Below are 143,453 nucleotides of genomic sequence, written 5' to 3' on the forward strand. Positions count from 1 at the left end.
TTCTTTCATAACAATGCGTGGTCTACAAATAGCAGGAGCTTTCTAGTTTTATGGATTGGCAACAATTTAAAGAATAATTTATTCAGTACTCCGTTATTTTACCACCAGATTTTGATTTACAGTATATGGTAATGCATTTTTAAAAGACTCATGTATAAACCCATCCATGAATAAGCTAATTGTGAAAATTAAAACAAACAAAAATGTCAAAGGATTGGCTTATGTACAGGTGCCGCATTTTTCATAGTATTTTGTTTAAAAATTTGAGGATTGGTTATCCATAAATCGGCTTATATGTGAGTATACTGTATATGGCATCTTTTAATCGGTGACAGTTTTTCTTCCTCAGTCTAATTCCTGATGAAATTATTAATTTTACTTGAGTCATACAAAGGATCATTTTAAGGGGTTCCAGTCTTGAGAATAGCAATCGCACTTAGACTTATATACCGCTTTACAGACCTCTCTAAGCAGCTTACAGAATAAGCATATTGCCCCAATAATTTGGATCCTCATTTTACTGATTTCGGAAGGATGGAAGGCTGAGTCTACCTGGAGCTGGTGAGAATCGAACTGCCAAACTGCAGGCAGCCGGCAGTCAGCAGAAGTAGCCTGCAGTACTGCATTCTAACCACTGTGCCACCATGGCTCAAGAATGCTTGCTCTAGTGCAGGGCTTTTCAACCAGTGGTACGGGTACCACCTGTGGTACATTGGCATCTGGCAGGTGGTACGCAAACATCCTAGAAAAGTGGTAGCAGGGGAGGGGAACAAGCTGAACCGGTGGCAGCACCGCACAAGCCTGAGTGAGAAACAGCTGGAGCTGCAGGGCTGTCAGGGCTCAGCAGAAGCACCAGGATCAGCGCCAGGCTCCAGCTGGAGCTCGGCGCTGATCCTGGTGTTTCTGCTGAGCCCAGAAGAAGCACTGATCATCTGGAATGTTGCAGCATCTCCAGGGTCTTGTGACTTACATTCAGATGCTTGGCAACTGATTCATATTTATGACGGTCACAGTGTCCCAGGGTCATGTGAAGTGACCAAAACCTGCTGCAACCACCCAGAAAATAGGGGGAATAAAAACCAAACACCCACCCCACCCCACCCCCACTGCCAATCCTCAACAGAAATGCTGACAACAATGAAAGCCTCGGCCAGGAGGAAGAGCGCCGCCGGGCGGGCAGGCAGGTGTCTTGCTCGGCTGTGGCTTGGGGGGCACTTTTTTCAGTGCCATTGTAACTTCAAACAGTCAGTAAGCGAACTGTTGTAAGTCGAGGATTACCTGTACTTCACTTTTTTTCTTTTTCTTTTTTTTGGTCATCATTTTTTGACACCTTGCTAGGCAACTGGTGGTACTCGGATGTTGCCATATCCTAAAAGTGGTACAGTGGGTGAAAAGGTTGAAAAGCCCTGCTCTAGTGGTCTTCTTTCTAATTATTCAGCTGATTTGACCCAACTCGCTCCTGAGTCCAGACAAAGTCAAGCAGCTGCTAATTCATTAGAGCTAAATGGACATATAATATAATATAATTTCTCCGTATTTAATCGTTTTTCCCTTCTGTTTTGTTAAAAATTATAACTGAGCAACAATTTTCAGAGGATCGTGGATGCCACCGTAATACATTGCTGCAGTGCAATTTAAAAGCTATAACATCAAAGTTATTGATTGATTGATTTATTCAACTTATATGCTGCCCGTCTAGCATTATCTTGAAGTATTGCTGATTAAGATGACGAAGGTGTATTCTGGTAGACATTTCTTGTCTTTCACTGGCTCAGTTCTGAAATCCGTTTCACGAGGAAGAACTTGTCCTGACCCTCCTGAGAGAAAGGGAACATTGAAAGCAATGAAGTCTCTCTCACAATTCGAGAGTGGATGAAGCAGCTGAGAGTGCATAGACAACCACAGAGATATGGATGAGCCTGAGGTGTGTGGGGGGGAAGGGGCCTTCCCCTTTCTGAGGTATACCCACCTGGGTTTGAGTGGGGCATCAGCCACAGCCTAGGGTAGAGGGGCAAGATGGCAATTGTCATCCATGAAACTCATAACACAGGGGTCTTCAAACTTGGCTCTTTTGTGACTTGTGGACTTCAACTCCCAGAATTCCTCAGCCAGCGTGCCTGGCTGAGGAATTCTGGGAGTTGAAGTCCACAAGTGATAAAAGGGCCAAGTTTGAAGACCCCCCCCCCCCGCTCTAACAGATGCAGATAATTGAATTTCGGAACCTAAGACTGAAGTTGTTCTACCAGCTTCCTGCTATTTGCTGCTCCGCTCCTTGTGGAGCTGGTGTGGTGGGTAAAGCATCAGGCTACAAACTGTTAAGACTGCTAGAAACTAAAGACTATGAGTCCTCATCCCACTTTAGGGACAAAGTCAGCTGCGCAACCCTGACCCGGTCATTCTCTCTCATCCCTAGGAAGGAAACAATGGTAAACCACTTCTGAAATCTTGCCAAGAAAACTGCAGGGACTTATCAAAGGGTCAACACTGACTCGAAGGCAGAAAAAAAAAGCATGAGCAAACCAAAGCTTTGTAGAATAGCATGCTGCACCAACCAGATTATTTTAACCAGGGCTTTTTTCCTCATAGAACACCCAGAACGGAGTTCCGGCACCTTTTTTGGATGGAACCTTGTAGGGTAGGGCAAGGTGGGTTGTATGACATGTGTGAGCTCCGGCACCTTTTTCTTTTACAAAAAAAGCACTGATTTTAACTAATTCAGCAAACAATTTTAAAAAATCCCAGTGTAGTGTCATGTATGAATTTAGCATTCTTTCCTCCATCCCACCATTTCATTGGAAAAAAAAATAGTTTTTAAGTACAGGAAGCTTTGAAGAGAATAGAGCTGGAAGGGAGGTCTTCTAACCCAACCCCCTGTTCATGCAGGAGATCCTATACCATTTCAGACAAGTGGCTGTCTAGTCTCTTCTTAAAAATCTCCACTGACAAAGCACCCACAACCTCTGAAGGCAAGTTGTTGCATTGGTTAATTGTTCTCACTGTTAAGAGGTTTCTCCTTAATTCCAGGTTGCTTCTCTCCTTGATTAGTTTCCATCCATTTATTTCTTGTCCTGCCTTCTGGTGCTTTGGAAAATAAGTTGATCCCCTTCCTCTTTGTGGCAGCCCTTCAAATACTGAAATACTGCTCTCATGTCACCCCTAGTCCTCCTTTACTCTAGACTGGCCATATCCAAATCCTAGAACCGTTCTTCATATGTTTTAGTCTCCAAGCCTTTAATCATCTTAGTTGCTCTTCTCTGCACCTTTTTCAAAGTCCCAACATCTTTTTTGGAATGCGGTGACCAAAACTGTATGCAGTATTCCAGGTGTGGTGTTGCTGAGGTTTTATAAAGTGGTACTAATATTTCGTGTGACTTTGATTCTGGAAGCATGTCTTTAAGAAGGTAGGTAATTTCCCTAGCTTGCTAATATGGTTTCCTCTAATTGGCTTCCGTAGTCTCACAAGATAGGAACTAAGCCTGCACAGAGTTAATATTAGAATTTTTTTAAGGCAAAATGAGGCAAAATGACTACTAATCCCAGAAACTCTAAACACAAATTTCTGCTTGATAATATTTGAAGTCCTTTCCAACAATTATTATAATATAAGAGAATCAACTTTGCATCCGCAGAACCATGATAAATATATCATTTGCCCACTCCCCATCTTTTCTGCCTGCCCGTTGCCCATCTTGAGCTATCCAGTCCTGGAGTCAATTTTTCACCATCTCATACCCACTTTTGGATTGCTTTTAATTCGCTACTCACGAGACGGAGCTGTCCTTTGAGAGCTTTGATCCTGGAACTGTATGAGTTGGCCAGGGCCTTGAGGTAGAACATGAAGACGCTTGAAGAAAGGATGGGGAGAGAGAGAGAGAAAAAATAATTATTATGATATTACTCCAGATGGTACAATCCTTAGGATGTGAAACTCTTTTTCTTCCCATGCCCCGTTCTCCAGACTCCTGTAGAAGCCACAATTACTCACCTCAGAAGCAGAAACAAGGGCGCAGAAAAGGCGAGTGAGCCCACAAATCGTAAGAAGTCTTGGGCACCAGCAGGTAACTCTGACACAGCCTTGCTGACCACATTCCACATGGTGGATTGGTTACGGAACGGGCCACATGCTTTTGAAGGTGGCAGTCTGTAGGGAAAATTGGGAGTGAGATGGTAGCTAGCAGGGAATGGAATTAAAAACATATTTTATTTACTTAAATATAATACTCTTGCTCACTTTGCTCACTCATCAAAGCATAACATAGTTGGCTTGTTTTTGAATCAAAAGTGATCTGTGAATAGCAATACCAATAGCTGTTAGATGTATATACTGCACCACAATGCTTTACAGCCCTCTTTAAGAGGTTTACAAATACTGTATTGCCCCACAACAATCTGGGTCCTCATTTTACTGACCTCGAAAGGATGCAAGGCTGAGTCAACCTTGAACCGGGGAGAATCAAATTGCTGGCAGTCGGCAGAATTAGCCTATAATACTGCATTCTATTCACTGCGCCACCATGGCACATTGGTTATTGGAGTGTAAACCATAGCTTAAGGCTTAAGGTAAAGGTTCCCCCGCACATGTGTGCTAGTCGTTTCCGACTCTAGGGGCCGGTGCTCATCTCCGTTTCAAAGCCAAAGAGCCAGCGCTTGTCCGAGGATGTCTCCGTGGTCATGACTAGACGCCAAAGGTGCACAGAACGCTGTTACCTTCCCACCGTAGTGGTCCCTATTTTTCTACTTGCATTTTTACGTGCTTTCAAACTGCTAGGTTGGCAGAAGCTGGGACGAGTAACAGGCGCTCACTCTGTTACGCGGCACTCGGGATTCGACCCGCCAAACTGCCGACCTTCTGATCGACAAGCTCAGCGTCCTAACCCACTGAGCCACCGTGTCCCTTGCTTAAGGCTTACTCTTGGCCTAAAGGTAGCCAAATCGGGTTTATTGTGTAAACTATAGTTGAGCAGCATTGGCTTAGCAACACTTTTAATATTCTACTTTTACAGATGTTGTCAACGTTGTTACACTGTGGAGTATATAGATTCCCTATGATGTCCCAAGATGAAAATCAACAAAAATATTTATTGGAGTTTGCTCCCTGTTAAGATTATAGGGCACTCTTATACTTACACGAATATGCTATATAGGGCTGGGACACAGGATATCATGAGTCCCAGGAGCAGAATTAAAAGGAAAAAAGAGTTGGAACTTGAAGCACGAAATGTGCGTTCAGCTGGACGGCAGTTGGCATAAAGGGTGAGCTAGAAGAAGGGAGAAAAAAAAACCAATCAAAACTCTAGAGCAGCATTTCTCAAACTCAGCAACTTTACAATGTGTCGACTTCACCTTCCCAATTCTGGGGAATTCTGGGAGATGAAGTCCCTATATCTTAAAAGTTGCTGAGGTTGACAAACACTGCACTGGAGTCTAGAATCATGTCCAATTTTTTTTGTTGAAAATGTTCCCAATTTCTTCGAAACCATCTGCTGTCATTTTATTCACTATTTCCATAAAACGGACTGGATCAAAATTATTTTTTTATTTATATTTTTAGAAATGTATGCTCAAAATGGTTTTTAAAATTGTTCTTGCTGTTTTCCTTAAGCCATTTTTCAAATGCCTGTGAGATTAGATCCTTGCAATGAAGGTGCTCCATTTTGGTATTCTGTTATTTCTGGCTATTTGTGGACAATGGTCTGTGGCAGTGTTTCTCAACCTTGCCAGCTTGAAGATGTGTGGTCCCTCAGCTCCCAGAACTGAGGATGGGAACATAGGATGAAGGCAGGGAAGGGAGAGGTATATTCAAGACTTGCTAAATGGATATCAGCCCTTCATGGTAGACCAGGCAAGAACACCAAAGTTATGAATGCTAATTCCACTTTTATTATAAGGTTACAGTAGAATCTTGCATGTCTGAATGTGCCTCTCCTCTTCCTGCCTTTACCCTAAGAACTAGGGAACGACAAGAGACATTTCAAATTACATTTCTGTCCCACGCTCTTGTTTCTCTTATCTGACTATGGTCTTGGCTGTGGCTCTTCCTCCTGTTATTATAATTTCTTCAAGCTTTCAATCCAGCAATCCCATCAACACTTGCCCCAAGTCCCTGTCAACAAACAAAGGTTTCCTTGAAGAAAGAAAACAATTTGAAAGCCACTATTCTGGATTTTCCCATAGTAATCAACCAAGACCCCATCCATTGCCCCTTCTCTGCTCCACCTTGTAATTACACTTAGGAGTTGTTGTAGAACAGTGGTGGCGAACCTATGGCACGTGTACCAGGGGCAGCACTCAGAGCCCTCTCTGTGAGCACGCGTGCCCTTGCCCCAGCAAAGTTCGCCAGCACAGCGAGCATGTGGCGTTTGGATGCAACAGGGCAGGAACTGAGCGAGCAAGCGGCGTTGGCCCTCCGGGGGATGCCCTAGAGATGGCGAGGGACTGGCCCCGGCCATGGTCACCCAGTCTGCCGTGACCACTGCAGCCATGCCCACCCAGTGGGTCACGGGCCCCCCCCACTCCCCCTGAGGGCACCACAATGCTGATGCAGCCTGGCACTTTGCTATAAATAAGTGGGTTTTGGGTTGCAGTTTGGGCACTTGGTCTCTAAAAGGTTCGCCATCACTGTTGTAGAATCACCTTTTTCATGTAGAAGACAGCAGTATATTTGATGGTGTTGAGCACTGGCAGAAGAGGGCAGAAAAGGGCTCCAGTCCAGCATAAGGTTTGCCCATATACCAAGTCCAAAATGTTGTTAGGCACCATGAACTCCTGTTCTCCCCACCACTTGATTAAGAGGCAGGAGGGCCAATATGTCACCAGCATCCTAGAAAAGGAAAGAAAGGGAGAGAAGGTACGGATTTTGTGGCGACTCCTGACTTTCAGGTGAAGTCCCGACTTAGCCAGATGTTGTTCCAGCCATTCACTTTTTCCTTTATACCAGGTAGTCCCCGACTTACAACCTACCTGGACCAAGGGAGTTGTTCCGATGCTTGCGCCCCATCCAGCAGTCACATGACTACACGGTCAGCAATAGGGGCCCATGAAGAGTCCCACGCTTAAGGAAAGTAACCAAACTATGGGTGGTCCTCTAATTTTTGACCATAATGGAGCCTGACTCTTACGGTCACAAGTTATGAAGGTCGTAAAGCAGTCACTTGAGATTAACCCAATTTTTGTTGTCGTTAGCTGCGAAGTCGTGTCCGACCCATCGCGACCACATGGACAACGTTCCTCCAGGCCCTTCCTGTCCTCTACCATCTTCATCCCAATTTTATTTCTTTTTATTGTAGAGATCATTAAATGAAGGTTGCAGTCACAGGCCGGTCTTGTTGAAAACCGAAAGCAAATGCAGATTTTTGGCAAGAAAATGTAGTCACGGGACGCTGCAAACAGCTGTAAATGCGGGCTGGTTGCCAAGCACCCAAAATGCAGTCATGTGACCGCAGGGTTTCCAGTTGTTGTAATGTCAGAGCCAGGTCATAAATACCCCTGGAGTGGTCTTTGTAACTTCGAACAGCTGCTAAACGACTGGTGACAAGGTGAGGAACACCTGTAGTCATCCCCTCCACCATCAATAGACATGACACAACTTAATGACTTACTTTCTGGGGAACTCCACCAACAGTATCACAAGCAGTGTGATCACCAAGTCAAAGATCATCAGCTTGTACATTTCCTGCCCCACCGAAGTCTCCCAGCACTGGAGGGACAGATAAGTTTTTTTTCAGTTTCTTCCTATACCGAATTGCCCATAAAAAGTTGCATTCCTCATTTGCCCATATTCTAGAGAGCTATAACTCTTTCAAATAGCCCAGGAATTAATTTCAAATTAAATTTTAGTTCTTGTTAGGAGAATGAAGGAATCTGTGTTACATCTGTTCATTCATTTTGGGTTTAGGTGTAGGATTGGGATTAAATTATGGGGCAGGTTTAGACTTAGGGTTAAGATTAGATTTCTTTGGCCTAGATTTTGTATTATTGTAAAGTAACCTTGCTGCAGCTCAGAAGCCACTGAAATCGATGGGACTCAAATTAGTCATACATATTTAAATGTGTAATTTAACTTCCATTAATTACAACAGCTGTATTCCAAATATGCCCAGATCTGGCTTCAAGCAGGCAACTGCTGTGTTTCATTTTCTGAATTTTAGGAAATGAGACTCTAGATGACACCATCCTACTTTTTGTGATCCCTCCACAAAAAGATCTTTCCAATCTTTTTTCCCCACAGGAAATCTTTTGAGAAAAAATATTAAATAACAGCACAGTTTGTTTTGACTGGGAATTCTAAACAGTTCTACCCCCCACATAAAACCACTATTTCCCTTACCGGGTGAAGATGGTTATTATAACCACAGTAGCGGCACTTGGAATTCTGTGGGTCCCCATTACAGGTGATCTGCCCCCACAGTGTAACAAGGACCACAATTAGGCTAGCAAAACGCAGAACGACATTCCTGTCAAAAGAGAAGGGACCTGTCAGGTTGCCTAATAACCAAGACAGAAGGGGGAAGAAAATCACGTGGTCTGTTAAGAGCAGCTGGATCTGTAGAGATCCACAAAGGATGCGGTTGGAAATAGCTATGGAAATAGACATAGTTTAATATTTGCACCTCAGCCTGCATCAAAAGGTACAAATTAGAACAACCAATGGAAGATGTCAACCATATACATCGCATCCTTGGACCCAGTTCTCAGACTCTCCACAATGTGCAAAGTGGAAAATATTGATTAGATATGCTCTCTAACTTCTAAATTTCAGGGTCCTTCAAAACTGCAGGATGCACTGCTCTAAAAAAGCAACTGTTTACTTAACATCACACTTAATCTATAAATAATAAATAGCAAATAATAACACCCACAGCTACTACAATAGACTTCTAGTGCCCACACAGTGCTAAGATTCCATACTTCCAAGCGGACTGCACAGCAACCTCTGTGGCCACCACACAATAGTGTGTCTTCTCTGAAGCCTAAGGACTACCATACATTTAATCTAGTCTAGTCTATTTATAACCTACAACTAGAGAACCACCAGTGCCCCTTAAAATACTGCTTAATCACAAGTCCCAGATGTCCTCAACCCAACAATAGCATTGATCAGGGATGCTTAGATTTGTGCTCACAACTAGAAAACTATTAGTCCTTCACCCTGCTAAAGAAATGAGGGCAGGTTTCCAACTATTTCCAATGGGGAATTGATAATGGCATTATGAAAAATAATTCCATTCTGGAACTTCTTAAAATATGATGGATCTGTCTGGTCCTGCCTATCGCTCAAAACAGAGTGCCACATCTACCTTGATGGGAAAGGAACTTGCTCCTGTGCATACACTGGCTAAACATGAAGTCAGTTTAAGAAATCTCTTTCCAGATTTTAGTGTCTTCCTTCCTTTTAGCCCTTGACTGTTAGATTCCCCTGTTTCTTTATCCTTCTCCTTTGCTATGAAAGCAAGCATCAATAGTTTTTCTTTCTCTAGGCAGGCCCTTGAACTCAAATGGGTTTACCTTGATAGATTTTTTGTATTGGCATTCATCTCCTTGAATCCTTCTTCTACTTGATATCTTCCCATCTGGTATGTCCACAGTGGACCAATTTAAAATGTAAAGAAAGCACCAGTCTTACTCCCCACCCCCTCGTAGCAGGGGTCACCAAACGTGGCAACTTTAAGACTTGTGGACTTCAATTCCCAGAATTCCTCAGCCAATACGGTTCGCTGAGGAATTCTAGGATTTGAAGTCCACAAGTCTTAAAGCCGCCACATTTGGAGACCCCTGCTCTATAGTAAACATACTCAGATCTATTTAATTTTTTGTACCTCAGAAGTGTGATTTTTATTTGAAAGCTGAGTGGGTATTTCTCGAGAGGCACAAGGAACTGAAAGATCGTTGGGACAAGGAGGTTGGCAGCCGTGATGACAGCAGAGGGGAGATAAGCCACCAGCAGTTGCAGGAAGTACTGACTTTTCTCAGGAGAGTCCGTCTGTACCAAAAAAACAGAGGAATTTATTTGGGCCTGAATGTTGTAGAAAAGAAAAATAGTATTGAGTAGGAGCTTTCTTGGCAAATAAGGCCTATGAGATAGAGAACTGGCTTCTTACAGGTAGTCCTTGACTTACAATCATTTTTATGTGACCATTCGAAATTACAACAGCACTGAAAAAGGTGACTTATGACCACTCCCTGCACTTATGCCATCACAGCACCTCCATGGTCACATTACTCAAATTCGGGCACTTTGCAATCAGCCTGTATTTAACAATGATTGCGGCATCTAGGAGTCATGTGGTTGCCATTTGTGACCTTCCCAGAAGGCTTCCAAGAAGCAGTGTCTATGGGGGAAGCCAAATTTGCTTAACGATCCCATGATTCATGGGATATATGATTAAACACTTGTCGGAATATGGTTAAAAGAATAGATAAATCATGGCTATAAAGGGCCCCTACAGTAAGAAGGATAAGATGTATAAATAGTATAGTATTCTTTATAATATATGAAACATAAAAATATTGGGATGGTGTATATGAGTGGAAGGTTTGGATATTTAAAGGTAATTAACATTGAGAAAACTATGAGTGATAAGAATGGTTTGACTATAGAGGGGAACCTAAGCTTAAATAAGAATCTTGAAAACAGGATATATAGTGACTAAATAAGATGACTTTTATGAATATAATTGAAATATAAGCAGATCAGAAAAGATGTTATATGCTGATGTTACTGTTATTTGTACAAACACAAGAAAAATATTTATATTCAACCTTGTATATATTGAAAGCATTAAGAGCAACATTTGCTTAATGTTGATAAAAGGAGAACACTATTGGAAGAAGAGAAGATCAAAGAAATATATCATTAATTAACAGATTGATTCTGGAACTATGGAAATTAATTATTACTGATTGTTTTTTAAACATATGAACCCAAACAACACTCTGTTTACTAAGCACTAGAGATTGTTATTGTTAAAAATCAATAAAATATTTTTAAAAAAGAAAATGACAATAAAGATTATCTTATCTTAACGTAAGTCCTTAGTCCATAAGGACTCTGCTTGGACTTTGAGCACCATAATCGCTGCTCATACCCAGCCGGAAGTGCTTTTGTGATAATCTAAATGCCTCCACCACAGTATGGGGGACTGGTCACAAAGGGGTGGGGCCTTAAGTATTAGGGGAAGCACAACCTCTTAAGGCAGGGGTGTCAAACTCAATTTCATTGAGGGCCACATCAGCATTGCGGTTGCCCTCAGGGGGCCGGGTGGGTATGGCCAGGGTGGGCGTGGCCTACTGGGTGGGCGTGGCTAGAGTGCGTATGGCCTACTGGGTGGGCGTGGCCAGCTCTACATCGTTCGCATCAGGGGTGCCTATGGGGGCCTGGGCAGGAGTGGGACAGATCTGAGGGTCTCTGGCAGAAGGAAGGTCTCTGGGCCAGGGCCAAGGCAGTGGGGGCCGTTCCCTCACTGTTTCCAGGATGGCTTCGCAGGCCACAGGAAACCACTTCGCGGGCCAGATCCGGCCCCCGGGTCTTGTGTTTGACATGTCTGTCTTAAGGGGTAACTGAGGGCCACATACTTACTTTTCCCAGCATCTCCTGGGAATGGCTCACGGACAGGTAGATACAGTAAAAGGAGACTCCCAAAAGCACTAAAACCAAAATGTTGATCAGGCTTCGCAGGACATAGAGCCCAATTCGTTGGGATGTGGTCAACATTGCCTGGTGCTTGCGGAAACTGGCTTCTTCCAGGTCCATCTGGAAGTGGGGAGGAAGAGATAAGAAGCATCTGAAGCAGCTCAGAACAAAACACAATCAAAGCAGCTCTGAAAGACAATCTTGAAAGGTTAAACAGATACAGAACACATCTTATCCAGCAGTGTACACCCAGATAAGCAAGGATTGACTCCAAACAACCACTAAATGGAAAAAAAAAGATAGCAAGGAACTACCAAGGAGGAAAACCAGACCTCTACCAAAACTGGCAGGGCATGCTATTGTATACAAAAAAAGAAGCAAACCCCCACACACATTCACACTGATAATGTTACCTACTGTAGTTGGGTAAGGAAATGTCTCCAAGCAAACAACCAAGCTCAGAGAGCACCAAGGGCGCCACAAAATTAGCTTTGCCCAAACCCGCTTTGGAGAGTTACGTTTGCACATTGCACAGAGCCATTTGTTTGAGCATAGTTTATTGGTTTGTGACCTTGACCGGTTGTTTTTAAAGCCATGTAGGAACCCAGTCAACTGTAGCTTTCCCAGCAAACTAAAAACTGTCATTACTTTTTTTTAAAAAAAATACTATCTTAGTTACATTACCCTGTATTAACATAGCAACCATGTGAGAAATTAAAATCCAGTTAGCAATGCTCCAGCTTATCTCTTTACACCTTCCTGACAAATCAGAAATCCATCCCCTTTGGAAAACAACAAGATGAAAAAGGTTCCCTTTGAGATCCCACATCATGCAAATACGTCTATTTTGGGGTGGGGATGGGGGAAGAACAGTTTCATTGATCGTTGAAAATAATCCGAAAGTTTTGTTTCCCCCTGTATCCAGATGCAGAACTGGGGACAAAACTACATCCCAGTCCTGTAGTTTCTTAGAGCCGTAGAACAGAAGGTGTGTTTGTGCGAGAGAGAGAAATTTGGTTACAGGTAGTCCTCAACTTAAGACCACAATTGAGCCCAAAATTTCTGTTAACAGTTGTTAAGTGTTGTGCCCTGTTTTACAACCTTTTCTGCCACAACTGTTAAGTGAATCACAGCAGTGGTTAAATAAATCTGGCTTCTCCCGTTGTCTTTGCTTGTCATAAGCCAGTTGGGAGGATTCCAAATGGCAATCACATGATCCAAGGAAGTGCAACTGTCATAAGTACACGCCAGTTGCAAGCATCCAAATTTTGATCGGGTGACCAGGGGGATGCTGCGATAGTGTGAAAAACATCAGGAGTCACTTTTTTTTGGGGTGCCGTTGTAACTTTGAACAGTCACTAAACAAATGGTTGTAAGCTGAGGACTACCTGAGTCTTATTACCTTTTTCCTGGCTAGCTTCTAGCAACAGAGAGGGCTGAAAGGTTGCAGAGGTTAAGAAGACAGCCGTTCTTAGGCTATGAATAAATGTTTGGAAAAATAATTCCCATTAGAACTTGGGTCTCAGAAAAAAATAATTCTATCGGACGTCACATTAACTCAGGATAAATGGCAGCACCTCTTTTTTTCCCCTTTCTGGCAGGGAAATGGTTGGCCCAACCCATCTGGAGCAAGGCACATTAAAAAAGCCGCTTCACCTGCCACCAGACATCTGGTCTTAGCATCTGTCCTTACCCGTAGCTCATAGCGGATGCTTTTGTGCTTTAACATAACCATGTTATCTTGCATCAGGCTGAAATCCCAGCCAGCAAAGATTTTGTTGCTGTACAATGCAAGGGATGTGTCTTCACTAACCAGGCTTTGTTTGAGACAGACGACTGACCTGAAGATGAACAGAAGACAAGAAATATTTCAACAGGAGTTTCTTAGCAAGTGGATCCATCTGGACCAGAGGCCCCCAACCTTTTAGGCACCGGGGACCGGTTCTGTGGAGAAAGATTTTTCCGCGCCCAGAAAGGGTGTGGTTTTGTGTGCTGCTTGTATCCAGCGGATGGGGCTTCACTTGTTTGTGCGGCCCAGATGCTGGTATGCCGGTCCACGGACCACGGGTTGGGGACCCCTGATCAAGATGGCTGCTTATTGTGGGGAAAAACAATTCTTAAACGAACAGAATCAACTAAATTGAGATGATATATAGAGATATAAGCCCGCAGGCTGTTAATCTTACTAGAACAATTCCAATAGATTAGGTTCCTTTCGGGTATCTGGCATTCCCAAAACTGCCCTGTTGTGTAGTGCGTTTCTTGGAAGCAGGAGGCGAGACGAGAGGGTTCAAACAGGAACATTGCTTTATTGTAGTAACAGGAACAGAACTTGTAACCGAGGCTTCTATGCAGCTACTTATATGGCTGGCCACTAGGCGGCGGCCAATAGGTTTGAAGGAACCTATTGGCCACCCCAGGAACCCCAGAGCCAACCAATGATCATCCTGGAGACTGCATGTCTGGGCAGCCAGCGACCATTACACAGACCACCTGATTAAGCAATCTCAAGCAGCATTCAAAGACAGTGAAAACAGTTCAAGTAATTAGACCCAATACATTACATGCCCCTTCCTCTTGATTTAAGGAAGATACTTTGCTCCATTTTATTATTTAATTCCTGCCTTTCAGTTTCTGAAGGAAAACAGGCACAGGAAGTTATCTGCAGTCCATCAGCTATATAGGTAGTCCTTGATTTACAATCGTTCATTTAGTGACCGTTCCAAGCACTGAATAAATGACTTATGACCATTTTTCACATGACTGTTGCAGCATCCTCATGGTTACAAGACCAAAATTTGGATGCTTGGCAACTGATTCATGTTTATGACAGTTGCAATGTCCCAGAGTCATGTGATCACTTTTGCAACTTTCTGAAAACCAAAGTCAATGGGGAAGCCAGCCCTGTTACTAACATAACAGCTATAGAGATTCATTTAACAACTGTGGCAATACGCACTTAACAACTGTCTCACTTAGCAGCACAAATTTTGGGCTCAGGTGTGGTAGAGGATGACCTGCAGTAACTTGAAATCCCTTAGCTAAAAGTATGTCTGCTTACATCATCTGTGGCTTATGCATTAGTCTCTCTCACCTTTCTGAGATGTATAAATACGAGTGCATCCTTTTTAATATTTTTAAATTTATTTTTATCCTGCCTTTATTATTTACACAAATAACTGAAGATGGCGAGCATATCCAACATACCTTCCTCCTCCTATTTTCCCCATCACAACAACAACATCCCTGTGAGGTGGGTTGGGCTGAGAGAGCGTGATTGGTGCAAAGTCACCCAGCTGACTTTTATGGCTGAGGTGGGACTTGAACTCATGGTCTCCCATTTTCTAGCCTGGAGCGTTAAACACTAGACCAAACTGGCTCTCATTCTTGAGAGGGAGTCCCTCCAGTGTGTGTTGCTTAATAAATACTGTACTGAACCTTGATTATTTAATTTGGATCCTGCATTTTGATTCCACCTTATAGAGACTGCAACAGTGCTCACCTCTGAACAATCCAGGCCAGGCAGAAGAGCAGGTAGAAAAGTGTCGTGAGGAGATAAGCAAGAGGGATGTCGTAGGCAAAGTTGACAAAGCTGGCAGCCATATTTGGATAATAGCCATAGAACAGGTAGGTTTGTTCTATGAATCCCTGGAGGGAAATAAACATCCACATCATACGTGCTGGTCACTGTAGCTACTTCCCAAGGTACTGGGAATATATCCTTGGGGATATAATTTCTTACCTTGCCTGACAGAAGATCCATAATATAGGAAAAATAGCTGACCAAGCCTTGAGGTACGGGATTGTATTTTTGACATACAGCATTCACTGGAAGGAATTAGAGAGCAAGAATTAGCTTTCCTTCCAACATGCAGGCCTTTGATTTTTGCAAGGGTGGGTCACAGCACATAACCTAGTCCTGCTCAGGAAATAAAAAATAAAATAAAAATATGGGCAAAATACCAGCCGCTCTTAGCACCATTCCTGGAAAAAAATGGGTCCACCTTGCTACTTTCAATCGGAAATGCAGGATCTTGGTTGCTGAAATTGCTTTTTCCAACAACTCATCTAAATTCTCCTTCACAGTACATTGGCAGCCTATTCTTCCAACAAGCCTTTTAGTGATGTCATTTAGGTAATGTTAGTCTTTGACCTTAACTGTTTTAGGGTAATTACTCCTTTAGATGGCAATGCACTTCATTTCCTATCTCAAATTGTCTTATAAACCCATCCGACCTCTTTGAAAAGCAGGGGGTAATTATCTAATTCGCTTCAAAATGTAGTAACTAATGCTTTATTGATTGACTGATCGAAGGAGGGATGTTTTAAACATTTGTGTGCTGTTCCTCAAAATTGAGTTTATTTACTTTCAGATGTGGTAAATGTACATTTCTTATTACTTATACAAGAGCACCCAGTGTAACTGCTCTATAGGTCTTCCCTGGAAGCATCACAAATATATTTTATCGATGAGAGCTCAAATGGCAAGCAGAAATTCAATCAGATTCTCTCTCCTTGAAATGCACTGTGATTAAAGCTATGTCTTATACTGATTAGCCTTTCACAGCCAGTAAATGTTGGGCAGGGTTGGTCTTCAGGGTTTAGTGACCTTGATGTAGACAACAGATTTCTGACATTTTGCCAGCAACTGTGGCTGGCATTTTCAAAAGCAAGGTGGTCTGCTACGCCTGTTGAATTTCTGCCTCCGCCGCAAGGCATAATAGAACCATGGGGTTGGAAAAATACCTTGAAGTCCAGCCCAAAGCAGGAATCCTCAGATCATCCCAGACAAATGGGTGTTTAATCTTTGTTTGAAAACCTCCAGTGATGGACTCCAAGAGGTAGGCTATTACACGGCTTAATAACTCTCACAGTTAGGAAATTCCTGCCTATTTCAAGTTTGCCTTACTCTCTGTAAAGCTTCCACCCATTAGTTCTTGTTCTAGTTTTAGGTATTACATAGAATAAATCTATATCTTTTTCCCTATGATAGCACTTCAAGTACTGGAAGATTTTACGTGTCTTTTCTTAACCTTCTTTCTTTAGAGTTCCAACCTCAATTCTTGTAGACGTTCATCCTAAAATTCAATCTCCAAGACCCTCACTATTTTTGAGAGTGTTCCGTACTTCTTTTTCAGCACTGTGGGCTGCATCAACAAAGGAATAAGGTGGAGATCATAGGAAGTGATTTAAACATTCAATGCTGCGCTGGTTGTACCATATCTGGAATACTGACCAGTGCAGCATAAAGTGGAACCATCACATCCCATAATTTTTGGCAGCTGCAGCCCACTGCTGGCTCATCTTTAATCCGTGGTCTAGGATGCCCAGATCCAAATAACTTATCCCATACCTGTACATCTGATTTTTCCTACCTAAATGCAGGACCTACAATTTTTGCCACCAAACTGAATTTTGTTACAAAAAGGCTGGATTTTCAAGACTACCAAGACCCTTTCGAAACTTGAGTCCATCCTCTTAGGTGTGTCCAATCCTACCTCAGCCTTGTGCTGAACATCTTTCTGCCCTTTGACTCGGTCCGTGGTGGCGAACCTATGTCACGCGTGCCACAGGTGGCACCCAGAGCCCTCTCTATGGGCACACACACCATCACCCCAATCCTATGCCTTTAGCTGGGTTTTATAAAACCTTATTGCTTTAGGCCTCCACTGCCGTGTGCAAAAAAAAGGTTCAATCAATCAATCAATTTCAACTTCTCACGGGAAAAAAAATGTTCTCGCAAAGTTGGAACTGATTGGTTGAACTTTTTAGTCCCACCCAGTCTGCCGTTACCACCGCAGCCACGGCTACCCACTGCAGCCACACCCACCCAATGGGCCACGCCCACCTGGCACCTGACAATACATAAGTGTGTTTTGGGTTGCTGTTTGGGTACTCAGTCACTAAAAGTTTCGCCATCACTGGACTAGGTGATTTTTTTTAAATGTCGAAAAGCAGTGGACCTTGTAGGGGGGCATGTTTGATATTGTATTTTTTCAGGGTGAGCCATTGAAAGGCCATTCTCGATTGCACTGGCATACTAATAAATCAAATACATTCTACATTGAGGGCTCAAAACCCATGATCTGGTGCCGTGGGTCACTCACTCACCCAAACTGCTGTTTGCTTGACTTGTCCAGTTGAGTTGTAGAGCTTCAAAGGCAGCATTTGGAGCAATCACGAATCCCACCACCAGCAAGGAAGCAGCAAAATTCAACAGGACTAAGAAACGCAAGAAGTTGAAATAGGATTGGATCCCTGTTCCAAAATGGCCTTTGGAGACAGAATACAAATAGTCACAAGGCAAGCTCAAACTCCTAAGACATTGTTCTCTCCAAAATAGTCCTTCAGTGCCTTGCCCGTACCTTCGATGTGGTGCAGAGTGCCTCGCCACAACCCAGCAGAGGAGACGGCTATGCTTGCCTGACTCTGGAGACGGCGCAGGGTTTTTGACTTCTCCCTGCGCCAAAGTTGCCAACCACTGAGCTGCTTGACCGCCTCCTTCTGCAGCATCCTTGAAGCAAAGGACGATTAAATGAGAAGCTAAGATAACTGCAATTAGATACATTACTTACAGTGTGTAGCATTGCTTCCCTTTCCTCCCTCCCCCCCCATTGTGTCCAACCCCACAAGTTTTATGAAACCTTCCATCAACATGGAAAAATCTAATCCACGGTTAGGGCTCCTAATTGCTTTGAACAAGATATTATTCAATAGGGCTGCATTTCACTTAGAAACAACTGTCCTTTCCTACATCATCTCCCCCCCCGCCCCAGCTAGGACTACATCCGTGGTGGCGAACCTATGGCACGCGTGCCACAGGTGGCACACGGAGTCCTCTCTGTGGGCACGCACGCCATCGCCCCAGTCCTAGGCCTTCAGCTGTTTTTTATAAAACCTTTTCGCTTTAGGCCTCTGCCGCCATGTGCAAAAAAAGGTTCAATCAATCAATCAATCAATTTCATCTTCTCACAGGGAAAAAAAAAGATCTCGCAAAGTTGGAATTCATTGATTGAACTTTTTAGTCCCACCCAGTTTGCCGTTACCACCGCAGCCACGCCAACCCAATGGGCCACACCCTCCCAGCACCTGACATAAGTTGGTTTTAGGTTGCAGTTTGGGCACTCGGTTTCTAAAAGGCTTGCCATCCCTGGACTACATCATTGGATCTCTTCCCAAATGTTCTGGATTCCCAACTGCCTTTGTTCTATTCCACAAGAGTCTCCAGAAAAGATGGAGCCCAATTAAGGATGCTTCTCTTGAGAGGGTGCCCTTCAGTCGCAAAGCCCATAATTAGCACTCATTGTGCTCTCTGAGGACATGGAGCTGGGAATGTCATTTTAATTGCACACTTTTCAATGTTCTCCTCCTCAAGAGACTCTCGGCAAGAATGAAGAGCTTTGCTACCTGAGCTTGCGTTTCTCCTCCAGGCAGAGAGGCATCTCCTTAAGAAGCCTGCTGTCTTCCCCTTCTTCTTCCAGCAATCCATGGGGGTCCTCTGTGGGCACCGATACCCCTTCCCAAGCTGCTTCCCAAGCTGCTGCCTTTTTGCCACGAAAACGTAGTGTCTGATTGCTTGGTAGCTGGAGAAAGAGAGATGGGGAGACCTGGTGGCCCCCATCAGACCCTGCCAACAGGATCCGGAATAAGACATTAGTCCAGAGCAAGTCATCCTGAGCAGTTCATATGCACTCAGAAAGCTGAATATAAACTACAATTGTTTGTTGAAATTGAGATTGATTAAGTGTGCACCTATAGGCTGTTCTACCAAGTTTACATGGCAAGCAGAATCAACATTTATCCTTATGGTTATTACAGGGCATTCACCGTGCTACGTGAGGCACCTTTTAATTGTTGTATCCTTCTATGCTGGCTGGGGGGGACTGGGAGTTGAAGTTTACACCTCTTAAAGTTGCCAAGGTTGAGAAAACCTGTTTGTGTTTCATATGTTTCAGATAACTAACTGGCATATAACTTTAATGCTGCCATAACAAAGAATCCCACACATTGGATCCAATACCAAAGATACTTGTTCTCATCATAGTCTAGATCAGGGGTAGGCAACCTTGGCTCTTTTATGACTCCTGGACTTCAACTCCCAGAATTTCTGAGCCAGCATGGCTCAGCTTGGAAACCTCTCCCTTTCCCCTCAGCGTTGCTGGCTCAGGAATTCTGGGAGTTGAAGTCCATGAGTCATAAAAGAGCCAAGGTTGCCTACTCCTGGTCTAGATAATAGGAATTCAGGACTTTGAGGCTATTTTCCTGCACAGATGAATATTAAGAACTATGAAGAAGGCCATGAGGTAGATTCACTAATATACACTGAACCTTATATCAGGAAAATACTGCCTATTGATCTCTGCCCTTTGACATTTTTGTCCATGAAAATTTACTGAAAGTTCTATAAAGTCATAGTGAGCTGCATTTGTTGAGTGCTTTGTTTGCAGCCTATCCTACCATGGAGGAAATCTTGAGACTGTGATAAATTTCCTGTCATTCTCAAAAATGTACAAAACAATCTGATCTTTTAAAGTTCCTGGGTTGATTCAACATAGCCAATATCTCAGGGGCTGCCACAAAGAAGAGGGAGTCAAGCTATTCTCCAAAGTGCCTGAAGGCAGGACAAGAAGCAACGGATGGAAACTAATCAAGGAGAGAAGCAACCTAGAACTAAGGAGAAATTTCCTGACTGTTAGAACAATTAATCAGTGGAGCAACCTGCCTTCAGAAGTGGTGAATGCTCCAACACTGCAAGTTTTTAAGAAGAGACTGGTCAGCCATTAGTCTGAAATGTTATACGGTTTCCTGCCTGAGCAGGGGGTTGGACTAGATGACCTCCAAGGTCCCTTCCAACTTTATTATTATTATTATTATTATTATTATTATTATTATTATTATTATTATTATTATTATTATTATTATTATTATTATTATTATTATTATTATTATTATATCATCATCATCATTATCATCATCTACAAATGAGAGCAAATTGAAATATAACTTATTGCTGATTGTCACATTTTCAGAAGTTTAAGGGCTCCAGAACTGTTGGTTAGCTAGATTAATCACTGGTCAATTTTTAAATAAATATGTACAATTACCATAGGAGGCAACATGGTGCCTATGAATAATAAATTGGTATTTCTAAAATGTTATTTTACTTTCAAAAAATTAAGTAGAAAGGTGTCCTAGAGTAAAACAAGTTGCCACTCCCTATTTTTATTCACAAAAACATCCTTGAAGTCTAGGTGGGTATCCCAAACATTCTTAAAAAACCAAATAGTTGCAGGTGACTGGTTTTTGTCTTGTACATACATAATATCCCTTCCCCATGTTCTGAAGATTGGGGTTGCTTTATTTGTAAGAACACCCACAAAATTCTCTGTTAATTTCAAATACATTCATTGATCAAAAGAGTTAGGCAAACCCAATTCACAGAGAAGCACTTCATTTCCATTTTAAAACGCATTTCACTTGGGTCCTGGGAGATCAATTTAAGCAAATCAGATAGAGCCTAAAGCTTATTAAGACTTTCTTCATAATTATATAGTCACAGAATGACCCAACCAAAGGAATTCATCTCAGGGTAGGCTAGATTGAATGGAGGGAAGTAATCCATCTGATTTGAAAGAAAATTAATATGTCATTTAAATTTCAAATAAATAAATAATAAAATATTCTTCTTCTTTCTCTAGGTGCCACTTTGAATCTCCTGAAGAAACTTGTAAGGCCGCCATTTTTTTTCTTCTCTAAATGCTCCCATTGTTGTTGCTTTTTTTCACTGCCATTTGGATTCCTCTAAGCAGGACTGGAAACTTACAGCCTTAATTCAATAATATTATTGAATAATCCGGAATATTTTTTTTCTGTAATTTCCACAGCCTCTTCTAACCGTGGTGTCAAATTATAATACTGTACAGCAAGTGCCAGGCGTAGGCAACCTTGTTTCATTTCTTAATAATGAAATAATGAAAAAACAAACAAACCTGTAACGTACACCCCAAAGAGAGTGCAAAAAAACAAAAAAACAAAATACCAACTCATCAAAAGATTATTCTGAAACCCTGAAAGGTTTTGTGTCTTGACTTTGTCATGGTGCTTTACCATCCTATCCTTGCCCCCTTCTGTTGCAAGTTAAGTGTGGCTGCTGATTACTCAGAGTGTTAAATTTGCCCTTCAGTTATTTTAATGTGCTTGGGTATGCTACACATTCTAGAAAATGTCCAGATAAGAGGGATCAGACATCCGATAGTCAAACTTTCCCAAGCAAGTTTCCCCAGATTAATAAAAAGTCGCTCCAAAACAATATTTGCATCAGAACTCTTCACATTTTTATCAAAATCAGAGAACAATCACTTCTTAGTATTCTGTCTGCAGACAGCGTAATAATTCAAGATCAGAGGAGGTAGCGTTGCAGGTGAAGGAATTTTGCTAAGGAAAAAGAAAATGCTGGAGATTTTTGGTTAACGGCTATCCCCAGATCAAAACAGCAAAAGAACGTGGCCAATTACCTCTTTCGTCTTCTCGGCTCCTTAAACTGCTTTCCATGAAATTTTCTTCCATGTCTGCAAATTATCCAGCCATATCATTCAATGCATTTCTTGTTGTGAACAGACTGAACAAGGAACAAGGAAGTAGAATAGAAGGCTGGGCATGGATTAATGCTTCTTCCAGGCAATATGCCCCAACGTCGTAACCAGGCAACCAATATCTTAAGAGTCCTGCAAACATGCATAGTTATAAAGCTTTCACTTTAATGCATTTCTTTTGAAAAGTATAGCTGCAGCTTCAGAAATGAAAGTATGAACAAGCGTTTGAAGTAGGGATTTTTGGAAATTCAGTTCTCACACGTGGTGTGCCGTTTCAATCTAGCCATCCCTCTTATGAATATATTTTCTTTCTCTTTTTCATGCTGCTCACATTCTTGAGTCCAGAGAGAAACATTGTTGGGCTGTGGGGATTGTGTGTTAAGCAGCTTTGATAAGAAAAACATTAAATATCCTTCAAAATATTGCACATATCCTGATATCACCCTATCACCCTATGACCAGCCAGATGGAGAATCAGATAAATTCAGCTTCCTAAAGAAGTGGTTCTGCCAGCTTTCAGGAGAAGAAAGGTTGACGTGAACACAAAAAAGCCAATGCAGTCCTAGGCTACATGAACAGAGGGTTACTACCACTTTATACTGCCTTGGTAAGACCACACCTGGAATACTGCATCCAGTTTTGGTCACTGTGATGCCAAAAAGATGTTGATACTCCAGAACAGGGGTAGGCAACCTTGGCTCTTTTATGATTTGTGGACTTCAACTCCCAGAATTCCTGAGCCAGCATAGCATAGCATAGCACAGCACAGAACAGCACAGCACAGCATAGCTGGCTCAGAAATTCTGGGAGTTGAAGTCCACGAGTCATAAAAGAGCCAAGGTTGCCTACCCCTGCTCTAGAATAAATGCAGAGAAGAGCAACAAGGATGATTAGGGGAGTGGAGGCTAAAACAAGGTTTTTGAGATCATTACAGCTTTTGAACATATATATCATCATTGATCAAGTGTGAATCGATATCACACAAAACAAGAACATAATGTTCTTTTCTGCTACTGTTTCTCATAATAGGGCATACAGTAGGTGGTTTATTATCATTTCAATCATTAGAATATTTTATAAAATCATACCACAGGAAAAAATCATTTACTGGTTTACTGGTTTCAATATATATGCTAATTTTTGGTTAAGTGACAAGAAGAGTATACTATTGTACCTTTTTTTTTCTTAAGTGCTCCTATTAGACCCATGACTACTTTTTATTACAAATCCAGTAATTATTAATAAAAGACTGGTTTTTTATGTATTTGTATTTGTATCAGAAAATAATGACAAAAATCTCCGATGTTTTCAGTAGTACGAGTAAGTATGAGTATATCCCAATATGGGCATGCCATCTGTGATTGCATATGCTGCATTGGTTACAAATGGCTTCTGGCTACAACTCTGCCATCCTAAAGATCCAGCAAGATTGGCATGCTCTGGGTCCCATAAGTGTCATCTTATGGAAACTAGGAATTGTGCTGTTTCTGCTCTACAAAACACTTTCTCCCCAAGATCTGGCTGGCCCTGACCCTGCTGGCTTTTAAGAACACTCTGAAAACCTGATTCTTCCTTCAGGCAGTGGAATGGAATGGTACACAAACCTTTTATAATTATGTGAGATCTGCAGTCTTCTTTTCAAACTTTTAAATAGCTACCCAAAGTTGCTTGGCAAATGGATAGCCCTAACAAAGTGAGTGAGTGAACACAGAAAATACAGTATTAAGTTAGCCCTCAACTTACAGTCATTCATTTAATGACCATTTGAAGTTATGTCAGTGAACAAGTGAACAAATACTTGTCCGCCCTGCATTTTTTTAATAAATACAAAATGAGACTGTGTTGGCGGGAAAGAAAAAGAACCAGCTGATATAAAAAGTTTTTTTAATGTAATTCTGTTTCGTTTGAATAAAGTTGAAACTGAAGAACAGGAGTAAGAGTTGACTTTCAGTGTTATATTGCGATGATGATAACAGTGGCAAAATGCAGTTGTTAATTCTGTTTTTATTGCATCCATAGATGCAGCCATCCGGTGGCTCTGTGTAAGGTCCTTTTGGATGAACCTATAGATGGAAAGGCTTTATTTAGCTTCTGGTCACCTCCCTGTATGTTGCAACAATCCAAACAAGAGTTATCCAAGGCAGGGGTCCCCAGTGCCTGGTCTGTGGACCAGTATCGGTCTGTGGCATGCCAGCAACTGGGCCACACAAACAAGCAAAGCACCATCTGCTGGATGCAGGCAGCACACAAAACCACATCGCAGAAAAAAAACTTTCTCCACAGAACCGGTCCCTGGTGCCCAAAAGGTTGGGGACCTCTGATCCAAGGTATCAGTAATGATGAGTAGCACCCCGACCCCCTAATCCAGAAACAACTGCAATTGGTACACAGGATGAAGGATCTTCCAAAAAAGAGCCAGCCCATGTTCTTCAAGAAGGAGTCGAAAGTCTTAGTAGGACCCCCAAATGGTGCAAAGAGCCTAGGAGAATATTTGGCCTTCCAAGAACCATATATAATTTTCATGTATTAAAGCTATATTGAATAAATCTATATACAGTATAAACCCTATATAGAAAATCCGTTACCAGTTGGGAGCAACTTTGCTAAAAACACTATTTTACATAAAGGTTTACCACTACAGGCAGTCCTTGACTTACAAATAAGCCAGATGCTCATTAGGTGAGCCTGATTTTATGATCTCTTTTGCTGTGGTCGTTAAGTGAACCATGCAGTCATGAAGCGAATCCCACTTCCCTCAAAATTTGATCACTCGACTGGGGGAATGCTGCGTAAATGCAAGAACAGATTATAAATCCCTTTTTTCAGTGCTGACATAATTTCAAACAGTCATTAAATGAATGGCTATAAGTCAAGGACTACCTACATCTTAATACTGTATTTTTTTTATTGGAGCCACCATCTATTTTGACCTTCTGTTATTAAAGGCACCATGAGTTTAAGCTGAACCGCTTTAAGGTACAATCTGAAATTTGGAACACCCCATCCTCCTTCGTAATGATACATAGCAAACTCCTCTTTGAGGCCATTTTGAACCTATACACAATGACCCCCTTTAGTTATTGCCAATCCAAGCAACAGATTAGCTTTCCCACTGATTATTTAAGACAAAGGAATACAGTCTTCTCATTCCCGCTTCTGGTCATCTTTGCCCTTTGGGGAGTCCCGATTCCTCAGGGCCCCCATTGCTTTCCCAGCCACAAAGAAACTCAAAGCCCCCACATGAACACAATAATACACTGAGTTCCAATAGCGAATGGTACCCTCAAAGCTACGCAAGAGGAAACCCACACACACATAGTCATATGCCCTCATCTTCAGGAACCAGTGTGTACTGTTAACACAAGCACGGCTAGAGGGAGAGAGATGCCTCAATAACCCATCTTCCATGGCCCCCTCAGCTGCTAGGCACAATGGGATGGTATAGAAACTGAGGTGATAGCCGGGGCGGAGTCCATGCCAGTAGGCCGAGATAGCCATAGTCCAGGCAGACCTAGGAAGAAAAAGGTCTTGTCAATCCTACAATCTTTTTCTCATGCCAATTCAAGCATCAATTTATCTCAGAATCCTTCCAATGTCCCACGATCATTTCTAACACTGTCATGGCTGTTGTTAAATCTAGCTCAGCCTTTCCCAACTTACAAAGCTATTGGACTTCATCACCTAGAAGCCTCCAGCCAATGCTCTAAAACTCTTCAGGTTGACTTTAATGATATAGGGATTGAAAATGAACCTAAGGTTATGTTAAAGGGGAGTTAAAGCACATTATGAATTTGGTTAATTGTATATTATGCATAATTTTTATTTAGAATATGATTATTATAACTATACTGTAATCCTGTATTTAGCTCTGGGAAGTGGGGGGGGGAAGTGGGCGGGTTTGGGGTGGGGGGGATTTGGGGATATATTGTAAAATTTTGTTTTTGTAAAACTCTTTAATAAAAAAAAGAAAAGAAAATGAACCTAAGGTAGGAGAAGGAGTGGCAGAGCCTGTGGGAGGAGTCAAAAGAGGAATTAGCCTAAACCAGGGGTAGGCAACCTTGGCTCTTTTATGACTCGTGGACTTCAACTCCCAGAATTCCTGAGCCAGTCATGTTGGCTCAGGAATTCTGGGAGTTGAAGTCTACGAGTCATAAAAGAGCCAAGGTTGCCTACCCCTGGCCTAGACTCTCTACGTTCCCATAAGCGGACTAAGCCCAACCCAGCTTAAATTCTGTTAACCCTTATGCTATGTACTGGGCTCTTGTGATACACCACGTGAGTTGCTGGAGCAGCTAACAGCTCTCCAGCAACCCAGACTAACTGTCTCCTGTCCTGCAATTGGCTAGCCCCAGGCGGCAATGGTTGGTTCAAACCTATTGGCTGCCGCCTAGGGGCTAGACTATATTTATTTATTTATTTATTTATTAAATTTGTATACCGCCCTTCTCCCGAAGGACTCAGGGCGGTGAGTTATATATATTGCGGCTGGTTGCAGCACTTGCTTCAGTACAGTTCCAGCAAGAAATAAAAGTATGAGTTATCCTGTATTCAGCCTCGCGTCGTCATTCCTGCACCAAGAACCCACTATTTAACAGTGGCGACGAAGGTGGGATCCTGCTTCGCTGATTAAGAGCTGAAGTCCACGTTGTCCCAACGTTGTCCCAATCAGGGTTAAACCTTGCAGGGTCCCCTTTGTTTTAAAACATAAAATTGATTCCGAAATTGATAAGCTTGTAGAACAGGGTGTGTTACAGCCTATTGATGGGGGGGGAGTGGGAAACTCCTATTGTCACTCCACATAAAGCCAACGGGGAAATTCACATTTGTGCTGACTATAAATGCACATTAAATAAGGCCCTAAAGGAGGCACTCAAGCGCATTGTCACAGGTGACTGGCATCACAGATTGGCAGATTTCTTACTCTGCCAGCATTCTACGCCCTGCACGGCCACAGGTAAAAGTCCTGCAGAACTACGTTGGGGGAGGCGTTTGATTACTAAACTGGACAGGTTGCATCCAGACAGAGTGGCAGCAGAAGCCTCTCGACCAAAACCCCCGAGGGGGCTGCACATGGGCGACTGGGTTTGGGCCAGGAACTATGGTCAGGGGGAATCTGTGGGTTCCTGGTCAAATCACCAAGGCATCCGGACCCCTATCTTATGAAGTGGGGTTGGAGGGAGGGCAAGTTGTCAGAAGACACATTGATCAGCTCAGGAAAAGGTTTCCAGAATGGCCACTAAGTGAAGACTGTGTCATAAGTCCCTCCCAAGGTCCTCAAACTTGCGGCCAAGCCAGCCCTCACAGGGACTACCAGGATTTTTCCTTCTCAGCGGAGATGGAACCAGAGGGAGAACCGGGGAGCTCTGGAGTGCAACATGGACCCCTTAACGAAGCGAGCCAACTAAACTTAAGCAACCGCTATGCCTACTCTGCCGAACAGACTGACTTTGGGGTGGGCCAACCTGGTGAGGCCAGCCAGAGTGTTTTGAATCCCCTTGACTCACAAAGGGACACAAATCTACCCAGCCCACTGGGTAAGCTGGTAGACCACAAAGTGATGGGAACTCCGAGACATTCCTCTAGGGCACACAAGCCTCCTTTGTACCTTACAGATTACATTGTAAAATAAAGAGATATATATTGTTGTAAAACCTGTTGCCACTAAACTACAGAAACTAGTGCTTTGTGTAACTGCCTATTACTGCAAATGGAAGCCTGATTATTTAGACGTTGTTTAATCTCATTGTATTCCACAGTGATTATTATTTTTATTATTATCACTTTATTGTTTGTGTGTTGATTAATAAGGCTTGACAACTGTCAAGACTAAATGTTGTTGTCATAGTCTGATCTAAGAGGGGAGGGGTGTTATGTACTGGGCTCTTGTGATACACTACGTGGGTTGCTGGAGCAGCTAACGGCTCTCCAGCAACCCAGACTAACTGTCTCCTGTCCTGCAATTGGCTAGCCCCAGGCGGCAATGGTTGGTTCAAACCTATTGGCTGCCACCTAGGGGCTAGACTATATATTGCGGCTGGTTGCAGCCCTTGCATCAGTACAGTTCCAGCAAGAAATAAAAGTATGAGTTATCCTGTACTCAGCCTCGCATCGCCATTCCTGCACCAAGAACCCACTATTTAACACCATATCTAGCATCAAAATAGTGCTAATTGTTAGTGGATTAGATTGCTGTGCAAGCATGAGCACAGCATGAATTAGCTTAATTGAAATTTAACATGTAGCCCTGTCTTTCGTCTCTGACACTTGTCTAGAAAACACAAGGTTGGGAGATGATTATTTATGCAACTTTCATTCAAGCTCAAAGTGCCTTGTGGGTTCTCTTAGGCCCAATTTGGCTTTCTGATTTCCTCTTTTTTCAAGTTACAGGTTGCTACTTATGTCCCATCCCAAATTTATTTAATTACCCACATTTTCCATGCATGTCCATACCGTATTAACCAGTGCCCTCTACTTTATAATCATCTCTGTCAACTACCTCATTTTCCATCCCCTTAATTTATAACTGGTTTCAACTCTGAAACCAATCATGTTTTTGTGCTACATTTTTATTGCTGCTTCCTGCAATTCTCATTTGCATATTAATATCAGACCCAATTAATCCCACAGTCCTGCATCCCTTTTCCCCTTTCAGATCTGCATCATTGAACAGCCTTCCTTGCTTGCCTTCAAAACAACCAATCAATGTCTAGAACATTGTTTCTCAAATTTGGCAACTTTTAAGATACGTGGACTTCAACTCCCACAATGGGAGTTGCTGGCTGGGGAATGCTGGGAGTTGAAGTCCACACGTGTTAAAAAGCGTCAAATCTGAGAAATACTTGTCTAGAGTTATCCTTTCTATCTTCTCCATAAAACAGTCTCATATCAACCCAGTTTAACATCATACCTCCCTTCCAGATATCACTTGGCCTAAGTGTTCCTTTATTTTAATCCAATTTCACAGGACTCACCTTATGGCATAGGGGAGGGAAGGCGTATTTTTGTAGGTGTATTGGTATAACCACCATTGGACAGTCATGTTCCAACAGCGAATGCCATCCTTCACCTTGATACAAAATTCTGTACCGTATGGATCAATGTTTCTGATTGTCTCATAATCATAGGCAACACTGGATGCTTTCCCATCAGCTGATCTGCTTGTAAAAAAGAGAGAAAGAAAATACTTTGCATATGTTTCAGCTCTGGAACTGACTGGAGGTGGCATGCCTTCCACACTGGATTGACCAGAGTTTCTCTGAAATGTTCAGTTAGCAAACAAACAAATAAAAATTGTCACTTGATTTGAATTGCTCACCTTCTGGAGGGGAAAAGGGTGCAGACCTCTATATAAATACCTGCAGGCTTGCAGTCATCTGAACCAAGAAGGGATCAACATTCTTATAACAGGAATGTGTTCATTTGTGACCTGCCTTTATTATTTTTATAAATAACTCAAGGTGGCAAAGATATCTGATATTCCTTCCTCTTCCTATTTTTCCCTGCACAGCAATCCTGTGAGGTGGGTTAGTCTGACAGAGAGTGACTGGCCCAAAGTCACCTAGCTGGCTTTCCTGCCTAAATGGGACTAGAACTCACAGTCTCCTGGTGATTGGCCCAAAGTCCCCCAACCGGCTTTCACGCCTAAGGCGAGACTAGAACTCAACAGTCTCCTGGCTTGTAGCCTGGTACCTTAACCACTAATATAAATAAGGTTTTTCTAAATTTAGGGTTCATTCGCACATTCCCCCTCCCCCAACTGCCCTGTGAAAATGTCTTAGGCATCTAAAGCACAGTGACATGTCCTCATGATTCAGTCTTGGTCATAAAATCCCCTATCCAGAGCTCAGGTTGCATTTATCTGAGCCTCTTATTCAGGCAGCATCTTCTGTCTTCTTTCAACCTTGGCCCCAAGGCAGATGGAGTTCTGACTAGTGATGGAACCCCTGGAATGTAAACCATCTGTCAAAAGTCATATCCAGCCCCAGCCCAAATTAAGAAGAGTGACGGGTGGATCTTTTTCCTGCCTGCACAAAAATCCACCAGGACTGGTTAAGGAAAATACAGCAGGGCCCCACCATTCACTGGTTTTAGTATCAGGCAGAAGAGAAATCAGAGGATGGGAGAGTGCAAATAATGCTCATTCTTTTGTGCCACAGCTGTCAGAATATATCCTTAGTCTACTCTGGGGGGTCCTCAAACCTGGCCACTTTAAGACTTGTGGACTTCAACTCCCAGAATTCCCCAGCCAGCTGGGAGCTGAAGTCCACGTCTTAAAGTGGCCAAGTTTGAGGAACCCTGGTCTACTCAATTCAGGTGGTCCCTCAGCTTACGACTACAATAGGCAGAATTTCTGTGGCTAAGCCAAGCAGTTGTTGTTTCAATGAGTCACACCTGATTTTGCCACAGTCGTTAAGTGAATCACTGCAGATGTTAAGTGAATTACACCTGTTAAGAAATCAACTTTCCCCACTGACTTCGCTTGTCAAAAGAAACCAGCTGAGGTGATCACAAGACCCTGAAACACTGCGATCACCAGCTGGTTGTTAAGCTCCCAAATCTGGATCGCCTGACTGTGGGGCTGCTGCAATGATGGTTAAATGCAAGGGCCATGTGCAAGTCCTCGTTTTTAGTGCTCTTGCAACTTTAAATAGTTGCTAACAAATGATGGCAAGACAAGGAGTGCCTGCACAGTTAGCCCTCAACTTATGACCGCAATTGAGTCCCAAATCTCCATTACTAAACAAGGCACTCGTTAAGTGAGTTTTGCCCCATTTTACCACGTCTCCACAGTTGTTAAGCGAATCACTGCAGTTGTTACATGTGGTTGTTAAGTGAATCTGGCTTCTCCCATTAAGATGGTGGCTGGAAAGGTGGCAAATGGTGATCACAAGACTTTGGGATAGTGTAGTGCAGGGGTAGGCAACCTTGGCTCTTTTATGACTCGTGGACTTCAACTCCCAGAATTCCTCAGCCAGCCATGCTGAGGAGAAATGGAGAGGTTTACATGCTGAGCCATGCTGGCTCAGGAATTCTGGGAGTTGAAGTCCACGAGTCATAAAAGAGCCAAGGTTGCCCACCCCTGCTATAGTAGTATGGTTATAAATATATGCCAATTGCCAAGTGCCCGAATTTTGATCACGTGACCGTGTGTGTGTATGTGTGTGTGTGTGCTCAATGGTCCTATGTGTGAAGGATGATCATGAGTCACTTTGCTGTGGTAACTTCAAATAGTCACTAAATGAATGGTTGAAAGTGGAGGACCACCTGTAGTGGGAAAGATTTTTTTTTTAGCCAAGGAAGAGAGAATGTTTCCTAAACTCACTGGCTCAGAGATTCATATTCCACCGTCGGTCCTTTGCCCGGTCGTGAATTGGCACAAGTTGGATACGCTCCAAGGCCAGCAGTGATGCAGGCACTCTCCGCGCCATACCAGGTCACATAGTTACGCATGCGGAAGACAAAGGATACTGGCACCATGTAGAAAAGGCGGAAACGGAGCCCTTTTTCGTAGAAGGCAGCATTTTCGACATATTCAGGGGGGAAGATGTGGGAGACGGCCAAAAATGAAGTCGCAAAGAGAGGCATCATCATCAATCTGTAAAGCAGTGGCTTCCATGTAGGAATTTCAGAAGGATTGGGCTGATTCAACCAATCATGATATGTACGATAGCGATAAAATAAGCCTGGGTTTTAAAAACACAGAAAGGAAAGCAATGAAACAAACCAAGATCAATGAGAGCTATCTGCCTAAGACAGGGGTGGGCAATAAATAACTAATGATATGGCCAGCTCGGGAATTCTGGGAGTTGAAATCCACAGGTCATCAAATTGTCATAATTGCTCACCCCTGGTCTAGGAGAAGATGCACATTTTAATAATCCAGAATACTGTTGCTCTTTCCACAACATCAATTCCCTTAATTCAGAGCCAGTATCTTGGCTGGATATTATGGGAAACAGCATCCAACATATCTGGAGAGCTTCTATTTTGGAAAGACTCCGCTAAGGTTGTGTGTGACTTGGGAAGAATGCCAGGATTTCCTAACTGCACAACTCTTGTTTTTCTGAAGGATTTGACAACAGAAACATCATATCTGCTAGTTTATCTTTTTTTCTATGCAATTCTCACCAAGCGAAAAAGAAGCTACAAAAGTGGAAAATTGATGAAAGACATACAGACTAGTAGAAAGTATAGTTATTTTTTTTCTTGATAAGCAAGGTAGTGTCAAACACACTTCTGTCAAAATACAGGTAGTCCTTGATTTACGACCAGTTGCTTAACTACCATTTGAAGTTAGAACAGACCTCCCCAAAGCTACCATTTTCAAAGTTATGATGACCACATGTGCACACCCAGTCACGTGACTCTATTTGGGCAATGGGCAACTAGCTGACCTTTTCTGCTGTTTGCAATGTCCAGCTGAACAGGTAAGCTAGTTGCCCAGTGAATCATGTAACTGGGTTTGTGCATCCATTGCTTAATGATGTGGCATTCACATCGCAACTGCCACAAAGAAAATGTCAAAAATTTGGATTTGGTCACGTGATGCTTCAACTTACGACTGCAGTGATGATCATAATGGCTTAAATTATGGTCATAAGTTGAGGAGGATCTGTAAGAGAGCCCACACTTACACAAAACGACTAGGCATCACAGCAAGATCAACAGATGGCCGACATAAAAAAGCAGACCAGAGGGCAAAGCTGGAGTGGGCTTTATTATTCTTTTTTTACCTTGCTCTGATCGCTACCTTTTCCTTTAAAGAGAAAGTCTTGTTACGAAGCATAGCTCTTCAGCCCAGGATCTTCTCTTATTGATTACAGAATAATTGAATAATAGAGTTGGAAGGGACCTTGGAAATCAATCTAGTCCAGGGGTAGGCAACCTCGGCTCTTTGATGACTCATGGACTTCAACTCCCAGAATTCCTGAGTCAGCTATGCTATGCTGACTCAGGAATTCTGGGAGTTGAAGTCCATGAGTCATCAAAGAGCCAAGGTTGCCTACCCCTGATCTAGTCCAATCCTCTGATCAAGCAGGAGACCTTATATCATTCTGGACAAATGCCTGTCCAATCTCTTCCTCATAACCTCCAGTGATGGCACACCCACAACATCTGAAGGCAAGTCGTTCCACTGAATAACTGTTCTGTCAGGAAGGTTCGTCCTAGGTTGAATCTCTCTTTGATAACTTTCCCTCCATTACTTCTTATTTTGCCCTCAGATGCTTTTGAGAATAGGCTCTCTTCTTTTTGATAGCCCCTCATGCTTATATTATGTAGCAAAAAAAGTGCCCACATTTTAAAGTATCCATAAACCCATCACCGGTGGTGGGATTCAGCCGGTTCGCACCACTTCGGCAGAACCGGTAGCTAATTTTTTGTTGCCCAGGCCCAGAATCGACTTCCTGAAGCGGCATCCACACAGAGAACCGGTTGTTCACCTATTTGAATCCCACCTCTGCCCATCACTCATGAGGCTGTCAAAAGGAAAATGCATGACTAGGTTTTGTACTTGTAGATATATTTCACTTTCTATTATATAGTTCACCTACCTGTCATAAGTCCCACATAGCAGTAACTGTAGCACAGTATCTCTGCCAATCCAGGTATTTCAGGAATCACACCAACTGCAGGGGACTTGGTCCCTGATGTCACTTCCTGTTCCTTCAGCTGAATGAATTCTTGCACCTCATTGGCTACGCTCACCATCTGGAGACATCAATTAAAGTATGGGAGGAAGGACTTACTTCCCCTTAACCCAAGAACTCTCCCTACCCTTAACCAGCCACAATTTAGCACTACCTACCTTGAGAGTGAGCAAAAGTTGCACAGACTTGGTCAGATGTGTTGTCTGAGGAAACCTGAAGAAGGTAAATTTGTGGAAATAGAGCAGGTACAAAAAAGTCCATCCTAATGTGAGAGAGTGGGAATGCCTATTTTAAAAAAAGAGAACATGTAATGGTTAAGAAATTATCTACATCATAATATTAAGACCTGAGCGCCAAAGAATTGAGGCCTTTGAACTCTGGTGCTGGAGAAGACTCCTGCAAGTCCCTTGGACTGCAAGGCGATCAAACCGGTCAGTCCTAGAGGAGATCAACCCTGACTGCTCTTTAGAAGGCCAGATCCTGAAGTTGAAACTCAAATACTTTGGCCACCTAATGAGAAGGAAGGACTCACTGGAGAAGAGCTTAATGCTGGGAAAGGTTGAGGGCAAGAGAAGAAAGGGACGACAGAGAATGAGGTGGCTGGATGGAGTCACTGAAGCAGTAGGCGTGAGCCTAAATGGACTCCAGAAGATGGTAGAGGACAGGAAGGCCTGGAGGAACGTTGTCCATGGGGTCGCGATGGGTCAGACATGACTTTGCAACTAAGAACAACAACGTTAAGATGATGATGATGACGATGACGATGACGATAATAATAATAATAATAATAATAATAATAATAATAATAATAATAATAATAATAATAATAATAATAATAATAATAATAATAATGTTGGAAGGGACCTTGGAGGTCATCTAGTCCAACCCCCTGCTCAGGCAGGAAACCCTATACCATTTCGGACAAATGGCTGTCCAGTCTCTTCTTAAAAACTTCCAGTTTATATATATACCTCTGTTCTTATATTCACTTATATTCTAACCAAACATGCATTTTCATATTGTTGAGGTGGGGTTCACACTTGGACTATAATGCCATAATCTGCATTGTTTGTTTTTGACTTAGCATGGTTTGTGAAAACAGCTTGGTGGATTAAGTAAACCCAAGAAACAATGGCTTATTCAATAAGTCTCAAACCATTGATTAGTGTCATGTATGAACCAGGTGGCCAGAGAGAATAAGAAGAGGGGAAAGTAACCCTTTTCTGAGCTTCTGGCAGGCCAGTCTCTTTGTTAAGCTGCCCTTGCTGACATCTGGGTCCCTTCTCCAAAAATTGCAGTTCTTGCCACCAACCCCTTTGGTCAGCAGATCTCTATTTGGGGGTATGCGTGATCCTGCTGGATTTCCAACTTTCCTCCCTCCTTCTTGATATATACAGTACACCAGTCCAACACCATACCAAAACAACTTTAGGAATACCCAACATCACCTCCTCCGCCACTACTTATAGATGTATAGATGTGAGCAAGGTGTTTTTATTAGACACTAAGCTTGTTACTGTCCATATAACACTCAGCCTGATTTTGCCCCTCTCCTCCAGCCAAGACCCTTTAACATTGAGCTCACTGCATCATCCAAATTCATCACAGCAACTGTCAGCCCTCCCAGGTACACCAGACAGGAAACACAACTAGATAAACTAATTCTACTTTATTGCAAGGCTACATTAACAGAATCTTGCAAGTGTGAAAGTATAACTTCTCACCACCACTTTTAACTGCTTGGTCCATTAAGAAGAGATTGTCCTAAGATGTTTGTTTGTTTTTCTCTGACCACTAAGCTACTGGAGCCTCATGCCTCTCTTCTCTGATTGTTTCCTAGGCATCATTTCTTCTCTTCAACCCCCAAGGTCATCCACACATTCCATTACATCCACACATCCTGCCACATAGGCCCACACCTAAAGAGCTAAAGTTTCCTTCTCCAAAATCCCTGCCTATACGTTTCCCAGGCTCCCTAATAATTTAATTTAGGATTTAGAACTAGGAACACTGGGAAGTCAAATCTCATTTTGCTTTCAAGTTTCATTTCATTTTCCTACAGCTGCCCTGCAGACTACTCTTCTCTTCAGACTTCCTAAACCTTCAAAACCTCCCAGCCTTTCAGACACAAACACCAAAAACGTGCGGCTCCCTGTAATATTCTGTTAACCAGATGGGGTTTTTTTGGTCCATTTACTTTGGTGAGATTTTGATGATAATCCATGTCCCCATGATGGTGGCAAAGGAATGAATGGTGTGGATGCCACAAGCAGCCAGTGTAAGCCCAAGACCCACGGCAGCTGCCCCATATTTCTTGAACTTCAATCCTACAGAAAAAGAAAGAGAAAGAAATGTCCATCACCAAATATCCAGACACCAGTCTGAGAATTTAAGACTGTGGGTGTGAAAATTAGAAACTTGGTAACAGCCAGATTTGTGCAACAAGTTTACTTTAATGGCTTTTGATTTCTCTGAAAGGCTTAGTTTGCTGGGAAATTCAGAGAGTTTGATTACTTTATGGTTCAGTAATTTATTTTCAGGGAAAATGTGTTAAATTCATAGCCAAGTACCGATAGAAGAGAAGATTTGTAGCTCAGGATTGAACTGTGGAATCCTTGGCGCTCTCCGAGATTGGTGGTTTTCTTGCAGCTGTTTCATTACCAAATTAGCTAACATCTTCAGCGCTGGTAATGAAATGTCTGCAAGAGAGCCACCAAGCTCAGAGCACCAAGGACTCCACACTAGCCAGGTTGAAGTCATAATCTTTAAAATCTAGAGACAGCAGAAACTCATAGAGATTGTGGCCATCCTCACTCTTCAGAATTTCCTTTTAAAGCAAACCAGTTATCTGGGATGGAAAAAAATATCACTCAGTTCTGACTATCCACCACTAAGCTTAAGATTAAGGCCCAGAGGGTGGTCTCACATGTTATACCAAATGGTATGATTTTGGCTAGACTGTGCTCTGTGTGATATGAAATGCAGACATTATGGCCTGTGAATCACATTTTATGATTTAGCTTTATGTCGCTTATTCAAAAGCTCTGACATCAGAAAGCTTTGCATAATGTGTGAACATCCCCATTGTGGCTTAATTAGCAAGCCATGATTAAAACAAGTCTTTGCTGAGTATGAATAAATCTGGCCACACTACAGTCTTTATCTGGAATTCTTTTTATTTCTCGGACTTATTTCAGTCTTTATCTGGAATTTTTAAGTCAGCAAGCTAGTGGAAAGTACTGCTGGCCTAAACACCCAGGACAGTTTCCAACGAAGAGCACAGCAATCTTAACACTTACCCCTTTTCTTGAAGAAGAAGCCAATGGGAATTGGGACAAACAGGAATGCTGTGTAAGCAATCCCAACAGATGAAATTGTATCTGCCAAAAGATTCAGAGTGAAGCTAGTTACAGTCACAAATGCTGAAAGTGCTGCCATAAACAGAGTACCATAAGCCACAGCGTTGGCCTTAAAGATGATTTTGGTAAAGTGGAAAATAGGAAATGATCCAGCGGTTTTGGACCACAGACAAGCATGATACAGATGGGTGAAGCAGAAAGGTCAGGACTAATCTTCAATGCAACAATTCAGAACCTGATAGCAAGGATAAGGGGCTATTATTTTAATGCAGTTATGCACAATAGAATCAAACAACCATGCTGCGCCCCCTCCCCACCCACCCCCCAAAAATTGAAACCCAGTGTTGCGGCCACAAGATGTAATGATGAGCTACAGGCTTTGATAGTGTTTAAAACAAGTTAACAAGTTGAGGAAAGTTAATTAAATCTCCGTCACCCTGAATTTGGTTCCAGGTGGGTTACACTCTTCCACCCATATGTTTTTCTTGACAATTCTAAGAATGGAGTTCTGAGACGATCTTCCGCTTCCCAATCTAGCAGAGAACCTTACAGAGCAAGCAGTGTGTTCCAGCCTTGGCAACTTTAAGATACGTGGACCTCAACTCCCAGGATTATTCTTTTAAAAATGTTACAAGGTCAGGAAGAGAAGGGAACAGCTAAAATGGAAAGGAAGCAGCTAATTCAAGGCTAACTGCCAGAAAAGCTGAGTTTGTAGACATTACCAGGCTTACAAATTAAACAGATTTCAAGACAGTGGACAAGATTGAGGAGAGCTACAGGCAGCCAAAAATCTCTTTCTGCAGCTTATGGAAATATGCTGTCCCTCTCTGGCTACACTCCCAAGTTTGTCTGTGAAGAAATATTTTCCTCAGGGCCTCTCTGCCTTTTGCAGCTGAAATGATAGAGAGTATTTTGAAGGGGTGGGTGGTGTTGCCAGGAAGGATCACCATTTTTCTTTTGGGAAGTGACTGCAGGGTGTTGCAAATGGCTGTAAACGTGGGCTGGCTGCCAAAATGTGATCATGTGAAACATCAAGGGAAACATCCTGGCCATCTGAACTTCAGAACTGGATCATAAGTACCTTTTTTGCGGGGGGGGGGGGTTGTCCATGGCAACTTGGAATGGTTGCTAAGTGACTGATCATAAGTCGAGGACTCCCTATAATTACTATAATGATTTATTTACTTGTCCAGTGTTTGCAGCTAACGAGTAGGCTGGCTTGGTCGCTCAACAGCGAGACACTGGTGAAGCGGGCATAGCAGCACCTGCATTTTTTGCGTCGCATGAGAAAAAAACATCTTCTTTCCCCTGTCCTGACCACTTTCTACAGAGGGACGATGAAGAGCATCTTGTTATAGTGCATTACTGTCTAGTTTGGAAGCATCACTGCTTCAGACAGGAACACGGTGCAGAGAGTGTTGAGGACAGCAGAAAAGATTATTGGTAGTTCACTCCCTTCTATCCAGAATATAAGCACTGCTTGAGCAAGGTCCACAGGATTGTCCGGGACACTACACATCCTCTTCACAACCTTTTTTCCTTGTTACCTTCTGGGAGGAGACTTGTGGATTCAGTCACAATTTTGTTCCATATAGCTTCAACCTTGTGAACTCTCAACTTTCCTCTTTCCGCTATGTATTCAAAATGGACAGTAATTAATATGTATATGTATATGTATAGGTATAGGTATATGTATATGTATATGTATATATGTATATGTATATATGCTTCTCCCAGAAGAAGGAAGCTGAAGCCACCAGCCTGAGGATGACGGATGGGATTCCGTCGAAACGTTGCTCCTACACCTTCAATTCTACGCGGGGAAAAACCCGAATGACCAAAGATCCACATACAAACACCCGCGAAAACCTCAGAAAACACACACACACACACACACACACACACACACACACACACACACACATATATATATATATATATATATATATATATATATATATATATATATATATATATATATATATATATATATATATATATGTTTTCTGAGGTTTTCGCGGGTGTTTGTATGTATGTATGTATATGTATATGTATATGTATATGTATATGTATATGTATATGTATATGTATATGTATATGTATATGTATATGTATATGTATATGTATATGTATATGTATATGTATGTATGGGGTATGTGTATGTATACGTATGTACAGCATGTGTATAAGTGTGTTGTGTATGGGTAGATATATACTTTCTTTTGAGAGCAGACAACCGAATTTCATTTTTAATGTGGGCCAATGTGCTTATAGTAAAAAAAATGACAATAAACAATCGTCTCCCCCTCAGCAACTTTAAAACGTGTGGATGTGAACTGCTACAATGCTGGCTGGGGAATTCACCTTAAAGTCCATACATTGCTAAGGTTGAGAAACATTGCACTGACCAGACTGTTTGCCTATCCAAAAAGGAGGTAATGCACAGCCAGGGAAAAGGAACCCATTTTAAAATGCCTCCCACTTCACAGACCAATTTATGTAGATTAGAAAGACTCTCAAGTGATACTCAAACTATCCCAAGTGATTTTTTTCATGAACAGCTGGAGAACTACAGGACAACTTGTGACCACAACTGAGCTCAAAACTTCGGTTGCTAAGCAAGACAGTTCTTAAGTGAGCTTTGCTGCATTTAACGACTTTTCTTGCCACTGTTGTTAAGTGAATCACTGCAGTTATTAAGTTAGTAACACAATTGTTAAGTAAATCTGGCTTTCCCACTGACTTTCCTTTTCAGAAGGTTGCAAAAGGAGATTATATGACCCCAGGACACTATAACTGTCATGAACATGAATCAGTTGCCTAGCGTCTGAATTTTGATCACATGACCATGGGGAATGCTGAAATGGCTATGTGAAAAATAGTCATGTCAGTTTTTTCACTGCCGTGGTAGCTTCAAAAAGTCATTAAATGAACTGTTGTAAGTTGAGGACTACCTGTACAGAGTGATCTGACCAAGGGAAATAATCTCAGACTAACCCAGATTGTTCAATATCTGACAATATCTGATCTGGAAGAAAACAAATATTTCACGTACTTTCATAAATGTTTACGTTTACGTTTACGTTTTATTAAATTTTTATACCGCCCTTCTCCCGAAGGACTCAGGGCGGTGAACAGGGCATATAATAAAAATACAAAAATACAAAAGTTAAAATAGAATTAAATTAATGCCCAAAATAAAACAATAAAATATACAAATATTTAAAACCCTAAATTAACTCCCCATCAGGCCAGGCCAGCTTGTTCGAATAAGTGGGTCTTTAACCCGCGCCGGAAGGAGCGGAGATCCGGTGCCATCCGGAGCTCAACCGGCATCTAAATGCTTCTACTGTATCCCCACAGCTATTTTTATTTCCAAATGTTCCTGCGGAGTCACTTTCACTTTCTAATTTCTGTAAGCCAGGCTAAAGAACCCGAAGCCCAAAATCAGCACATAACCCTCATAGATAGACACATTGCGGTATTTTAAGAGGTGATAAGTTGCTAAAATTGTTTACATTTTTTGGAAAGAAGATGAGAAGTCAGTTACATCTTTATTTCTTTCACTTTCTTTACTATAGTCTTCCTTTTCAATTCCTCTGTTTTCTGTACCTTCTACTCTTTTTTTATTCTTCTTTTAGTTTGCATTAGTTTTTACTGTTGCAATTATAATCTTCAGTAAAGTTACTATAAAAACAGTGTAGTTGGGGCTTCTCAAACTTTGTGAGCTCTGATCCCTTAGAACAGGGGTGTCAAACTGCTGGCCCGCGGGTCGGTTTCATCATACCGAAGCTAAGCCCACCCCATTGCCGGCAATGCAAAAAGAGTTGCGATAGTCGCGACACGTCACGTGAGGTGCCGAGTTTGACACCCGTGCCTTAGAATCAGGGCTTTTTTTTCCCCTCATAGAACGCTCAGAACGGAGTTCCGGCACCTTTTTTGGATGGAACCTTGTAGGGTAGGCAAGGCGGGTTGTATGACATGTGTGAGTTCCGGCACCTTTTTCTTTTACAAAAAAAAGCACTGCTTAGAATAATACAGGTAGTTCTCAACTTACAACCACAATTGGGATTGGAATTTCTGCAAGGCAGGTGTTAAGTGAGTCACATCCAAATTTATGACCCTTATGCCACGGTTGTTAAATGAATCACAACAGTAGTAGTGAATCATGCAGTTCTTAAGCGAACCCAGCTTACCCCATAGACTTTGATTGTCGGAAGCCAGCTGGGAAGATCACAGATGGCAATCACATGATGCTGGAATGCTGCAACTTGTCACAAATACATGCCAGTTGCCAAGCACTAGAATTTTGATCACATGACTGTGGGAATGCTACAGATCAAGGATGGTTGTAAGTCGTTCTTTTCAGAGGCATTGTAACTTTGAACAGTCGCTAAATGGTTATAATTTGAGGACTATCTGTAAGTGAATTTGCATGACAAACCTCATTACCTCCATGAATAAAATGAAAGCAATACAGATAGTCCTCAAATAACAATTCATTCAGTGACCGTTCAAAGTTATAACAGCACTGAAAAAGTGACTTATCATTTTTCACACTTATGACCATTGCAGCATCCCCAGGGTCACGTGATCAAAATTCAGACACTTGGCAACTGGTTCACATTTATGACAATTGCAGTGTCCCGAGGTCATGTGATCCCCTTTTGCAAACTTCTGACAAGGAAAGTCAATGGGGAAGCCAGATTCACTTAATAACCATGTTAGTAACTTAACGATTGCAATGATTCATTTAACAATTGGGCAAAACTGGTAAAATGGGGCAAAACTCACTTAACCAATGTCTCATTGTTAAACAACTAGGATTGCCAGCTTCAGCTGAAGCCAGTTCTGGATATTTGCCCCAGCTCTGTCAGGCCTCAAATAACTCAAAACACCAAAATAGAAAGCGGGAATGGATCAGGAAGCATGGGCAAAAGTGAAACTGATAATGCCCAATGGAAAGGCACACAAACAACAAGAATGTAAGTACTAATAAAATAGTATGAGAATGAAAGTAACTAATGTTATTTGGGGGAGATGATGGTGACAAAACAAAGTGCAGATTAATCTACTCATTTTTTCAAGGTTGCCTAAATAGTCTTCAGGCAAACTTCGGCTGGAGACATCTTCCTTCACCCAACACCCCTTTTCAGCCTCAGCCCCCAGCCCCATGCAGAGCCCAGTTAAAGGCAGTAAGGGTGGAAGCCCTAAAATGTTTTTTATTCCAGCTCTTAAGCCGTTGCTGCCTTGTTAGCATTCTGTGAGAGATAGGGAGGGTAACAGAAGGAATGTTAGATATGAACAACCAAAAAACAGAAGGAAAGTGGGTTAGCAGTTTTATCACAGACAGGGGAACTAAGGGGGGCCTTCGCCCAGGTCCGCCTGGTGCGCCAGTTGCGGCCCTATCTAGACCAGGATGCCTTACGTACGGTCACTCACGCGCTCGTGACCTCTTGTCTGGACTACTGCAACGCTCTCTACATGGGGCTACCCTTGAAGACCACTCGGAGGCTCCAGCTGTTACAGAATGCAGCCGCGAGAGTTGTGTTGGGAGTTTCCCGACACTCCCATGTTACACCTCTGCTCCGCGAGCTGCATTGGCTTCCAGTTGTCTTCCGGGTGAGATTCAAGGTGTTAGTAATGACCTACAAAGCCCTACATGGCATGGGTCCGGAATACCTTGGGGAGCACCTGCAGCCGGCGTCAACTTCCCTCCGCCCAGTACGCTCCCACAGAGAGGGCCTCCTCAGGGTACCACCGGTCAAAGAATGCCGACTGGTGGCCCCCAGGGGGAGGGCGTTCTCTGTGGGCGCGCCGGATTTATAGAACCATCTTCCGGCCGAGCTCCAGATGGCGCCTGACCTCCGCTCCTTCCGGCACGATCTCAAAACCTACCTTTTTGAACAAGCTGGCCTGGCCTGATGGGATGGGTTTGGGTTTTATAAATCGGTTTTAACTTTTTAATGTGTACTAATTTATTCATGGGCACTGTTGTTTAATCGCTTTTAATTTTTGTATCTTGTTTTTTAATATGTATTGCCCTGTTCACCGCCCTGAGTCCTTCGGGAGAAGGGTGGTATACAAATTAAATTAATAATAATAATAATAATAAATTCAGGTAGCAAAAAGCTCAAGAAGAAACAATTCAATATACCATATTCCAAAAGATTCCGCCCTAATAAACTCAGTAATAAAGGAGATCGGGAAGCTCCAAGCTCTACTTTCTAAGCTTCTGTATCCAGTCTCAAAGCAGCATTAGACTCAACATTCATAATCCAAATGACTCCAGTTGTTGCTTGCCCCGTTGTGACAGTAACGTTACAGCCGCTACAATTACCGTAGCATCTTCTGCCTGCACGGCAACCGGTTGGAATGAGTAGCAATCAGGGTCACCCCAAAAAGCCAGCTAAGCCCAGCACCTCGGTTTTAACACACAAACCCCTCCCCCAGCTTGCTCACCTTCTGTCAAATGGCGCCACAAGCGTGACCAGGCGATGCCCATTTTTTGCAGTGTGGATTATGAGTGGACGGGCGGCTCGCGAACGTGAACACAGCCACCCCCTGCCAAACTTTGCTCAGAAGGCGACTTTTATTTAGCACCGGCCGTGGGGGAGAGAAGGGAGGGACTGCAGCCACGGGGCGTGTCATCCAACTTCTCCGAACACAGTCCGGAAAAGCAATGAGAGCAGGCTAAATATCATCTCGCAAGCTTAGTGACACGCGTGGGCACGTATAAAAACAGAGATCCGTGTAAGTGTCCTCAGGAAGGCCGTTGAATGTCTTTTTTTAAAAAAAAAAATCTTAAGGGCACAAATTACTTTTGTCATCTTGGGAGGCTGCTGCTGCTGTAATACTAACGTCTGGAACTTTTAGGAATTATCCCGGTGTAACGGCTCTTCCGCACCAGTAAACTCCCAAGCCAAGCCCGACGAAGCGAGACAAGCGCGTACGGAGCTGTCCGTCGAAGGCCACCGTACCGGCGGCTTGTGGTTTGTTTTTTTTTTACGCTGCCAATAGGATTCTGGGCAATGTAGTAATTTGGTGCATAAACCAGATAATCCCGTCAGTAAGAAATAATTAATGACTTGCTACAGTACCAGGCAGAATCTGATACCTGTGCTGTCTGCTTCTTTGGGGGGTGTGGCTTCTACTTTTTAATCTAATCTGACCCCAAAAACATGTTTAGTTTTTAAAATGTATTTGTTAATTTGTGCCAAAGTGCCTGTATGTATCGACTATCTATGTCTGTCTAAATATGGACTTTCTATCTGTGTTAGGAAGTCCACATTTTGGATAGAGAGGACCATAGATTTGAAAGAGGGATAAAAGAATCCATCTTTTGTTAGAATTGAACACCGCTCCCTCAACAGGGCACCGATAAACCCCAAGTGGCCTCAAAGGCTCTCAGAGAGAGTGCTAAGGACGAGATGACTGCAAATCCTTACACGCACGCACTCACTCGCTTTCAAAACCTATCTTTACATTCCCTCACCATCCAGTCTCAACTGTCAGTACCTATCCTTCCATCTCCCCACCATCAGAATTGATAAAAGCTTCTTGGATGAGAAGCGAAATGTTTTCTTCTTCTTCCTCAAGAAAAAAACAGTGCCTTTTTTTTTTTTTAAAAAAAAAGCATCTTTGAGACATACTGACATTGAATACACATGCAGTATTCCAAATAAAACGTTTACACTGATTAAAAACAACAGCGTTATGTTGTGTATCCCTGACTTTCTTGTAAGCACAGTTTTAGTATTCTGTCCTCCCTTCTTCAAATTTGCTGATTTATTCTACAGCATTTTAAAAATATTTTTTTGTATTTAAGCCATTGTGCAAATGCACATTCATATTGAAACAGTATGTCTGTGTAAAGAGGAAACAAATAGATTAAAATCCCTGGGGTGAATTATTCAGGCTTCAACTCACTGTAGTTAAATAATGCCTGTCATGTACAGGTAATCCTTCTTTATTGACCACAGTTGGGACTGGCAACAATCATTAAGCAAAGTGCTCACTAAATTTATTTACTACTGTGCGTAAGATCTTACTTTAGTTTCTTTTCCTTTACAGACCTTTAAAGGCCTTTACAGTCACAAAGTTACTTTGTTATCACTAATGTCATCATTGATGTAACTGTGAATGGTCTTTGAAACAAGAACTTCCTGAATTGCTACGGTGAAAATGAATATATTACCAAAAATATTATTTTTATTTCAAACGATACCTATAAAATTTAAGAAAAAAATTCTTTGAAGATTTAAACTCTCTAATTCAAAAATTTATCTGGCAAGGAGAGAAAGCTGGAATTAAATTGAAAATGTTACAAGAAGCTAAGGGAAATGGAGGCTTTGGTTTGCCAGACTAGGTTTTATATTATCAAGCATCAGTGTTAACATGGATAAAAGAATGGATAATTCTTAAAACAAAAAGATTGCTGTATCTGGAGGGGCATGACCTACAACTTGGTTGGCATGCTTTTCTATGGTACGGAAAAAATAAAATACATAAATACTTCCAAAACAACTACATTAGAAATGCATTATTATTAACTAGGGGGAAAAATAAAATGTAAAATTTATTTGAAAGTTCCAGGATGGCTTTCAACAATGGAAGCATTCGTGCATCCAAATCTAGTCAGTCTCAATAAAATATGGGCATACAAAGATATTCTAAATTCTGAAGGGAACTTAAAATGCAGGCAAGAGATGGAAAGTCAGGCATCGATTTAACATGGTGGTCACATTTACAAATGCAAGTCATATATGATAAAGATATTAAACAGTATGGATTTTACCAAGAACAGACTATGTTTGATCAGACATTATTAACTTCTGATGAAAAGTTAACTTAAAAATGTACAATTTCTTATTAAATTTCAAAGTGGAAGATGAACAAGTAAAAGACGCAATGATAGTATGGGCAAAGAATTTTGGATATAATAGACTTAGAAAAGTGGCAAAGTTTGTGGGAAAGAAACTATAAATTGACAATGTCAGCTTCATGCAAAGAAAACATATAAAATGTTTTATAGATGGCATGTGCCACCAACAAGATTAGCAAAAATGTTTAAAAACATGTCAGAGAAATGTTGGAAATGTAAACACAAACTAGGTACTTATTATCATATGTGGTGGACATGTATTAAAGCAAGGAGATATTGGATAATAATCCACACTTGGTTAGAAAAAATGTTAGAGAAACACGTAAGACTACTAGGTATAATGCCAGAAAAACTTGATAAGCAAAGTACATATTTGATTCTACATGTGATAACAGCGGCAAGAATTATATTTGCACAATATTGGAAGAACGAAGAAATACCACCAGAAGAAGAAATAATCAAAAAAATATTAGAATGTGCGGAAATGGACAGACTTACTTTAAGGTTGAAAGAAAAAGAAGAAACAGAATATTTTCAAACTTGGGACCTATTTTATCAATGGTTAGAGAAAAGATTTAGGGATTAGGAATTTAATTTGTATTAGTGAATAAGATACTCAGGCAACACGTTTTTGTTGAATAATTATTATTGAACTCTGTTAAAAATAATAATAAAACTTAAAAAAAAAGAAACAGAGGTGTCAAACTCATCACGTGACGTGACGTGTCGTGACTTTTTTCCCCTTGCTGGAGCTGGGGTGGGCGCGGCTTCCGCGTGACGCATCTGGCCCATAGGCTGGCAGTTTGACACCCGAGTTAGAATGTGCAGGCTGTAAATCTAGATGGAAATATAAATTATGCCAAAATATAAATAAATCAGTTGCTATATTTAACTTTCAGCAGAACAGCAATGCTTAGATAGCATTTGGAGTTGCCAATAGAGGCATTCCATACTTTCACAGACCCAGCCTGACCAACTAACATCTATACAGTAACTTTTGACAGGAATCAGTTTTAATGCCATTTAGTTTTACTACATGGCACAAAGAGCCATGGAAAGATACATGCTCGGCATTACAAGACAAGATAGAAAGACCTACACATGGGTTAGAGAACAAACAACAGTATACGATATCATCAAGAGAGTAAAAGAATTGAAATGGAAATGGGCCGATCACATAGCAAGAAGAACTGATGGCAGGTGGACCATGAAAGAGACCTAAAACAAGACGGATCAGCAACATCAGCAAGCATGGCGGGCCCAATTGGCAAAAGAAAGCTCAGGACCATATTTGTTGTGATTCATTGTCAGCCTGTGCTCCCATCAGCTGAGTCCGATGAATCTGAGGAGGAGGAGGAGGGGTTTGGAGAGCCTTTGGTGTCAGAGGGAGGCTCTGATGAACTGCAGGACTCTCAGCCTGGCCCCTCCAGTCATGTTCCTCATGAGGCTCAGCTGTGTGAGTACGAGGTGTCGGACTCAGAAGAGTCACAGCTGAATCTGTTCAGAGACGCTGGAAGCAGAAGGCAATCCAGCAGAGCAGAGCAGAGAAAATCAATGAGGCAACTCAGTGAGAGGAGAAGGCAGTGAGAAGCCACACCTTGGGACTGATAATAAAAGGGGAAGGTGTGAGCGAGGCTGGTTGCTGAAGGCAACCGTTTGGAGACATTCTAAGAGAATTCCTGGTCTGTTCTTGCTACTTCTGTTTAACTCTTGTTTGTTGACTCTTGTTTGATATTTTGATTCATTTATTGAAGGAAATATTCTGTTGCTTTTTTGTTTGAACTGTAAATAAATTTGGGTTGGGTTTTTTATTGACTGTAAAAAGGAAAAAGGGGTTGTCCCTGACACACAAACAGGGCCGGTCGTAAGCTGGAACAGAATAGTGTTGGCTGGAAACACGAGGAAGAGGTCTTCATCCTGCAGTGGATAGACAATGGCTAAAATGAAGATGATGAATTTTACTACAGAGATGAGAACTCTTCATGAGCAGAACGCTCTTTTCTCAAAAGCTCAAGGCCACCCAAGTATTTTATAGTCCAGGAAAGGACAAAGCGCTCCCTTGCTCCCAATTCCTTGAATCAAAACAAACAGCAAACAATTAAGCCCTAGAGAAATATGAAGACTAATTCTTTTGACAAGAGGATACCTAGATAGCTCCGAGGGAGGGGCCAATGTGCTGGATGGTGGTGCTCGGCCTGTATTCGTGCTCCAGGCAACACAAATGCTTTGTCTCCTCTATATTTTGTCAGGGAACATGTGGCCATACAAAAGCCAGTGCAGGTGCTCTTGGTGTCATGTGGTTGTGAGCAGTCATGAAGAATTATCATCAGAATCAGTATTATCCAGTGCAGAATAGAAAACACTCTGGCTTGGCCTCATTTCACAAATATGGATGGGGAGGGTAGCAAGAGCTGAAGAAGAAAGCAGCAACTTTGAGGCCCAGTTCAGACACCTTTGATACCCTGCCCCATATGTGTGCATGACATCTGGTCAGACAATCCTGGGAATCGTGTAACCGTCATATAGGCATTTTTTAAGATCCTGAAATATCCTGGTCTCAGCCATGTTTGTGTCTTGACCTCACCCATGGTGCTTCACCATCCAGCCCACCCAGTCCCCATCACCTCCCCATCTGAGCTGTGATCCCTGTCATCTAAAGCCATTCTCAACCTTTTATTCACCATGGACCCCCTTTAAATATCTTTCGTGGCCACAACCATGCCACAGACCAGCAAGATTTAACTCATAACATTTTTTCAAGCTTTGGCGGACCCTCTGTGACAACATTGTGTGATGGAGAACAGGCCAGCTGCCCCTTGGACCCTTTAGTCATATTCTAGGACAGTGGTGGGGAACCTATGGCACGGGTGCCAGAGGCAGCACTCAGAGCTCTCTATGGGCACCCGTGCCATGCCCCGGAGGTGGCAACTGTCCCTCTTCAACCAGCCGCCTGCTTATTCACTGAGGTCCCACGTGGCTGAATGCATCCCGGCATGGCTGGTTTCCCTCCCCCCATCCTGTCCCTCCTGGCCTTGCATGCTCTCCTTTTCCCAGGCATGACCCACTGCATCACCTGTTCAGCTGTTGGCTGACCATCCATCTTGGAGGCGGCTTCTTTGAACTGCTGGCGACAGGCTGCGGAGCCCCAGAGTGCGCCTGTTGAGGGGCCGGCAGGCTGTGGCTACTGATGGACACCGTTGGCCCCTATGCGGTCGCTGGCCTGTGTGCGGGGGCCGATGGTGTCAGGCAGCAGCTGCTCCAGCCCTTGTCTTGCCCCATGGCAATGGCACCCCCACCCTGCCTCGCCTCACCCCACAGGATGAGTCTACCACCCCACCTGCCAGAGACCTCCTGGAGCTCCCCCAACCCTGCCCACCCACCACAGGTGTCCCTCCCCACGAGCAACATTGAGGTGACCACACCCACCCTGGCCACACCCATCCAATCTTCCATGACCACCACACCCACACCCACCCAGTGGGCCACGCCCACCTGGCACCCAGCGATAAGTGGGTTTTGGGTTGCAGTTTGGGCACTTGGTTTCTAAAAAGTTCGCCACCACTGTTCTAGGACATTCAGTAAATGGAATGATTTCCCAAAGATGTTTCCTCAGGGTATTAAAAAGTTGTTCTGCAACCATGCATACAGAAAAGCATTTCACATTTAATCAAAATCATAGAACTATCAGTTCCTAGTATTGTCTGCAGAGAGCATAATAATTAAGATCAGAGAAGGCAGCATTGGCGGTGGAGGAATCTTGCTGAAAAAAAAGAAAATGCTGGAGATTTTGTCATGAGCCACTCCCAAATGAAAGCAGCAAAAAAATGGTGCCCAGGTACCTGCTTCAGCTCCTCAAATCTTCTTCCATGGCTGCAGATTATCCAGCTGTATCATTCCCTTGATTTCATACACTCCAACTGTGAGCAGTAGGAACAAGGAGATAGGTAGGACAATTCTTTTAGGAACAATACATTAGCTATTCTGGATCAAAGCTGTTGTACTGTAATTAATCCCTTGTTAAGACTTCTATGGTCTATATAAGCAGATGCCATTACCATTAACAACTCTCTCCAGATAGCTGAACTTGTGGAAACACCCTTTATCATCTAAAAATACCTTTATTGCAAGTGTGTATAATTGTAAAATTACACAAATATAAAAATTTCACCTTAATACATTTCTTTTGAAAAGTATAAGCAGCTCCAGGAATGAAAGTGTGAACAAGTGTTTGAAGTGGGTCTTTTTGGAAATTGTTATTGTATGTGGTATATAGTATCAATCTAGCCGTTCCCCCTTACAAATATGTGAGGTTTCTTTCTGTTTTCTGTGCCACTCACACCCTTGAGCGCAAATTTATATATTATTGGGGTGCGGGGATTACATGTTAAGCAGCCCAGGAGCTTTAATAAGTAAAGCATTAAACGTCCTTCAAAATATCCTGATGGGGTCACCCTATGACTAACCAGATGGAGATGAATTCAGCTTGGTGAAGAAGTAATTCTGCTGGCTTTCACGAGAAGGAGGGCTGAGCTGAGCAGGATGCAAGATCTGAGTGGGGTGGATTTGGTTTGAGCAAAACAAAAACTGCAATGCATATTTTTGATTTACTGAATGAGGCAGGGAAGTGTGATAGTTGAAAGAAAATAGAACTGCTATAGATGTTTGAGATTGTTTCACATTACAGAGGATGGTTAGCTCTTTGGAAAGAAGAAGACACCTGAAATCCAACTCCTTGTAGTAAGGGACAGGAAACTTCTCAAACTCAATGTGTATCTTCTGCTGCTTTGTTGAGAACTAGTAAGATGTAAATGGTGCAAAAGAATAATGTTTTTGTGTGGGTTTTTTTTTTTAAAAAAAACTTTTATTTTCCAAGTACCTTCCAATAAAATACTTGCTTGGACCAAAAATAATGCAAACACAAATAGGTTCACGTAGAGTTTTCTTAAGACATAAACATATTACCTGAGCAATCATTTTTTCTGGTAGTTAATATATTTGTTTATGTTTTCCAAACTGAAATCCACCCTTTCATACTCAGTGCATACATTTTAGGTCCCATAAGACACAGCCCTATATGCCCTAAAGTTTTTTTTTTTCAGCCCAAACATCATGGCTAAAAAAATCAAACATGCATTTGTTCCTTAAATATGATAGTATTTGTGTGCAACATCTCATTTCTTCATTAGTTCACCAGCCCACCTGTACCTATGCATTAGCAAACTAATCTTCGTGTTTCCGTCACTTTTATGTAACAGGTTCCAGCCCTGTAAAAATCTTGTTACGTTCCAGAATCTCACCTCTTTGAGCAAAAGGGTCACCGATTTAAGATTCTTCCCCCTTTCAAGAAATCTCACTAAATTTCCCCCTTTCAAGAAATCTCACTAAATTTCGACGTAGACCTAACAAGAGGCCCCTGATTATTTTTCTTTCTAAATTTTTTAGGGGGTTAGGGAGGCGGGAGGGTTCTTTTGGTTGTTTGGATAAGGGGGGCGATCCAACAACCTCTGTTCTGGCTAGTGCCGATGCAGATCGCAGGGGGGAGGAGCGGGGGTCGGTTACCTCCGGGGCTCCAGGGCTGGTCGTGGGGCTACCTATTCCCACGACATCAGGGAATGGCAGCAGATGTAGGAGCAGAGGGCCGTATCGATCTCAGGGAAGGCCTCTCCGCTGCTTACAAGCGGTGGGGCACTCCGACCCTCTGGCTCTCCCCCAAGGTCCCGGGAGTGAGGGTGTGCAGCCTCCCGAGCTCCGGCTGGTGTATTTGAATGCCAGGTCTGTCTCTAATAAGGCTCCTCTCGTCCGTGACTTGGTCGAGGGTGAGCAGGCGGACCTGGCTTGCATCACGGAGACTTGGTTGGGCCCAGAGGGCGGGATTCCTCTGGTTGACCTTTGCCCACCAGGTTTCCGGGTGCTGCACCGGCCTCGGGCTCAGGGTAGGGGTGGGGGTGTGGCTGTTATGAGGGAGACCTTATGTCCGCGGGAGGCCACCATTCCCCAGATAGTCGGGTGTGAGTCTCTCTTTCTGAGATGCGGCCCTGGTGCGCAGTTGGGCCTGCTGCTGGTGTACCTTTCGCCTAGTCACGCAGCAGCAGCCCTGCCTGAGCTGCTCGATGTCCTCTCTGGGCTGGTGATTGAGTTCCCGAAACTTATAGTTTTGGGGGACTTCAATCTACCATCGCTAGGAGGATCATCTGAGTTGGCTCGGGAGTTCATGGCTTCCATGACGGCCATGGACCTGACGCAAGTAATTTTGGGACCGACTCATGAGGGAGGCCACACCCTTGACTTAGTTTTCTTATCTGGACGGTGGTTAGATGATCTTGGTGGGGGCTCTCCAATTATTATGCCCCTGTCATGGACCGATCATCATCTCCTGCGCCTGGTCTTCCGTTTTGCCACCCCCCGCCGTGGGTGTATGGAACCAATTAAATGGTACCGCCCCAGACGCTTAATGGATCCCCAGAGGTTCCAGGCGGCGCTGGGGTCCCCACCTGCCTCCCTTGCTCACAGCTCGGCAGATGCCTTAGTGGAAGCCTGGGAAAGGACGGCCACTGAGGCTCTTGACCGAGTTGTACCCCTGCGGCCCTTGACCCGGTGCAGATCCCGTCGAGCTCCATGGTTTTCTGCGGAGCTCCGGGAGATGAAGCGTCGGAGACGGGGCCTAGAGAGCGGTTGGAGATCCAGCCGATCCGAATCCGACCAATTGCGACTAAGAGCCCACATTAGGTCTTATCTCGCTGCGATAAGGGAGGCGAGGTCTAACCACTTCGCCACCCTTATCGCGTCCGCAGATAATCGCCCGGCCGCCCTGTTCAGGGTGACTCGCTCCCTCCTAAATCAGGAGGTGAGGGAGGATCCCTTGCAGGGTCGTGCCGAGGAGTTTAACCAGCATCTGTCGGACAAAATCGCTCGGATTCGGACCGGTCTGGACTCTGACTGGGCAGAGTCTGGCGATCAGGACACGGGCGGTCTTGTCGATACCACCTGGGATGAGTTTGATTCTGTGACTCCGGAGGAAGTGGACAGGATCATGGGGAGGCTGAGCACCACCACATGTTTACTGGACCCGTGCCCTTCCTGGCTGGTCTATGCAGCCCGGGAGAGGACACGCAGCTGGTTCCAGGCAGTTATATCGGCTTCTTTGGGTGAGGGTAGCTTCCCCGCCGTCTTGAAAGAGGCGGTGGTGAGGCCTCTCCTCAAGAAGCCTGCCTTGGACCCAGCTGTATTGAACAACTTTCGTCCTGTCTCCAACCTTCGCTTTCTTGCGAAGGTTGTTGAGAGTGTGGTGGCGCATCAGCTCCCTCTGGTCCTGGATGAAGCGGATTATCTAGACCCGTACCAATCGGGTTTCAGGCCCGGGCACAGCACGGAGACGGCATTGGTCGCGCTGGTGAATGATCTCTGGAGGGCTCGGGACAGGGGATATTCCTCTGTTCTAGTCCTATTAGACCTCTCGGCGGTTTTCGATACCATCGACCATGGTATCTTGCTGCGGCGTCTCAGGGGACTGGGAGTGGGAGGCACAGTCTTACAGTGGTTCTCCTCCTATCTCCAGGGACGTTCGCAGTCGGTGTTGGCAGGAGGGCAGAGGTCGACTGCGAGGTCTCTCGTTTGTGGAGTTCCTCAGGGGTCGGTCCTCTCGCCTCTCCTGTTCAACATCTACATGAAACCGCTGGGTGAGATCATTCGTGGTTTTGGAGTTGGGTATCATCAGTACGCGGATGATACCCAACTTTTCCTTTCGACCCCAAACCACCCCAGTGATGCCCTCAACGTGATGTCCCGTTGCCTGGAGGCGGTTCGGGTCTGGATGGGGAGGAACAGACTTCAACTCAACCCCGACAAGACTGAGTGGCTTTGCATATCTCCATCCCGGGTCTATTCGGACATTCCACCTCTTGCTATGGGGGGTGAACTATTACCCCCCGTAGGTAGGGCTCGCAACTTGGGAGTCCTCCTAGATTCACGTCTCACCCTGGAAGACCATATAGGAGCTGTGACTAGGGGGGCTTTTGCCCAGGTTCGCCTGGTGTGCCAGTTGCGGCCCTATCTTAGCCGGGATGATTTATGCACGGTCACTCATGCGCTCGTGGCCTCTCGTCTGGACTACTGCAACGCTCTCTACATGGGGCTGCCCTTGAGGACCACCCGGAAGCTCCAACTGGTACAGAATGCAGCCGCGAGAGTTGTGTTGGGAGTCTCCCGATACTCCCACGTTACACCTTTGCTCCGTGAGCTGCATTGGTTGCCGGTTGCCTTCCGGGTGAGATTCAAGGTACTGGTAATGGTGTTCAAAGCCCTTCATGGCATGGGGCCGGAGTACCTTAGGGAACATCTGCTGCCGGCATCAAGCTCCCTGCGCCCTGTGCGTTCCCACAGAGAGGGCCTCCTCAGGGTGCCACCAATCAGAGAATGTCGATTGGTGGCGCCCAGGGGGAGATCCTTCTCTGTGGGCGCTCCGGAGCTGTGGAATCAGTTGCCGGTAGAGCTCCGGATGGCGCCCGATCTTCGCTCCTTTCGTCGCGATCTCAAGACGTTTTTGTTTGTACAAGCCGGCCTTGCCTGATGGGGATTGGTGGGGTTTTTTGTTTTTTTTTGTATTCTTAATTTTATTTTTGGGGTTTTATAATTGTATTAATTGTTTTAACTTGGGCAATTATTTAATCTCTTTTTAATGTTTGTACTTTGTATTTGACTTTTGCCCTGTGAACCGCCCTGAGTCCTCAGGGAGAAGGGCAGTATATAAATATTATTAAATTAAATTAAAATTAAATTAAATGTCCAGATATTTATAACATTTAAAGAAAATAAAAATGACAGTGAGAAACAAGGACCACTTAAGCTACAGAATGCGTATTAAAAAATTCTACCAGTTAAAGGACAGAGAATGTGTGATCCACCAGATGTTGTGCGGGTATAAATTCCACTGCCTATATTGTTAAATTTGGCTGGAGTTCTTGGGAGTTATAGTTCCATAATAGCCAGTTGGGTATAATTCCTTTATGCTATAAAATGGCTGAGGTTTGGATTTCAAACGAAACCTACCACCACTACCACCACCACCACCACCACCAAGACTAGAGAGGAGTCAGAAGTAAAATTTTCAAACTTTATGGAAATAGAGTGAAAGCCAGAAAGGAACGTAACAAAAGAGCGGGTCAGAGCAGTATTTCTCAGCCTCCACAACTTTTAAGATGGATGGACTTCAACTCCCAGAATTCCCCAGCCAGCATGTGAGTTAAAGTCCATCCATCTTAAAATTACTGAGGCTGAGAAACACCGGGTTAGAAGTTAAGATTTGGAGAAGTTTTCTCTTCTCAGAATCCCCTGGTGTTAAGTAGAATAGCCTAGGTCAGGGTTAGGCAACCTCGGTTCTTTTATGACTCATGGACTTCAACTCCCAGAATTCCTGAGCCAGCAAAGCTGGCTCAGGAATTCTGGGAGTTGAAGTCCATGAGTCATAAAAGAGCCAAGGTTGCTTACCCCTGGCCTAGGTGGCAATATTTTCAGGATGTCCAAATCGCCTTGTCACAAAGCAGACCAAAAGTAGGGATTTCCCAGTTCAATCTCAGATTACATCCTTCAATCCCCACCTAGTCATGACACACATCAAAATTAAACTTACAGAGTCTTATTTGTTCCCTCAGCCTCCAGGGCCTATGACAGTGTTCCTTGTTGTGGGCATATGGCAATATCACTTTGCCCTCTCATTCCTGCTGCTGGGGGTTCTCTGAAGAAGCACCCTGTTTGCCTTTTGGGGAGCCCCGTTTCCTCTTGGCCCCCAACACTGATCCCAGCACGAAGAAAACCACAGCTCCCACATGGATGCAGTAATAGACCGAGCTCCAATAGCGAATGGTATCCTCAAAGGTAAGCAACACAAAACCCATACACATGTAGTCATAAGCCCTCATCTTCAGGAACCACTGTATCCAGTCACCCCAAAGTCGCCCAGACGGGGAGAGGTGCCTCAAGAATCCACTCTCCATGGCCGCCTCAGCTGCTAAGCAGAGTGGGATGGTAAGGAAGCTGAGGTAGTACCCAGGATGGATCCCATGCCAGTAGGCCGAGATAAGCATTGTCCAGGCACTCCTGGAAAGAAAAAGAGTCTGGTCAGACCTCTATTCATCCCCGCAAAGAAATCCAAGCACCCACCTATCCCCAAATTCTTCACATGCCTGCTGATCATTTGCAACTCTGCTATGGCTCTTGTTAAATTTAGCTCAAGTGTTTCCCAACCTACAGAAGTCTTGGATTTCAAGTTCCCGGTCAATCTATGTTGGCTTGAGAACAACGGGAGCTGAAATCCCTATAGAGTCACCAAAGATGGGAAAGGTGTCAAACGCTGCTAACATCGGATGTTCTTGCTTTGACAAAAGACGAAGAAGCAGCTATTTTGTATTTCTACTTCTGTATCACTTTCAGAGTTAAAGTTAGATGAAGAAGGGAGGGGGAAAGAAAAATATGCATGGGGGATTAGTTAGACATAATAACATAGCAGCAGAGCATTTTCAAGGTTGAATGTAATAAAGAGGCAGGTAAGAAAGAACTGGGGGTTAAGCTAAGGAGGGAGAACTTACCCTTCAAACTAATTGGAGAATGTGATTTACGACAGCAACAAAAGAAGGGAACTATATTTTAATATTATTGTGCTTAGGGGAGGGGAATCCAGAGTCTGGCTTTAACCAAGCATTGCTGATGTTACAAAAGGGTGATGATGCAACTGTTTAATTTATGAAGTATCTATACTGCTCATTTCCCCTAGGTGACTCACTCAGTCCCATAGTCTTGTAGCATTTATCTCAAGCAAGAGTCTCACTTAGATTTTCTGACTTATTCCCTCTCTGATGGCAGGTCGCTACTCTGTCTCGTCCCAGATCTGCCCAGTGTTCACCCTGAGCCTTCAAAACAAGCGGCTCCCGTCCCAGAATCCTTGTTTCCACAAGATGATTTCTACAGCCTACTCTCATGCCGATCCAACTGACCACGCGCCTCCAAGTTCACCTTCAAGCCCAGCCTATTACTTCCCCTTGAAAGATTATTTCTTGCCCTCAACGACACTTTATTTGAATCCGATGTCACTTGACGCACCTCATGACGTAGGAGGGGAAAGGTGCACTTTTGTAGATGTATTGTGCCAACCACCACTGGACAGTCATGTTCCAATAGCGCATGCCATCCTTTACTTTGACACAAAAATCTGTCCCGTGCGGATCAATGTTTTTGATAGTCTCATAATCATAGGCAACACTGGATGCGTCCCCGTCAGCGGATCTGCTTGCAAGAGAAGAGAAAAGCAATTCTTTCATGCATTCTTCATGTCCAGAACTGCTCTAAAAATGTTCTCTGTGTGGGGCTGACCTTAAAAATGTCAATTAGTTTGTTAGCAGAAGGAATCTGCTAGTACCTTTTTAAATGAACCAATTCTGATTGGGATTGTCATAGCAGCTTTCCTCCTCCCGTGTTCATTAATGGGGTAAACCTGCCATCTGTTTTGAACACCTTGTCTTTTGGAAGGCAAAACGGTACTGACACAGACAAAACAAACATCTGCAAATTTATATCCAGCTATTTAGAATCACAGAGTTGAAGGGACGTTGGAGGTCTTCAGGCAGGAGTCTCCATTTTTCATGGGGCGTTTAGCAACCGGTCGTAAGTGCAAACAGGTTGCCATGTGCCTGAAATGTGGTAATGTGACTGTGAGGGGTGGGCGAGTGGGTGCTGTGAAACATTTTACAACAGCCAGAAGTGTTTTACAGCACCATTCTGAGACTGCCATAACTTCAAATGGTTGTTAGACGACTGGTCATAAGTCAAGGACTACCTCTAGTGTCATGGAAAGGTTAGCAATGTTAAACTAAGTTGTACTCTGTATTACTAATGAGTCTTTTGTTTGTGATCTTCAGACTTCTTAAAAATAGTAAATGAAGATAGTTGTCTATACAGGTAGCCCTTGAGTTATGACCACAATTGAGCCCAACATTTCTGTGGTTAAGACATTTGTGAAGTGGGTTTTGCCCCATTTTACGACCTTGCTTGCCACAGTTATTAAGTGAATCACTGCAGCTGATAAGTTAGCAACCCAGTTGTTAAGTGAATCAGGCTTTCCCCCTTGGCTTTGCTGGTCAGAATGTTGCAAAAGGTGATCACGTGACCTTGAGACACAGCAATGCTCATAAGTATGAACCAGTTGCCAAACATCTGAATTTTGATCACATGATCCTGGGGGTGCTACAAAGGTTGTAACTGTGGAAAATGGTGATAAGTCACTTTTTTCAGTGCCGTTGTAACTTTGAACGGTCCCTAAATGAACTGTTGTAAGTCAAGGACTACCTGCACATATTTGGCAGTAGAACTTAGTTTTTACTTTTGGTATGGTCCCAAAGTAAATTTGCTAACCTAAAACAAAAGGTGCTAGTCCTGCGCAACACTGGATATAGCTTCTGTAAATATGTAGCAGTTTTCAGCAGAACTAACATGCAAACAACCAGTGCTATTTCATTTCTTTCTCACAAGGACTTCAGATAGTGGTTGTACAGGTAATCCCCAAGTTGTGAACGTTCGAAGTTACGCAATAAGTGCTCCCGGCCTAGTGCTTACCAGCAAGTCCCAGAATTAGGAATGTTGCCACACCACAGCAGTCGTTCACCCTTATTAACGACAGAAGTGGCACTGCAACATTCACCCTGGTTATTTCCTCCCTTCCCTGGGTCTCCCTAGCCCAGGGGTAGGCAACCTTGGCTCTTTTATGACTCGTGGACTTCAACTCCCAGAATTCCTGAGCCAGCCATGCTGAGGGGAAAGGGAGAGGTTTCCAAGCTGAACCATGCTGGCTCAGGAATTCTGGGAGTTGAAGTCCACCAGTCATAAAAGAGCCAAGGTTGCCTACCCCTGCCCTAGGCACTAGGCCTTCAATACTCACCCTGCGAAGAACGAGATCCTTCGTTTTCTTGGCCGCTCCAGGCCTTCAGTGAGTTCGCAGAGAACTGAGGCCTAAAGTAACGCAAGATCACACAAGATCAGTGGCACCAGATCTCATGCTACTGGTCTTGTGTGATCTCATGGTACTTTAGGCCTCTGCTCTCTGCAACAGAGAACGGAACCGAAGCCAGGGGACACTTTCGTGTGCCTCAGGAGGCCCGATCCGGGCGTCGGAGGCCTTTTCCAGGCTGCTGCCACCCGGATCTGAGGCTGGGGAACACTTCCACAGCCCTCCAGAAGCCAGATTCGGGCATTGGGGGCCTTTTCCAAGTTGGTGCCATCTGGACGTGAGGCTGGGGGATGCTTCCACGTGCCTCCAGAAGTCCGATCCAGGCATTGGAAGCCTTTTTCAAGTTGCCGCTGCTCTGAAATGGGCCTCTGGAGGCACAGGGAAGCATCCCCTGGCCTCAGATCTGGGTGGCAGTGGCCTGGAAAAGGCCTCCAACACCTGGATTGGACCTCCGGAGGCACGCAGAAGCATCCCCCAGCCTCAGATCCGGGTGGCCGCAGGAATCGCAGCAGAGAGGAGACAGATCTTTTCAAGGTGAGTTGGGCGGGGCAGGAAGAGAGTGGGAAACATGAGGTATCTTAGTGGGGCGGGGAGGCCTTGGGGGCCTGTCCATCACTAGGCCCTCCATGGCTTTCCCCAGCCTGAGATACCGCATGCGCAGTTAGCGAGCTGCGCATTCACCCATGCATTCAATTAATGAATGCGTGGGCGAAAGCAGGGAGTAAATTGCATTCAAGGTACGAGAATCCTTATGAATGGAATGAGCAGGCTCCATTACATTCATAACTTGAGGACTACCTGTACCTTAGTTTTGGAAGACACAGTATTTTCAGGCAAGCTAAGGGCCAGGAATCAGTCCAATGTTGTGCTACAGGGACCTCAGGTAAGTTTCATGCAAGAATCAGGCCTGAGTTTTAAGTCAGTTACAATCATACGAACCAGAAAGAGATCAGCATCCTGAGAGAAGAAATATATACTCCATTTCCATGCTATAATTAGTACACTTCTTATTTGAGAAGAAACTTCTCTTGACTCCAGAATTGGACTGTAGAACTCAAAACACACGAAAGCCCAATTTGTACATGTTCAATGAAAAATAAAGAAAAGGTGGACATAAAGCCTCTGCAAAGATCAACGTGTCTGTTTCCTTTAAACTGTCCCTACCCCACAAATAAGGGGGAATATTTAACGCTGCTATATCTAACGAATTGGTGGTGATTCTTTTGGCGAGAAGTGGCCCCAGGAAAAGCACTTCTTTTGAAGCTTGTGGTAACAATTCACTGTTATTAGTGTTGTGTGAAAACCAGAAGTATTTTAGAGAAGGCAGAGCCAAAGGGAAGAGGTTCTTGACTTACCGACTTAAAGGCTCATATTCCACTGTAGGTCCTCCACCTGACCGAGATTTGGCAGTGACTGGATAGGCACCAAAAGCAGCAGCGATGCAGGCGCACTCGGCGCAAAGCCATGCAACATAGAAGCGCATCCGGAAGACGAAGAAGATGGGCACCATGTAGAAGAGGCGAAAAGGGAGTCCTCTCTCGTAGAAGGCGTTGGTTCGGACGTAATCAAGGGGGAAGAAGTGGGAGACAACCAGGAAAAATATTCCAAAGATCGGGATCATTCTGGATCTGGAAAGCATCGGCCGCCAGCTAGGGATAACGGAAGGCTCCATCTGGTTCAACCAGTCATGATATGTACGATAGCGATAAAATGGGCCTGGGTACCAAAACAGAAAACAATGAAATGTTAAGATCAAAGAGCAGAGAGAGAGGTATGCCTGAGGAAAAATAAAACAAGGCCAGAGAGAGCATCACACATACACAGCTGAATTAATTAAGACACTGTTTCCATACCCTGATTTCCTCTAATTGTGTTCACACTGTTTCTCTTAATCCAAAGCCAGTATAGGTAGTCCTCAACTTATGATCATAACTGGGGCCAGGATTTCTGTTGCTAAGCAAGGCAGTTCTTAAGTGAGTTACGTCCAATTTTATGTCCAGTTTTGCTGCGAATCACTGAATGTATTACGTGAAACACAATCTCATTATGTAAATCTAGCATACCCCATTGACTTTGCTTATGGAATTGAAGCCAGCTGAGGCTGGAAATGGCAATCACATGACCCTGGGATGCTGCAACTACTATACACACATAACCCTTTGCCAAGCACCTGAATTTTGATCAAGTGACCATGGGAACACTGCAATGATCATAAGTGCAAAGACCGATCATAACTTTTTTCAGTGCCATTTTGAATCATTGCTGAATGAACAATTGTAACTCGAGAACTACCTGTAATTTAGTGAAAGTTTGTGAGAGATAGCATCCAACATGTTTTGGGGGCTTCTGTTTTGAATAGGCTTGACAGGTTAAGGCTGTGTGTGATTTGGGAAGTACACAGGGATGTGCTAGTTGCACAATTTGATGATTTCCTGCAGATTCTGGCAACAAAAAACATAATGCCTGGTATCTTACTTTTTGCTGTAATTTCCTGCCTTCCTGTTTGCAGCAGCAATATATGATCATTTCCCATGCAATTCTCACAAAACAAAAAAGGAGAAGCTGTAAAAGTGAAGTGTGTAGGCTAGTAGGAAGAATAGCTATTTTTGTCAGATCAGCAAGGTAGTTTCAAACACACTTCTGCAAAAAATACAAGAGGCCACATGTACACACACTGATCAGGCACAATACCAAGAGCAATAGGTGGCTGACGTGAGAAGCAGATGAGAAGGTAAAAGTGGAATGGGCTTTATCGTTTTCAACTTGCTCTGATCTCTTAACTATCTTTTCCTTTAAAAAGAAATTGTAACAATAAAGAGTAGCTTTTTAGCCCAAGATTTTCTCTTACTGATATTTATACATGTGGTGAGAAGATGCCAACATTTTAAAATGTCCATAAACCCACTGCTCATAAGACTGTCAAAGGGAAGATGCATCACAGGTGTTTATACCTGTAGACATATTTCACTTTCTATTAGCCAGCTCACCTTACCTGTCATAAGCCCCACGTAGCAGTAACAGTAGCACAGTATCTCCACCAACCCCGGTTTTTGGAGGACTGTACCAATCATCGGAGTTTTGGTGAAGGTTGTCACTTCCTGTTTCTTTGCCTGAATGAGTTCTTGTACCTCAATGGCTAAGCTCAGCAGCTGGGAGACAAAAATTCCAGAAAAAAAGAACCTTAATTCCCCTTCAAGCTAAACACCCTTCCTTCCCATTATCCCAAGAATAGCCTGATACCTTAAGAGTGAGCAAAAGTTGCACAGCATTGGTGAATGGTGTTGGCTCTGGATAGTTGAAGTAAGTAACTATGCGGAAAAAAAGTAAGTAGGAAAATGTCCATCCCAGTGTCAGGTGGTGACAAATCCTATTTTTTTTAAAAAAGGGGGAAAAAAGCAGAGGTTATAATTATTAATCCTTTTTTCTACACCAGTTTCAAAAGCACACATGGGTATCCTTGCATTGACTGTCCCACATAAACTAACCACTCTTCTAACCCACTGTTTCTCAACCTTAGCAACTTTTAAGGTGCATGGATCGAAATTCTCAGAATTTCCCAGTCAACCTACAGAGATCATGTGGCGAGTGGAAACCACGTGACCTGTTCCAGCCGAGGCTATTTGAACAGGCTGAATACAAGATTCTGCCCACTTGAGGGTATAGAGAACTTTTAGAAACCAGAAATCCTAACATTAAGATCAGTTTCAAACATTAGAGGTGTCATAATGTGCTACGTTCGGTTTGGGTTTAGCATGGTCTGCGAAAATAGGGATCGTGGCTTACAGTTTTATGTAAACCAAAAAAGTACAGCTTGCCACAGTTAAGCAAATCATTGCTTAGCAGAATGTGTGAATTAGTCAAAACCTTAAGGAGCTGCATTTATGCAAGTTAAAAAGATCCAAGCAACATTTATTGCTCATAAAGACATCATTAAAAACAAGGGAGAGAACTGTCGACCAACAAGGCATCAAGAATATACAGAATAGCTGCATGCAGGTAGCAAAGGAGCCCAGTCTCAGGATGACAAGGAGACAGAACCGATCGTCCTTGAGGAAGAGATTATTTGGGCGATGATCCAACTGCCAATGGCTGTGAAAGTTGGACCATAAGAAAGGCTGAGCGCAAAAGAATTGAGGCCTTTGAGCTATGGTGCTGGAGAAGACTCCTGCGAATCCCTTGGACTGCAAGGCAATCAAACCGGTCAGTCCTAGAGGAGATCAACCCTGACTGCTCTTTAGGCCAGATCCTGAAGCTAAAACTCAAATACTTTGGCCACCTAATGAGAAGGAAGGACTCACTGGAGAAGAGCCTAATGCTGGGAAAGGTTGAGGCAGGAGAAGAAGGGGACGAAAGAGAATGAGGTGGCTGGATGGAGTCACTGAAGCAGTAGGCGTGAGCCTAAATGGACTCCAGGAGATGGTAGAGGACAGGAAGGCCATGGAACGTTGTCCATGGGGTTGCGATGGGTCGGACACGACTTTGCAGCTAACAACAACAACCAGCTGCCAAACAATAAGACTCCAGATTTTGACACTATCCCTGTGGAATTACTGAGATCTGCATCACCCACCATCATCAGAGACCTGGGCCAGAAAATTCGGGAAACTGACACGTAGCCACAGGATCGGAAATAGTCACGTGTTCATTCCACTGCCAAAAAGGGTGACTCTGAAGATTGCTCCAATTATGACACAACTGGTGTCATTGCTTGCATCAGCAAAATTTTGCTTACAATTATACAACAATGTCCAGCACCAACCATTAGAAGGTAGTCATCAGATGTCCAAGCCGGCTTTCAAAGTAGTTATGACACCCGTAACCATACTGCAAACCTGCACTGGATCATGGAAAAATCTTGTGAATATCAAAAGACCATTTACATGTGCTTCATCGACCACAAGAAAGCCTTTGATTGTGTTGATCATAAGAAGCTATGGAGAGACCTACAAGATCTGGTCAAGTTGGTGCAATCACTGTAACACAAATCAGGAAGCCACTGTGTGAATACCATATGGAGACACCAATTGGTTTAAGATAGAGAAAGGGGTGCAGCAAGACTGCATTCCCTTCCCTTTCTTATTCAACCTGTTTGCCAAAATTATGAGAAAGGTAGACCTTGAAGAATCAAAAATTGGGGTAAAGATTTGTGGAAGCAAAATCAACAATCTTCAATATGCTGACAATACAACTTTCCTCTCAGAAACCAAAGAAGGCCTGGAACACCTGATCAAGAAAATCAAAGTGAGAATTTTGGTCTCTTTCTGAACATCAAAAAGCCCAAGCTCATGACCACTGCAAGGAAGGGAAACATCCAAATAGAAATTGATGATGAAGGTAGAAACTGTGGGAAAAATTCACTTTCCTTGGACCGCAGATAGCTCAAAGCAATGAATGCAGTGGCTGACTATGGAAAAACAAGGACACCAGCCTGGAAACCAAATGTAGATTAGTTCACTCTATTATGTTCCCCGTAGCTACCTATGGTTGTGAAAGTTGGACTTTAAAATAGCAAGACAGGAAGAAAATTGATTCGTTCGTGCTCTGGCTCGTGTATTCCTTGGAAAGCAAAGGTGACTAACAAGCAAATACTGGAGCGCATAACACCAGACATATCACTAGAAGTCTCACTTACTTTGACCATGTCATGTGGAGGAATTTACTGGAGAAAGTAATTACTGTATTTTTCCATCTACAAGACGCACCCTTGTATAAGATGCTCTCTGCACCGATCAGCTGTTCGGCAAAGTGTCAAACAGCTGAGCCAGTAAATCTGCAAGTTCAGCTGGCAGAAGATCTTGCCCACTCCTCCCTCCCGTTAGTGGCAAGCCCACAGCTGCACCAGGTGGCATGGCAACCCAAACAGGCATGCCCTGGGCTGCAGAGGTTAGCATTATTTTTCAGTGTATAAGACGCACCTGATTTTTGAAGAGGGTGTTTGCAGGAAAAAATAGCATCTTATACACGGAAAAATACGATATGTTTGAAAGAGTTAGTGGTAAAAGAAAACCAGGCCACCAAAGAACATGATGGCTAGACACCATCAAAGCTGACGCCAGCTGGAGCATAGAAAAACTCAAAGTACTGCAAGATCAGAAGATGTGGAGAGAGTTGGACTCAACTGGAGAACATCATCACCAGCTAAGGAGCTGAGGGTCTTTCTCCAAAATCTGGAACCTGCCTATCTACCTACACACACACAGAAAGAGAGAGAGAGGGAGAGTTGGATTTTAGGAAAATTAGGAAAGTTATAATCCCATCTTTGCTTTTTAAATTCAGCGCATATCTCTACATCTGTCAGACCATCTTACAGCCACCATATTTGCTAGGTCTCTTTACCTTGGTGAGATATTGATAATAAGCCACGTCCCCAGGATGGTGATAAGGGAGTGAAGGATGTGGATCTGGCAAGTCACCAGAATAAGGACAAGTCCTACAACAGCTGCCCCATATTTTTTGGTCTTTGAACCTATTAAAAAAAAAGAAAGGAACACATTTTTCCTTCGTCTAAAGATGTACACCCTGAACTGTGAGTTTGAGGCATATTTTATTTGCTTGCCTGAATGTACAACCTACCCGGCTCCACAGTTTCTAAGAACCTACATCCAAATAAAACTTATAAAATTGCCTATGGAGATTCGTAATCAGCCAGGCCATGGTTGTCCCAAAGGTGCTTTTTCCAAAAGACAGCGGGACTTTCTTCATTTTTTCCTTTAAAAACGTTTTGCTTCTCATCTAAGAAGCTTCTTGGATCACGGCAAATAGCCAGGAATGTACAACCGTAATGGAATCTGCCTGTTACGGTTGCAAGTCATGATGGTTGTAAAGCAGATCACCTATATGACAGACCTGATTTTACAACTGCTTTTGCAGCACTTGTTAAGTCAATGCAATGGTTGTGTAAAGCAAACCCATTGCTCGCTGTGGTTCGTTTTTGCCAAAATCTGGAAATTTCAGTTTTCAGCAACACCGTCATAAAATGCAGTCCGGTGTGGCCATGGAATGCTGCAAAAGGCTTGAAATGTGAGTCAGCTGCTGTGTGCCCAACATGCAGTCATTTGACCATGAGAAGGGGCCCTGCGGCTGTTAAAAGTTTGGAACCAGGTCATAACTACTCCTGGGGAAGTCCATAACTTGGACTTCCCCAGGTGACTAAGGCACCGGTCGTAAATCAAGGACTACCTGTAATATGCAGATCTCGTGTATTGTTATTTCTCACCATCCCCATTTAAAAGGACTGACAACAGCTCCATTTCACGTCCCATCTTCTCAGAGTTCCTTTGGATATGCGCTTCTTAAAACCTGCTTGGTCAAACCAGGAAGCCCTTCAAGATGTTGAGTTCAAGGCAAGGCCTTCTGACATGAACCCTGGGACAGTTTCTTATGAGGTTACCTAGCAGCATTTCCTTCTTCAGGTTTCACACTTACCCACTTTCTTGAAGAGGAAGCCAACAGGTATAGAGACGAGAAGGACTGCCAAGTAGACAATTTCATCAGGTGACATTGTAGCTGGCAAGAAATACAGAATTAGGTCAATCTGCATGGATCAAAGGGAGAAATATTGGAAATATGGAGCACAGGGCAGTGACACCATCTCTGCACTTGATTTTTGAGAAAGAAGGGATATAAAAGGGAAAATAGGAAGCGATCTTGTGGTTTTTGATTGCATATACACATGCTACAGAAAAGTAAAGCAGGTAGACCACCTGAGGTTGAGAACTTGATGACAGGGAAAAGGCATTATTATTTTGATACAAGAGATTAATAACAGATTTAAAAAGCAATACTGGCCCAACAAGTATTTTCAGCAAATGTGTGGTTTAACTTAGAGAACCAGTGTTGTCTGATTAAAGCACCAGGCGACTGCGAGTTCTAGTTCTGTCTTAGCCAAGAAAGCCAGCTGCGTGACTTTGGGCCAGTCGTCTTTCTCTCAGTCCACAACATCAGGCTTGGGCAACAAGCCGATTGGTCAATTCCTTTCACAACCAAGTTGATCAACACTTGGTTGATCCCAAATAAGCAGACCTGGCACTTGTGAGGAAACACTACGAAGTAAAAATAAAAATGTGTGGTCAATTTAATTTGCACTGTGAGATATGGTGTTTATTGACCTACGTCAGGGGTAGGCAACCTTGGCTCTTTTATGACTCGTGGACTTCAACTCCCAGAATTCCTGAGCCAGCCATGCTGAGGAGAAATGGAGAGGTTTCCATGCTGAGCCATGCTGGCTTAGGAATTCTGGGAGTTGAAGTCCACAAGTCATAACAGAGCCAAGGTTGCCTACCCCTGGCCTACGTAGTCATAAAGGCCAACTAAGTAACTTGAGCAAGGCTACTAAAGCTTCATTCAAACTGAGGCCTCTTCTGAGACAATCCTCCACTTCTCACCGTAGCCGACAGCTCTCAGGCTGTCTAAATGTTAATCGGGACTCATCATCTTTTTGTAATCATTTATAGTAAACCAGCTGTTGCCAACTTGATCTGCGAGAGAGGCAAGACTATCAATCTGAAGAAGAATCAATAGCAAATATCACTGTCCCAACTGAGAAAGACTAAGACAAATCAATCAAGACTCAAATGCTGATTGGTTGTCTTCCCCACCCCCACTCCATCTCTGATGCCTCAGATCAGCAATGAAATCTGGCAGTGCTTCTTTTTATCACTTCATCTCCAGGCCTGCAAAAATACAACATCTCCTCTTACATACTTCTGTCTGCTTGGAAACCACTTGGGGTGGTTTTCAGCAATGAATCAGCAGGGTAATCAATTCTGTAATAATAAGGGAAGGGAAAAAGGCATGCTACCAAGAAACATATGTGCTTTTTGAATTATTAGCCTGAAGCATGCTTTTGCCAAGACTGATCATGTTGTATTAAATAGAAAAAGACAATTTAAGGGCTTTAAGAAGAAACATTTCTATTAGTCTTGGACATCTTACTTCTCAGGACTGTTGAAAACATATTTCAGGCATAAACTGCAGACAAGTGGAAAAGGAGAGTGCAGCTAAAAAAAGAAACACATCACAAGTAGTTTAAGACCACACTGTCAGATGTAGCGGCGGTAGCAGCAGCAGAGGATACTAAATGTTAAAGAGTCAGAAAGAATTCAAGAATTCTCTTGAATTCCAGAGAGCAAGAATGAGCATCATTTCCCCCCTTTTTTTGAAATCCTTAAAAATTTGGATTTCCTGCATAACTGCATTCCGAGCTTGTCTACAAAAATCTTTGTTTCTCAGTAGTGGAAAGTGATCACACCCTTTGGGGGGGGGGAGGTTTCAATATATTTTATTAAAAGTTTTACAAAGAACATAAAACCCAAAACTAATAAAGAATAAAAGTAATAAAGGAAGAAAAAAAAGCAAAAGGGAAAAGGGAATAAAAAGAAATAGAAAGCTTCTGATTTCTTTCGCAGCAAAGTACAATTATAAAATAACCCTTTACTCTATGATTACAAAAAAAAACAAGCTCTTTCCTACTATTAGAATTACACCCTTTTGCATCCTCTTGCACAAGCCACTCCACCTCTACGTCCAACCTGCTTTTTCCCAGCTGTACCTTACAAACATCTGTCTTCCCAAACTTTTGCTTCTCTCCCCACAGGTCAGATTCCCTGATTTGTGTTAAAAGTAAGGGTGTCACTAAATGTACCCAAGTGGCCAGATCAGAGTTCCAGAGAAACCAAGTTACCTTCCACTCATTTCTACCCTTCTCCAACTAGATAACAATTTGGATGAAGGACAGTTCAGAGGATTCCACACCCTCTTGTGAGTCACGCAAACAGATTTTATACACACCCCTTTCTCCAGCTGGTTCTGAAAAACTCACTTAATGTCAAAAAAAAAAAAAAACCAAGGAAGGAAGAAGGGGGAAGTGCCCTGTACAGGCAGAGAACTGTACATAGATAGATACTTTGTAATAATGCAAGAAAAACGCAAGTTATGGGCCCAGAGGTTAAAGGAAAGCACTGAGTTTGCGTTGCCAAAGGTATGTGTCCAAAGGGGTTATTGAAAACAAAATGAGAATTTCCTCTTCAGGTTAAATAGCCACAGAATTTGGAAGAATAGTAGAAGCGTATTTAATAACAGGACAAGCAAAACACTTCAGGGAAATTTTGTGCAATCGTATACATTTCCAAAAGAAATAGAGGTATAGTTTTTATGTCAAAGGGCAATGCATTAAAAATAAGTACAGTATAATTTAAGCCCTGTCAAATTCTTCCTTGCCTGTTTCCAATCCACTCAGAAGGTGCTTCATGTCTCAGATTTATGCCTCTGAGGAGGGAGATGTAGAACACATTTTTTCTACAATACAACAACTCAGTAACATTGGAGGAAAGGGCAAATCTTAGAAAATAATTTCTGAAACAAAATCTTTGATAGCCTGATGTTAATCATGAGGGGTTAAGAGGTTCTGTTTACTTATTTATATCCTGCCTTTATTATTTTTATAAATAATTCAAGGGGTATAAACATGCCCAATACTCCTTATTTATATCCTGCCTTTATTATTATTTTTTATAAACAGCTCAAAGGGGGCAAACATGCCCAATAATCCTTCTACCTCCTATTTTCCCCACAACAACCCTGTGAGGTGGGCTTGGGCTGGGCTGAGAGTGCCCCAAAGTCACTCAGTCACCTTTTATGCCTACAGTGGGGACTAGAAATGTAGAATCTCCTGGTTTCTAAAAATCTAAAATCGAGATTTAGATAACCTAGAAATCTCGTTTGGTCCTGCCGTTCCTTAAGTGCTCCTTGGTGGAGCAGTGGGCTAATGCCTCCTTAAGTAACACCAGCTGCCTGCAATTAGTGCATCCCACCAGGCTCAAGGTTGACTCAGCCTTCCATCCTTCCGAGGTAGGTAAAATGAGGACCCAGATTGTTGGGGGCAATTAAGCTGACTTTGTAATAATGCCACTTGGGGTGGTGGTGGTGTGAAAGCCCTAACAAGCAGGCATATACATAGAATGAAGGCTACTGCTAAGTTTTCGGAGAAGGGCGGGATATAAATGGAATTAAAAAAACCCACCAAATTTATATCTCGGATTACATAAAAGGCAGTTGTCTGAGCTCTATAAAAATACGATCTATAAAAATACGATCGCCTGGCTCTTCAACAGTTGTGCTACACGTTTCAAGGCAAGCACTTCTAGACTAGCTTCCCGCCTCTATCAGGCACACTCGCCTGTTGCGCTGGATTGCAACACTGGCTGGGGACGAAGGGCATTGTAATCCATCTCATTTGGAGGATGCCGGGAACTTGGAAAGAGCCTGCTTAAATTAATCCGGGGTTGCAACCCTCGCCTAGAAGTTAGGGACCCCCACACCATTCCCAACCCCAGCGTTAATCCTCCGGGGTTGCTTTCCACTCCACCCCGATCCCGATCCTCTCTCCCCCCCCCGCCCCGCCCCCGCCCCCTTCCTTAAATCTCCCCGTCCCGCGCGGGCAACTCACCCTTGGCAAGGGATCCCTCTCCGCCACGCGCGAGCTGTCCCAAAGGGAAGGTGGCGCGGGGGCACTTTGCAGGGCGGGCAAAAGAGGTCGGAGGGTCTCAACTTCGCACGACATATGCAGGGCGAGGACGAGCAGAGGGAGACCCGCCTCCCCGGCTGGGATCCACACGCTTTGATTGGGGATCTCCCGCTCGCCTGCGCGCCTCCTGGCTTCCTGTCTCTCGCGCAATTGCTTCCTTTGCAAAAGCGAGCGTCTCTCTCTCTCGGGTATCTGAAAGCGAGCGGCTCTCGTGTTTTTCCCCCCCTTTCTAAAAACCTCTCTCTCTCTCTCTCTCTCTCTCTCTCTCTCTCTCTCTCTCTCCCAGTTCTCCTTTTCGTCCGCTCCCTTCTTCGCCTCGCGGAAACCAGCCGGTGGCCTTTGCTTGCCTTTGCGTATTGGTTCGGCGAGCCGTCCTTCCCACCCGCTCGGCCGTGGCTTAAAAGGTGATTGGTGGATTTCTGTAGCGGGGCGGAAGGGGCTTGAAGTAACGGGAAGGGAAAGGAGTGCCTGGCTACGGTGAGCATCTTTTCTTGGGGGAAGAAAGAAAAAAAAGAAAGGCGCAAATCCGAAAGAGGCGCATAAAGGGGTGGGGGTGGGGGTGGGGGAAAGTACGTTTATAACTTCGCTTTACACAGGAGAATTCAAGAGCAAGACCAACAAGAAAACTTTACAAAACGCATATTCTAATAAAAAATAACTGAACTGGGAGCCAACTTGGCTTAGAGCAGGGGTAGGCAACCTTGGCTCTTTTATGACTCGTGGACTTCAACTCCCAGAATTCTGGGAGTTGAAGTCCACGAGTCATAAAAGAGCCAAGGTTGCCTACCCCGGGCTTAGTACATTGCTCCCTCCTGGTCCCATTCTTATGATCTCTCGCAGAGCAATTTGGCAACAGCTGGTTTACTATAAATGATTACAAAAAGATGATGAGTCCCGATTAACATTTAGACAGCCTGAGAGCTGTCGGCTGCGGTGAGAAGTGGAGGATTGTCTCAGAAGAGGCCTCAGTTTGAATGAAGCTTTAGTAGCCTTGCTCAAGTTACTTAGTTGGCCTTTAGTTGTTGCCTACGTAGGCCAGGGGTAGGCAACCTTGGCTCTTTTATGACTTGTGGACTTCAACTCCCAGAATTCCTAAGCCAGCATGGCTCAGCATGGAAACCTCTCCATTTCTCCTCAGCATGGCTGGCTCAGGAGTTCTGGGAGTTAAAGTCCACGAGTCATAAAAGAGCCAAGGTTGCCTACCCCTGGCTTAGAGGCTAAGGTAAGGGTAGGCAACCTTGGCTCTTTTATGACTCGTGGAATTCTGGGAGTTGAAGTTGCCTACCCCTGCGATGGCTAGAAACTAGGAAGACTATGACCCAAAGGCACTTTTTTCAAGAGGCAACTGGATTTTTTTCAGAAGCTGAAGAAGCTTTTGGGATGAGAAGCGAAACATCTTCAAAGAAAAACAAAGTCCGTTTGCCTCTTGAAAAGGCACGAAAGCAGGTTGGGTGACTTTAGGCCAGTCTCTCTCTCTCTCTCTCTCTCTCTCTCTCTCTCTCTCTCTCTCTCTCTCTCTCTCTCTCTCTCTCTCTCCAAATTATTAGAAGCAAATATCGGACAGGATTGCTTCTGTCAAACTGTGCATTTGTATAGCAAGAGTGAAAGGTCTAAAATAATAAACTTAACAACTATGGCAAGAAAGGTAAAATGGGGCAAAACTCACTACTGCTATCTTGCTTAGCAATAGAAATCTGAGTTTAGGATTGGAGCTGGGACTGGAGGAACTAAGGCTCTGAGGTTCCCTTATAGGAAACGGGGAGGTAACTTTTAACCCAAACTGATGCATTTTGTGTGGGTTAGATTTTTGAAGGGCGACAGGATGGTTAAAGCTCTTCCTGTGATAGAAAACAACAGGATGCTATGTATGTTTAGTAGGGTCTGTGTCAGGACCCACCCCAAACCACGTCTTAGGAAGACAAAATTCTTGGAGTCAAATCTATTCCAAAAAGAATCTTTACTATGACATGCTTGGTTGTAGGAACGAGACAGGACTTAATATTATTCCACGAAGTAAACCCTTATAAAGAGTTCCCAGTTTAACCCCCCTTAACCCCCATTTGGCCAGTCCCCCATCCTTTCTCTCGTATCATCCCTCTCGTGGGAAAAAGGAACTTAGGACCCTTTATGTTTATTGCTCTCTTCCGTGACACAAGCCAGATGCTAGCCCCTCCCTTTTGTTTCCCCAGTTCAAAAGGCTTCTTTCCTTTGAAATGCCTATTGCCGGTTCAATACACATCTATTCTCTTCTCTTCGGGAGATGGCAGAATCCATGGAATAATGTTTGAAACATTCCATTTATGAATATGATATAAATGGATTCTGACAGTCTGCTTAAGTCCCGGCTAAGATGGATTTGATGCAGGGATTAATTGAATGATTTTGTAAAATGACTATCAAGCAATATAGGCACAATGTTAACAAACAGGTAATCAGAAGCCAGGCCCCGACATTTGGTGGCTCCTACTTTCAGGTAAATATGCAAATTGGAACAATTTAGCTGCAGACACTTCTCCTTTTCTTCCTCCTCCTCCTCCTCCTCCTCTTCCTCCTCCTCCTCCTCCTCCATCTCTTAAGAGGTTAGCATGCAACCAAGCCATCTGGTGCAGCCCCCATCCATAAGACTGTTACCTGTGGTTTACTCTTAGCAGAACGTGTGGACTCCTTTTGAAATATCTATTGCCTATTTCTCAGAAAAGAACTTTTGACAAGGCAGCTCTGAGAACTGACTCCAGCCTATTCAGCTAAGCCTAACCCAGATTGAAGGGCTCCTTAATAAAAGTCTCAAGATCTGCAGTGGCCACTGGTAGCCTCATTAGTGAGCTTTTTAGTGCAGGGGTAGGCAACCTTGGCTCTTTTATGACTCCTGGACTTCAACTCCCAGAATTCCTGAGCCAGCCATGCTGAGGGGAAAGGGAGAGGTTTCCAAGCTGAGCCATGCTGGCTTAGGAATTCTGGGAGTTGAAGTCCACAAGTCATAAAAGAGTCAAGGTTGCCTACCCCTGTTCTAGTGGAAAGGAAAATGAGAGCCTTGTTTGTGTTAAAAACTGCCCTTTGGTTGTAAGCTTACTAGGAAATCCCCAGGAATAGCTGAGCCTTCCACCTTCCATATCAAAAATACCTGAATAGCTTGTTACTTCAATCCTTTTCTGATGTTGCAGGCTCAGCCATGATCCGGATCTACGTCTTAGAGGGAAAGGCATTTGTGTGGAGCTATGCAGATGCACGGCGAATCCGAGAGGAACATCGCATTGTCGGCGTGCTGGTGGGGGCATTGCCTCGGAAGCCACGGCAGAACGTGAGGCTTGGGCTGCCCTTGGAATTGCTTCCCGAAGAGGCTCGGCTGTTATTGGAAAAGGGGTTGGCAACCCTGGTTAGGAGCCCGACCTCTCAGTCCCTTGGCGATGGGAAGAACCAGGTAATGGTTTAACCCACCTTTGACTTTTGACTTAGAAATGAAGGATAAACTCCCCAGTTCCCAAACTTTGCAAAGTGCATCTACACCAGGGGTGCTCAAACTTGGCCACTTTAAGACTTGTGGACTTCTACTCCCAGAATTCCCCAGCCAGCATGGGCCAGGTTTGAGGACCCCTGATCTACATGTTTTTGAGACATTCCTCTATTAGTAGGCTTTGACTTACAACCACAATTGAGCCCAAAATATCCATTGCTAAGCAAGGTGGTGGTTAAGTGAGCTGCACCCGACGGTATGATCTTTTTTGCTAGAGTTGTTAAATGAATCACAGCAGTTATTAAGTGAATCACCACAGTCCTTAAGTAAATCTGGCAGTCTCACATTGACTTTGCTTGTTGGAAGGTGACTGGGAAGGTCACAAATGGTGATCACGTGACCCCAGGATGCTACAACTGTCATAAATGCATGCCAGTTGCCAAGCACCCAGATTTGATCACATGACCGTGGGACTCTGTGACAGTCACAAGTTCGAGGACCAGTTGTAAGTCAATTTTTTTCAGTGCTGCTCTAACTTCGAATGGTCCACTAAACAAACGGTTGTAACTCGAAGACTGTTTATAATTTCTTCCAGCAATGAAATTATGACATAGTATCAGCTTTTTTTCAACAGGAAGTTATCCCTTTTTTCTTCCCCTTCCTCCCCAGCTGTGCAATAAAGCAAAATAAGCTCAGGCATTAGTCTAACATCACAGCTGGCATATGTAAGAAGTTAGCACCAGTTTTATGTTTTATAGTTTCTCTTCCTGACCTATTTGTGCAGGAGAATTAAGTACTAATGGGTAAGTACCATTTCAAACTGCCAATAGGAGCTATCCAAAAGTTTGTGTTTGGAAGGGGGTGGGGGGGGTGGGAAGAAGCTAGTAAAAATTCCAAAGCAATTTCAATAGATCCTTTTGTTTTATGTTACTTTTCAGCTGGCAGTGAATGTTTCCATGTATGATCCAGAGCAGAGGTCCCCAAACTTTTGGGCACCAGGGACCGGTTCCGTGGAGGGAGGTTTTTCCGCAGACCGGAGGGTGCGTGGTTTTGTGTGCTGCCTACATCTCATGGATGGGGCTTTGCTTGTTTGTGCGGCCCAGTTGCTGGCATGCCGTGGCCCGGTACTGGTGCATGGACCAGGGGTTGGGGACCTCTGATCCAGAGGCCGTATGTGTGTATAAAGAGGTAACTCATTTTGCTGCAAATAAGACAAAGGTTTATCTTAGAGCTCGGACTTGGATTATTCTGGAGCTCAGAGAAAGGAATAATGTTTGTCAATCATGTCCCCTTCCAGTAACACTAGCCAGCATGGCCAACCTGACTGCAAGGTTGCTTATGTTGAGCACACTGAGCTTGCTGCTTTTGTGTCTTCAGGACACCTTATTCCCAGCAAAAGCGGTTGCCTATGAGAAAGAGCTAGAGGAGAACTACCAAGAGCAGCTGAGGCTCTCTGCCGAACAGAAGAAAACCATACTGGAGTCTCTTGCAGATCATATAACCCAGGGCCGAGCAAAGAAATGGCAACGAAAAGGAGGAGGAGGAGGTGAGCTAATGTGTTTATTTGGTTATTGTGTAACGTTTCATCTGGGGTTTGGGAACCCTGAAAGCCCATTAAACCATTGGACAGATTGGACAATTTTTTCATTGTTAAATGAAGTTGGTGCTTAAGCAGAGCAGGATGTCACTAATGAAGACGAATATAGGATAATGTTGCAGGATCCAATCTGGATCGGTCACTGAGACCTGAGGGTTTTGCCTTCTGAGCTTTCAGACTCGTGCTGGAGCCCATCCTTGGGGAACTTCTCTCTAGCGGAGTGTCTGTTCTCTCGCAAACTTTGCTAGAGAGAAGATCCCCGAGGATGGGCTCCAACAGGAGTCTGAAAGGTCAGAAGACAAAGCCTCTGGTCTCGGTGACCGATCCAGATTGGATCCTGCAGACTAGGGTGTCCCAAGAATTCTGCCTACATATTGTTAGAGCGAGCACAGTCTTATTGTGTGAGATAACCCAGGAGTAAACAATGGTCTACATTAAATGGTGGTTTATTTTACACTATCTACAATATCATACACCAGGAACAATATTCATGTGCTAATACAGCAGGATCCAACAAACCACAGTTACAGCAGGAAACGGAAGAGAGAGAACACATCAGCGGAGCCTTCCCTTTATACAAAGGCTCTTAAAGAGACACAGACCCTGCTGAGTCATTCCCATCATTCCATCTTAAATCTTACATTACACAAGCTGGCTAGCTGTTAAATCAATACCTTGACACACATTTCTTCTCCCAAACTATCCTCCTGACAGCTCTTACCATTATGAGCTGCTTGATATAATATTCACACCCAGGAGTATCTTTTGACCCATCACAGCAGTAGATCCAAGATTAGATTTAGTTATTGATATTTACTACTACTAATACCATAGAACCTCCTGCTCTACAGTTCTGCCCATGCTTTCTCCTATTTGATGTCATCCTTGCTAGCCTTGTATTTACAGTGATGGAGAGCTGGGCATACGAAGTGGAATTTTATTTATGACAAAAGTGACAAAATTCTTAATTTTTCAATATTTGATTGAAAAAAAATTACACGGTCCACTCGTTACAACCATAATGGAGACTGCTCGTCACAGTCATAGCGTGGTTGTTTGTGATGGTCATTAAGCGAACACCAGTGGTAACGGGGGAGGGGAATGACCTGAACCGGTGGCAGCACCGCACAAGCCTGAGCGAGAGTTGGCTGGAGCTGCAGGGCTGTCAGGGCTCAGCGGAAGCGCCAGGATCAGTGCCGCTTACCTGCTGATCGGCGCTTCATTGGGGCTGTCAGGGCTCAGTGGAAGCACCAGGATCAACACCAGGTTCCAGCTGGAGCTCGGCGCTGATCCTGGTGCTTCTGCTGCGCCCAGAAGCGCTGATCAGCTGGAATATTGCAGCATCTCCAGAGTCTTGTGATTTACATTCAGACGCTTGGCAACTGATTCATATTTATGACGGTCACAGTGTCCCAGGGTCATGTGAAGTGACCAAAACCTGCTGCAACCACCCAGCAGACGGGAGGAATAAAAACCAAACACCCCACCCCCCACCCCCGCTGCCAATCCTCAACAGAAATGCTCACAACAATGAAAACCTCGGACAGGAGGAAGAGCGCCGCCGGGCGGGCAGGCAGGTGTCTTGCTCGGCTGTGGCTTGGGGGGGGCACTTTTTCAGTGCCATTGTAACTTTGAACAGTCACCAAGCGAACTGTTGTAAGTCGAGGACTACCTGTACTTCATCACTTTTTTCCTTTTTTTTTGTTCATCAAGTTTTTGACGCCTTGCTAGGCAACTGGTGGTATTTGGATGTTGCCATATCCTAAAAGTGGTACAATGGGTGAAAAGGTTGAAAAGCCCTGGCCTATTGTGTCTGTGAGGGAATCTGTTTTTATTGAAAAGTTTTAACATACAATTTTTCCCTTAAAAAATCCCCCCTCCCCCCCTTCTCCCTCCCCCCTCCCCCCTCCCCCCCCCCGACTTCCCAGAGCTAAATACAAGGTATATATAAAAAAAAACAATCATAAACAACCATATACTAACAACCATAAACTCTAAAATCTATCACTCTCTAGCTTATACAGGATAAAACAAACCTTAGTAATATTAAATATATATAAATATATATAAAAAAAAACTAATATAGAAAAAAAAACAAAGAAAGAAGACTTATTCAAATATAAAACTTCTTAACCCTATACTTATTCTGAATAAACTCAAGCCATTTTCTCCCTTCCATAATATAGCGTTCCTGCGAGTAATCTTTCAAATAGGCCGAAATCTTCACCATTTCGACCAGGTCGGAAACCTTTAAAATCCACTCTTCTATGGTCGGCAGTTCCTCTTTCCAGTACTATCCTATCAAAAGTCTTGCTGCCGTAATTAAATTCAACATCAACTTAGTATATTCCATCAGACTTTTATCCAAAAAGCCTTAACCTTTTTACAAGTCTACCATATATGAAAATATGAAAATATATTACGTCTTTATCACCACACCTCCAACATTTAGGCTAATAATTCAGATACATGCTTAGCTTTTTAAAATCTAAATACCATCTATAAAACATTTTGTAAAAATTCTCTCTTAGATTTCAAACTTGTATAAATTTTACATTCCTCACCCAAATCTTTTCCCACCTCCCACTACTTGGCTGTAAGTACGTTGTGAAAGTTCCATAGACTTCTGCTGATCTTGTTCTTTTATCTTTTTTGATCGTTTTAAAGCAGCACGCGTCACCCTCTGTTCTCTGGGATCATCCAAAAGTGTTATAACTTGATCTCCTCCAGCACCATTCTCCTCTGTCTGTCCATCTTCAGCCTCTTGATATTCTCCTTCTCCAGATCCCTTTGCAGCTTCCAGAAGTGTTAATGGGGTTGCTTTTAAAACATTATTGTAAAAATCACGCGCTTGCATCACAGTAACCAGACGGTACCTTTTACCTTCATGCATCACCATCAACCCAGCTGGAATCTCCCATCTGAACCTTATATCTCGTTGCTTGAGCTCTTGCACAAGAAATGTAAAATCCTTCCTTCTCCTTAAAATCTTTGGAGGAATTTCTTTTAGAACCAGAACTTCTTGATCAGCAATCACGACTTTAGTATCATAGGCAGCTTGTATAACTTCATCTCTAATTTCCCTTTTTGCAAAATAAACCACCACATCTCTAGGCAACTTTCTCTGTCTAGCAATCCATGAGTTCACACGATACACTTTATCCATGCCTCCTTTTATTTCAGATGCTGGCTGATTCAATACCACTTCGAGAGCCTCAGAAACCAGCTGCTTTAGATCTTCCTTAATATTCTCCTTTAAACCTCTGATTCTAATGGCAAACTGCATCTGGAAATATTGAGCAAGACTCAATTCTCTATCCATTTTGTCTCTTAAATCTTCATTCTCCAATACTTTTGCTTCTAATATGGCATTCTTTTGAGTCGAATCTTTGACTTTTTCATCCAAATCTTCCACACATTCAGCCACTTTATACACTGAAGACAAAATGTCTACCTTCATCACCCTGTACTTCTGTTCCATCCTCTCCTCCATTCTCTCCTCCAACTTCTTCAATTTCTCCTCCATCTGTGCAAATTTATCACCCATTGATTCCAAAATTGATTCCAAGATTACCTGGGTATGTTTTTCAAGAGCATCTTGTAAGTCCTTCGATGTCACTACATCAGGAGGATGCAATGCCTGCAATGATGATTGTTGCACCGGGGAAGTTCCAGCACTCCAAAGAGTTTTAGGGGGAGGTTTAGCCGCCATCTTTTACTTTCAATTGTGACGCACTTTCACTTAGAGTTTAAAAAGTCCATCAAGCTCGAGAGTAGAATAAAATAATCCTCTTCACCTTTTCCTCTTGTACCGCTCTGCCTGCTCTTTTTATTCCATAGTCCTTCCTTCAGGCAGGGGTGGTCGCAGACGCCTGGCTCTGCTCCATAAAGTCAGGAGCAGAGGCGCTGGCCAGCTGGGAGCGACCCAGGCTACGGGGGAGTTCGATCCTTCGGCCGCCCAAGCTGCAAGCTCAGGCGGCCCCGGAGAACTCAACCCCTACCTGGGGCCTCACCCCCTCCTCTTCTCCCGAGGAGGGGGCTTCAAATTCGCCCGAACAGCTGATCGGCGCTGTTTCGGGCGAAAATCACTCAGCTGAGCCGCGGGCAGCCCGGGAAGGCTGTCTCCGTCGCCGCGCAGCCACCGGAAGTCTGTGAGGGAATCTGTTCATTTACTACAGACATTCAACTGAAAAATTAGATCACCTCTTCCTTCCTTCCTTAGATCCCCTTGTACAGCCTGCAGAGTCTGGTTCCTGCTTTGTGCTTCCCCGAGAATCAATGATGATCCAGCTCCCCACTGAGCGGACTCAGGCAACTCAAGAAGAAAAAGTAGACTGGCACGTAGCATCTCAGCTCTGGCCTTATGCTGGCCAAGAGCTTCATGAGATGCGCTACCGCATTTTCCAGGACCTCTGGGAACGAGGTTATTATCTCACAGCTGGGAGCAAATTTGGAGGCGACTTCCTCGTTTATCCAGGTGAAGGCAGATTTCTCTGAGATTTTACAAGACTGTTTGCATTTGTGGGAACAGTATTGAAGAGTATTCACTCTTCAAGTGAAGAATGATGGCTTAAACTTTTTATCTGTGAGGAAAGGAAGTCAGATATAACAGGTGTCCCTTCATTGTTGTCTCTGGCCCAAGTGTGAAGCCACAATACCCTTGGCTCGCCAACCTTTTAAGCTATAAATAAATCATGGTTCGTAGTACACAGGGATTATAAACCAGAACATGCTACGCCAGAACTTCGTTATGGCTTATTACAATGTTACTGTCATTCTGTATATGAGTTGTACAGATAGGAAAAGTAAAAAAAGATATTGGAGTGGGAATGGTGGGCTTCACAAACATGGAATGAAATAGGCCTCCTCAAAGACTGTTACAATCCCATCTTCCTGAATTTGGTATTCTCCAGATGTCCAAGACTTTATAATCTAGCAGACAAGACTGTCAAATAAAGGCACTCATAATAGGTGATTCCTCAAAGCTCATGTATTAAGGAATATCTGCCTCCTTTTTTCATTAACTAACTCTGGATATTAAAAGTTGCATATTTAACTACCCATATCCCAGGACATTTTCAAAGTGTGTTTGCACATCCAGATTATGAAGAGTTCCTCAGCAAACTGCTTCAGCAATTTTCTGGCAGGGCAAATAGCAATTAAGGAAATGGTTTGTTTTTCTATTGATGAGACGTATATAACGCAGGTTTTATCCCATATTAATGAGCCTATGTTGAGGAGACCATGTTGAGGCCAGCCTTCTTGTTTTGCTAACTCTTCCCACTCTTTTGATAGGTGATCCCATGAGGTTCCATGCCCACTACATTGCGCTCTGTTTTTCCAAAGATGTACCCATCTCTCTGTGTGACATCATTAGTGCTGGACGCCTTGGCACCAACGTCAAGAAGACTATCTTGCTCTGTTCAGTGGACCAGGAGGGGATGATAGCATATACATCCCTACAGTGGAGTGGGATGCAGTGAGAGAAAAAAGGCTTGGATCGTAAGCTTGCCATTTCCAACAGTGGTGAGGTCTGGAATTGTTAAAGATATACTTTGACAAATGTTGTCACCTATTCTTTGTCTTCCAGAGCTAAGTGCCCTCCTAATATTGCTGCAATCTCTTGACCCACGTCACTTGGCGCTGAAGTCCACAAAAGCTGTATATCTGTACATCAGTATTCAGGGGCAGTTGGTCCAAGTTGATGGCTGTAGTTTTATCTGACCCCATCTTTCATGACTCCTGCTGGTTGGGAATGAGGAGAACTACTGCTCAACACATTCCCCAGGGCAGTAGCTAGAAAGGCTGATCTTAGGTTAGATAGCACTGCTGCAGCAACATAAAAGACATTTGTATCTTTGTATTTCAGATAGAGAAAGAGGAGAAAAGGATTGTGCTACAAGAAGCACAAGCTTGGAATCTAATGACTAAGTGCAGGATGGAAAATAACACAAAAGCCAGCATTTACCCGCTATACCAGGGGTAGGCAACCTTGGCTCTTTTATGACTTGTGGACTTCAACTCCCAGAATTCCTGAACCAGCCATGGTGAGGGGAAAGGGAGAGGTTTCCAAGCTGAGCCATGCTGGCTCAGAATTCTGGGAGTTGAAGTCCACGAGTCATAAAAAGAGCCAAGGTTGCCTGGCCCCTGCTCTATACCAATGTTTCTCAAATGGGAATTCTGGGAGTTGAAGTCTTACAAGTTGCCCAGGTTGAGAAATGTTGCTCTACTATGCAAGTAGTCCCTGATTGGCAACCATTCATCTAATGATTGTTTGAACTTAACAGTGACACTGAAAAAAGTGACTTGGGACTAGTCCTCGCACTTAACGAACCATCACAGCATCTCCATGGTCACATAACCAAAATGTGGGCGCTTGGCAACCGGCATCTATTTACAACAGTTGCAGCGTTCCAGGGTCATGTGATCATCATTTGTGACCTTCCCAGCTGGTTTCTGACAAAGTCAATGGAGGAAGCTGGAGTCCCTTAAGGACTGCAGTGATTCACTCAAACCATGGGGGGGGGGAGGTTGTAAAATCAGGTATGATTTACTTAACCAACAGCCTTAGCAATCGAAATTCTGCTCCCAAATGTTGTTGTAAGTCAAAGAATTAAATGTACCAAATAAAAGTATTTTAACAGGAAGCCTTTTTCCCTTTTCTGAAGATGTATTTCTCTTTCAAACCAGGTACACAACCTTAGCATTTCTGAACATCTGACAAAGCATGGGGGTTTTAATGCACCCATCCCGGCTCTTTCTCAAAACCCAGTCTCAGGAAGCTTGATCAAAGTTTTACTTCCAACATAATTTATATTTAAACACATTCTGTTTTGCAACCAGTTTAAAATAGCTTCCTCCCCAGCGTACATTATGGATATAATAGATATACAGAAGCTGACATATTCACTGGGGCAATTCTACAGAGACATAAAAAAGCCTGTTTTGAATTTTCTCTTTTCTATAGCAGAATCATGGCTTTTTTAAGGCATGTATTGCACGTGTAAAAGGGTGGCACCCATCTTGACTCCTTTGACCACCCCTGCAAGTGCCACCTGAATTTAGGAGACGGCCATTTTGAAAGCCTCCCTCAGACACTGATGGTTCGAAAGATATTGAATCCAGACAGGGCGGTGGTGATGAGGGTGCCAGGGCATTGTGGGTGCCAGTGCAGCTCCTTGATATCATTTTCTCCCTGGTGAACAAAGAGCAGCTGGGGTGGGATGGCAGCCAAAGCTGGGTCCTCAGCTTCTCCTTCTTCATCACGTTCCACTGCTAAATCCCACTGGGTCACTTGGTCATCGGCCCCAGAGGCAGCAAAAACGCCACTATCGGTGGGGTGCCATTCCACTGATGTGATGGGCGCAGTGTGTTGCTTGAAGGTGGCAACCGCTGAACTTTTCTGAGGGAAGAAAAAAAAATCAAGATCATAAGAATGGGAGCAGGAGGGAGCAATGTACTAAGCCCGGGGTAGGCAACCTTGGCTCTTTTATGACTCGTGGACTTCAATTCTGGGAGTTGAAGTCCACGAGTCATAAAAGAGCCAAGGTTGCCTACCCCTGTACTAAGCCATGTTATCTGAAGTAGAGTTCATTAAATGTCTGGGGATTCTCAGTCATCCAAGCCACGGTTGTCCCAGAGATGCTTTTTCATGAGGCAACTGGACTTCCTTGGTTTGTTTTTTTTTGAAGACATTTCGCTTCTCATCCAAGAAGCTTCTTCACCTCTGACTGGATGGTAGGGAATGGAAGAATTTATATTCCTTGCTGACAGCTGGTCATTTGCATTCTTTTAGAGTCACTGAGGCCACTTGGAGGTTTATCTGGGTCCTTAAAGTCACCTGAGTGGTGCAAATGGGTGTGTAGCCTTTTTGGAATTGCTGAAGAGACTGTTGTAGACTGAAGATAGATGATGTCATATACCCCTCCCCCTCTGATGACAGAAGTCTGTTCAGTTTTGACATAGATGGCCTCTTTGACCCCTCTTTCAGACCAGCTGTCTGCAAGGAGTATAAATCCTTCCATTTCCCCACCATCCCTGAAGAAACTTCTTGGATGAGAAGCGAATGGTCTTCAAAGAAAAACAATGTCCAGTGAAAAAACATCTTTGTGATAGAGATCATTAAATAACCCAATTACTATGGGATTGCGCAATACACTTAAGCCAAAAGTTATTTGTTGAATTTATTTGCTGCTTATCTTGCCGTGGGGCTACTCTAAGTGGCTTACAACGGATCAAAAAGGAAAAAAATGAAAATGTAAACAAAACAGAAGAAAACTAATAGAATAATAATAAAAGGAAAAAGGAAACAATACATCATTATGATAGCAAAAGCCAGATGGGGTGGAAAGCAGAGAGCAAAGAAATGGGGCTTGTTGGCTTGAAGGCCACACCAGGTTTTGTTGGGTATGTTGAGAGCCAAGCTCCCAAAAAGGGTGGGATGAAGCCCACTTGGGAAGTTTTAAGGCACAAAATAAGGTACACTGGCAAGTCGTAAACCCCCAAATTCAGAAGAGGTCAGATTTTGGACTTGGTGTATGTGTAGAAGGTGGGGTTGGGTCACAAAATGAATGTGTGGCTCTTGATTCATGTCCTAAACCAGTGTTTTTTAACTTTGGTGGTTTTAAGACGTGTGGACTTCAACTCCCAGAATTCTCCAGCCAGCAATGCTGGCTAGAGAATTCTGGGAGTTAATAATAATAATAATTTTATTTATATACCGCCCTTCTCCCGAAGGACTAAGGGCGGTGAACAGGGCAAATATAAAAAATACAAAAATTAAAAGAAAATTAAACATATGCCCGACTAAAAACAGTAAATACAAATATTAAAAATGACCATAAAACCCAACCCATCCCCCATCAGGCCAGGCCGGCTTGTTCAAATAAGAATGTCTTCAGATCGCGACGGAAGGAGCGAAGGTCGGGCGCCATCCGGAGCTCAACCGGCAGCCGATTCCATAGCTCCGGGGCACCCACAGAGAAGGACCTCCCCCTGGGGGCCACCAATCGACATTCTCTGATCGGTGGCACCCTGAGGAGGCCCTCTCTGTGGGAACGCACAGGGCGGAGGGAAGTTGATGCCGGCAGCAGGTGCTCCCTAAGGTACTCCGGACCCATGCCATGTAGGGCCTTAAACGACTTTAAACCACCAAGGTTGAGAAACTGCGTCATTTCTATAGTAGTTGTGTTCCCATAAGACCCAAACCACCCAGACGGCACAAGGTAAGTTGTGATTGTCCCATATTTCATCTGACAGCAGGAATCCATCGGCTCACCTGGAACTGCCTCAGATCCCAAATCTTTAGGATTCCATCATCGCCACCACTGACAATGAAAGGCTCATTTCGGTTCCAACTGATCACATTGACATCTGCAGCATGCGCCTTGCTGGTGCTCAGCATGCAGGCTTTTCCTGGTGTGGCCCTTATGTCCCAGATGCGGATGGAGGCATCAGCTGAACATGAAGCAAAAACCTAACCCAGGGATAGTAAAAAGCATTTCCTTTTCAAAAAGGAGAGTTAAGCCCTCTTACACCACAACGGACTTTCTCTGCTGCATATTCATAAAAGCAGATGAGGTCTATTTTACTTTTGCATGTGAATGTCTTTAATAAATAAACTGATCTCCATACAGACACAATGGGCTATTTTTAAAATCAAAACTATAGCTGAATTGAAGTTCCCTAGAATCTCCACAATTTCAAAGGGTTAGTGTATTGTTTTTTTTTTACAAATATAAGATACACTAATTTTTGGTCTGTATCTACTGCATCTTCTTGCCATGTGCTATTCAGAAAGGAGAAGAGGGAAATAAAAATACAATTCATTGCAGCCCAATTGGGCATTCTTTCTCAGAAATGTGTCCTACTGTGTTCAGTATTCCCAAATTAAAAAAAAACTATAGGTCCAAAAGCTTGGACGTTAGCTAGGGAATTCTGGGACTTGGGGTCCGCAGACCTGAATTTCCAGAGTGGAGAAACGTCGACTTAACCAATCAGCTAAAGGTGTTTTTTTTAAAAAAAAAATTAAGGTAACTCTTAAAAGTCTTTCTCTCTATATAAGATTACTTGCAAACCTGCACACATCATCAATAACTTACTGTAGCTTCATTTGGGGACCACTGTATGTCTTCCACTGATGCTGTGTGGGCTGTGAACGGCCGCTGATCTACAAACCACGAACCATCCTCCTTGGGTGTCCACAGATGGATATTTTTGTTGCAATCCCCTGTCAAAAGAGTGCCTACAACAAGCAAGATCCAAAATATCATGAACTAGACTTCATCCATTCTCATCTCCTACATCCATCTTTCCCTTCCCTTCCCTTCTCCCATCACCTGGCTTCTTGGGTGACCAGTCCATGGCAAAGCCCTCTGACATATGTCCAGTAAATGAAAAGATGGGTTTGATCTTGGCCTGCTCTTCTCGCAAGAAGACAGCCATCGCTTGGGGGTCAGAAACAGCCACTAAGAGACGCTGAAGATCATATATATCCACCTGCCCTTTCTCGGACCAAGCCGCAGCTATCTGAGTCTCGCCCAGCTCTGTCACCTATGGTGGGGGGGGGGGAAAGAGAAATAACAGGGTAGCATTAAGGGGAAATATCAAAGGGAGCAAAAAAAAATGAGAAAGAGCAGCTGGAAATCTTCCATACTCGCACTCTGTTAATCCCTCCGTAGTGGGGAACCATGGCCAGTTCTAACTGGGGTTTCTTATCTTCATCGTCATCTTCATTCTCACTGCTACTGTCTGACCCAGAAGAATTTTTGCAAGCTGATTTGGTCCCGTGGAGATTGTGCATTTTCATCACTAACAACCTGTGGGTTTATTAGGATTAATTATTTGTCGGGGGGGGGAGGGGGAAGGGAAGAAAAAAAATGTTATTAAATGCATTTATAAGATTAGATCACATTTCTTTCCCAAACTTTAACTTCCCAATTGTGCTGGATTTCAGACTCCATCCTATAGTGGTGGGCCATGCCAGTTTGAGCAAGATGGGAGTTGAAATCAAATTCTTCTAGTAGGTATCAAGCTATGGAAGATTCTCTTCTTTACTCATTCAGCTTAGCCTACCATACAGGTGGTCCTCAACTTGGGACCATTATTGGGACCTGGATTTCTGTGGCTAAGCAAGGCAATTGGTAAATATCCAAATTTTACCATCTTTTGCCATGGTTGTTAAGCAAATTGCTGCAGTTGTTAAGTGAATCATACAGTTGTTTAGTGAATTCAACTTCCCCACTGACTTTGCTTGCTTGAAGTCAGCTGGGAGGGTAATCACATGACCAAAGGACACTGCAGCCGCCATAAATACCAGCTGCCAGTTGCCAAGTGCCCAAATTTTTATCAAGTGGCTCTGGATAAGCTGTTAACAGTCGTAACTGTGAGAATTGGTCGTAAGTTACTTTTTCAGTTCCATTGTCACTTTGAGCAGTTGCTAAACTAATGGTTGTAAATAGAGGATTACTTGTACTGACCCATCCCAAGCACTCACCTGTTTGCCTGGGCAGTTTCAGCCTGTGTTCCCGCACAAAGGAAAAGGCCCAGCGGGTAGCTAGTTCGGTTGTCTCCAAGGGCATCGTGCAAAATGTCAAAGCTCAAGCAAGGAGCCCCTGAATTAATAGCAACAGAAGGACCTCATTTATCTGAGCCATTTATCTAGTTTTTCATGTTTCATTTTTGCTGTCCTGTTCACAGCTTAACCTCATCTTCCTTCCTGATATGCAAACATTTGGTTGCATTTTATCAAAAACACAGTGAGAATACAGTCTTACAAAATAGCTCTGATACTCTTTGCAATGCAGATTCTACATATTCCAAAGCATTTCGAAGGCACTTTACCCGGCCCTCTGCCCAATACTTCAGGATTAAAAAGAACTTCTATTACAGGTAGTCCTTGACTTACAACCACATTTGAACCCAAAATTTCTGTTGGTAAATGAAATATTTAAGTGAATTTTGCCCCACTTTACGACCTTTCTTGCTATGCTTGTTAAGTGAATCACTGCAGTTGATCAGTCAGTTACATGGTTAAGTGAATCTTGACTTCCCATTGTGCTTGTCAGAAGGTTGCAAACAGTGATCACATGATCTTGGGAAATAACAATCATAAATATGAACCAATTGCCAAGCATCTGAATTTTGATCACATGATCATGGGGATGCTGCAAAGGGTGTAACTGTGAAAAATGGTCGTAAGTCACATTTTTCAGTGCCTTTGTAACCTAGAACAGTCACTAAATGAAGTGTCGTAAGTACTGCTTTTTCTGTACTGCCTTTTCCTATTTGATCCTTCCTTGATATTAAAACAGGGGTCCTCAACCTTGGCAACTTTAAGACTTGTGGACTTCAACTCCCAGAATTCCCCAGCCAGCAAAGCTGGCTGAGGAATTCTAGAAGTTGAAGTCCACAAGTCTTAAAGTTGCCAAGGTTGGGGACCTCTGTTCTAAAGTTCAATTCTTGTGGGATAATCCAAACCTCATTCTTGGAATTATGGGAACTGAAGTCCAACAGACGTACAAGCCATAGCAACGGAGAAACTATCATCAGTTTTGGACCCCCGCACCTAAGTGATATTGTAAAGTTCACAGTTTTCTCAGTAGGATCATAGATATATTTATCACCAATCCTTTTGTGGCAGGAATAAATTAAATTCCTCCATTTAGATTGCTAGCAAATTCCCAACCCTAGAACTCAGTTTGCACTACTAGCGAGTCACACGCCCTGCTTTCCCCTCTTGCCCGCGATCACGTCCGTCTCCAATCTAACGTGAGAATTGCCTGATTCTTCCTACCCGTGCCTGCCCGATGGTAGAGTCGATATGCGCCTTCGTCCATAACCAGCTCTTCTCCAGGGGCTAGTGGGGGACCTTTTCCCGGCACATAAGCTCCTGCTTGAGACTTTTCTTGCTTTTTCTCCTCTTTTTCCTCCATCTCCACATCCTCCACTTCATCGCTGCTGCAGCTGCTGCCACTGCTAGAAGCAGGGTTCTCCTCTTCCCACGTGCAAGATTCCTCCATCTTGAAAAAGGGCACAAGCTCCGCCCATCACGTCGCACTTTGACTTCAGCTTCGTAGAGATACGACACCCGTAAGACATTTAGCAAAGACAAATGGAATACGGACCACGGAGATGCAAAGGTTTAAAGACTGCAGTACTTTAAAGAAATTACTGGCTTCCTAATACTGGCATATTTCAAAGATAGAGATGCAGAGGTTTGATGAGCTCTTTAGCTCACGGAAAACAGGAGTGACGCAGAGAGTGCAAAGAAAGGAGGTTGAGGTGCATCTGTTATTTTTAAGTCCTCCAGTTCTGGAAAGTCCCTTGAAGTGACAGTGTTGTTGCCAGTGAAATACGCGTGTGTATGTATGTGTGTGATTTTAATTGTAAGCCGCTCAGAGTCACTTTTCAGAGATGAAGTAGCAGAAATAGTAGAAATTGAATAAATAAATAACTCTACTGTGTTCATTATACATACATACATATGTAAATAGGAGGAGGTTTTGAAGTATTTATAGTAGAACTACTAGATTCTGTAACAGCTCTGTTCCTTATGCCATCTGTCTTGTAGATGGATTCTTTTTTTCGCCATGTATTTGCCATATACATTTCAAATAGACTGTGATGTTTCTCTGTGTCATATACGTGTGGGGGGATATATGCATAATGGTGGTTTTTTTTGAGAGCTGAATGCAATGAAATTCATTTTAAATGTATGTTGATTAATGTACATTTAAAGTGACAAAGTTTATTCTACTCTACTCTACTCTACTCTACTCTACTCTACTCTACTCTACTCTACTCTACTCTACTCTATCCTTCTATAGCAGGGGTGTCAAACTCAATTTCATTGAGGGCCACATCAGCATTGCGGTTGCCCTCAGGGGGCTGGGTGGGTATGGCCAGGATGGGCGTGGCCTACTGGGTAGGCATGGCTAGAGTGCATATGGCCTACTGGGTGGGCATGGCCAGCTCTACATCGTTCGCATCAAGGGTGCCTATGGGGGCCTGGGCAGGAGTGGGACAGATCTGAGGGTCTCTGGCAGAAGGAGGGTCTCTGGGCCAGGGCCAAGGCAGTGGGGGCCGTTCCCTCACTGTTTCCAGGATGGCTTTGCGGGCCACATGAAACCACTTCGCGGGCCGGATCCGCCCCCCCCCCGGGCCTTGTGTTTGACATGTCTGTTCTATAGTTATCCCATGCAATTATTTGTAATGGATGTTAGGCAGGTTTTTTAAAAAAATCATTTGACTAGGTCTGAGTGTGGCTGTAATTCCCACTCCTTGGCTTGCATCCTTTGAAGATACTGAAGGCTGGTTCTTGGGTCAAAGTTTGAACAAGGAAGTCAGGCATCGCTTGCAATCCGTTGCCAGGCAGGCATCCCTCTGGCGATCCAGCCTCGCCTCCAGCCCCTCTCCCCTTAGGAGCAAGGCCCAGAGCCCTGTTCTTTTCCCTGGCGTCATATAGTCAACACAAATTGAGACGGGCTGGACTTCAATTTGCAGCAGACAAATGTTGAAATGCTTTTCAGCTACATAGCTGAATCATGGGACCATGAACTCTCACATTTAGTTTTAGAGTTTAGTTTAGTTCTCTGATCTGTTTCCTGCAGGTAGTTCCCTGTGGGTTTCATTCTCTCTCTCTCTCTCTCTCCATCTATCCCTCCATCCTTCCATCCATCCATCCATCTATCTATCTATCTATCTATCTATCTATCTATCTATCTATCTATCTATCTATCTATCTATCTATCTATCTATCTATCTATCTATCTATCTATCTATCTATCTATCTATCTATCCCTCTGTCTGTCTGTCTGTCTCCATTCATCCATCCATCTATCGTCTATCACAGTGTGTAAGCATAACTTATTTAGTCTCTCTCCCTCTTGAGATTCCAAATAAGACTTTGAAGGAAGCATCTTCACATCGCTTAAAGGAAAAGAGACAGCACCCTACTTGTTAGGGCAAACTCTTTGCAGGGTAAGTATATTTGCTCAAGGGAATCACAGGACAAACCTCAAAAAGTCATCATTCTTTCAGGAATGAATACTTCTCTTTCATTTTCGAAAACCTTAAAACTGCACCATTTTGACTGTGGGCAGGTGGTGCCTGCCTTGTTTTGGAAGGCCGCGGTTTTAGAAAAGGGCAGTGGGCAGCCATCTTTGGAAAAAAAGGGGTTTTGTAATACTTTTACAAGGGATGCGGTGGCTCAGTGGGTTAGGACGCTGAGCTTGTCGATCAGAAGGTCGGCAGTTTGGCAGGTTGAATCCCGAGTGCCGCGAAACAGAGTGAGCACCTGTTACTCGTCCCAGCTTCTGCCAACCTAGCAGTTCGAAAGCACGTAAAAATGCAAGTAGAAAAATAGGGACCACTCCGGTGGGAAGGTAACAGCGTTCCATGCGCCTTTGGCGTCTAGTCATGCCGGCCACATGACCACGGAGACGTCCTCGGACAAGCGCTGGCTCTTCGGCTTTGAAACGGAGATGAGCACCGGTCCCTAGAGTTGGAAACGACTAGCACACATGTGCGGGGGAACCTTAATACTTTTACAGTTACAGATATTCACGGAGGCCATTTTTAACGTGGGCAGAGACAAGAAACGGCATTTTGGGAAAGGGCAGATGATTCCACCGCAACTTAGATACCCAGAGAAGTCCAGTTGGTTTAATCTCCATGGTAACGGAGAGTTCAGCTCAGCCATATCAATTAGGTTTAAAAGGGCTGCTGAATGGCTTGCGGTATCTCCCACTTGAGATGTTTCTTCTCAGGCTCAGCTGTTAAATGTTTTCCAGCTAAACATTTTGCATTAATAATAGCAGTAATTATCTGTTTGCTTTAGCATCATCTTGCAGCGGTTTCCTCTCGTCTCAGCTTGAACAGAAATGGTATATATGTATAATACATACAATACAGCACAATACATAAAATGCAATATATAAAGCAAAATGCAATTCTGAGCCAAGGCAGTCAATTATATCATAAAACTAGGGGGGGGGGGGTTGATCATTGTTTGGTGGACAAAGCCCAGATCAAAGGATTGGACGTTGCCAAGATTACTTATAAGTGTACAAACCATTTGGACAGAAATACAAAATTAATGAACTGCATCAATATAAGTGACAAAAAGCTTCAAAGCTCATAATGCACACCAGCAGCGACAGAGGAATAGGTGTCTCTGAATATGTACAGCACCAAGTGCCCTTACGCAACCCCAATTTTCAGATATTTTGGAGAGAAAAAACTAGTTCTTCATTGAAGGTTGTGTTTTCTGTGTAAATTTGAACCCACTCCATTACTTTCTGAGAAATGAAGCTGCTATTGCAAGAATGCATACTTAATAAAGGGGAAAAAATGCTCATTCTTTTCTACTTCCAGCAAAATCTCAAGCAGCATTTCTCAACCTTACCAACTTTAAAATGTGGGGACTTAAACTCCAGCATGTTTGCTGGGATTTCTGGGAGTTGAGGTCCACCATTTTCTTGTTGCAGTTGAGAAACATTTAAAGAATAGCTATCCTCTTCACCATAAAGCCTACCTTAGGCTCCAGTCTTTGCAGTGTTATCCAGACTGAGCTGTCCTGATTCGTGGGATTTAGTTCTTATGGATGTAAATGCTTTCTTAGCCTCTCACAAGTGTTCCCCTCTTTCTTGCCTAAAGATCCATCTTCTGAATTCAAGCATGACATATAAATTGAGGTGGTTTGTTTCCTGTTGAATTATGCTATATTAGGTAGCTAGGGAGTTGCCAGTGATTAGGGCTGTTTATAAGTAATACAGTTTAAAAGTTATTTGTACAATGTTGTCAGTCATATTTCTGGATGATCACTTGGTTGAATTAGAAACATAGAATGAATTAGAGCTTTATTTCTCATGCTGGCTGGGAAATTCTGGGAATGGAAATGCACCTATCTTAAAGTTGCCAAGATTGAAAAACGTTGAATTAGAGCTTCTATCTCTTGAAATTAAACACTCTTGGTGCTGAACTTGAAGCCTGTGAAGTACCATGAACCATTACGAACAATCTCCTGTGGTTTAGAGACACTTTGGAGGATTGAAACAACCTTCAGACTTACAGCTTTTTTAAAAAAGGGAAGGAGACTTGGGGAAAAACAGTTACATGGCAAGTTGGAATGACCAAGGAGCAGGAAAAATTGGAATAAAGGTTTTATCTCTCCTTATATGGACATCAAGGATTCTTCTCCATGGCAGCCTTAAGCAACTGTTTTTGCTGTTCACATCAACTGGAACAGAAGATATCTTAAGGAACTATGGTCAAGATCATCTTTTTTTTTCTTCCTTCCATCTTCCATCACTGACAGTTTTTAAGAAGAGATTGGACAGCCATTTTTTCAGAATGATATAGGTCTCCTGCTTGAACAGGGGTGGACTAGAAGACCTCCAAGGTCCCTTTGCTTCAGTTTTGTTCCGTTCTGGCAACAATTATTTATTTATTTATTTATTTATTTAATTTGTATACCGCCCTTCTCCCGAAGGACTCAGGGCGGTGAACAGGGCAATACATATTAAAAACAAGATACAAAAATTAAAAGCGATTAAACAACAGTGCCCATGAATAAATTAGTACACATTAAAAAGTTAAAACCGATTTATAAAACCCAACCCCATCCCATCAGACCAGGCCAGTTTGTTCAAAAAGGTAGGTTTTGAGATCGCGCCGGAAGGAGCGGAGGTCAGGCGCCATCCGGAGCTCGGCCGGAAGACGGTTCCATAAACCCGGCGCGCCCACAGAGAACGCCCTCCCCCTGGGGGCCACCAGTCGGCATTCTTTGACCGGTGGCAGCCTGAGGAGGCCCTCTCTGTGGGAGCGTACTGGGCGGAGGGAAGTTGACGCCGGCCGCAGGTGCTCCCCAAGGTATTCCGGACCCATGCCATGTAGGGCTTTGTAGGTCATTACTAACACCTTGAATCTCACCCGGAAGACAACTGGAAGCCAATGCAGCTCGCGGAGCAGAGGTGTGACATGGGAGTGTCGGGAAACTCCCAACACAACTCTCGCGGCTGCATTCTGTACCAGTTGGAGCCTCTGAGTGGTCTTCAAGGGTAGCCCCATGTAGAGAGCGTTGCAGTAGTCAAGACAAGAGGAGAAGACCACCACCTGTGCTGGAAAGCAATTATTTTCATGGACTTTTCTTTGAGAACACATGGATTCAATTGTTGGAGCCATCTTCAGCTGTTTCCCCTCCTACTGGATGTTTCTCCATCCAGCAAGTTAAGTGAGAAAAGCATACACATACACCATAATTATGTCTTTTTTTTCTGACACTTGCCTAGAAGGGGAAACTAACAGAACTTGTGGAGGAGGAGGAGGAGGGGGGGGAGGAAGAAGAAAAGGAGGAAGAGGAAGATTGGTTTTACTGGTCCACCATTGGAGGGGGAAAGACCAATTGTTCACTAGTCTTCCTGACCAGCTATTGCTTGCTCTAGCTCATAAAACAAAGCAAGGCTTTATTTATTTGTTTGTTTATAAAATTTGTTTGCCGGCCATCTCGTATCCAATGATTCTGAGTGGCTCACAACATAGAAAGATTCAAAAACATTAAAACCATACTTCATAAAAAAACCACACCAACCCCCCCCCCGCATGAACAGATAAAATCATGGACACAAGATGACAAAGAGGGGTGCTGGACACATGGGGGGGAGGTGGGGTTCAATTTAATTAATTAACCTCCAATATGAAGTTCCCCCATCTAGCAGAGCCAGGTCTTCATGCACCTTCCTTGGACACAAACATCTAAAAATAACTAGTGGGAAGAAGAACAGCTCTATATAGTGACCAATAGGGCAGATTTCCATAAATCAAATTAAAGAAAGAGAGAGAAGTTGCTTAGTTCAGCTCCTGCTGGCACAAGTAGCTTTTGAAGCAGAGCAGGAAGACTATCTCCATGTCAAGACAGATGTGACCAGAGGTTGATGTCATCCATTCAAGCCTTCTCAATGAGTCTGCTGAACTGTTCCTTGCCTAGTGTTAGTGTCTCATACAGACCAAATCCTAACATGTATGTCTTTAACAGTTGTATGACGGGAAGACATTAATTGGAGACAACGTTTCTTTACAATTCAGTGGTAGGGAAAGCTGGCCCTGTTGAATGTCTCCCTGTCATGTAATCCTTAAAGTCACAAAGAACACAAGTAGACTTACAACCATTCGTTTAATGACCATTCAAAGTTGCAACAGGACTGGAAAAGTGACTTATGACTAGTTCTCGTACTTATGACCGCTGCAGCATCCCCACAATCACGTGATCAAACTTCAGGTGCCTGGCTACCGGCATGTATCTATGATGGTTGCAGTGTCCCAAGGTCCTGGATTGTCATTTGGAACCTTAAGTTTCTTATAAGCAAAGTCAATGGGGAAAGTCAGATTTGCTTAACAACTGCATAGTTCACTTACAGTAACTCTAATGATTTGCTTAACAACCATGGCAAAAAGGCCATAAAATGGGGAATGACTCAACAACTGGCTTGCCTAGGGATGGAAATTTTGGACTCAGCTGTCGTTGTAAGTCGAGAACTACCTGTATTTGCCAATAAAAAGAAAGATGGCCAAGAATATACTCAGCTACTCTCAGTAACACATCTTCAAACATTTTGGACTGCAACTTCCTAGATTTTCACCTGATTTACTCAAAGCCACCTAGGAGGAGCTGCTAGTTGCAGAAGGCAGCAAAGTTCCTTCCTTCCTGTCTGTTGGAGGTAGATGGCAAACTGCGTATCCTACAATATTCCACACATGAAAATAGGGACAAACTTGCAGTTCTGCTTGTCTCTGAACCTGTTTGCTTCCCCTGTTTTTAACACATTACTTGTCAACAACACTAAATCTAAGTGTATTCCAATCTTCATTTTGTTTTTATTTTTTTTCTAGAATTTGTAAAGTTAAATTTCAAAGCTAAAAGGTTAAAATATAAAATTACAACCATAAAAGGGGGGGGGGAAAGGGAGGGGGACCAAATTGACACACCCCAAAAACCCCCAAAAGCAACATAAAAAAGTTATTTCCAAAAAGTTATTTCCAACCCTCTTGAATAAGGATACAATTATAGAATAAAAGAATCTCTTGTCTTAGTTTAAGAAAAAAGGATACAAAGCTAAAATATATATGATATACCTATCTAATAATAAAATAACACTAATATATTATACCATAGACTTTAATATATAAGTCAAAAATACATCATAATAACAATTCTACTAAAGGACATAATATATACATAAGTCTATAGTCAAATATCTGTAATATCCACTTTAAATTTAAACTAATACATAAACATAAAATATATATCTGTTAAACTCCAACAATACAGAATATTTCTATAATCATAACAAATCTAATCATCAAATCCCAGAATGAGCATATTCCAATCATCTGAAATAATTCATAAGAAAATTATATACCGTAATGAATTCTATCCATAAGTAATAAAATATCTTTGCCAATAAGTCCACAAGAATTCATAACCTACTACAATATTATGCCTTTCTTCAAACCATTAAGATAACCTTATTATATCTGGGTTGCAAAGATTAGAACATCCATTAAATAGCAAAGCAGTTTTTCTGTATCTTTCTGCTAATGATTATCCTGATTTTTGTAGCCCAGATGTAGTATACCCATTCAGAGTTAGGAGGAAAATTCAGATTAACTACTGTCTACTAGCTTGCAAAAATTCTGGGTGTTTTGCTTTTCTAAAAGTGATCCTGACTTACCATCGGTGCTTCATCAAGACTATACAGACCATAGATGTCAGGGATTATTCCAGATTTAATCATATTGACACTCTTTCCTTTAATATACCTGCTTTAAACATAACTATATTTGGATCCACTTTGGGATCCTTAGTTGTGTAGCTTATCAAACTGTACTAAGAACAGTCATTCCCTGGAATTCTTATCCTGCCTTTCCTGGATCCTTCCTAGAGCCACATCTTTCCATTTAGCTTCCTTGATTATAATAATAAAACAGGGAGCTTAGAGAATAATGGCATAGATGTACTAACAAGAATTCATGTTTGGTAGTACATCCTTCAACCAAGTGAAGATATGTGTATATCACACACCCAGGTGGATGAATTCCCAGTCCCAACGGCTTCTTGTTTTGAACCCAATTTCCATCTTGACTAAATATTTCCTGCCCAGAACCATCTGCTCCCTGTGCTTCCCGAAGACAATTCATTCCCTCCTGCTTTTGTTCTGGAGATCACAGCCCTGCCTGTTCCTCGTGAAGTCTAGCCCCACAGGCTGCCATCTATCCACAGCAGGATCATAAATTGCTAACAAGCATGTCCCGAAGCCTGCCGGCTGCTGCAGTTCAGCCAGAGACTTGCTATGTGCAGTCGAGCGGGTGGGTCTCATCCCATCATGTGAAAAAGCAGGCAGCACGCAGGCAGATTCGGATGGCAGGCAGCAGAACCTGGCTGCCGTTGGCGGCAATGATTGGATGGTGCCAGAGCCAGCCAGCAATGGAGGAGGGTGGGAGGATTTGGGAAAGAAGGAGGAAGAGCAACAGACAGAGATGCAGGAGGTTGGGGAGGGGGGCTTTGGTACAGGCTGCTGCAGGGAGAGTAGCACAGAGGTAACGCTACTTTACACACAGGTAGCAAAAAACTTCCTTGCCTTGAAGGGAGGTTGTGATTTGTCAGAGTGCAGATCGCTGGCACTAACATTCAAAGAAGGTGAGGTGGTGGCAGATTGTAAGTCCCCTTCAAAGGACCCAGATTGTTGGGGGCAATTAAGCTGACTTTGTAATAATGCCGCTTGGGGGTGTGTGAACGCCCTAATAAGCAGGCATATACATAGAATGAAGGCTACTGCTAAGCTTGTAAGCCGCCCTGAGTCTTCGGAGAAGGGCGGGATATAAATGGAATTTTTTTAAAAAATTAAAACCGTGTCGTTGTATATGTTTATCTCCCAGGTTGTCCCCTTTTGGTGGTTTTATTTTGATCTCTCTCAGAGAGCAAAGGAAAGGCTGAAGGGTCACCAGGTGCTGAACGTTACAGTAGTAACCAAAAATAAAAAATCTTGGAAGGGTTTCAGCCATTTGGATGCTGTGATTTCTTTCAGCACAGCTCAAATGCCACAGACAACACAAAGACAAGAGCGTCCTTAGTTTGATTACAGCAAGGGGGAATAGTTGAATTTCTGCCTAGGATGCAGCTGTGGAAATCATAACAGCCCCTATAATACCAAGACAATTCTGGTGCTCTCCAGATATGTTGGATGACAGTCTCCATCATCCACAGTTGCTGCCCATGCTCCTTGTGAGGGACAGGCATTTTAAAAGTCCAAAAGATCTAAAAGGCACCGGTAGAATAAATAACAGGAAATCTTTGCTCTCTTTCGTATTGGTACTAAACCAGGTTTTGAAGCAGGTTGCCCTGAGAAGGTGGTGCGCCTGCTACTTCTTAGTTAAAAAAAAAACAACCTGGCTGGTTAAAGACACAAACATATTCTCTCTCTCTCTCTCCCTCTCTCTTGAATTTCATCTCAGATTCTTTCTCCACTGGGGAGCTCTCCCTTTGGTCTCTGACCCATAGAAATGCTCAGCATAGGATGGCATTTGCAATCATTCTGTTATAACCACTCTCTGAAGCCAAGTGGTTAGGCTGAGAAGCAGTGTGTTTTCCCAAGGTCATCCTGTGTGCAACATGGCTAAGCAGGAAGGTGAAAAGCAGAGCATATTCTGGGGTTGTGTGCACTGACTATGATTTCCGAGAAGCTCTGCACATGGATAGGAAAGGTAGATTCCCTGTGAAAGTGACTTTGACACTATCCTGATGCCCATCCAGTGATGCATAAACCAGGCCATCCTTAACTGGGCATTTTCCATTGCCAAACCAGTGCAGGCTGAATCTTGCTTGGGCACTGGATCAGAGATTCCAAGAGATTCCAGGCTGTTTGCTGTCTTCTCTGGAGATTTCTTCCTCTGTTGGAAGCGAACAGCAGCAATACCTCCCCTTAAACGCAAAACTCTTTGAAGCATGTGAATAAATTCCTTATTTAAACTTAAATAAATTCCTTATTTAAGGAAAAAGGGCTTCCAAAGAGTTGGTCCCCCTAAAGCTAACAGCTTATTCTCTTGAGCACACAACACCTTGTGTCCAATTAGAGTAAACCAAGAAGTTTCTTTAGGTTAACAGGCCACTGGGCACTGGAAAAGGAATACAAATGAAGGAAAAAAGTGATTTCAGTTTTAAGCCCACCTCACTGCTCTATGAATTAACTTATTTCTTAAAACAACAACAACAGTGAAATCATGGTTTGAATCTTACCCATCTTCCTTTATCTGCATAGTCTGGGATATCGCCTGTAACCCGTCTGTGGCGCATTTTCTATCTACGGTAACAGTGGTTCTTACTATTCACATAGCGATGATTGGCATAACAATGCAGCAGGAAACAGGGACTGACAATTAGGATTACTGACTGGGTTCATACGTAGCACTAAACCCTGCTTTGTTTAATCATGGCTTGTCAAATAAACCACAGTTGAGTTCAAACAATACCTTAAGCTACAATATTTGGTTTACAAATAAAAATAGCTGGTTCATACAATACACTGAGAAACAGCCAGACTAGCTAGATATTGGTTTGGCTTAATATGTGAACCTATCCATTGGAGGATATCTTAGTTGGAGGACCCACTTAGAAGTTCCCAGTCTTAATCCTCGCAAATAGCTGTACTGAGAAAAACCCACTCTTCGGGATATAAAGTGCTATTGGTACTCAGAGTAGGCACCAGAAAGTACAAAACAATGAATTCCCATGCAGACTTCCTATGCAGATTCTGCTGCTGTCCAAACAAATCAGGGTCAATTGGGAGAATTGGGAAGTGCTTAATACTAAAACTACCACATCTGAGGAGCAAAAATCCAAAGGATCGTTACATGGCAACAAAAAATTAGAATTTATTTCCCCTCTGCATCTTTTTGCTTCCATCAACTGGTCAGTTTTTGCAGCCCACATTTGATAGCCCTATGTTACGCCAAGTTACAACATTGGTCTGGAATTCATTGCTAGTTCAGAAATACTTCTGTTGCCTGTCAGACAAGATTCTTTAAAAGCATGAATTCTACCACTGGATTATGAGACTGCCCAGAAGTTCTGTTTCTTTTAGTGTTTGACAGGAGGCTTTTGTCCTTTGCTTGGAACGGCCCTTTGTTCAATCCAGCACCCCTTCCTTTGCCAGCCGGCAAATTCATTCCCGGGGTGTAGGCCAGACAGTGACTTCACCCCTGCTGTTCAAATGCAGGCGGCTTGCCCACCTGGATTGGCAGGGAAGCTAATGAATTAAGGAGAAAGGCTGGATTAGTTCAGCTACCGTGGCCAATTAACTGAGGTGACGGGGACATGTTCAGAGGACTGGATGGGTGTCATACCAAACAAGCTCAGTGTAGAATTAATTATGGTTTGTAATATGCATATACACTTAACAAATTGAATCTGCGCCAGCTAGAAAGTCTGAGTTCTACTGCATCTCTCTCTCTCATCTGAGAGGTGAGAATTCTTTCTGAAAATATCAGCTGAGGAGAAAATTTAAACCAGCATTGCAGGCTGAGGTCCACTAGGTGGCAATCTTATTTCACAACCACACGGCAAGTAAAAATATCTGCACTCACCATCCTGTTGCCTGCTGCATCAAAGCAGCTGGCTAGTTGGAATCTCTGCAGAGCCTGTATGTTTGGGACAAAAAGTCCCATCAGTCTCCAATCTGGGCTGGCTGTATCCATAGCTACCCCCTTTCCCATACCTAGAACCTGAAGCCTGATTTATTCTCTCACCATCACAGCTTTCATTCAGTTCTCACAAGCCTCTTTCCCCTTATCTCAGCCCAGGGTGCCTTACAGATGCAGAGCTGTAGCATATTGGGTTAATTTAATGGATTCCTCTTGGGACTGCAGGACTATTTATGATGTAGCTTTTCTGCTGATTTCCCAATTTGATATGAAAGCTAAATTAAGCAGTGGCAGGGTTGCAGGTCTCGCCCACTGCATACCAGGGAAGCGTTGGCACCTCACGGATTTGCAGCAAGCTTCCCCTGGGACCTGCCACCTGTTAGGGCTGCAGCCAGCATGAAAATTAACAGTAGTCGCTAAAAAGAAGAAGAAGAAGTGGGAGGAAAGGACTCCATCCTGGAAGCAGGCAGATGGAGAAAGGAAAAAAGAAGGGAGAGTGCGAAGACTGTGAACTTGAGGGCACTCGGATGTTTTAAAAGATGTGGAAGACAAAAAAAAGGTGGATGGGGGAGGTTCGTGGATCGGCTGAATGAGCTACTGAAAGGATACATAAAACATAAAAAACAAGAAAAAAGTTAAGGAAATGATTGGTCCATTAGTGGGGGAAAGTGGCAAGAAGGTGACAAGCAATAGGGAGAAAGCAGAACTATTTAACTCGTTCTTTGCATCTGTCTTTACACAAAGGGAAAAAACAGTCCAACCTACCAAAACCAGTGCCATAAAAAACAGAATAGAAACGCAAGTTAAGATAGGCAAGAAAATGGTAAGTGAGCACCTGTCCAGCCTAGACGAGTTCAAATCACCAGGACCAGATGGATTACACCCCAAAGTTCTCAAGGAACTGGCAGACGTGATCTCAGAGCCACTGAACTATATTTTTCAAAGATCCTGGAGCACTGGGGAACTACCAGAGGACTGGAAGAGAGCTGATGTAGTTCCCATCTTCAAAAAAGGGGAAAAAATAGATCCAGGAAACTACAGACCTATCAGCCTGACCTCAATACCTGGGAAGATTCTGGAAAAGATAATCAAACAACAAATCAGCGAACACCTTGATGCAAACAAAGTCATCACTAAAAAGACAACATGGGTTTGTCAAAAACAGATCATGCCAGACAAATCTTATTACATTCTTTGACCAAGTGACAAAATTAGTGGACCAGAGGAATGCTGTAGATATAATTTACTTGGACTTCAGTAAGGCATTTGATAAAGTAGATCACAACCTACTACTTGATAAGATAGAAAAATGTGGGTTAGATAGCATCACCACCAGATGGATTCGTAGCTGGCTGACCAGCTGTACTCAGCGTGTGGTCCTCAATGGAACTGCATCTACACGGAAGGAAGTGTGTAGTGGGGTGCCCCAGGGCTCTGTTCTGGGCCCAGTGCTCTTCAACATCTTCATCAACGACTTGGATGAGGGGATAGATGGGGAACTCATCAAGTTTGCAGACAACACCAAGCTGGCAGGAATAGCTAATACTCCAGAAGATAGGCTTAAAATACAGGAGGATCTGGACAGACTCAAACACTGGGCGCTATCTAACAAAATGAAATTCAATGGTGAAAAAAGTAAGGTTCTACATTTAGGCAGGAAAAATCAAATGCACAGGTATAGTATAGGTGGTACCTTGCTCAATAGTAGTAACTGTGAGAGGGATCTCGGAGTCCTAGTAGACAGTCACTTCAATATGAGCCAGCAGTGTGCTGCAGCTGCGAAAAAAAGCCAACACAGTGCTAGGCTGCATTAACAGAGGGATAGAATCAAGATCAAGTGAAGTACTAATACCACTTTACAATGCTTTGGTAAGTCCACACCTGGAATACTGCATCCAGTTTTGGTCACCACGATGTAAAAAAGATGTCGAGACTCTAGAAAGAGTACAGAGAAGAGCAACAAAGATGATTGGGGGACTGGAGGCTAAAACATATAGGGAACGGTTGCTGGAATTGGGTATGTGTAGTTTAACGAAGAGAAGAGTGAGGGGTGACATGATAGCAGTGTTCCAATATCTCAGGGGCTGCCACAAAGAAGAGGGAGTCAAGCTATTCTCCAAAGCACCTGAAAGCAGGACAAGAAGCAATGGATGGAAACTAGTCAAGGAGAGAAGCAACCTAGAACTAAGGAGAAACTTCCTGATGGTTAGAACAATTAACCAGTGGAACGACCTGCCTCCAGAAGTGGTGAATGCTCCAACACTGGAAGTTTTTAAGAAGAGACTGGACAGCCATTTGTCTGAAATGGTATAGGGTTTCCTGCCTGAGCAGGGGGTTGGACTAGATGACCTCCAAGGTCCCTTCCATCTTCTTCTTCTTCTTCTTCTTCTTCTTCTTCTTCTTCTTCTTCTTCTTCTTCTTCTTCTTCTTCTTCTTCTTCTTCTTCTTCTTCTTCTTCTTCTTCTTCTTCTTCTTCTTCTTCTTCTTCTTCTTCTTCTTCTTCTTCTTCGTATTATTAGCTCATAGGGTCCTGTGGAGAACTTCCTGTTTCAAGGAAAAAAATCATAACATAACCAATAGAGCCAGGTTGGTGGCATTTCTGCTAATGTTACTGCTAATGTGCCAAAGGTTCTTTGTGACTGTTGCATGAGGTCAAAACTCAGATTTGGCATCCCTGCAACAGATCCCAAAGGTTATCGAAATTTGCAAAGCTAGGTATGTTAGTGGATGGATATGTGTCTGGCTTAAAATGAGTTTAGCTTGCAATCTGCTTTTTAAAAATTCTGAACGGAAAGATGCCAATACTTGCATAGCTTTGAAGTAACATTTCTCGATGACAGTCGGTTTTCATTAATGGGCTTTCTAGATACTTTTTCCCCTTGTAAAGAGTGTGCAATGTCCAGATTCTGTGCATATGTGTATGCATGCACATTTTGTATTTCTTTGCAGAGTGCTAGCAGCATGATTGGATGATGGGCTTGTTCTCATTTCTGTCTTTGAATCCACATTATTGTGTTTGAGTCCGTATTAGTGGTAGTTATTTGATAGCTACAAAGCCATTGTGAATTTTATAATGATATTTGTGATATTCCATTGTCTTTAAAATGTTGCACTAAGAGTGGGTTTGACAGATATGTTCTAAGTCAAGATCCTTTGGCGTCATTCTAACACCAGTTTTAATGGAGGGATGGTTTAACACAATTCACATTGTATTTGTGCATTTCCTGTAAAAATGAGCATGGATATCTCTTTTCAGAAATGTGAATTCTTTCACAGATATCCAATGGGGAACGGATTGAATGGAACACTGGTCTGTGATGGGGATAGATATCTTTATGTATTGCAACACTTACATTGATATAGCTGGAGCCACATCTTGAGGGAGAGTTCCCAAAGGTGGGTTTTTTGGTCTGTTTGTCTGTTATGAGAAGGATTGGACAAAGGTGCCACCATCCTCAGTTTGTTTGTTTTTTTGATGTCGGTGGTACTGGAGTTGTGTGTGTCTCTCAACATCTCATTTGCACCTTGAAGTTTCCAAGGAGCCAAGATGCAGCTGACCTGGGGAGTGTTGCATGGGAATCCTCTACAAAATAGCAGCAACGTTCATCTGCATCAGCAGGGAAGGAGTGACTGAGGGAATCATTTTCTGTCTCTGAGCTGTTAATAACTTGGCGCCTTCAAGCCAAGCCAAGACGTGTGGAGATGTTGAAGATTAAACCAGAAAAGTTGCAGGGGAGGGGGAGAAGAGAGAGAATGAATGAGAAAGGAGAACTGAGGGAAGAGGAATGAATCTGTTGTAGACGAGTTGCAAACTTTTTAACGCGAGGGATTCCTGATTGGCTATGAGCATTTTAGACTAAGCCAACAGAAGGAAGATGAGATTTGTGGAAAAGAGAGAGGCGACTGGAGCAAACGTAAAAGAAAGGAAAAAAAAAGCAGAAAATTGAGATTCTGGCTGGCAGGTTCAGGAAGAGAGCCTTCTCCGCCATTGCTTCTACCTTTGGGAACTTCTCCCCTCGGAGGTAAGGTGGACCTCTACTCTCCTGGCATTTTGGAAATGTCTAAAGTTTTGCTTTCAAAATGGCTTGCTTTCAGAAGTTGTAGGAGGCTTTTAAGAAAGGACTGGACACCTACTTGTCTGGAAATGGTATAGGATCTCCTGCCTATAGGGGTCAGGACTAGAAGACCTCCAAGGTCTCTTCCATGTCTGTTATTCTGTTAATCTCTCTTCCTTGGGACTTACAAAGGAACCATAGAGTCATGAGGTCCTTGATGCTTTTTGAGATTGGAGGTTTTCAAGCGGACATTTCATTACCAAACTAGGTAACTTCATCACTGCTACCTCATAGAATCATAGAATCTTAGGGCTGGAAGGGACCTTGGGGGTCTTCTAGTCCAACCTCCTACCTCTGGCATGAGACCTTATATCATTGCAGACAAATGGGTGTCCAATCTTTTCTTGAAAAACCTCCACCCACAACTCTGAGAAACAAGTTGTTTCATTGGCTAATTGTTTTCACTGTCAGGAAGTAAGGAAGAAAAAGGAGGAAGAGTAGACAGCTGTGGGGCTAGTTAGCACTCTGAAGGCCCTCCGTCTGCCTTTTAATGAACTTTTAATGTTGAATTTGACATTTCCTTGCCTCTGTTATAAAAAATTATATTCAGTTTTTATGTTTTTAACATTTTATTTATACACCACTCAGAGTTCCTCTGTGAGGAAGGTGGGTGGTTTCTAAATTTGATATAATACATATATACATACAAACATACATACATACAAAAAATGTGGAAGTAGCTTCGTAATGCTTAGTCTGCAGTGTGTTTGGGATATCCTGTACAATATTTGACTGGCATGTAACTTCAGTATGTTCTGTGGACATGGTGCTTTGCAAAATTTCAAAATTTACAAATATTAATTGGTATCCCAAGAGTTTTATCATTGAAAATTTGCTTTTCCAAAAGGCTGCTATCAGTTCGGTACTGGGATATGAACTGGCTGTTTCTTATGGTACAGAATAGTGGTCCTTCTGTACTATATGAAGCCGAGGCAGGCAGACTTCAGGCTTATGGTATCTATTTATTTTTAACTAGAGTTCAAGATTTACCAGCTGGAGGCTGGTAAAAGGTTTTCTATGCAGTGATTTTTATTGCATAGTAAATTTGCCCTTCTAATTCATTTGTTGCACAGCAGCACACCTCTTCTCTTCCACTTTGCACTTCTGTTATATTTTCAGACTGAAGTGTAAGCATTTTTCCCTCAGCAAAATAAATTGCTTTCTCCAAGAACTAAGGTATTCACTACTTAATACACTATAGAAAATACGCATGCATTTCGTCAATACTTCTGGGTTCCATTTTGTCATATAATAATTCAAAAATGACGTGCAATGCTCCCACCCTACTTCTATTACTAAGCCTGTCAAATTTTAAAGTCGTTAATTTCTATATGTTAATTTAAAAATTGTTAGTCACCAACGAACCTCTCTATCCATAGCCATAGCAGTGCTTTGTCATTTTGTGGATTTCTTTTCAAGCTTTATTTTATATTTGTTTTTATTTTAATTTCAATGGGTTACTTTAATGGATTTTTTAAAAATATGTCCTTGATTATTACTATGTATGCTGCTCTACAAATGCAATTGATTAATTAAATAACATGTGCTAGTTCAGTTTGCCTCTCTTTACAAAAAAGATGTTTAGATCCTAGAAAGAGTACAGAGAAGAACAACGAAGATGATAAGGAATCTGGAGGCTAACCATATGATGGATGATTGAGGGGCACAGCAATCATCCAACTTTATGTCTTCTTGAATTGGATCTAGGATGAGACCTGGTCTGGCTGTCACAGTTTGCCTGAAGAAAAAAAAATCTCTATTAAGTGAGAGATTGGATCAGTAGTTTCCTGAGAGCCCAGGAGAATGTTTACGGTAGATTCAGAACAAAAGTCAAAATTCAGTGATTCTTTGCTGCAATACCAAAAAAAAAAGTGGGGGGTGAGATACAAGGAAGATCTTGGCAATGCCTCCAAGGGGAAAGGGAAAAATCTCTACTTGCTGATAATGTATGTATGCTAATCGTTATGTATATATGTATATAGGACATGTTCACAGAGATAGCCACTGACACCACCAGGTGGCAGGGTGCCCTGTCAGGACTGGCAGGGCAGTCTTTGGCGGGAAATCCGGACAATGGGATTGGTTCCAAGTATACCTGGCTAGGTATATAAGAGGGGCAGTTGCCCCTTTGTTTGCCAAGTCTGTGCTACATCAATAAAGAATGTTTTTTTTTTTATTGAAAAGTTTTAAAATACAGTTTTCCTTTAGAAAACCCCCCTTCCCCCTCCCTCCTCCCCTCCCTACCTCCCCCCTATCCCCCCCTCCCCCTCTCCCTCCTCCCTCCCCTGCCTCCCCCCCCCTACTTCCGCTCCTCCCCCCCTCCCCCCCCCCGACTTCCCAGAGCAAAATACAAGGTATATATCTAAAAAGCAATCATAAACAATCATATACTAACAATTATAAACTCCAAAATCCATCACTCTCTAACTTATATAGAGTAAACCAATCCTTAACAATACTAAATATGTATAAAAAACTAAAATAAAAGAAAACTAGCGTCATTCCCATCTATGTTCTTCCACAATTCACTATTTCCTAAACATATTCTCATTTACACATCACAAGCACCTATCCCTATTAACCTCTCTAGCCAAAATAGGCTATAATAGATAGTTCTTACACAAATTAACCCACATTAACCCACAAAACTTTCTTCCTCTTCCTCTGTAGTAAATTGTCCATTAATTCCAAATTAAAAATTCTATTACCATACATATCATCCCAAAACTCTTAAAAAACACAACTACCACTTGACTATCAGTATGTTGTGGAAGTTCCATAGATTTCTACTAGTCCTATTTTCTTATCTTTTTTGAGCGTTTTAAGGCAGCACGCGTCACCCTCTGTTCTCTAGGATCATCCAAAAGAGTTGCAGCTTGATCTCCTCCTGTACCATTCTCGTCTATCTGTCCATCTTCATCCTCTTGATGTTCTCCTTCTCCAGATCCCTCTGCAGCTTCCAAAAGTGTTGATGGGGTTGCTTTTAAGACATTGTTGTAAAAATCATGCGCTTGCTTCACCGTACCCAAACAGTACCTTTTGCCTTCATACATGAAGCTCAACCCAACTGGGATCTCCCATCTGAACCTTATATCTCTTTGCTTGAGCTCTTGCACAAGAAATATAAAGTCCTTCCTTCTCTTTAAAATCTTTGGAGGAATTTCTTTTAGAACCAAAACTTCTTGACCAACAATCACCACTTTAGTATCATAGGCAGCTTGTATAACTTCATCTCTAATTTCCCTTTTTACAAAATAAACCACCACATCTCTAGGCAACTTTCTCTGTTTAGCAATCTACGAGTTCACACGAAACACTTTGTCCATGCCTTGTTTTATTTCAGATGCTGGATGGTTCAATACCACCTCAAAAGCCTCAGAGACCAACTGCTTTAAATCTTCCTTAATATTCTCTTTTAGGCCTCTAATTCTAACAGCAAACTGCATCTGGTAAAATTCAGCCAGACTCAGTTCGCTATCCATTTTGTCTTTTAAATCTTCAATTTCCAGTACTTTTGCTTCTAATATAGCATTCTTTTGAGTCAGTTCTTCCACTTGGTCATCCAGCACCTCCACACATTTAGCTACTTTATGCACTGAGGACAAAATGTCTACCTTCATCTCTCTGAGTTTCTGTTCCATCCTTTCTTCCATTCTCTGCTCCAATTTCTCCAATTTCTCCTCCATCTGTGCAAATTTAACACCCATTGACTCCAAAATTAACTGGGTATGTTTTTCAAGATCCTTCGATGTCAATATATCTGGAGAATGCAACGCCTGCAGTAATGATTGTTGTTGCACCGGAGAATTTCCAGCACTCCGAAAAGTTCTAGGGGGAGGTTTAGACGCCATCTTTTACTTACAATTGTGACGCACTTTCACTTTAAGTTTTAAGCAAAGTCCATCAAGCTCGAGAGTAAAATAAAATAATCCTCTTCATCTCTTCATCATTCCCTCTTGTACTGCTCTGCCTGCTCTTTTCCTTTCATAGTCTCTCCTTCAAGCAGGGATGGTCGCAGACGCCTGGCTCTGCTCCATGAAGTCCGGAGCAGAGACGCTAGCCAGCTGGGAGCAGCCCAGGCTACGGGGGAGTTCGATCCTTCAGCCGCCCAAGCTCCAAGCTCAGGCGGCCCCGGAGAACTCAACCCCTACCTGGGGGCTCACCCCCTCCTCTTCTCCCGAGGAGGGGGCTTCAAATTCGCCCGAACAGCTGATCGGCACTGTTTCGGGCGAAAATCACTCAGCTGAGCCGCGGGCAGCCCGGGAAGGCTGCCTCCGTCGCCGCGGAGCCACCGGAAGTCCAAGAATGTTATGCTGAACCCTGTTGTCCTGCGTCGTCCATCTTGGCCATGCAGTCCAGAGCCCACGATCTAACAGTGGCGACGAAGGTGGGATGCTGTTTCAATCAGAGCTGAAGTCACTCTGAAGTGGGAAAGGCAGGAAAAAATTTCTGAGACCTTCCTAACGAATCAGCATTCTAGGACCGGTGCAACATGGCTAAATTTGGAGCAACCAGTGAATTTCGTTTCAACATTGACGAGCCAGAGCGATGGGGAGCGCATCTAGGACAAGTCAATGGGTTCCTGATGATCAACAAGATCACAGAAGATAAAATGAAAGCAGCGGCGCTTTTGTGCCTAAGCGGTCAGGACGTGTATGATGTGGCCGTTGGTCTGTGCTCACCGATGCCAGTTGAAAACGTCTCTTATGCTGATTTAAAAAAGAAGTTGGAGTAGCATTTCATGCCAGTGAGAGCTCCAATCTATTGGCGGCATCAATTCATCCAGCGCAGCCAGCATCTGGGTGAGCCGACCTCGCAATTCATCTCAGCGCTGAGACAGGCTGCTCGCCAGTGTAAATTTCCTGATCTTGAAGACAGGATCAGGGATCGAGTGGTGTTTGGACTGAGAGACCAGCAATGCCGACAAAGGATCCTCGCAAAGCCACCAATGAATCTGCGGGAGGTTTTAGACGAGGTGATGGCTTACGAGGCAGCCAATGACTCTGGTAAACACACACACCGCAATAGCAGCAGCTCAGGAGCAACCATACATCACGATTGTGCTTCGAGCGGCAGAAGCGGCGACCTGGACGGAGAGGCAGAGGTAGATGCGGTACAGCATAGACCCGGAAAGCATCCACCGCGGCGGGACAACGACGGAGCCTAGCGGAGACAATCATCAGCCAACAAGAGCACAGCGTGCAGCTGCGGCTGCAAGGAACTGAGGGGAGCCAACTCATCCAACCAGAAATGTGCCAGCTGTGGGGGAAACCATCTGCAAGCAACCTGCCGGTTCAGATCCGTAAAGTGTCATTCCTGCGGCAAGACGGGGCACATTGCAGCCGTCTGCCGGAATCAGAGCAGAGACAGCCTGAACGAATTACAAGCTATGGCATCAGAGCTTGAAGGTACTGTTCTCCCTCGGCAGAAACCCCGGCACAATCCCTCAGTCCCTGGAAAGAGCAGATGGACCGTGTCTCACATGGAAGTCCATCAGCTGCTCAAACCAAAAATAACAATACAGGTCCATCTGCAAGGGGTACCTTGCACGATGGAGCTGGACTCCGGCTCTGCAGTCTCAATAATCTCCTATGAGACATTTAAAAGAATTTGCGATCGGAGTAGGCAGAGGGTTCCTTTAAAGCCCACCAGTTTACAGCTGTCAGATTTTCAGCACACCCCTATTAAAATCAGGGGAAAGGCCACCGTGTCTGTGGGGTTTAAGGACTTTCAGGGTCCCTTAGATATTTTGGTGACCGATGGGCGGAGAACTAGTTTAGTAGGGCTGGATTGGTGTGATGCCCTGGGCATTTGGTTGGGGGGAGTGAATAGCATCCAGCACAAATGTCTTGAATCCATTTGTAATGAATTTGCAGATGTTTTTGATGACAGGCTGGGGAAGTACACGGGCCCTCCCATTAAATTACCTGAATGTTCCACCGGTTCGTATCAAGCTCCGAAGAGTCCCATTCGCTCTCAAACATAAGATTGAGAGTGAACTGGACAAATTGGTGGAACAGGGAGTGTTAGAACCGGTGGATGGGGGAGACTGGGAAACTCCAATTGTGACTCCGTTAAAGGCAAATGGAGAAATTAGAATATGTGCTGATTATAAGGCCTTAAATCCACATGCTTACCCGGTTCCGTCGGTCCGGCAAGTCCTCGCCGCTGTCCAAGGTGGCACACTCTTTGCAAAACTTGATTTGGCGCAAGCGTATCAGCAGCTGTCAGTTAATAAGGAAGCGGCTGACGCTCAAACAATAGTGACACATAGAGGAGCTTTCCGAGTTAACCGGTTACAGTTGGTATCTCAGTAGCTCCTGGGATTTTCCAGGAAGTGATGGAGAGGACTCTGAAGGGCATTCCAGGTGTATGTCCCTATTTTGACGATGTCCTCATTGCTGGGGAATCTGAGATCTTGGCTGACAGGCTGCAAGCTGTTTTAAGCAGATTTCGCTCTGCTGGGCTTAAACTTTAAAAAAGTAAGTGCAGCATTGGTGTGGCATCCACTGAGTTCTTAGGGTTCAGGATTGATGCCAAGGGTATTCACCCCACTGACTCTAAGGTGAAAGCAATTAAGTTGGCTCCAACCCCAACAAATAAGGCTGAATTGCAAGCTTTTCTGGGGTTACTTAACTTCTATCACGCGTTTTTATCCCACAAAGCAGCAATTGCAGAACCTTTACACAGGCTGTTAGATAAGAAGACTCCATGGATCTGGACCAAGGTCCACGAACAGAGTTTTACAAATCTTAAACAACTGTTATCTAGTGATTCAACCATCACACATTTTATAGAAAATAAGCCTATCTGCATCACGTGTGATGCATCCCCTTATGGGGTGGGCGCTGTATTAAGTCATATAGAGGAAAATGGGGGCAAAGGCCTATTGCATATTACTCCCGAACTCTGTCCAAAGCAGAAAGGAATTATGCACAAATTGACAAGGAAGTACTGGCAATTGTGTCAGGAGTAAAAAAATTCCATGATTACCTGTATGGCAGGGAGTTCACCATTTTTACTGATCACAAACCATTGTTGGGGTTGTTCACAACTGACAAACAAGCACCACAAATTCTTTCCCCAAGAATGCTGAGGTGGTCCATTTTTCTATCCGCTTATACTTGCAAACTAGTCCATAAGGCTAGCTCCGGATGGCCCCGGATCTCCGGTCCTTTCGCCGCAGCCTCAAAACACTTCTTTTCCATCAGGCTGACCTGGACTGATAGGGATTTTAAAATGTTTTTTTAATTTTTAACTTTAATTTTAACTTATTCTATTGGGGCTATTAATTTAATTTCTTTTTTAACTTTTGTATTATTGTATTTTATTGTTGTTAGCTGCCCTGAGTCCTTCGGGAGATAGGGTGGCATATAAGTCACAATAATAAATAAATAAATAATAAATAAATAAACCAGGAAAGGACATGGGCCATGCAGATGCATTAAGCAGATTGCCAATGATGAGCAATGACCCTGATCCAGCACCGGCGGAGCAGATCCTACTCATCCAAGATCTTCCAGATTGTCCTCTACAGGTGAAGGATATTGCTGCTGGCACCACAGCAGACAAGGTACTGAGCAGTGTCAGCTCATGGGTAGCATCTGGGTGGCGGGACAAGAGCCTGGGGCCGGAATTCCAGGCATATTTTATGAGGAGGCATGAGTTGTCTTCTCATAAAGGATGTTTGCTGTGGGGTAGTAGAGTTATTATTCCAGAGAAATTGAGGGAAAGGGTGTTATAATCACTAGACAAGGGGCATCCTGGCATAGTAAGGACAAAGGCACTAGCTAGGAGCTACTTATGGTGTCCTGGTCTTGACAAAGCTATAGAGGAGCAGGTAGCGGGGTGCTACACCTGTCAGAGGTCAAGGCCAGAACAGCCACAGGCTCCCATTCACAAATGGGAAGCAACTCACACCCATGGTCTAGGTTACACATCGATTACGCTGGGCCTTTTCAGGGACAATCGTTCCTGGTAGTGGTTGACAGTCACTCTAAATGGCTAGAAGTAGTCCCAGTCTCTAGCATGACCACTGCAAAGACAATTCAAGTGCTTCAGGAACTATTTGCCACTCATGGGTTGCCTGATGTCTTGGTCTCTGATAATGGCCCACAATTCACATCTGCTGATTTCCAGGCATTTACCAGAGCCAACTCAATTAGACACGTCACATCAGCGCCTTTCCACCCATCGACTAACGGTTTGGCAGAATGAATGGTGAGGACAACCAAGGACGCATTGAGGCGCATCATCAGTGGAGATTGGCATCACCGGTTAGCTCAGTTTCTTTTGGCACAACATACCACTCCATGTACAGCCATGGGCAAGAGCCCTGCTGAGTTGCGTTGGGGACGGCGACTCATTACTAAGTTGGACAGACTACACCCAGACAGAGTGGCAGCTCAACAGGAGCAACCAGACACCACCAGAGAATTGCACATTGGTGAAAAGGTTTGGGCCTGGAACTATGGTCTAGGGCCTACCTGGATTCAGGGGGTGGTAGTGGGCAAAACAGGGCCTGTATCTTACATTGTAGAGGTGGAGGAGGGTCGCGAGGTGAGAAGACACATTGACCAGTTGAGGAAGAGACAATCTGAAAAGCCACAAAATGTGTTTCCAGAGCAACATCTGGCTGGTAATCAGGACCCTGATGGCGTCCCAAGGGATGACTACATTGCAGACCCAGTTGCCCTTGCTGATCCAGGTGACCAGAATGCGGGGAAATCAGTGAAATGGTCAGCAAGGAACCATAGGCCACCGGCGTATCTCAAGGACTATGTAAGGTCTTGAGGCTAGGGTATTATAAAAAATCAAGCTCCACACTGCAGGGTTGTTATTCCATTAGTTGTTTATTGTTTCCATTATTATTTGTTTTTTTGTATGGGGGAAGGGGTGTTATGTATAGGTATATAAGAGGGGCAGTTGCCCCTTTGTTTGCCAAGTCTGTGCTACATCAATAAAGAATGTTATGCTGAACCCTGTTGTCCTGCGTCGTCCATCTTGGCCATGCGGTCCAGAGCCCATGATCTAACACTCATTAAATCAACTGAATAATCCGGTTGTTCTGAATCTGGCTCTGGACCAACCTGTGAGGTTCGGCTTTCTGCACCTTTGGGCATCCCTTCCAAGCAACAACACAACTATTGGCCTTTGCATGTCCTCCTCCTCCTCCTCCTCATTTCACATTTACATTGAACTCAACCAGTAAAAATAATACGGTATTGTTGCAGTAGAGCCAAAATAAGGATGGAGATGGGTACTAATGGCCAGAATAAGGATAAGGGCATGTCTTAAAAAGTTTGTTCCTTGGCAAACATTAACACAGGTAGTTCTTACTTATGACCACAATTGAACCCAACATTTATGTTGCTGAATGAGAACTTGTTAAGTGAGTTTTGCCCCATTTCTTAACACATTTGTTAAGTGAATCACTGCAATTGTTGAGTTAGTACCACAGTTGTTAAGTGATTCTGGCTTCCCCACTGACTTTGCTTGTCAGAAGGTCGCAAAAGTGGATCACATGACCCCAGGACACTGCAACCGTCATAAATATGAGTCAACTGCCAAGCGTCCAAATTCTGATCATGTGTCTGTAGGTATGGTGCAACAGTCTTAAGTGTGAAAAATGGTCATAAGTCACTTTTTTCAGTGCTGTTGTAACTTATAACAGTCCCTAAAGGAACTGTTGTAAGTTGAGGACTACCTATACAGTGATGAGAAACTGGGTACAGTTATTTTGGCTGTATTAGATGTCTGGAATTCAGATGGCCTCCACAATTTGAGAAAACCGAGCATGATTGTTAAGGCATATCTGAACTGGCAATCTGCAAAGCCCTTTTGGGCCAGAAGAAAAGTTATATCTTGTCCAACATTTCACTTCCTACAGTGACCAACCAGATGTTTCCAGAAACCCCCAAGAAGGTAATAGGCGGCAGCTGCTGGCCTGTATTAAGGAGGACAACGTCTGTTGTTCCCACCCAGCTTCGGTTCCATAATACCTCTCCTAACCAGAAGCCAGAGCCTTTGCTCTCTTCGAAACAACAACAACAACAACAATAATAAAGTTGGAAGGGACCTTGGAGGTCCTCTAGTCCAGGGCTTTTCAACCTTTTCACCCATTGTACCACTTTTAGGATATGGCAACATTTGAATACCACCAGTCCACCAGAGGACTACTATCGCCTGAAGCGGGAGTATAAAGGGCTAATTGTTAAGAAAAAGAGGGCTAAAGAGAGAGAGAAGTGGGATCTTCTACTCTTCTCCATCCAGCAGAAGAACACCCGACTATTTTGGCAAATTGTTGCCAGTTCTTTGCCTGGTCACCAAGAACTCCCTCTCTGCTGTATCTCCAACAGAGATTGGGAAAATCATTCCTTGTCAATCTTCCAGGCTCCAACAATTTCGACCGAGCTCGGACCACAACTGCCTCCTGCAATTCCTAACTGGCAACCCGTGACTCATGCTGAGATTACTGAGCTTATCTCTGAACTCAAGTCAGGCAAAGCCCCTGGCCCTGATGCCATACCCCCCGATTTGCTAAAATCTAATCCCGAGTGGTGGATTCCTCTCCTAGCAACACTTTTCACCCATATTAATTCTTCTGGCAGGATCCCTACCTCCTGGAGCCTAGCAATTATTGTTCCAGTTTTTAAACGAGGAAATAGGAACAACCCAGCCGAGTATCGCCCTATAAGCCTGCTTTCCATCATTGGAAAATTGTATGCTAAATATCTCCAACGCAGACTCCTCATCTGGGTCGAGGAGTCCAACACTATTGGTGTTTAAAGCGGGCTGTGCCACATTGGACCACTGCTTTGTCCTAGCGCACCTGGTTGACAAATAAACTATCACACCAGGTGGCAAACTCTTTACTGCTTTCATTGATTTAAAGGCAGCATTTGACTCAGTGCCTAGGGAACTGTTGTGGTCAAAATTGCTCAAAAGTTCCATTGACTGACATCTCTTGTTCCTAATTAGATCCTTGTATAATCAGCCAGGTCAGGTGCGGCTTGTAGGGAGAACTTTCAAATCCCATCCCGATTAAAAGCGGAGTTACGCAGGGTTGTGTCCTGGCCCCTCTTTTGTTTAATTTATTCTTATCTGACTTGGCCTCTTACATTGGACGTATTGAGTCTCATGCCCCAAAGCTCTCAAATACAAAGATTCCGCTTCTCCTTTACGCTGACGATGCGGTCCTTCTATCACTATCAAGGCTTGGTCTGAAAAGATTACTTTCTGCCTTTGGGTCCTACTGTGCTGAGAACCATTTGTCCATTAATTACGGCAAATCCAAAGTATTGGTGTTCTCTAGAGCCCGGAAATTATACAACTGGGCTATCAATGGTAATGCTGTTAGGCAGGTCTTCCACTTTAAGTATTTAGGTATTCAATTTCAGAACACTGGCGCTTGGACTAGACATCGAACCCAGGTGCTGAATTCGGCCTCCTGTATCCATCAGCAGATCCTAAGATTTTTCTTTACCCAAGGAGGCCAGTTTATCCCTTCTGCCCTGTGTATATACAAAGCCAAAACCTTGGCCCAAACTCTTTACGGAATTCCCATATGGATACGGGGCTTCAAGGATTGTATTGAAAGAACCCAGGCTGTTTTTCTTAGGAAACTTCTGGGTCTCCCTCCCTGTGTTGGCTTTGCTCCGATGTACCTGGAACTGGGCATTCGATCAGTCAAATGCATGGCATGGATCAACACATTTAAATGTGGTTTCGGGTGCTCTTTTCGGCAGTCCCTGGTAGCTACCTCTCCCTGATGTTTGCTGACCCTCATACCTCTCGTTGGGAGAGGGAGCTGATGAAGAAACTCCACTTGCTAGGTTTTACGGGGGATGTCTTGGGAGATTATGGCTTCAAGGACGCCCAGTCTAGGGTAGTCCAACAGCTTGTGGACATAGATTTGCAATATTTAAGAGCCAGAGCTAACAAAACCTGCTCCCCTCTGATCTTCAGCCAATCTAATAATTATGGACTGAGGATGGCTTCATACTTCTACACTCTAACCATCCCCAAATATAGAAGAGTCTTCTCCCTAGCCTATTTCAATGTCTTGCCCTCAGCACTACTCGACGGGCGATTTAAGTGGCTCCCGATTAGCGAGCGTCTATGCCCCTGTGATAGGGCTGAGGTTGAAACTGTGGAGCATGTCTTTTTATACTGCCCTATGTATAACGCAGGCAGAACTAAATTACCGTCTTCCCTTGAAATAGACCCTTCTGGTCCCAATGCTAGTAATTTGGTCTTATATTGTCTAGGGCAGACATGTCAAACACAAGGCCCGGGGGCCAGATCTGGCCCGCGAAGTGGTTTCATGTGGCCCACGAAGCCATCCTGGAAACAGTGAGGGAACGGCCCCCACTGCCTTGGCCCTGGCCCAGAGACCCTCCTCCTGCCAGAGATCCTCAGATCTGTCCCACTCCTGGCCAGGCCCCCATAGGCACCCTTGATGCGAACGATATAGAGCTGGCCATGCCCACCCAGTAGGCCATATGCACTTTAGCCACACCCACCCAGTAGGCCACGCCCACCCAGGCCATACCCACCCAGCCCCCTGAGGGCAACCGCAATGCTGATGCGTCCCTCAATGAAATTGAGTTTGACACCCCTGGTCTAGGGGATGGCTCCTCATACATCACTTCTCAGGTTTCTAAATTTCTTTCAATTGCTGTAACTATTAGAGGAGAACGTTGCAATTCCCTTCAACCAAGGCTTCTGGTGTCCAATTGTCTATGATTTTACTTTCCCCATGTTTTTTCTTTTATTGCACTTGTACTTCGGTCTGTGACCGCAAATAAATAAATAAATAAATAAAAATGAATACCACCAGTCGCCTAGCAAGGTGTCAAAAACTTGATGACAAAAAAAAGAGGAAAAAGTGATGAAGTACAGGTAGTCCTCAACTTACAACAGTTTGCTTAGTGACTGTTCGAAGTTACAATGGCACTGAAAAAAGTGACCCCCCCAAGCCACAGCCGAGCAAGACACCTGCCTGCCCGCCCGGCGGTGCTCTTCCTCCTGTCCGAGGTTTTCATTGTTGTGAGCATTTCTGTTGAGGATTGGCAGCGAGGGTGGGGTGAGGTGTGTTTGGTTTTTATTCCCCCCGTCTGCTGGGTGGTTGCAGCAGGTTTTGGTCACTTCGCATCACCCTGGGACACTGTGACCGTCATAAATATGAATCAGTTGCCAAGCATCTGAATGTAAATCACAAGACCCTGGAGATGCTGCAACATTCCAGCTGGTCGGCAGTTCTTCTGGGCTCAGCAGAACTGCCAGGATCAGCACCGAGCTCCAGCTGGAGCCTGGCACTGATCCTGGCACTTCTACTGAGCCCTGACAGCCCCGAAGAAGCGCTGATCCTGGCACTTTCGCTGAGCCCTGACAGCCCTGCAGCTCCAGCCATCTCTCACTCAGGCTTGTGCGGTGCTGCCACCAGTTCAGCTGATTCCCCCTCCCCTGCTACCACTTTTCTAGGATGGTCACGTACCACCTGCCAGGTGCCAATGTACCACAGGTGGTACCTGTACCACTGGTTGAAAAGCCCTGATCTAGTCCAACCCCCTGCTCAGGCAGGAAACCGTATACCATTTCAGGCAAATGGCTGTCCAGTCTCTTCTTAAAAACTTCCAGTGTTGGAGCATTCACCACTTCTGGAGGCAGGTCGTTCCACTGGTTAATTGTTCTAACCATCAGGAAGTTTCTCCTCAGTTCTAGGTTGCTTCTCTCCTTGACTAGTTTCCATCCATTGCTTCTTGTCCTGCCTTCAGGAGCTTTGGAGAATAGCTTGACTCCCTCTTCTTTGTGGCAGCCCCTGAGATATTGGAACACTGCTATCATGTCACCCCTCGCCCTTCTCTTCATTAAACTAGACATACCCAATTCCAGCAACTGTTGCTCTTTTCTGTACTCTTTCTAGAGTCTTGCTCATGGCTATCCCTATTCTTGCTCATGGCTATCACTCTGTCCTCATCTTGTCCTTCAGTAGCAAATTCCATGAATTAATTATGCGCTGTAGAAAAAAAAGGACTTTCCGCTGTCTTTCCCGAATCCACGACCCATCAATTTCATTGATGGCTTCAACTGTTCACACGTTAAGAGAGAGAGAGAATTTTTTTTCCCTATCTACATTTTTCATTTTTCATATTTAATTTGATAAACTTTGCTACAGTTGGCCTTCTTATCTCACTCCTGTATTTCTTTCTAAACTGAACTCACCTAATCCTTTAGCTTACCCTCACTGGGAATCGGCTTCAGCTTCTGAATAATTTGGTTGCTGCTGCCTACATTTCAGTGACTGGATATTTCATGAAAATAAGAGCTGACCAGGTAAGACGAAACTCTTAAATAACTGCTGTGTTCTCTCATCTGGTAAAGATGGAGGAGGCAGAGGGGCTGTTGGTTTGATTCCTACCTTGTTATCCTTCTTTTTTAGCAACAAAGATTCTCAGGGTGGTTTAAGATAACTAAACACAAGATTGTGCCAGCTCATCAGACTACAATTTAAAAATCATGCTCAAAAGGAAAAGGTAGCCGTCCATTATGATCAGTTGGAAACAGTTTGGGGAGATGGGCTGCTCTCTTATAGATCTGCCAGCCTCTCCTTTTCTGTTCTGCTCCCAAATAAAATGAAAGCTGCTCAAGTTTTCTGTCATTCAAGGATTTAGATTAGAATGGCTCCTGCAATATGCATGGACTTTCATTTTAGTAAAACAATCTCATGGTATCTGGGAGGGTGAATATCTGTGGGGCAAAAATTGGAACAGTGGAGAGATGCGTGGAAGCAGCTGAACAAAGGAGAGGGGAGTATTGGAGGAGAAACAAGGTAAGTGGGTCACAGACTAAAGCCAATTTGGCCTATCTAGGTGTCTTCCCCATTTTCCAAGCTCAGTTCTTCATTTGTAAAACTGGATCACAAGGTGGAACGATGGTGTTTCTTAAGAACGGGAAATATGCTTTGTATTTCTTTATAATGAGCTTCTCACAATTCTCCAGGCTTTTTGCAACCAATAACTTAACGCCATCTCCTTCCCCACGTTCCGTCTGTACCGTGATTTTCTTCAACCCCTCGTTTTCCCCTACCCACCTGGGAGGCCGGTAGTTCAGCCTATCAGTATCCTTAGGGAGCAAGGCATCAACCTAGCTTTAAAAACAAAGCTCCTGACAGGTTGAAAAGCAAAATGAGGTGTCTGACTGAGCCCAGCGGGGGCAGTGAAAGAAGGTAATGACCCCTCCCAATATGAGGCCTAATATTTAAGCCATCTCTTGCTGCTAGCTTAATATTATGGGCTTCTGGAAAAAGAGTTAAACAACTGGTTCAGAACTCAGAAAGATTAGAAAGTAGGGATTCTGGGTTCTGTATGGAACACTCGTGATGGAAACTTGTATTCTTCAGAAATGAGAATCCGGGTTTCATGGAGGACAGATGAGTCAAAACAGAATCCCCATAATGATACAAAACCCCGCTAAGACAGCTTTACAACCATTCATGTTGTCCTCGTCTCAGAGTGTTTGCAAGAGAGATTGTTTTGCTTATTTCTGGAAGTGACCAAATTTTGAAATGAAGCGGAGATGAAAATAAACGCAACTTGGCCAATAAATGATGACTCATTACTCACACTTCAGTGTTTTGTGTCCTCTCCTTTTGCAGGTACTCCAAGGTGCCTCTTGGTCAACTAGAATTGCTTAAGAGGATGTTTCCAGCATTGGTGTCTTCTTTGCATCATCATAGCATTTTTGTGAAATGTTTCCTGTTTTGGCCATTTACCCAAAACAGAAGAATCCAGCACTAAAGGTTCATGTTCTCCACGTTTTGTTGACAAGGTGTAGTGGACTTTGCACTGTGACTCAGCAAGCCTTGTTCTCCTAGAAAATTAGTTTGACTGCTGTCCTGTGTCGTTTTACATTCCTCAAGCACTCTGATAGGTTATTCCATGCCAGGCTAACTGGTGGAAAGACCTAATTATGGTTGCCAGAGATGATAAAAGTAGCTGAAGAACTTCAGGATGAGGAACAGAACACTGTTTGATATTCTTACTGTAATGTATTGGGCCTTTTACTTGAACTGTTTTCAAGTGTCTTTTGAATGCTGCTTAAGATTGCTTAATTAGGGTGTCTGCTTAACGGTTGCTGGCTGCCCAGACATGCAGTCTCCAGGATGATCATTGGTTGGCTCTGGGGTGGGAATAGGTTCCTTTAAACCCATTGGCCGCCACCTAGTGGCCAACCATATAAGTAGCTGCGCAGAAGCCTCTGATTCAGTTCTGTTCCTGTTACTACAATAAAGCAATGTTCCTGTTTGAACCCTCTCGTCTCGCCTCCTGCTTCCCAAGAATCCACTACACAACGCTTACCTTTTCTGTTATGTTACCTTTCCAGTAACAAACAATATTGATATGCTAGCAGGTCTCTGTTACTCATACTGTGGCTATCCACCATTATGTCTTGCTGGGAAGTAGGTTTGTCTGCTTAGTTTATTTATTTAGATTGGGATGGGGAAATGGACTGTAGCACTACAGTTCCCAAAAGAGTCTTTTGCAAACAGCACATCTTGCTGGAGAAACTAATGTCTTTAGGTGAGTACTAGCAGCTGAGTTCCCACATGCCAAGGAAAGATTTTACATTTGTTATGGTAGATATTAGATTGCTGGAGTGGTGAGTATGCACACTTCAATTGAATGTTTTCTTCTTGGGAGCCAAAACCAAAAGGCACACTGTCATACCATGTCATGACAGAGCTATAAATCAAAGGTGCTTCCCCCCCACTTTCTCTATGATTTTTAATGCACCCGAGCTATTTGTGGGAGCACCCCTCTCTAACTGTTTATACCGCTCTCACTGGGTCCAGCAGAATGGGATGCTCCAAATCCTGTCTATTAGGGGAGTTAGGAAGTGGCTCTTTTCTATTGTGCTGTTCTGTTTCAGCCTACTACCAGCCCTGCAGAAATGTCAGGGACAAACCCTTTTCAAAAGTCAATAGGCTGAAAGTAAACCAACCAAATTTATTTACACAAATGAAATGAAACAGATCCCAAACAGAGCAAAACAAATACTAACCATGACTAAATCAGAAGCTGTTCAAACGGTTGCCTTCAGCAACCAGCACCTCCCACACATTCCCCTTTTAAACACAGTTTCAAGGTGTGGCTTCTCTTTGCCTCCTCCCAAGGTGCCTCATTGCCTTCCTTTGTTTACTCCTGCTTGTCTGCCTCCTGCTTCGGGCGTCCTTGAACAAAGCCAGCTGTGAATCATCTTCGTTCAAGCTGTCAGGCTCACACAGCTGGGTCTGAGGAGGAACAAGACGGGAGGGGCCTGGCTGAGAGCTCTGCGATGCCTCAGAACTTTCCTCTGCAGGCTCTCCAATCCCCACCTCCTCCTCCTCCTCCTCCTCAGAATTGTCCGATTCAGCTGCTGAACCCACAGGCTGACACTGAATCACAACATGTGCCTGCTTCCTGGAAAAATATACACTCCCCACCCCCACCCCTGAGATTTGGTTTGTCCTGACCCTGCTAGCATTTCATAACATCTTTAAAACATGGTCATTTTGCCAGGCATAAAAATTGGGAGGTTCATGGATAAATGCTTATCGTGGTGTTATTGTCTTAATAAGTTTAATCCTATGTTAGCCAGCTAGAATTACTTATGATGGGAGATCATATTATTCAATTGAAATAATGCAAATATTATTGGAATTGATTGAAATAATAGTGTCATTATTTAGCGACATGTCCCAGTACAGCTAGTTCCCAAATATACCCGATCCATTTTTGTGAATGTGCTGTAACTGTCTATAAGAGCGGTCCCCAACCTTTGCGGCTTGGCGACCCAGCTGTGGAGGGGAGAGGGGAACCGGCCCTCACGAGCAGCGTATGCACACATGCAGCTCAACTTTTGCGCCGCCCGGGTCTGGATAGGCCACAGCCCGGGAATGGGCCACAGCCTGGGAATTGAGGGCCCCTGGTCTCTAACATTCCTGCCAGTGAGTGATGTGCTGGATCGTTTTACAGAAATGGTAGTTCTGCTTTCTGCTGTTCCACAGGTCCAGATTCTGCGGTGATGTTCTGTTGAAGCAGACCATGACAGATCCTCTCAAACAATCTGCACTTCTTGTTAGGCTTTTATTTAATAAGTAATTACACTGCATATGTACACAGGCAGGACAGGATTTTGTGGAGGAGCCTTCTTTAGTTGTAGCATACAGGTAATCCTCAGCTTACAGCCATTCATTTAAAGACTGTCCGAAGTTACAACAGTGATGGGAAAAAAGTGGCCTACGACCATTCCTTGCACTTACAACCGTCACAGCATCCCCACGATCATGTGATCAAAATTTGGGCGCTTGGCAACTGGCATATATTTACAATGCTTGCAGCATCCCCCGGGTCATGTGATGGCCATTTGCGATCTTTCCAGCCAGTTTCTGAGAAACAAAGTCAATGGGGGAAGTCGGATTTGCTTAACAACTGCATGATTCACTTAACTGCAATGATTGCCTTAACAACCATGGCAAAAAGGTTGTGAAATTGGGCATGACTCACTTGCAGGATCCAATCTGGGTCAGTCACCAGGACCAGAGGTGGGTTGTTGTTGTTTTTTGCTCTCGAACTTGTGCTGCAGCCGATCCTCAGAGAACTTCTCTCTGGCTAGATTGGATCCTGCAACATTATCCTGAGACATGTATATTCGCCTTCATTCATGACTCACTTAACCACCGCCTTGCTTAGGAACCGAAATTCTGGTCTCAGTTGTAGCTGTACATATAGAATAGAATAGAATAGAATAGAATAGAATAGAATAGAATAGAATAGAATAGAATAGAATAGAACAGAACAGAACAGAACAGAACAGAACAGAACAGAATAGAATAGAATAGAATAGAATAGAATAGAATAGACAAAGTTGGGAGGGACCTTGGAGGTCATTTAGTCCAACCCCCTGCTCAGGCAGGAAACCTTATACCATTTCAGACAAATGGCTGTGCAGTCTCTTCTTAAAAACGTCCAATGTTGGAGCATTCACAGCTTCTGGAGGCAGGTTGTTCCACTGGTTAATTGCTCTAACTGTCAGGAAGTTTCTTCTTAGTTCTAGGTTGCTTCTCTCCTTGACTAGTTTCCACCCGTTGCTTCTTGTCCTGCCCTCAGGTGCTTTGGAGAATAGCTTGACTCCCTCTTCTTTGTGGCAACCCCACAAAGGATTACATGTACAGAGTGAAAACAACCCACCCCCACCACCCTTTGCATGATGTGACAGAAGTATCTTCATCCCAGTCTCCTATTTATCTCCACATTCTTTTTGGAATAGACTACCTTTTGTATCTTTTACCACTTGTCCTTCAGAGCTATTCATCTCATGGTTTAATTTGTACAATGAGAGATTCTGGGGCCGGAGCCAGAGTCTGAGGCCCTCCCTCCGTCCTAGGAGACCTAATCCCTGATGCAGAGTGGACTGGTTGGTAGTTAGTGCTCTGAAGAAAACACATTTGGTACGTGACTGCGTGCCCTCTTATTTTCCTGACAGCTTCGCTTCTAGGATGGAGCACCAAAAGCAGATTTCTAGATTAAACTCTGGGAAACAATCCCACAATGGCTGTTTTCTGTCTCATCGCGTAACAATGGAAGACATGTGGTGAGCCATTTATATGAAGTTGGGGGCTTGAAATGAGTGTTTCTCTGAGTAAGATGCTACCCTTTCAACTGGCCTTTGGAGACTGATCCTTCCTCCCACCTTCACACCCGAAATTTGGATTAGCCTAATGCTGACCTACCTTAAAAAAAAATAAGAAGAAAAAAATAAGATGGAGCAGAGGCTTATGTTAATGCATGCAAAGCACTTTGGACATTTGAAATGTGCTCTATCACATTGTATTACGATCAGGAATATGACCAAGTCCGTCCTTCTCTATACACTTGCCTTCCACCCACTTTGGATGCGTTCCACTTTGGGGCTGTCTCATAAATGCAGACAGATGTCTCTATCCAAGGTGATTGCCTCACACAGCTTTTAATGAATAATAAATTGCCAGAATTCAAGGACTTGGGTGTCACGTCAGAGCAGCTACCAATTTATCTTGCTCTGACCTGACCCAGGTGACCGATGATGAGGCTGGGAGACAAAGCCAGTGAATCTCAGATTAGGACCCATGCTCCCCATGCGAGAGTAGATTTCCCCCTCCCTTCCGCGATACTGTCTTCCGTTGAGTCTTGTTTCTCTCTTCTCTGGTCTCCAATTAGCTTTTTCATTAACTCTGAGAAGTTGCTCTGACTGGGTTTGGGCAACAAATTCATCTTTAACTAGGCTGTTAATCCCAAAGCTTTGTGAAGGCTAGGCTTGGTATTTGTCATCAGGTATAACCCCAGCCCTGTCTGGTCAATGGGGGAAGCCAATGGGGGAAGGCTTCTGGAATGGAGAGGGCCAATGATGGTGGTAAAGGAGGAGAGAGGTCTGCAGGAGTGGTAAGTACAAGGCCTCTGAAGAAAGAAAGGGAAAAGTATAATTCAACAATCCTAGACAACTTTTATCTATTTCCTTGTTAGGGAAAGTAATAGAAAAGATGGCTGAATTGTGGCTTCAGAGAGGAAAAGGATTATCTAGAGCAACTTCAGGTAGGTTTTACATCAGATATAGTGATAAAAGAGCATTGCTCATGCTTGCTGATGACCTCTGAAAGAGCTGGGATGGAGTTGGGTTACCATCTTGGTTCTCATTGACCTTTCAGCAGCTTTCAATGCATTGATCATACTGGCCTTCTGGACCTCACAGAGGGACTTTAGGATCCTCCTCCTTTTTTTGGTGGGAAGGTTCAGTCCATCTTGCATGGGGATAAGGCCAAAGCCCCTAATTTGTGGAATGTCCCTTCCTTTCAACATCTACAGAAGGCTGTTAGGTGAGGTCATTTGTCAACTGGGGGTCAGATATAGTATGCCAATGATACTCAGTTGTACTGTATATCTCTTACTTCCTTTACTTTTACTTACTTTTATTAAATTTGTATACCGCCCTTCTCCCGAAGGACTCAGGGCGGTTAACAGGGCATATATAAATAACAATACAAAAATTAAAAAGGAATTAAACAAGTGCCCAATTAAAAATTACAATAACAATAAAAGACCCATTAAAAAACCCTAACGTTCCCCATCAGGCCAGACCAGCTAGTTCAAATAAGTGGGTCTTCAGACCGCGCCGGAAGGAGCGAAGGTCCGATGCCATCCGGAGTTCAACCGGCAGTTGGTTCCATAGCGCCGGAGCGCCCACAGAGAAGGCCCTCCCCCTGGGGGCCACCAGTCGACATTCCCTGACCGGAGGCACCCTGAGGAGGCCCTCTCTGTGGGAACGCACAGGGCGGAGGGGAGTTGACGCCGGCAGCAGGTGGTCCTCGAGGTACCCCGGACCCATGCCATGTAAGGACTTGAAGATCATAACCAAAACCTTGAATCTCACCTGGAAGACAACTGGTAACCAATGTAGCTCGCGGAGCAAAGGTGTAACATGGGAGTACCGGGAAACTCCCAAGACAACTCTCGCGGCCGCATTCTGTACCAGTTGGAGCCTCCGAGTGGTCTTCAAGGGAAGCCCCATGTAAAGAGCATTGCAGTAGTCCAGGCGAGAGGTCACGAGCGCATGAGTGACCGTACACAGGGCATCCCGGTCCAGATAGGGCCGCAACTGGCGCACCAGGCGAACCTGGGCGAAAGCCCCCCCCTCAGGGATGCTCGGTCCTGGGATGCTCAAGTGACTTGGTCAAAGGTGTGTTCCAGTGTCTGGAGCCTGTCAGGGCCCAAGGGGTGGGAGGGAGGAACAAATTCAGATTTGCCTTTAGCAAGACTGTGTGGCTGAGCATATATGGACCAAAGATTTTCCACGTTTATTTCTGGAAGAGGAACTGGACTTCCCAATTTTGAGGAAAGCTAAAGGTTTTCCTGGACTTGCAATTCCTGCTCCAAGAGCGGTTGGAGCTGTGTTACAGCGACACTGAACAAAGTGACTTATGATCAGTTTTCACACGACCTTTGCAACGTCCCCATAGTCACGTGATCAGAATTTGGGTGCTTGGCAACTGTCATGTATTTATGAAAGCTGCACTGTCCCGGCGGTCATGTGATCACCTTTCGTGATCTTCTGACAAGTAAAATCAATGGGGGAAGCCAGATTTGTTTAATAACCATGTGATTCACTTAACAATTGCAGTGGTTCACTTAACAAGTACAGGTAGTCAACTTGCAACAGTTCATTTAATAACCGTTCAAATATACAACGGCACTGAAAGAAGTGACTTATGACCGTTTTTCACATGACCATTGCAGCATCCCTGTGGTCATGTGATCAACATTCAGACGCTTGGCAACTGATCCATATTTATGACGGTTACAGTGTCCCGGGGTCATGTGATCACCTTTTGCGACCTTCTGACAAGCAAAGTCAATGGGGAAGCCAGATTCCCTTAACAACTGTGTTAGAAACTTAACAGCTGCAGTGATTAGCTTAACAACTGTAGCAAGAAAGGCTGTAAAATGGGGCACTTAACACCTGTTTCACTTAGGAACAGAAATTTTGGGCTCAATCATGGTCATACATTGAGAACTACCTGTATGGCAAAAAAAATCACAAATGGGGCAAAACTCACTTAACAACTGCCTTGCTTAGCAACAGAGTTTTTAGGGTCAGTTGTTGTAGGGCAGAGGCCCCCCAACTTTTTGGGCACCAGGGAACGGTTCAGTGGCGAGAGGTTTTTCAGTGGACCGGAGGATGTGTGCTGCCTGCATCTCGCAGATGGGGCTTTGCTTGTTTGTGTGGACCGGTTGCTGGCATGCCGCAACCCGGTATTGGTCCACAGAACGGGGGTTGGGGACCCATGTTGTAGAGGACTACCTTTAACCCAATAAAACCATGAAGGAGTGAAATGGTGAAAGCACAAATACAGATTGGGCGAGACCCGGTTTAGAAACAGTAACTATGAGAGGGACTTTGGAGTCCTAGACTTTGGATGATCACGTGACTATGAGCCAGCAGTGTGCAGCAGCAACCAAAAAAGCTAATACAATCCTGGGTTGCATAAACAGAGGCACAGAATCAAGATCACACAAAGTAATAGTACCGCTTTACAAAGACCTAGTAAGACCACACCTGGAATACTGCAGCCTGTTCTGGTCACCATACCACAAAAAAGATGTTGAGAGTTTGGAAAAAAATTCAGAGAAGAGCAACTAGGATGATCAAAGGCCTGGAGGCTAAAACATACGAAGAACGGCTGCAGGACTTGGGTTTGGCTAGTCCAGGGGTAGGCAACCTCGGCTCTTTTATGACTCGTGGACTTCAACTCCCAGAATTCCTGAGTCAGCTATGCATAGCTGACTCAGGAATTCTGGGAGTTGAAGTCCACGAGTCATAAAAGAGCCGAGGTTGCCTACCCCTGGGCTAGTCTAAAGAAGAGAAGAAATAGGGGAGACATGATAGCAGTGTTCCAGTATCTGAGGGGCTGTCACAAGGCAGAAGGGGTCAGGTTGTTCACCAGAGCACCAGAGGGAAGGACAAGAAACAATGGTTGGAAACTGATCAAGGACAGAAGCAACCTGGATCTAAGGAGAAACTTCCTGACAGTGAGGACAATCAACCAGTGGAACAGCTTACCCCCAGAAATCGTGGGCGCCCCATCACTGGATATCTTTATGAAAAGACTAGACAATGACCTGTCTGAGATGGTGCAGGTTCTCCTGCTTAAGCGGGGGGCTGGACTAGAAGACCTCCAAGGTCCCTTCCAGCTCTATTCTAGTCTGACCCCTTATTTTAGCTGGGACGGAAATGATCATTAACCAATCTTTCTGATCTGTAAAGTCGCGTGCTTCACATAGAGATGGACACAGAGCTGGGGTAAAGATGAGTTTATTCTGAACAGAACGAACTGGGGAAACAGGGAAGCCTGGCGTCTATTTGTACCTGCCCAGGTGGATGGCATCCAATCAGTTCAAACCTGGGCTTCCTGCCAGTGCAGGTGACAATGGGTGTAGATCTTGGCTTCCCACCAGGCTGACCATGCCTGGGGCTGTCAACAGCTTAAGTCATTAGGCTTATCCTGAGTGAGCAGTTATCGCCTGGAGCTGTCCAACCCCTCTGCTGATCTGCACCATCAGCCTCCTGCTGTGCTGTCCCTTTGTGTATGCTGGGAGGCATACACTGCACCCCTTCCCCCATAGTCATTTGCCCTTTTTAGGAAAGAGATCGGCCCGGCTGGAGTTCAAGACCTCAGGATGTTCTGGATGGAACCCAGAGAAGGTACGGCTGCTTCTCGTAAAGTCCTAGGATGAAATCAGAGCGAGGATGATCAGGGCTGCTTCCAGACAGATGACACTTAAGCATTTCTAATCAAAAGGAATTGGGCAGCTGCTCCATCTTTCTCTCCTTAATGGATTTTTTATTGTAAGGCGGGGGGGAAAGATAAAATAAATGATGAAGAAACACGGGATGGTTACAAATGACACACGACAGCATCTCTACACCTCTTGTAAAATTTCATGTTTGATTTGAAACGGTCCTGTCCGGCTTACTTTATCCTATTTAGTATAGGAACTGAGATGAATTGTTCTGTAAGAAAAGTGCAGCTCCCCATATGCCTGATGCATAAATTACTGGATTCCTTCCATTATTTCTTTCTCTCTTGCTGTATAGTACGTTATACTGTATTTAGCTAAAAGGAGGAGGCTTCTTTCCCCCACCCCATAATTTCCTTTGAAAGGTGGGAGCGTTCTTATTTTTGCTGGGAAGACTAGAAAATGTTAATGGGGGGGATGGGTAGTAGGAGGTGCAAATGGCTGCAAACCTGTTGTATAGCTTGAGTTGCTTTGAAGATCGGCCATCACAGAGAGTGGCTACATGCCTGCTGAAATACAGCACAATTGTAATATGTTTCAAAAGGGTTTTTTCCCCTCTCTCTTTTTCCCTTCTCTTTTGCGTAGCTTATTCTCTTCCCGCCCCCATCCAATTTTTCTCCTTCTCTTTTCTTCCTATTCAGGATAAGTGCCCCTTTCTTTTAAACTATTTTGTTCTTATTTCCCCCCCCCATCTTTGCTAGAAATAAAAGTATAAGGATTTTCTCTCTCTCTCTCTCTTTCCCATTCTATGCATATAGGGTGGTGTGTGTTTTTCCCCCCCAGTGAATGCAGAAAAGGGAAAATGTTTGGTATATGCAGAAGATATATCTGTATCTGCCTTTTATAAATGGAGCCATTTACAGGTGACTTATTTCAATCAGAAATAATTCCGTGGCTATTTTTTTTCTTCCTTTGTTTGGAATCTGGCTTCTGATTACAGGAGTATATAGGTAGTCCTTGACTTACGACTACCTCAGAGTCCAAAACTCCTGTTGCTAAGTGAGACATTTGTGAAGTGAGTTTTGCCCCGTTTTATGACCTTTTTTGCCACAGTTGTTAAGCAGTTGCTAAGTTGGTAACCCAGTTGTTTAATGAATCTGGCTCCCCCATTGACTTTGCTTGTCAGAAGGTCGCAAAAAAGGGGATGACTTTTTCCCAGGACACTGCAACCGTCATAAATATGAGTCACTAGCCAAATGTCTAAATTTTGATCACATGATCACGGGGATGTCGCAAGTATGAAAAACAGTCATATGTCATTTTTTTCAGTGCTGTTGTAACTTTAAATGGTCGCTAAATGAAATGTTGTTAAGTCGAGACTACCTGTACATACTGTATATGTTTTGCACAGATATATACAGATGTGTCACCCACTCACATTTATGAGAAGGGAGCTATCTCTAAGACTGGTTTCAGCTGGAGTTGGCAACCTCTAAATCAGAGGTCCCCAACCTTTTGGGCACCAGGAACCGGTTACGTGGAGAAAGGTTTTTCCACGGACCGGAGAGTGCGTGGTTTTACGTGCTGCCTGCATCCCACGGATAGGACTTTGCTTGTTTGTGGGGACCGGTTGCTGCCTGCATCCCACGGATAGGACTTTGCTTGTTTGTGGGGACCGGTTGCTGGCATGCTGAGGCTCGGTACTGGTCCACAGACGGGGGGTGTCTGGGGACCCCTGCTCTAAATGGACACGGCAATGAAAGTAGGCACTACACAGAATATTTATCTGTGCTTATAATTTTTTTCTGTCTCTCCTTTCATTTGGAGAATCATCTGACAAAGTCAATAATAATAATTGTTAATATTAATAATAATAAATGCACAATTTTTAATATCCTGTTCGAAGAGAAAAATTAAAGGAAAATCCATTTCTAATCTCCCAGGCTGCATTATCCACAGGTAGAAAACTTTTAATTAATATTGCTGGATATTTTTTTTTAACCTATTGGGATTTAATAAGCAACTTATTTGCAGGGTATGGTCATAAAAATCAAAATGAATGCAGTGATACAATTGAAGTTCCATCTGTTTTATTTATTTATTTTTAGGTAAAGGCAACACCTTGGCACTTTTGACCACGCACTGTAGAAGGTGTGTGATTAATCACACTGTGACTAAACATTACTGTACATAAAAATCCTGAGTTAGAAAAGGTTTTCTGGAAGAAGGAAGACATTACATAGCATTCTTTGTTAATCCCGCTGTATAAGAGCAAATGCTTACCAAAACTAATAGGATCTAAACTAAGGTGGGAGGCAGAACAGAAGACTAATGAGCAAAAAATAGAATAATTTACAGGAACCAAGATATCAAGATTGTAAAGGAAATACAGAATGCAGTGCTTTTTTTGTAAAAGAAAAAGGTGCCGGAACTCACACATTTCATACAACCCGCCTTGCCTACCCTACAAGGTTCCATCCAAAAAAGGTGCCGGAAGTCCGTTCTGAGCGTTCTATGACAAAAAAAGCCCTGACAGAATGGACCAGAGGCAGAACAGCACATGTTATTCCCTTGTTAGAAGAAAATCTTGGTCCATTCTGAGCTTAACAACCATTCAAAGTTACAACAGACCCTCCCAACCAGTACTGATAACGCTTTTTGAAGTTTCAAAGTTCTGACAGATCCCTCTCCCCACAGTTATGTTATCGTATTTTGAGCACTAAGCAACCAGCCTGCATTTACGGCTGTTTGCAGTGATCACATGACTGCAATTTACAACATTTTTTTGCTGGAAATTGGCATTTACTTCCAGTTTGAAGTTAATGGGTTTGCTGAACAACTATGGCCTTCACTTAATGAACAACCACCGCATTCACTTAACGACTGCCACAAAAAGAGTCATAAAATCAGGTCTGTTATGTGATGGCCAACTTAACAACCAGCACAAGTTACAACGATAATTCTGGGCTCAATTACAGTCTTAAGTCAAGGAATACCTGTATATACGTACTTCTGTTTAATGGAAAGTGGGTTAAAATGAATAGAAATATTTGCTAAGGTTTGGGCGGGCAGGAGATGGATTAGAATGGATGAGTAGTTTAAAACCATAGAGTTGGAAAGTGGCACTTTCTGGAGAGCCGCTTTCCAACTCTATGTCCTGGAGTTCAACGGGAATCCATATCAAAGCATCCCTGACAGATGGTTGTACAGGTACTCCTTGACTTATGAACACAACTGAGCCCAAAATTTCTGTTGTTAAGTGAGACATTTGTTAAGTGAGTTCTGCCCCACTTTATGACCTTTCTTGCCACAGTTGTTAAGTGAATCACGGCAGTTGATAAGTTAGTAATCTGATTGTTAACTGAATCTGGCTTCCCCATTGACTTTGCTTGTGAAAAGGTCGCAAAAGGTGATCACATGACCCTGGGGCACAGCAACGGCCATAAGTGGCCAAGCATCTGAACTTTGATCTCATGATCATGGGGATGCGGCAAAGGTTGTGGCTGGAAAACAGTCATAAGTCACTTTTCTTCCAGTGCTGTTGTAACTTTGAACAGTCACTAAACAAGCTGTTGTAAGTCGAGGACTTCCTGTATAGCGTCTGCTCATATAGTAAATTGTGGGGTGGAGAGATACACACAAACCACCGCCTCTCTATGTAACTGGCTGTAGTGTCCACCTGACTTTATTATGAGGAAGATTTCTCTGACCTTGAGTTGGAATCTATCTTTCTGCAATCTTAACTCGTTATTCCGTATTTTACTTTGAAAGAATAGAGAGCAGGTCTTGAACTTCTTCTGTGTGACCTCCTTTCAGATTTTTGAAAAGTGCTATCATATCCCTCTTTGTCTTCTCCACCTAAAGCTAAACTTAACTGTACCTATTTTCTTCAGTCTCTCTCAAAAGGAGCTTCTTTATCAACTTAATCCTGCTCGTTGTCCTTCTCTAGTTTGTCTCCATCCTTCTCAAAGTGTCATGTTCAACAGTGCGCCATCCCTGAGATTATATCTTATTTGGATGGCATCCAGATAAAATGGAATTATTACTGCCCTTGATTTAGAAACTAGACTTCTGTTGATGAAGACTAAAATTTGCACATGTCTTTTTCTGCAGCTGTGTAATAACTGCTGACTCATATTCCAGTTTCATATATTTCTTTCTATTTTCCCCCTCACAAGTTGTATTACTAAGTCAGATATCCCGCATCCAGTATCTGGGCATTTTATTTTTGTTTCCTAAATGAAGAGTTTGCATCTGTGTCTATTAAATTTCACTTCGTTATGGTCAGCTTTCTCCAAAGTATCAAACTGATTTTCAATTTTGTTTCTGTTTCACAGTGAATTAGCTCTCCCACTCAATTTTCTATGCACAATAATTTTCTCCATTTCTTTATCCAAACCGTTAATAAAACTATTGAAAGTTCAGGGTGGAGAGCTAACCTGGTGACACTCCATTCAGTACCTCTATACCGTTTGATGAGAAACCATTTCTGTGTATTTTTGAACCAACTATCTTTCTTCTTAATTATCTTACTATTCAGCCTATGCTTACCATTACTAAAATCAAGATATACAGGCTGTCCTCAGCTTACAACAGTTCACTTAGTGACTGTTCAAAGTTACAATGGCACTGGAAAAAGGGACTTGCCGTATTTTTCCGTGTATAAGACGCTATTTTTTCCTGCAAACACCCTATTCAAAAATCAGGTGCGTCTTATACAAGTGCAGCGTCTTATACACAGAAAAATAATGGTAACCTCCGGAGCCCAGGGCATGCCTGTGTGGGTTGCCATCTTGCCTGGTTGCAGGTGTCAAGCCCCTGTGGGCTTGCCACTAATGGGATGGGGGAGGGGGCAAGATCGTCGGCCGGCCGAACTTCCTGATTTGCCGGCTCAAACAGCTGATCGGCGCAGAGACACTCACCTGCCAGAGCGTCTTATACAAGGGTGCGTCTTATAGATGAAAAAATACGGTATGACTGTTTTTCAATTTATGACCATTGCAGCATCCCCATGGTCACGTGATCAAAATTCAGACGCTTGGCAACTGACTCATATTTCCGACGGTTGCAGGGTCCCAGGGTCATATGATCAGCTGTTGTGACCTTCTGACATCATTGTCAATGGGGGAACCAGATTCACTTAACCATGTTGCTAACTTAACAACTGCAGTGATTCGTTTAACAACTGGGGCTAGAAAGATCGTAAAACGGGGCAAGACCCACTTAACAAATGTCTCAGCAACAGAAATGTTGGGATCACCTGTAGTCATGAGTCGAGGACTACCTGTATTATGACGATACCGTCCCCACAATTTATTAAGAAAATTTGACCGGTTGGTTATGTGTCACATATTATAGACTATCTCTGGGAATTGCACCTCACATGGCGCATCTGCTGGAATTCTCTGTTTAAATGGGGCATAGTATGCTCCCCTCAGTGGGATGGTGGGGTCCCGCGTCAAAGTGTAGATCACTTTATGACCATATGAGGGCATCTACCAGTTCAGTATTTGATTTTTTAAATATAAACGATGCTGTGCTTCAACTATTAGATGGCCTAGGTCAGCTGGTCCCAACCTTTTGGGCACCAAGGACCGGTTCCGTGGAGAGAGGTTTTTCTGTGGACTGGAGGGGGCCTGGTTTCATGTGCTGCCTGCATTCAATGGGGTTTCCCTTATTTACACGGCCTAGTTTCTGGCATGCTGCAGCCCTGTGCTACTCCATGGACCGGGGATTGGGGAGCCCTGGCCTAGACATTGGTATCTGAACACATATCTTTTTAACATTTATGTTTATTGTGTTTTACTAATCTAGGTGAAATGTTAAGATATGTTGCTAGTTCATGTATGATATGCCATATAATCGATCAATCAATCAATCAATAACCTTCTTTAGGATCATTTGATCCCAGATGGGTCATTCAAGTCCATCCCACCTTGCTGCTGTCATCCTCTTCTTCTTTTTCCTTCCACCCTTCCCAACATTATGGACTTCTCAAAGCAGCTAGGTTTTTATATATGGTGACCAAAATATGATAATATGAGTGTGGTCATTTTCATCTTGAGTGAATTGATTCATTTGTTTGTTTTCTTAGCTGTTGCTGGTATTCTCCAGAGTCTTCTCTAACACCAAAATTCAAAATCATCCATATTCTTTCTGCCCTCCTTCTTTTGTTAGTTAGTTAGTTTAGTAAGAAATGTTGATAAATCCATGCTTTCTTGTAATGGCCATATTTCTTTCAAAGTGCTTACAGATCAATCCCTTTATGATCTGATGTATAATCTTCTCAGATACTGATGGTGGACTGATTGGTGTTTAATTTTGCAGATCTTCCTTCCCCCCTTTTTTGAACCTATTTGCTTTTCTCCCATCATCTGACACTTCACCAATTTTCAATGATTTATCAGAGTTATTACCTAAACACTCTGGAGATTTCAGTTCATTCAAGGTAAAATAAATAATCCCTGATCCTGTTTCATTTTAAACTCCTGTACCTTCATGCTACTTATCATTATTTTCTGTTGGAGCATATACCTTTGAGTTGGAGGAGAACAAGCCAAAACAGCGGTAGAGTAGCTCTATTTTTTTCTTACCTAACAGCATTTCATCATTTCTTTACACGCTAATGATTTTCCTTTCTTTTTATTTTGGACATACTTAAAAACCTACATAGGTAAAGGTAAAGGTTCCCCCGCACATGCGTGCTAGTCATTTCCGAGTCTAGGGGCTGGTGCTCATCTCCATTTCAAAGCCGAAGAGCCAGCGCTTGTCCGAGGACGTCTCCGTGGTCATGTGGCTGGCATGACTAGATGCCAAAGGCGCACAGAGCGCTGTTACCTTCCCACCTTAGTGGTCCCTATTTTTCTACTTGCATTTTTACGTGCTTTCGAACTGCTAGGTTGGCAGAAGCTGGGATGAGTAACAGGTGCTCACTCTGCTACGCAGCACTCAGGATTCGACCCGCCAAACTGCCGACCTCCTAATCGACAAGCTCAGCGTCCTAACCCACTGAGCCACTGTGTCCCTTTCATTTAGCTTTGAAAGAAATTAAGATAATGCAGATCATAGGGAAAAAAAGATAGCCATCTTCATCTTATGTTATCAGTGCCAAACATTTACAATAAAACACAAAAGAAAATTAGTCACCACAGAAATGAGATGTTTGAGGAAAGCTGTTGGAGTGACCCAAAGGGATAAAATCAGAAATGAGATCATAAGAGAAAGACTTGGCATAGATAGAACCAATCCTAAACTACCTACAAAAACAGCAAATTGTTGTGTTTTTGTGATTCAGGGTCAGCCTGTGGGTTCGGCAGTTGGGTCGGACGATTCAGAGGAGGAGGAGGGGGGTGTTGGAGAGGTTGCTGAGGGGGTTGGAGAGCTTGCTGATGAGAGCCCTCAGCCAGGCCCTTCCCACCTGGTTACGACACAGACCCAGCTGTGTGAGCCTGACAGCGTGGATGAAGATGACCCACAGCTGGCCCTGTTCAAGGACGCCCAACGCAGGAGGCAGTCAATCAGGAGTAAACAGAGGAAGGCAATGGGGCACCTCAGAAGGAGGCAGAGAGAAGCCACGCCCTGAACTGTTTAAAAGGGGAATGCGTGGGAGGGCTGGTTTGCTGAAGGCAACCGTTTGAATAGCTCCTGTTTCATGGTTCGTGTCTTGTTTTTGCTCTGTTTGCTTTTGTGTCCATAAATTTGGCAGGCTTAGTTCCAGCCTCTTGCCTTCTTGTAAAGGGGTTGTCCCTGCCTTATCTGCAGGGCCGGTAGTAGGCTGGTACAGAACACAAATAAAGTGGTTTGCTCACCTGAAGAGGCTGTCTTGAGATTCCATACCCTACAAAAAAGGAGACGGTCAAAGAAGACAAGGCAGACCCAGAAGAAGATGGAGAGACAACATCAAAGGCACACTACAACAACATCAATTGACAATGGTTAAGGCTGCCAAAAGAACAAGAAGCAGAACTATTTATTTCCCTCCATGCCCAAAGTGGTTAAAGAGGAAGTAAAGAAGATAGAAAACAAATAAAAAAATAATAAGCCAAAGAAATTAGCAACATGACATAAGAAAAAGGAGATATAACTAGTTTATGCCAACACAATCAATTAATCATACCTTTCTGTTCTTACAAAACATCTTTCCTCCTGCCATGTCCATACAGTGCTTTATAAATTGCCTTTTGTTATTTAAACTTCTCTCCTCTTTTTTCCCCCCCCCAGGACCTTATTTACTCCTCTCAGCCATGACCTTCTCTTCTGCTTCCACTCAGCCTATTCATTTTCCTTTCATATACTGGTTTTACAGTTCAGTCCTCATTCATTGTTTCTGCATGAACAAGCCACTGTACTGTACTTCTTTCACTAGTTTTATATTCCATCCACATTCATTCAACAGCCATTTACTCTGGATCTTATCTCTTCTTGGGTTTACCATAAGTATGTCATTAAGTATCTTAGTTTTATGCTTCTCTTAAAAGACCTGGTTTGCTTCCACATAACAAAATGGGCAGAGACACCCTTCTATAGAGAGATGTTTTCCCTATTGGATGGGAATGGAATGGAATGGAATGGAATGGAATGGAATGGAATGGAAGAAGAATAGAATAAAATAGAATAGAATAGAATAGAATAGAATAGAATAGAATAGAATAGAATAGAATAGAATAGAATAGAATAGAATAGAATAGAATAGAATAGAATACTTCATTGTCACTTTAAATGTACACTAGAAAGCATACATTAAAATGAAATTTCATTGCATTCAGCTCTCAAAAAACCCCATTTTGCATATACCCATACACACACACACATATGACACAGAGAAACATCACAGTCTAGTTTGAATGTGTATGGTGAATACATGGGGGGGGGGAAGTATCCTGCGAATTTACAAGAAGGATGGCATAAGGGACAAAGCTATTACAGATTCTAATAGTTCTATTATAAAAACTTCGAAACCTCATCCCAGAGGGAAGCAACAGAAAAAGACCATGAAGTGGGTGTGTGGGGTTTAAATTATCACTTCCATACTCCTTATGGCATCCTATAATCTAACATTCATTCTTTTGATACCACAAGCCTTCCTTATACTTTTTATTCATGAATACATTAAACAATCAAGGGAACATCAGTCAATTTTGTCTTACTCCCTGTTCTGTGCAGTGACCCATTTGTTACACATTCCATTTATTCTCACACATGCATTACTTCCAAAGTATGGACCCCATAACTGCATTCAGAAATTAACTTTCATCATATTCACATTAATCATTCCACAATTCATTCTCTATATCATATGCTCTCTCTGAATTAACAAGCATGCAATAAACTTTCTTTCTCACAGCCCTGCATTTCTCAACAACTTGCTAAAGAGCAAAAATCTGGTTAGCAAGCCCCACTCCACCGTGCAAAGCTTGTTCGCTGACACCCCTGGCACCATTTCAATCAGAATTCTGTCAAAGAGAGAATTAACCTTCCTAGACACACTGAATCCCTCTATAGTTTCTGTATTCACACTGGTTAGTTTTCTCTTTACATAAGGGAATAATAATGGCTTTCTTCCAATCATTAGGTACCCAATGTAATTTTCACACATACATTAAACATATCCTACAGTCACACCATAAGCAGACCACATTCATAGTTTACTGTTTCTCCAATTAACACCTCCCACACTTAGAGCCTTATCGTTTTTCAACATTCTTACACCATCTATGACTTCTTTTTCATCCTTTTTTTCTTCTTCTTGGACACAAAGACGTATAGCATTAATTTCAATTCTGCTCCTCATCATATCATTTTCATTCACATTTAAATTACCTGAAAGATTCCTTTCAGCATTTCCTCACTTCAATTTTATTCCCAATCATTCCATTACTTTTATTTTTAATTTCACTCTGCTGGCGGCTCCTTATTTAGGCTTCTTCATCTACCTCTGAAATGAATATTTTCATCAAAATTGCTCTGCTTTTTCCCTGCCTCTTTTAATTTCACCCATTTATCACTTTCCTTAAGTATATTCTTGTGTGTTTATGTCTGCGTGCCTTCAAGTCAGTGTTGACTCCTGGCAATTGCATGGGCAAGTCCATGCAGTTTTTTTGGCAGCGTTTTTTCGAATCTTGATTATATTCTTTGGAACTATCTTTTTCTCTTTATGCAGAATCTTTCTCCTATCCACATGTTTGTAGCAATCCTTTTCCTATATGCCGGTGTTTCTCAACCTTGATGGCTTGAAGATGTGTGGACTTCAACTTCCAGAATTGCTTAGCCCCACCCAGCTAGGAGGTGAATTCTGGGATTTGAAGTCTACACATCTTCAAATTGCCAAGGTTGAAAAACACTGCTATATGCATTTTTTCCACAGTCATTTCTCTTTCATGTCACCATTCCACCAAGCATCCTGTTTCATATCCCATTAGTTTAATACAGAGGTTGGAGAATGATGGCCCCTTCATGATTTGTGGACTTCTACTCTCAGAATTCTGGGATTTGAAGTCCTCAAGTCCTAAAAGGGCCATTGTTCCCCACCCCTGGTTTAATGGCACCTACTGTTGCAGCACTCCGAAACCTATTTCTTTTTTACTCCTTCCCACATTTTCTTTCCCCTCATCCACTCCTCATTCATTCTGCTTGTATATTAATCTATAAAACTATTGTGTACGTGACTTGTACTTTGTTTTCCTGCATTCATTCTAATTTCGTTCTTACGTTTTCTCACTTCTTTTTCTTTCATGTCTATTTTTTCCAAGATCCATTCTTCACGCCAGCAAAAAAGGATTGGTCTCACGCTTAGAGCCGCTTATAAATCTGTATTCTTCACCAATTCTCTGTCTTTCATCATAAACAATCAAAAGTCAGGCTTTTAGATGTATTCCTTTGTCACGTGTTCATATAAGCAGACTTTTGCTTAAAGCAATTATTTGAAATCTCTTTTTCTACACTAATACTCACCTTTCTCATTCATTCCTTGATCTATGAATGGCTGAATAAATTTGCCAGACTATGCCACGGTGACTCACTTAATAACTGAAGGGGGTGTGACATTGTAAGTCCATCGTGGTCATGTAATGTTTTGCTTAACTATCACATCACTTAGTGACTAAGTCGCTGGTCCCAGTTGTGGTTTGCTAAGCAAGAACTACCTGTATCCCCAGCCAATGGTCTCCTCTATTCATATGTGTGAGTGTATAGACCAGGGGTAGGCAACCTCGGCTCCTTTATGAGTCATGGACCTCAACTCCCAGAATTCCTGAGCCAGCCAAGCTGGCTCAGGAATTCTGGGAGTTGAAGTCCATGAGTCATAAAAGAGCCGAGGTTGCCTACCCCTGGTATAGACTATTAAAATGAAGCTAGTGATCATTCTATAAGTTGTATTCATGTGCAGGCTAGCCTGGCTTCAGAGAACAGCTAAAATTTCTCCCACATCACTGAAACGGTGAAAAAAAGGATAGAACGGATGAAAACCAATAAAGGAGAGAACCAACCTAGAACTAAGGAGAAATTTCCCGACAGATCAATCAACCAATGGAATAACTTGCTTTCAGAAGTTGTGGATGCTCCAGCACTGGAGGTTTTTAAGACGAGACTGGACAACCATTTGTCTGAAATGGTATAGGGTTTCCTGCTTGAGTAGGGGGTTGGACTAGAAGACCTCCAAGGTCTCTTCCAACTTTGCTATTCTGAGAAAATAAGAAGCCAGGAATATGAATGGTTTATTTGTAAGCAAAAAGATACTTGTTGGAATCCTTAGACTTAATTTTGTTCTTTAAATGTTGTTTCTAGTCCTAATTGCTGCTATTAGGTTTTGACTCCAGATCAGGGGTAGGCAACCTTGGCTCTTTTATGACTCATGGACTTCAACTCCCAGAATTCCTGAGCCAGCTATGCTGAGGAGAAATGGAGAGGTTTCCAAGCTGAGCCATGCTGGCTCAGGAATTCTGGGAGTTGAAGTTCATGAGTCATAAAAGAGCCAAGGTTGCCTACCCCTGCTCCAGATGATATCAAATCATATTTTCTGATATATAGTTTAATCCTTGCCTTCATAATGAAATCTACCCTTTCAATTCTGCACATATTCCATGAAATCAACCATCCTCATTCAGCTATATTACATTCCTCCCCTTTTTCTTAGTACTAGAGAGAAACAATATATTTTTATTTCATTAGTTAATTAATTGTTTGTACCATTTACATCAGGGGTGTCAAACTGCCAGCCCTTGGGCCGGATGCATCATAGCGAAACTGCGCCCACCCCATCGCTGGCAATGGAAAAAAAGTCACGATACATCACGTGATGTTGCAAGTTCGACTTACATTCTACGTTGCAGTCCTCCATATGCAATGAGAACCACCAGGTGAGCTCCATAGATCTTGACTATGATTCCCAACATGGCTTTGGTCAATTTAGGTTTTCAGGTAAGACTTTTTTTTAATAAAACAGAGACAATGTAGACTAAGGCACTTAATATTATTGTGCAATTTGCAGCAGCATCTGCTAAAAGTAATGCAGAATTAGTAATTTCTGGCATATTTTGGCCACGTGTTCCTGATGCTAAATAATGGATTTAAGATATGTGGGTTTTCTAAATCAATTTTTGAAACGTATTTGTTTGTTTAATTTCCACTTTTATTATTATTATTATTTTACCAATAATTCAAGGCAACAAATATATGCAACATACCTTCCTCTTGCTTTCCCCACAACGACAAATTTGTCAGGTTAATTGGGGTGAAAGATAGTGACTGGCCCAGGGTCACCCAGCTGGCTTTCATGGCTAAGGTGGGACTAGAACTCAGGGTCAATGGCTTTCTAGCCTGGTGCTTTAACCACTAGATCAGGGGTAGGGAACCTTGGCTCTTTTATGACTCGTGGACTTCAACTCCCAGAATTCCTGAGCCAGCATTCTGGGAGTTGAGGTCCACGAGTCATAAAAGGGCCAAGGTTGCCTACCCCTGGGTGATTGGACCAAACTGGCTCGTTGCATCTCAGATGCCTTTGTACCTCAGACATGAACAGATGACAGCAGTATGTTTCTACATGATCAAGATGGCACAATACATTTAATAATTGCATTGATCTTTTTGTATTGATATCTTATGGATCATGAGGAATAATGATGTTGTTATCCATTCAGTTGTGTCCAGCTCTTGGCGATTCTATAAACCGGGTCTCTCCACATTTTTCGATTTTGCACTACGTCTTTGAGTTGCTCTATGTTACGTAGTTTCTACTTATTATCACTGATGTAGTATTCATTTTATTGATTTATTGAGTTGCTACACTTCACTAATAATATTTTTTTAAGTTTTGGCACACGTCTTTTGAGAAACACAACTAACATTTAGTTTCATCCTGAGCGTGCTAACGCTGATACTAGCTAAGATCTCTAATACAGACTATTTTGCAAGCTAACGTATTATAGCTTGCATCCCACCTGGAGGTGCATACTCTCTACTAACATGGTCTCAAAATGGATTAAAAGTATTTTTTTCATGATTCTTAGTATCCATAAGCTACACACTTTGATATAAGCTTTAGTTTTTGTACAGTTCTAAACAATCTGCCTGTATTGTCCCTTAGCAATCTGTCCCAGTCTCCCCCCCCTCCCCAGGTTTTTTAATGAAACTTGCTGTTTTTCAGCCAATCACATATTATTATTTTTTGCAATTCATTACTGTAAATCATTGCATTCTTTGTAATTCATTATGTGTCAGCAGTCTGTCACCTAAATAATTCAGATCTTGATCCCAGCAACCGTTGATATCCTATTGATATCCATTTGTGTAGCCAATAATTCATTTACTTTCCCTTTTTGATCCTTTTCTGTTAATTGAAGATTGGATGAGAACAGCATTTGAGCCCTCAGGGTCGGGAGTTGCCTTCCTAGATCTTCAAAGTCCATGGTTCACAGTGTATCACATGAGAGCATTAGCAGAACCATGTCCCCAAAGAACCGTGCTGAGCTTTGAAGCATCTAAAAAAAGTATAAATAGCCAATTGTACTGAACTCAATCAATAGAAACCTATTGCACACACACAAAATGCCTCCATGGCTAAGCAGATATGAAGATATTTGTTATGGTATTGAGTGCCTTCCAATAACTCATCACATTACTCTTGGGAAAGATGCACGACGAGTACCGGTAGTACATGACATGAAAAATGTACCAGGAGTATTGAGAACAAAGCTGAAAGCAGAACTGGACAGGAAGAAAGCAAGAGGAATTACTGGCTATACTCAAGGACCAATTGGTGGCATTTCATGGATGTAGTACCTAAGAAAGAAAGAAAGAGAAATCTGAGACTTTGGCTTAACCCCTAAAACTTAAAGAAGGGTACTCAGAGAGAGAATTATCACATCCTGCTTATGAGTGGAGGATTTAGCAAGACTGGCAAGCCCAAAGATTGGTACATGCCACTGGATGAACAGAGCATAAACCTATGAACCTTTAATTTACTGTACAATCCTGGAAGGAATAAGAACTCCTGCCTTGCATAGGGGTTGGACTAGAAGACCTCCATAGTCCCTTCCATCCCTATGATTCTATGAACCTGTACAGTTTTAATGTGTGCCCTTGGGATTGTGTTCTGACTCTGAAGTGTCTCATGATGGAAAGCAACTCAAGAACTAGTCTAAATGAGATGTTCCCAGACTTCCTC

The 143,453-nt window shown here is 43.3% G+C and overlaps 5 protein-coding genes across 9 annotated transcripts; 1 reads left to right on the forward strand and 4 right to left on the reverse strand.

Annotated features, from left to right (window-relative positions):
- Positions 1-1,116: 1,116 nt before the first annotated feature.
- On the reverse strand, positions 1,117-22,317 carry LOC308677987 (transmembrane channel-like protein 7). Of its 3 annotated transcripts, XM_081344755.1 has the most exons (16): positions 22,144-22,312; positions 19,037-19,256; positions 17,995-18,143; positions 17,741-17,902; positions 15,372-15,457; positions 15,132-15,277; positions 13,323-13,470; positions 11,576-11,749; positions 9,816-9,979; positions 8,327-8,453; positions 7,599-7,696; positions 6,634-6,820; positions 5,128-5,258; positions 3,986-4,141; positions 3,766-3,844; positions 1,117-1,817 (listed from the first exon to the last, which is right to left on the reverse strand). In XM_081344755.1, the coding sequence occupies exons 1-16, from the start codon at positions 22,193-22,195 to the stop codon at positions 1,764-1,766; spliced, it is 2,133 nt and encodes a 710-aa protein (XP_081200881.1). In that variant the 5' UTR covers positions 22,196-22,312; the 3' UTR covers positions 1,117-1,763. The 3 variants fall into 3 exon arrangements, 2 of the variants coding, with proteins under 2 accessions (XP_081200881.1, XP_081200882.1); XM_081344756.1 differs by lacking the exon at positions 19,037-19,256 and having other exon boundaries at positions 22,144-22,230; XR_014028575.1 differs by lacking the exons at positions 1,117-1,817; positions 3,766-3,844; positions 3,986-4,141 and adding an exon at positions 5,981-6,103 and having other exon boundaries at positions 22,144-22,317.
- On the reverse strand, positions 22,246-43,767 carry LOC308677988 (lysophospholipid acyltransferase 7-like). 2 transcript variants are annotated; one of them, XM_081344758.1, is made up of 9 exons: positions 43,691-43,767; positions 37,169-37,249; positions 36,067-36,196; positions 34,028-34,154; positions 33,774-33,930; positions 31,544-31,904; positions 29,193-29,375; positions 25,537-25,732; positions 22,246-22,353 (listed from the first exon to the last, which is right to left on the reverse strand). In XM_081344758.1, the coding sequence occupies exons 1-9, from the start codon at positions 43,731-43,733 to the stop codon at positions 22,345-22,347; spliced, it is 1,287 nt and encodes a 428-aa protein (XP_081200884.1). In that variant the 5' UTR covers positions 43,734-43,767; the 3' UTR covers positions 22,246-22,344. The 2 variants fall into 2 exon arrangements, with proteins under 2 accessions (XP_081200884.1, XP_081200883.1); XM_081344757.1 differs by lacking the exon at positions 22,246-22,353 and adding an exon at positions 23,888-24,284.
- A 5,897-nt stretch (positions 43,768-49,664) lies between these two features.
- Positions 49,665-70,684, reverse strand: LOC308677990 (lysophospholipid acyltransferase 7-like). 2 transcript variants are annotated; one of them, XR_014028576.1, is made up of 9 exons: positions 70,550-70,684; positions 66,529-66,609; positions 65,440-65,569; positions 62,344-62,470; positions 62,096-62,252; positions 60,459-60,819; positions 57,204-57,386; positions 55,738-56,204; positions 49,665-50,029 (listed from the first exon to the last, which is right to left on the reverse strand). XR_014028576.1 is itself a non-coding variant. In XM_081344760.1 (8 exons), exons 2-8 carry the CDS (start codon positions 66,602-66,604, stop codon positions 55,820-55,822), a joined length of 1,419 nt encoding a protein of 472 aa, XP_081200886.1. In that variant the 5' UTR covers positions 66,605-66,609; positions 70,550-70,684; the 3' UTR covers positions 55,241-55,819. The 2 variants fall into 2 exon arrangements, 1 of the variants encoding a protein (XP_081200886.1); XM_081344760.1 differs by lacking the exon at positions 49,665-50,029 and having other exon boundaries at positions 55,241-56,204.
- A 378-nt stretch (positions 70,685-71,062) lies between these two features.
- On the forward strand, positions 71,063-81,765 carry LOC308677991 (tRNA-splicing endonuclease subunit Sen34-like). The gene is made up of 5 exons (XM_081344761.1): positions 71,063-71,104; positions 73,789-74,045; positions 75,456-75,624; positions 79,898-80,152; positions 80,971-81,765. The coding sequence occupies exons 2-5, from the start codon at positions 73,797-73,799 to the stop codon at positions 81,156-81,158; spliced, it is 861 nt and encodes a 286-aa protein (XP_081200887.1). The 5' UTR covers positions 71,063-71,104; positions 73,789-73,796; the 3' UTR covers positions 81,159-81,765.
- Positions 81,766-81,854: 89 nt separating this feature from the next.
- Positions 81,855-88,694, reverse strand: LOC308677147 (glutamate-rich WD repeat-containing protein 1-like; the record flags this gene model as incomplete). The annotated part of the gene is made up of 7 exons (XM_081343312.1): positions 81,855-83,077; positions 84,953-85,150; positions 85,776-85,918; positions 86,013-86,226; positions 86,330-86,492; positions 87,170-87,287; positions 88,469-88,694. 7 exons carry the CDS (start codon positions 88,692-88,694, stop codon positions 82,766-82,768), a joined length of 1,374 nt encoding a protein of 457 aa, XP_081199438.1. The 3' UTR covers positions 81,855-82,765.
- Positions 88,695-143,453: the final 54,759 nt, after the last annotated feature.

The sequence above is a fragment of the Vipera berus genome (genome assembly GCF_964194415.1).
Source record: "Vipera berus genome assembly, chromosome: Z".
In the NCBI taxonomy this organism is placed as follows: domain Eukaryota; kingdom Metazoa; phylum Chordata; class Lepidosauria; order Squamata; family Viperidae; genus Vipera; species Vipera berus.

Excerpts from the sequence above, each read along its gene's own strand:
- LOC308677987 (XM_081344755.1), bottom strand. The coding sequence starts at position 22,195 with ATGGAAGAAAATTTCATGGAAAGCAGTTTAAGGAGCCGAGAAGACGAA. Across the intron at positions 17,903-17,994 it reads CACTCTGCACCACATCGAAG|GCCATTTTGGAACAGGGATC; the intron begins GTACGGGCAAGG and ends CTGTCTCCAAAG. Across the intron at positions 4,142-5,127 it reads GCCCTATATAGCATATTCGT|ACTGCCACCTTCAAAAGCAT; the intron begins GTAAGTATAAGA and ends TTTTCCCTACAG.
- LOC308677990 (XM_081344760.1), bottom strand. The coding sequence starts at position 66,604 with ATGTCACCTGATGAAATTGTCTACTTGGCAGTCCTTCTCGTCTCTATA. Across the intron at positions 65,570-66,528 it reads CTTCCTCTTCAAGAAAGTGG|GTTCAAAGACCAAAAAATAT; the intron begins GTAAGTGTGAAA and ends TTTTTTTAATAG. Across the intron at positions 57,387-60,458 it reads GAATATGAGCCTTTAAGTCG|ATCCGCTGACGGGGACGCAT; the intron begins GTAAGTCAAGAA and ends TCTTGCAAGCAG.
- LOC308677988 (XM_081344757.1), bottom strand. The coding sequence starts at position 43,733 with ATGGGCATCGCCTGGTCACGCTTGTGGCGCCATTTGACAGAAG. Across the intron at positions 37,250-43,690 it reads GTGGCGCCATTTGACAGAAG|ATACAATTTCATCTGTTGGG; the intron begins GTGAGCAAGCTG and ends ATCTTTTGGCAG. Across the intron at positions 33,931-34,027 it reads AACTTTTGCTCACTCTCAAG|ATGGTGAGCGTAGCCAATGA; the intron begins GTAGGTAGTGCT and ends TGATGTCTCCAG.
- LOC308677991 (XM_081344761.1), top strand. The coding sequence starts at position 73,797 with ATGATCCGGATCTACGTCTTAGAGGGAAAGGCATTTGTGTGGAGCTAT. Across the intron at positions 75,625-79,897 it reads ACGAAAAGGAGGAGGAGGAG|ATCCCCTTGTACAGCCTGCA; the intron begins GTGAGCTAATGT and ends TTCCTTCCTTAG. Across the intron at positions 80,153-80,970 it reads CGACTTCCTCGTTTATCCAG|GTGATCCCATGAGGTTCCAT; the intron begins GTGAAGGCAGAT and ends CTCTTTTGATAG.